Below are 144,179 nucleotides of genomic sequence, written 5' to 3'. Positions count from 1 at the left end.
CTGTTAAGGCGCCGTTCCGATCGATAGTCTCAACAGGTAAATCAGTCCATTAAGGCATGTCAAGATTATCAAGACTGAATCTTCTAGCGAGCTGTTTAGACCCGTTAAGACCGTATCAGACCAACACAGACCATGGATAAAAAATTATGTTAAGATGTTGTCAGACCGTGTCCAGTCGTGTTCAGATTTTAATAATTTGGACAAAAAAAGAGTGAAACTTTCCGAGTGTTTATCAGGGGTTGCTCCCCTTTTAAGAATAAAATAAAAATTAGAAAGAATACGGTTTATAATAACTGAAACGTCTACCACGTCCACTTAATCATGTTAATTAAATAAAAAAATAATCAATTTTAATTCTTACTTCTTCCTATTTCTTGATATTATAAGCCCAAAGTTATACTGCTGCACAAATCGCAGCGAATTGAGTTAAAATTCAACAGATTCAGTGCCGAAATAATATTTATTTAATTTATTGAATATAAGCACCTGAAACTTTATATTTAATAGTTTACAAGTGATTGCAAATACATGTTTATGCTATAACAGCCTGGTGTCGTGGTGAAAAAAAATGTCACCTTGACGTAACAGATCATTTAATTTTGTATACCCTTAAAAAATGAAAAATTATGGATGTCGGCCGTGAACACTTGAGAACGTAATCTTAATATGTTTAAATCAATTTTTTATGTAGAATAACTATTTTTATTAAATATTATTAATGAATATGCATTATTATTTAACTTTTGATTTTACCTAGTATATAAATTGCATTTGAGTTATTGTAAATTTGAGGCAGGGAAAATCTATAACTTTTATATGTCTTTTGTCGTTTTTCGTTCATTGTCAAGACATTGTCCGTACATTTTTGCCAGACTTGTGCGTTTGACTTTCCATCTTTATTTTTTATTGTGTCTATAATTCAAGAGCCTTTTTTTTGTAACTTTTTTCACGTACCAGAAGCCTTTGTTAAAAAATAAAGTTTGAATATTATTGCAGAAAAGGGCATAAATGAATTAATTCAAATTTATATATTTTGAAATAGGTTTGATAAATTATTTGGAAAATGTAACGTCGGTGTACCTGAAGTAAATTTAATGACTGAATTACATATATAACATGTATGCAGCATAATAAAGCTGGTTTAATTTGAATTACTATCCATTAGGCCGGCCATTAGGGACATTTTCCGATGATAATTAATCAAATCTGTCAAGTTTTATTAAAAACGGATAATAATTCTTCACCCGTAAATGATTTAACGTTACCGTACCCTCCTTTATTTTTGTTGTATTGATGTCGGCAAAACATTGCTTTGGCGAAGTTATTTTACTCTAAATCGACATAATAGAAGGGACACTACAGTACAATATAAGCTGAGCTGTAAATTGCAATTGGTGAGTAGAAATGAATAATATTTTAAAACATGTTTTAGAATAATCATGGATCCAAGATTTCGAACTTCATAGGAAAAATGTGCATACTGTTACATGTATGAGGGTTTGGATGGGGTTAAATGATTAAAGAATAATGCCCTTAAAAAATGAAGATTAGAGAATAACGGGTCAAAAAATGAATATTAGAGAAATTCGTGGTCTAATTTTTTGAAGATTAGAGAAAAAAGGGGTTAATTTTTTGAAGATTAGAGAAAAAAGGGGTAAAAATCAAATGTTTACAGAATAACAGACCCCCCCCCCCATCCAGACCCTCATGTATGAATCGACGTTCTTTATCACCACATTCGTGCATAGTAACCTGCTCAAAGGCTAAGTTAGAATGTACGTGGGCTTGTTCTTGGACTATTATACTAGTATAATGATCCCAGGCAAAATTGTTCCTGTGATTGGAACCCCCCTTTTATTTTGGAAGATCAATTCATTTGAAAGGGTACACATAGACGTTTATATACAATGTGACTTTCTGTCCTACATTCTTTGAATCTGCCCTTTTAAATGACTGGACTCATTAACTTACTGTTAAACCCTAACATGTGGGGCATCTTATTTTAAAACAAATATTATTTATAGTAATTTGATGGACTTCATTTTTACCGTACATATTGCAACAGTAGAATGGTAACAATATACATCACTTTCTATTAGATAACACAAGTTACAGAAGGTATAATAACACACTGACTTTTTATCAAATGCGGTACATGCACAAGATTAAATTAAGAGCACCGACACGAAACACGGTAAATAAATAAGGGGAAACAGGAAGCACGCAAATCGAGGCAAACACGAGAAAACAAGAAATAAAACATCAAAACACGAAAATACGTGAAAGAAAAAGGCCGAAAACGTTGCACGAAAATAACCCTTTACCACTCTCATATATAAAAATGTGGTAAAAATAATTAATTAAATGACTTATTTTAATTTGGTCCTTGCTCAAGAAGACATTTTCAGTATGTTTTATCAAATAATTGCTGAGTCATTGGAACCAGGATAACAAAACATGAATATATTTTATAATAATAAAGCATTGAAAATGAATATTTATTAGACATGTTAAATGGTTGGTTTCATCATGTAACTAAATAAGGATTCATATTGAAAAAGTGTTATGGAGGTTGCATCTTTTCTCAAAATGAAAAAAAAAATATCTGTCAGTATTATATCATGTTAAAGTAGAGTAATGACACTCTGCACATGGCACGCAGATGTGTCTTATATTATCAATCCAAAGAACTTTTAATCAAATTAGTATGGCCTAAACTATTTATGTTCATGTGAACTATGTCAGTTTTTATGCAGTTAAGCTGCAATATGCGAGCACCCTAGATTTGTGGTCTACCCAATAAATTCTGAAATACTTGCCATTGTTATTATCTAGCTGGCTACTATGTTATATATTACTAATTGAACACTTTTTAAATACTTTTAATTCAGGATTACAAAAAATTTGACTAGAAACACCTTAAATGATCGTCGAATCACCCAAATTTTGAAGTTGCAAATAGGAAGTAATGCTCATTAGGAATTCTTATGTAGTTTATTATCGCCTGTGCTTTTGGCTAAGATTTAATCGTTGAAAATCTTTTAAGACAAGTAGTTTAGATTTCCCAAATGGCAAAAGTCGTAGGAATATTGTTTGTCGTCAATACGTAGTACAACTACGTCAGTAGTCTATTATATAATAAGTTCAACTGTTCATGCTGTTGGCGGCAATTTCAAATTAGGAGACCCAATTTTCTTATCTTTTTTATTTGGAGGTAGGAGTTCAAATTAGCGGTGGTTCGAGGTCCGCGACCTTCCACTTGGTTACTAGCCACGCCCGACGGACCTTCCACTCTGAGACAACTATATCACAGTTACAGTAGTCTCAGTTCCATTTGAAAGAAAGGGTCTCACTAATTAGCGACAAGAAGCGTCAAGAAGCGACAAGAAGGATAATTTTAGCGACAAGAAGACTATTTAGCGGCAAGAAAACATTTTGTTTTATTTTAATACAAAGAAATATGCATTTAATTTTTTTATAATATACGGGCAGAAATAAAATTGATATTTTTTTTATTATATTGATAGATGAAAAAATAAAACATTTGTGAGGAAGAAAGGCATTGTGTAGTTTTTATTAAATATAAAGATTTATTGTTACAAAAACATGAAATATTATTTCCTTTCTATGTACAATTCTTTGTTCTTGATAGGAACAACATTAGATGTGGCTTCACCCTAAGGTAATAACAGTATACACAATGTGGAACATCAAATGAGATAAACGAGGCGCGTGTCACTGTCCCTTGTTTTATTTGTTTTCCATTAGTACGTTAATTGTAATTTTCTGATAGTTGTTTATTCTTTATGAAAGTTATACGAGTATGAAGACATTTATATGATTGAAGACCCATTGGTAGCCTTCGGCTGTTGTCTGCTCTATGGTCGGGTTGTTGTCGCTTTGACACATTCCCCATCTCCTTTCTCAATTTTATTATTTATAAGAGGACCATCCAACTAAACTACAATGTTATTAAATCACCTAAAGTTATCATTAATCATGGTGTTAACGTATAATTTAAAATGTTAATCACTATAACCCTGATCAACAAACAATATAATTTTCGTAATAGTACGAAAACTTACCTTCATAACGATTACAACTGTTACAGCTTTTACCATTATCTGTATATATAAAATAGTATAAGTATCAACAAGTGTATATGTCAATATAAGTACTAAATCGAATATTGAAATTGATGTAAGTATCAACTTTGCTTTACAATTAATCACGAACTTTATTGACGTTCGAAAGCTCCAGATATACATCTTAAACCTTTGGAATTATTCACTTTTGAAAATGCGTAGAATAGTATTACGTTATCCATAATGTAAACAAAGGTGTTATAGAAAAATTAAATCATAAAAACGAGTATTATTTTATTTAACTAATTTCACCACTTAAAAAGAACGAAACTATAGATAATTGTTATCGTAAAATAACGACACCTATTTGTTAAACTTGTTTTATCACTTAAAAGGAACGAAACTATAGATGATCGTTATTGTATAAAACAAGTTTTTTATTAAATTAAGGCAACAATTGTTTACTGATGTTCATATCTAGCAAATTGATCAAGAAAAGACAGATCAATGTCACAAACAAACACTGAGGGAATTACATGAACTCGAAAAGGAGGCTGACTGTATGCACCTACAGGGCAAGCGTCTCTTGCTATGTATACATGCACAAATCGTCATGCGAATTCATTTAGTCAAAATGTCAGTTATGGGGATTGGACACAATCTAGTATTATAGGTTAGACCCCTATACTAGTATTTAAAAAATGTATACGACTACGAAATTCTGTCGCTAGTGAATAGAGACACCGACGCATAGTACTGATTAATCATTTTGTGATTGCAAAACGTATGTTGTCGATTTCAGTCATTCTAGTCAAATAGTTTTTTAAAAAAAGGGTACACTGGCATGTACAATTAGGAAGATTCTATACATTTTAAGCAAAAGAAAAAAGTGAGAATGGTTCATAAAGCCTTTTTAAACTGTCAAGAAATAATACAAACAACGATATATACTAGTAGTTATAATAAATAAGTTATTACTTACTCTTCTGGCTCATGACCTGTTGGTTAAAACAAGATAGTACGACTGTCCAAAAACTATTCAAAACATGATACATACTAGTAGTTATAAAAATTAAAATATTACTTACTATGTTTGCTTAAGACCTGTTGAGTAAAACAAGACAGTACGACTAATACCAACAAGATTGCGAATAGTTTCATGACGTCACAATAGCTGGCTAAATAGATTGAATGTTCAAAAGCTTTACACAACTTATGATTAATTTTTAGCAAGGGATAGTGTTTATTTATACTTCATTACTACTGCAACATCTTTACTTGTTTTTCTTGCTTCACTAGGTTTTGACACACAAAAATACAACATCACCTTACATTTACAAATTTGTCCTTGTCAACGCTCCAAGAACAACACAATAAATTTCATTTTTTTTATATTCGAAACGCACTGATCTGATAAATGACGTAAATGCGACACATGTGTGTACTTATTTACCGTACTACGGAATTTCCTTGTTTAATATTTGAACAAAACGTGTTTTTTTTTGTTATTTTTGTAGAAGGCAACACATGTGACATCGATTTTCAATGGAAGGATTGACAATTTCTCACGTTGAATTGTAGTATGAAAATTATTCCTTGTGTTGATATACATCACTGTTAGTATCATCTTTTTTACGATTTCAAAGGTATAATTGCCAATTATGTTAGTGACCCTGTAGTTAAAGTTTCAAAACTGACAGTATGCATTGTAGGGGCATAAATTAGCATTTCCAAATACGAGCAAAAGTAATTGAGCGTAATGTATACAATGTGTAAAGTTTTGAAATCTTTTAATTATAATCAATCTTTTAATTAGCTAATAAATATTGATATCAATAACTATTTTGTTCATTACAATTGGTTCAAAGGCCTGTATACGATTGTCAAATTATCCTGCTTTGCATGAACATTTTTCAAGTTCAGAACCAGTGAATATTTGGCAAAGAAAATCAACATGTGTTTTAAGAGCGTTACATCAAAATCTGTAAATAGGCCATTGATATGTAATAGTGTATTCGACTGCACACATTCGATGATACCCTAGTCACTGAAAATTAAATTCGATATATAAATATATATATTTTAGTCTGGGTTTTTATCAACAAACTCTTCATCATTAATAATTTTTTCATAGAAGTGTGAAAATTACTTTGCTAAAATACATTTGAATAAAGTTTTGTATCAAAGACAAGGTGTATACTAATGTTGCCTTTATTTAGTGGAGTATTAAAATATTTGTTAGCTATGGATGGAAATATTTACATCAGCCTACATATTTTTGTGAATAGAGTGAATATTTTATCATCTTTTTTTTTGTTATCTTATAGCGGGTTATTTAAGCATTGTGTAAGAACATGGGCATTATCATTAAATTGTCGTAACGAAAGTGGTGTATACTTCGAAACATTCACTTATACTTGTCCATTCGTTTTTGATGCGTTTTGTTATTTGATTTTGCCATGTGATTATGGACTTTCCCAATTGATCTTCCTCTAAGTTCAGTATTTTTGTGATTTTACTTTTTATACATAATTGACTTCTAGATGAATTGATGTTCAGCCTATTTTGCATAAGAGATGATAATTTATCATGACCATGGTATTTGCTATTCATTGACAAAGAGTTGATGGTTTTTAAAAAAGTCATTGACAAACGTTTTTATAAGTTGATGTCATCTTCGATAAATTTTTAAACATTATTTTATGAATTATTATATTATATTTGAATACAAAAATTCCAATGTGATCTCCGTGTGTAGTTTCAACAGTCCTGTCTTTCTTTTATCGTTCATTTGATCATTTAATTCAACTCATCAAACCGTTACTTACCACAAATATGCTATTAATGGAGTAGGGACTTTAATTTGTGTAATATAACCTCAATGTTTCTATGTAGCTTTTATTGCTTTTTGTTTGGCTTATCCTACGTGTGTCTTTTTATTTATACTACTTGTCCAATGCAGTACTATGTTCTCAAATACAAATGAAAGACCCTTGACCAATATAATTTTCATAATATATATGTACATTATGTTGTTTAGATTTTTGAGAAGAAAACTTAAACAGTGGATGTCATAGTCAATTTATTCTCTCTTATACTTGTTTTGACCGGTTTAACATAAATAACCAGATATCCACTTATTGGTATACTAGTATTTTGCAAATATATATGCACTGCAATATGAGCAACGTTATTGAAAAATCTTATTTCGAATAAATCAATTTTTTTCAGGATTTATAGAACAAAAAGGAATTATACTCCATGGACATATTCATTCAGCCGGATGTGAGGTCCTTATGGTACAACAAACAAACATTTCTTTTTTTCAATCTCCCAATTAAAGTCCCTCAACTCTGGGAAGACAAAGTCATGCAAATTTGAGTTATCGTACGAAGTGTTGACAGACGAACAAACACACTTTGGTGTATCATCATGCATAGGTGTATAAAAACTATAACATATGAGAAATCAAATAAAATTCCCGAATGAACAGAGATAATAGACTTATAAAAGATAGGAGAAACATACCAAAGGGACACTCAAAATCCTAAGTCGAACATAAACTGACAGCCACAAAAAGAAAAGGACCAAACGACAAATGATATTACACAACATGGAAAACTAAAGAGCGAACACGAACCCCAATATAAACCGGATTTGATCTCAGGTGCTCGTCGTGTTGCTCATGTAAGATCAAATAAAAAAATAAGTCTGATTTGGTAGGTCAAATTAAGGAAAAAGACTGATTTGAGGTTACGACATTGGAACATATTGTCGTCACCTGTAAAGCAGACATTGCATAACTGTCACTCCAGTTGGCTTCTGTCAAATAAACTTAAAATAATCAATGGAATTTTTTCATTTTCACCACTTGTAACTCTCGGAATGAAAGCTTGATATTGAGCAACGATCCTTTCTCAAGGAAATCATGATAGGAAATGAAAACCCTGGAATGTCGTATCAACTGGAAGATATATATGTATATGATCCAAATGCAGGCGCTTCTTGAATGTTGTTACATAGAATTATAAAGTTCACATTTGGGAAGCTGTAATCATTCCTTTTGTCGTGAAGTTTTGTTCTAAACCGACCCTCATTGTGGTTTTTTTTCCTTGTTCATTCAAATGACTTTCAGAGTGACCTCAGAGAAAATTGACATAAACATGGTGAACATATTCATATTATCACTAGCTTACAAGATTGTGTCATAATCAATGCTTTCAAAAGACAGGCGAAAGATACCATATTGACATTTTAACTCATAAGTTTAGGAAAGGCTACCACTATTTTTATTAATGGAGAAGAATATACATAATTATATGAAGTGGAAAACAAATCTGGATATTCTTGAAAGATTCAACTGCTTGAAAACATCTATACCAAATGTTTGGGTTTGACTGTTTATGGTTCATGAAAAGCTCGATGAATATTGTTCCAGTTAAACGTTATGGCGTTCCACAGTCAGTATCAGTTTTATCTATTGAGTCTGTACTATGCACTAAAACATGTAAGCAATTTCAATTAAAGTTACTCAATATTAATTTCTTTTCGTTTTCAGTAATTTTATCAGACCAGATTGTATAATTGGAGGAATGTGTCAACGCATGATAATATAATGAACAGCCAGAAACTGTGACTACGACCAGAAATCAAGAACCAAGAATGATAGCTTGGATACTTATCAATCCCAAATTCATGTATTTGGTTTTGATGTTATATTTGTTATTCTCGTGGGATTATTCTCGTCTGATGCTTGGTCCGTTTCTGTGTGTGTTACATTTTAGTGTTGTGTCTTTGTTCTCCTCTTATATTAAATGCGTTTCCCTCGGTTTTAGTTTGTTACCCCGATTTTGTTTTTTGTCCAAGGGTTTATGAGTTTTGAACAGCGGTATACTACTGTTGCCTTTATTTATACGATTAAATAATTTACATTCAATTTTATAATAATTTTTTTTTACATCCTTAGATGATGTTAAATAAATAAACAATACCAAAAAGTGAACGAAATCTGTGCACATCTTGCATTTGACGACCTTTTTAACAAGCTTTGTAAAAGCGACAACAGATTATACATAAGAAGCTATAATACTAAAATATCTTTCACATGTTTACCCTGCTTTCCACATTTAATGCCTTCAATTAAAGTAAGTTTTCTTATTGTAGGTATATCGCCTGTTCAAGTTTTGCTTTTAACTGTTACAAAATATGACCTAAAAAGGAAAAAAGGGAAGCTTGAGTGCATGTGAGACTGGATGAAAACTCATCACATTTTTGCAGTCCAAACACTGGTTATCTTGCTCATGTCTTGCTAATTATGTTGGTTGTCATTGTTTATACGTACGTTTTTTGTCAGAGGAGTCAGGTATTCACAGTTGCTGTTATCGTTCATATATATACTGTCAAATATATTTAGTAGTTCCTAATCTCTATTCTATGTTATGATAACTACCAAAAAAAGATAAGATGCCAAATGTGCTATGGCACGATCATATGATTATCGGGAAAGGTAGGGGCAGGAGAATTTTGAGGATGGAATATCTATTTATACTGGTAAGGCTAATTCATTTTCACAAACACAACTATTTCTTGAAGTATAATGCGTTATATTTTAATAAAACGTTTGTTATCATCCTTTTTGTGAGAAAGAATATTCTTCCTCAAGTTATTCTGGTCAGAATATTCATCTAAAAAAGTCACCTTCCCACCATGGTCATTCCCTTATGTCACAAGTCGTGTTTGTGTTTAGGGATCGAATTCGCTGCTTGGATAGTTTAAAGATGCTGTATTCTTAAATCGAAGTGCAACAATAAATTGCATTGACAATTTGTCAAATTTGATATTTAAATGGTGTAATGACCATACATTTACAATGAATTTAACATCTTGGTGTGTTTTTATTTGGCCTATATGTCACTAAGAAAATCTTCCCATAAATGTACGTCTATGTTATTGAGACGCAATAACCGTACATGTACAACGAGGGTAACATCTTGGTGTTTGTTTTTCTTTCCATCGCACTTAAAAATCATCCTGTGAATTTATATGTATGCTACTTAAGACGCAATGACCATACTTTTACAAGGAACGTAACACCTTGGTGTGTTTTTTTCCAAACGCCCTTGAAAAACATACTGTGAATGTTTATGTTTTATACTAAAGCCACAATAAAATTCAATGTCACATTCGGTATGTTTTTCGACCGCACTAGGAAAAGCCTAACTTGAATGTATTTTCTAATTTTCGAAATACAATGACTTAAAATTAAGAAGTAAATATATATTAAAGTCTTGGTCACTACACTGCAGAAACAAACTATATTGTATCATGATATGTGTCTGAATGAGGGTCTAGTTGTTAACAGACCACAGAACCATGTGAATAGGGGGGAATAAAGATACAGATTAATTATATAAAAAAATCGTGGGGAAAAAACCGAAAGAATAACGAATAGAGAATAATGGACAAAATGAATTCGGAAATGAAGGACCCCCATCCAGACACTCCTAAAATGTCTAAAAGATAATTTTAATCAACGATATACAAGCACTGACGAGGCTCCAAAATTGGTACAAGAACATGCATTTGTGGCCTTTTTTACCTTTTTAAATTGAGATCTGATCTCTTCCCGTATATACACTTAATGAGTAAAGAAACTATAGGCTCTTAAGAGCCTGTGTCGCTCACCTTGGTCTATGTGCATATTAAACAAAGGAAACAGATGGATTCATGACAAAATTGTTTTTTGGTGATGTGTTTGTAGATCATACTTTACTGATCATCCTTGCTACTTACAATTTGCTCTATCTGTAATGGACTTGGCCCTTTAGTTACAGAGGAGAAGATTTTATAAAAACTTACCAAAATTTACCAAATTAATGAAAATTGTTATAAATTGACTATAAAGGGCAATAACTCCTTAAGGGGGTCAACTGACCATTTTGGTCATGTTGACTTATTTGTAGATCTTAATGAACTAAATTCCATAAAAATTACAAATTCAAGGGCAGCAACCTAACAACCAGTTGTCCAATTTATCTGACAATTTCAGGGCAGATATATTTTTACTTGATAAACAAGTTGACCCTTTGTAAGATTCGCTTTAAATGCTTTGGTTTCAAAGTTATAAGCCAAAATCTACATTTTACCCCTATGTTCCATTTTTAGCTATGGCAGCCGTCTAGGTTGGTTGGCTGGGCCACCGCACACATTTTAAAACTAGATACCCTTATGATGATTGTGGCTAAGTTCGGTTAAATTTGGCCCAGTAGTTTCAGAGGAGAAGATTTTTGTAAAAGTTTACGACGACGGACGACGACGGACGCCGAACGCCAAGTGATAAGAAAAGCTCACTTGGCCCTATGGGCCAGGTGAGCTAATAAAAATGAAAGAGGAAGTGCGTAAAACACAATAAACTGTTTCAGAATCTACATAATTGTGGGTAATTTCATTGTTTGTACATCAAAACGGGGTCACGTCATTGATTGAATTCACATTGTTTAGGAATTCGTAAGCCAAACACAACGTTTTTGGAACACATTTTTGAAAATACTAATACCCATAAATCCTAAGATTATGATACGTCTAAAAAGTGCTTTTCCTGATGATGGGATATAAAGTTGTCCCACTCTCTAAACTCAGTCGATGTTCTTTCAGAATATATGTCACACAGAAAGTCATAAAATGGAGAACAAATAATGCCTCGTGTATAGAGAGTACCACGCTCTCTAAACTCGGTCGTTGTTCTTCAGAATATATGTCACACAGAAAGTAATAAAACGCGTCTCCATGTGTTTCTGGCAAACTAGTTTTCTCCAGAGCAAATATATGATATTAAATAAGAAACATTAAAGGTTGAAAAGATAAAAACACTACCGACATACAAAGGACAGACAAAGGCCAGGCAAAACAATATCAGGTCTACATTGATAAAAGGAGTTGAATAACGCTTTTATTATTCAAACAGACTAATTAAAGATGGCATGATTATCTTATGATTAACTACCGAATGCCCATCAATAGAGTTCATAAAACCAGCATTTTCTCATATTTCAAGTTCTATTAAGTCCGCGCTGTAGCAGACCAGCTTGGTCTGACTTATAACTGTCATAGGTGACAGTGAGATCATCCAATAGAAAACCTTCACTTTTCGCTTCCGTGACATGAACTCTGACATCATTTGCACCATCTTTTTGAACATTGTGCAACTAAAATGGCACTGCATCTGCAACATCACGAACACAATTTGGACCATCTGAACTGTAATAAAAACAGGAAAATTTAATAACATGCTACAATATCAATAGCATCAAGCATAATATACATGGACATAATGGACATCAGTCCATTAACAAAGATTTCCACAGTGTTCTCAACAAAATAAGTGGAGGATCACTTTTTATTGGTTGAGGAAGACAGTGTCCTGAAAGAAAACCTTATGAGAAAAACTGGCCTTATTATAGTCAATTAAGATAGTAGTCACCTGTGAGTTGAAACTAAAACAATCTCACTTTTGACAGGCTTGTGAAAACTGTAGATGAAATACATTTTGCTGCCTTGAAGACATACTGGAGGCCTTGGGCTGTTTTCTATTCTATTTTTGGGTTGTTGTCTCTTTTACACATTCCTTGTTTCTATTCTCAATTCTATAAACCACTTTTTCGCCAAGGGACATACTTTCAATTCAAATAACGTTATAACATTTTCTGCAAGGACTACTACAAAACTAAGTTCCTAGAAAAATCTGTTCTAAGTCTAAAATTCAAGGTGCTAAATTAATTTAAGTGGGTTCTTATCGCCTTTTTCCCTTTTTTAAGTTGACAATCTTACCATACTCCATTGTTTCTTTTTGATTTGAGTTCAATCAGTGCAATGTTTCTAATGACACCTTGAACATCATCTTCATAATGACTGCTCAACCTCTTGGTGTCGGTTGATATAACCTCTATGCATTTATAAGGAATTGTTTGATCTGGTAGCTCTGCTAGCTTCCTTAACAAACCTTTGTCTAACCCAAACCATTCCACGTTCTTCACGAAATAAAACAACCATTGAAATACAATTCTAACAGAGCTATAGCACTCTTATTGTTTTATAGAAATAACATTTAATCATAAATGATTCATCATGAATATGCAAGACGGACAAAAAACTGGAACCATCAGAATCATATATGATGAATCAGTATGTATATACATTCATTTTCTAGTAAAACGTTCTTAAGGATGTTGGCTACTCTGTTAAAAAATAACAAGCTTTTTAAAAGACTGTCATGACTGTTATGAATTGATAGTATATAAATAAAGAAACTAAAAAAGAAGAAAAAATGGAGGGTCCGTGTGCTCGTTTCGAGGTATAAGCCATTGAAAATTTGGCGGGAAATAAATCTCTCTAGACTTTCTATATATTTAACATCGGCACCTTATCTGTTTCAAAAACTATGAAAAAATAACAAGAATTTTATAAAATTTTAAAATATGGCTTTTCAAGCTTTATGAAATAAAATTAGGAAAAGAAAAGTAGGGGTTGGTGAGCCAATTTTTTTAATGACAATACATGGATAAAACCAGAGGATTCCGAAAATCTGGCAAAAAATCAAAAAATGGAGGAGCAAACATCCTTAAGCTCAATTGCTTGTTAGTAGATACAAGGCAATTTGTTCATGTTATTTAATTTGTTACACAGGTTGTTTTACATAATGAAATGCAGATGATCAATGACATGTACACCACATTGATTTATCAAATAAATCTAGCTCTGAGTCTTATATATTATATGAAAAAAGTTTTACCTTTGATACCTGTTTTGGGGACAAATTCCGTAAAATTAATTCGTTTGTACGTAAACGTTGAATTTAAATGACACTAAAATCAATGCTAAATTTGGCATACTAGTATATCAATTACTACCATAACCTATTCACCTTAATCATATGTGTTCCAATCCGGAAAATTTATGAAATAACACAACTTTTACATGACATTCCAAACCAGTTGAAAGCCTATTAAAACAATGTGGTGTGCATAAATGTTTAAAATAGACATGTTCAAACGATCATAAATACTTCAAACAAAGCATTTATTAAATTGGTTTATTTAAACTATCACAATTATGAAGTACACGCATTTGCGTTTTTAAATTATCAACTGAAGATGAATACAATGCTTAATATCTTTGTATCTGCAACATTAGGTAACTAACAGTTCTGCTATTGAAAATGTATGCTCTGACGGTACAAAAGTGGGGAAATGACTAGGATTAGCTAAAAGAATAAACCTAGGAATAGTGCTCTTGCTCATGTTTTCTACATGAACCTCTGTTTAATTTATTTTGTTTAATGACATTGAAACGCAAACATTCGAATCATTTGTTGTTATTCTTATTAATTTTGATTAATACATTTTGTTCGACACAACGGGGTTCGACTGTACATGATTTCCCGGGAGGCGCTCTCAATAACAAAATTGTTTGTTTAAACTTAAGAAAACAACAACATTCTAACAGGAAACCGATTAGTCGATTATCGTGTTGGTAAACGATACCCTGAACTACAGAGAGATACCCGAGTACTCGAGATTTCGTTGTAATTCCTAGTAAGTTATGAGTTTTCTCAAATTTAAATCACTAACAAGGTTCATTAACTTCGACGATTTGAACAGGAGATTGAAAAGAAATACATACCTTTAATTGAAGAGAACAAACCATAATGGTCTGCGTAAAAGATATTTTTGTATATAAGTTTAATTGTTAGATTGATACAAGCTTTTATCATGCTTTGTTTTGTTTTTATTAGTCAAAAATCATTTACTAAAGTTAATTTATATAATAATAGCAATTGAATTGAATAATCTATTAATGCCATGATAATATATGTCATGTTTTTCAATAACATTAAATTTATATCTTATCATATAATCATGTAACATAATATGACAGTTTTGGAACTCCTCTGTCGGTATGTAACGCTTGGAATTTTTCATACGAATAATTATGAAATGATCATTCAGACATATTATATAGACAAATTGCATGCATATATTGGTGATTTTGAATCTGTTCAAAGTTTTGATTTTTCTACCCTATATACCACTTTGCCTCATATTCTTATTAAGAAAAAATTCACATCCCTAATTAACTGGGCATTTAAAAAGTCGGAATGCGAGTACATATGTTCAAACTCTTTTAGATCATTTTTTAGTAGCAATAAACAAAAGAACTATGTCAATTGGACATGCTTTGATACTATTTATGCACTTGAATTTTTACTTGATAACATTTTTGTTCGCTTTAGAGATTCCGTATATCGTCAAGTTATTGGAATTCCAATGGGGACTAACTGTGCACCACTTATTGCGGACCTGTTTTTGTATTGTTATGAGTTACAATTTATGACTAAAATTAGCAAAGACCCATCAAAACAACATTTGATACAAAAATTTAACAATACTTTTAGATATTTGGATGATATATTGGCTCTAAATAATGACGACTTCAGTATGTATACTAAAGAAATTTATCCTGTAGAACTTACTTTAAATAAAGCTAATGATAACAATGACCACTGCCCTTTCCTCGATCTTGATATCTATATCATAAACGGGAAGCTTAATACAAAAATTTATGATAAAAGAGATGATTTTTCATTTCCTATTGTTAATTATCCATTTTTAGATGGTGACGTTCCCTTGTCACCATCTTATGGTGTTTATATATCTCAACTTGTACGATTCGCTCGTGTATGTAACAATGTATTAGATTTTAGCGAGAGAAATTTATGTATTACTGAAAAATTATTACACCAGGGTTTTCGATATCACAAACTGGTCAAAACATTTACTAAATTTTATCACCGGTATAAGGAAATAATTCGTAAATATAACTCAACATGCAGACATCTTATACGTTCAGGTATTTCACATCCAAAATTTTATGGAAATATTCTTTATAAAGCACAAAAATGTCAGTATTCTCCTCAGAAACTAACAAAACCTTTAAATAGACTTATTAAAAGGGGATATAGTTACGATACTGTTGTCAGGTCATTAAAGATTGCATATTTTGGCTTTAACATTGATTCACTGATAGGGTCTTTGCATCGGAACTAAACACATTTATTTCTAAAAAAACAGTTGTTGGCATGACACGGGTTATGTTCTTCTCATATATTTTATGATAGTATGATACTAAACCCCTAACGGGAGGGATTGTACCTGATATTCATATGATGAAGACATAATCTTTCAATCAGTTTAATTGAGGTCTGGAGCTGGCATGTCAGTTAACTGCTAGTAGTCTGTTGTTATTTATGTATTATTGTCATTTTATTTATTTTCTTTTGTTACATCTTTTGACATCAGACTCAAACTTCTCTTGAACTGAATTTTAATGTGCGTATTGTTATTGTTTTACTTTTCTACATTGGCTAGAGGTATAGGTGGAGGGTTGAGATCTCATAAACATGTTTAACCCCGCCGCAATTTTGCGCCTGTCCCAAGTCAGGAGCCTCTGGCCTTTGTTAGTCTTGTATGATTTTAAATTTTAGTTTCTTGTGTATAATTCGGAGTTTAGTATGACGTCCATTATCACTGTACTATTATGCATATTTTAGGGGCCAGCTGAAGGACACCTACGGGTGCGGGAATTCTCGCTACATTGAAGACCCATTGGTTGCCTTTGGCTGTTGTTTGCTCTATGGTCGGGTGGTTGTCGCTTTGACATATTCACCATTTCCTTTCTCAATTTTAAATAAATGCAAAATTTTCTAACGACCATTTCCGAAGAAAAGAAGATATCACTAAAGTTACATTTATAATTTACAAATCGTTCACTATTAATAATGGATGATGAAGCTTTTATTCCGATAGATGTACATATGTTGGTTATTCACGGCTTCAGGAAAATTTGTTGTGGTAATAGTAACGCGATATTTGAAATTGTTCTTTTTGGATTTCGAATGTTCGTACACTTTTCATCAGCAATCTTTGAATTCATTGTTTTGAACATTGATAATTTGGAATATGCAAGATGTGATTCACCTTCTACGGGATTGTTTGGATGGCTAATTTCCCTTTTAATTATTATGCCGTTTGTTTATATCGGATTCGTTGTAATAGCAATTTCAAATTTAAAGGCTGGATCATGGGCATTTAAAGGATTTTCCATTTTCTTTGACATATTTTTCATTTCTTAAACGTTGTATATAACTAAAACGTTACAAGGGACTTACGGAAATTATGCGTTGTTTATTATCATTGATACTGGAATTGAGTTCGCAACTTCCCTTTTACCTGGATGTTACTTTTATTTTTGTATACCGGATAACATAATATGGGCATCAAATTGACAATATAGTACGCATTTAATTCAATAAATCTGTAGGAGTACCTGGTTATGTGAACAGAAACGAATAATGTTTATAACTGTTCTATACGAGCTTTAATACATGTTTACAATTGAATGAATATTTGCTTAGTGTTGGTATTGTTATTTGATATTGAAATAATATGTAAGATAAGACCATTGACTAAATAACATTTGTAATTAAGGTACAGTATAACCTAAGTTATAATAAGAATAGTTTATGTTATCGTTGTGTCACATATTGATTGACCGGTGGATTGACCTATATATTATACAATAACATTACGGAAGCCCATTTCGTCGTAATACGGAAGCCCATTTAGAACCTCAGTTCCAAAAAATTAATTTGAATTGGAAATCACGAGTTTTATAATTTGTTATAACAAATCAAATATCTAATAACACGATTTGGTTGAAATCGTTATAACAGATTTTGTAATTGGTAAATACGAATTAAAATTGTTATCACATGTTTTTCTACCGTTCATGAGTTGTGCTTTTTTATCGTCCATTTACCAAACCAATAACTGACCTACTTTGCTAAGTTTGCAAATGACATGCGTTCAAACTAAATTGATTGTTGTAAAATATGTTTTACTTTGGCCAAAAGTTTTCAGTGAAGATGATTTTCGTAAAAGTTACATTAAAATAGAACATTCGGAGGAATACTGGCACTAGTTCTAGTCAATTAAGAGAGGAGTCGAAACACACCTCGAAATTGAAACTAAAGACAACCTGAGTGTTTAAAAGCTTATTATAACTGTAGATGAACTATTTTCTGACTGCGGTGGAAACCCATTGATGGCCTTGAGCTTTTTTCTGTTCTTTGGTTGGTTGTTGTCTCATGGACACATTCCCTGTTTCTATTCTGAAGTCTTTAAGACTTGGTCACTAAGGCCCACACTTTCAATTGAAATAATGTTATAATATTTTCAATAAGGACTATGAGCAAAACTAGTGTTCCTAGAAAAAGCAATATATATTGGATTTTTTGTCACTATCATGCTCATAATTTCCCAACATTATCTTATTTGTAAAATTTACAGTTTTTAAATTTAAAACAAATCATAATTTCCTGCAAAACATTGATTCTGTCAATTTCAATCATATTAATGCTTTCTTACACTCTTTGACTTCCACTACAGTGTGATTTGTAGGATTAAGCAGTTTATATAGAAAAAAAATTATAAAACTAAATGCTCTGCAGGGCGCAGCATGATATGACCACAGAGGTTGAACTCTGAATAGTAAGGGCCAGTATGGACACAACATTCGAGCTTGATACAGCTCTGAATTTGGATTGTGATTAAAATATTTGACACAGCATAGGTTTCTGACACATAATCAATGTGGTCTAATGAACTTAAAATATTTGATTTTATCTACTAGGGTCCAATATCCAAAATCTAAATAAGTGGATTGATTCACCATATCAAAGAATCCAAAGTATTCATTTTTTGTTAAATCAAACTAAGTTTAATTTTGGACCCTTTGGACCTTAATGTAGACCAACTTGAAAACTGGACCTTAAAATTAAAAAATCCAAATACACATGGTTAGATTTGGCATATAAAAGTACCTCATTAATTCATTTTTTTATGAAATCAAACAAAGTTTAATTTTGGACCCTTTGGACCTCATGTGGACCAATTTAAAAACGGGCCCAAATTCCAAAAACTTAATACACTGTTAGATTCAGCATATTAAAGAACCCCAAGAATTCAAGAATATAACCCCATTGAAATTGGTGAAGTTATAACCAATTTATACAAATTATTAGAAAATAATTGTTTTTTGGCCTCTTTTTGACCCCTTATACCTGAACAGTTTGGGCCATAACTTCCAAAATCAATCCCAACCTTCCTTTTTGGCATGGAACCTTGTTGTACAACTTCAAAAATAACCATACACTTACACACAAGTAATTGTCTGGATACTAAAAAAATACTTATTTTGACACCTTTTGGGCCCCTTGTTCCTAAACTGTTCGGACCATAACCTTGCACATCAATCCCAACCTTCCTATTGTAGTTGCAAACCTTGTGTTTAAATTTCATGTAAATCCATTCACTTAAACTAACGTTATTTTCTGGAAACTAAGTGTCTTCGGACGACCCTTATGACGACGACAACGACGACGAAAACAACGATTCCAATATATACAAATGCAAAATGTTTTTGCGGTCGTATAAAAACTAATTAGATAATTCAAATATATTTAATAAGTGACCAAACATTACATTAATTTAATATATGCATGGTGGTGTTCAGTCATGAGTTGAAAATTTTTCCTTCAATTGATTATTCTTTTTATTTACTTGACTATTGATTTTTTAGTTGAACAAATAGCGACAAAAGATACCAGAGGGACAGTCAAACTCATAAATCGAAAATAAACTGACAATGCCAAGGCTAAAAATGAAAAGGACAAACGGACAAACAATAGTTCACATGACACAATATAGAAAACTAAAGAATAAACAACACGAATCCCACCAAAAACTAGAGGTGATCTCAGGTGCTCCGAAAGGATAATCAGATCCTGCTCCACATGTGGCACCCTTATATAAAATATAAGGAACATTTTTTATTCTTAAACAATTCGTTTTATTTCTACATCATCCATAACGTTGTGACATTACCAATTGTTGTATGTCATTAGTGGTGTAAAATTACCAGATTTAGTTCTCATGAAAAATTATCGTTTTTTTTCTTATTTCACTAAAATCAACAGTTTTTCATTGTAATCAATATTATAATAGAAATTATAATCTTCTCTGTCAAGTTGTTATAGAAATAAAATTTAATTTTAGATGTAACACGTCTTCTGATTGGCGTTATTTTGTTTATCAGCTCATAGACATATATATTAAATTTTGTCATGTGATCATGACGTCATCAACGTTTTTACATAGTTTACTCCGGTTTAACATTGAATTTAGAATCAAATTATAAGAAATGATTGTAATCTGTCTATTCGAAACATTAACAAAATGTTAGGCTCGTTATTCAGTGTGCACCACATTTTTTATGTTATTTCTTCATAGACAGAAAAAATATTACAGTCATTCCTTTTATAAACTATTCATACTGTGACATTCACATTCAAATTATCTGAATGTGAATATTGAAATATAGCATATTTGAATTTGTGGGATTATTTAACAAACATTAAGATTCTTTGGTTAACCTCTTAATTTCATGTTTTTGGTACATAGTAGTAATTTAAACCTCTCTAAAAGGCTAATAATTTGATTTAAATTGTGGAAAAACAATTAACCAACTTTTAAGTTCGCACTATCGTTTATTATTATATATAAAAAAAAAAAGTAAAATCACAAAAATACTGAACTTAGAGGAAGATCAATTGGGAAAGTCCATAATCACATGGCAAAATCAAATAACAAAATGCATCAAAAACGAATGGACAAGAACTGTCATATTCCTGACTTGGTACAGGCATTTTCAAATGTAGAAAATGGTGGATTAAACCTGGTTCTATAGCGCTAACCCTCTCACTTTAATGACAGTCTCATTAATTTCCGATATTTTTACATTGATGCGCTAAACAAACAGACACAACAAATACAATAGTCAAAACATGGGCACATCAGTCACCATCGCCCAACAAATTAAATGGCTTGCCCACAAACAATGAAATTTTGTCAATTTCTGTAGTTCCCTTCCTTATTTCAAGATTTAAAAGCGTTAATGAAACGCGTGAAGAAATTTCACTAAACCATAATTGATATCTGACCAACTGAAGACAGATGTCGTTTTAAATCTCAAAGAAATTATAATCTGGTCTACATGCAATTCTTTCTAAATCTAAAATTCAACTGTTTTTATAATTCTTGCTAAAAAATAACTTTTCCCTTTTTTGTATTGACAATCTTGCCATACGCCATTGTTTCTTTTTGATTTGTGTTAGATCAATACTATGTTTCTAACGACACCTTGAACATCGTCTTCACAGTTACTTCTCAGCCCCTTCTTGCTGGCTGTTATAACCTCAATGAATCCATAAGGAATTGGTGGATCTGGTAGCTCTGTCAGCTTCCTTGCCAAATCTTTGTCTAACCCAAACTATTCCGCTTTCTTCACGAAAAAAACAAACTATCAGATTATCAAAAGTTTTTACAGAGGTATAGCACTCTTCTTATTTTATAGAAATAACAATCAATCATAATTGATTCATCATGAATATGTAAGACGGACAAAACACTGGCACCATCAGAATCATAATCAAGAATCAGTGTGTATATACATTCAATTTAAAAAAAAAAGTTCAATTGCTTAGTTGTAGATTAAAAGCAATGTGTTCATGTTGTTTAAATTGTAACACAGATTGTGTAGAATAATGAAATGCAGAGGATTAATGAAATGTACACCACATTTGCACTGAGTCTGATATGTAATATGAAAAGTTTTACCTGTCATACCTGTGTTGGGGACAAATTCCGTAAATATAATTCTTTTAGTACGTAAATGCTAACTCTAAATGAAACGAAAATCAATGCTTAATTTGGCATATATCAATTACTACCAGTACATATCCACTTTAATCATATTTGTTCTAATCCTGATAATTTATGAAATAACACCACTTTATACCTCAGATCACCCCCAGGATTTGGTAAGGTTCGTGTTGCTTTGTCTTTAGTTTTCTATGTTGTGTCTTCTGTACCACTATTTGTCTGTTTGTCTTTTTATTTTTAGCCATCGCTTTTTCAGTTTATTTTTAATCTATGAGTTTGACTGGCCCTATGGTATCTTTCGTTCCTCTTTAACATGAAATCAAAAACCATTTAAAGCAATGTGGCCCTATCAAAACAATGTCACAGTGGTGTGCATAAATGTATGAAATTGACATGTTTTACACGATCATAAACACTTCAAACAAAGCATTTATAAAATTGGTTTATTTAAACTATCACAACTTTGAAGTACATGCATTTGCGTTTTTAAATTATCAACTGAAGTTGATTACAACGCTAAATATCTGTGTATCTGTAGTATTATGTAACCAACAGTTCTGTTGATGAAAATGTATGTTCTAAAGATACAGAGATTGGGCAGTGACTAAGATTAGCTAAAGTGTAAACCTTGGATTAATATATGATTTCCCAGAGGCGCTCTTAATAACAAAATTGTTTTTGTTAAACTAAAGAAAGCAACAACATTCTAACTGGAAGATGATCTTGCGATTATCATTTGGTAAACGATTATCGGTAGTACCGAACGATACATAAGTACTCGAGTACTCGTTTTAATCCCTAGTTAATTACGAAGATTCTCAAATTTAAATCACTAATATGGTTCATCAACTTCGACGATTTGAACAGGATATTGAAAAGAATTCCATACCTTTAATTGAAGATAACAAAACATAATGGTCAGCATAAATTATATCTTATTGTATATAAGTCTGCTTGTTAAACATGTTAGATTGATGCATGCTTTTATCATGCTATGTTTTGTTTGTATTATTCACAAATCATGTAAGTTAATTCAGACGATAATAGCATTTGAATTGTATTAATTAACGTCATGTAAATATATGTCATGTTTTTCAATAGCATTCAATATATATTATATCATAGATGTAACATAATATGACATTTTTGTAACTCTTATGTATCAATGTAACGCTTGGAATGGTTTTGTAAGAATAATTATGAAACGATTATTCATAAAAGTATATAGTGTCCTATACCAAGTAATTTCCAAACAAGAACGATTTCAAACGAGCAAATCTAAGATAGAATTTGAGTAACATTTATAATTATAAATCGTTCCTATCGAAAATGCCTGATCAACTTCTATATATTTTTTTATATCTTATACGATTTATATAACTAGAGGTTTACAAGGAGCCCTCGAAGATCTTGCAACATTAATTGTTATATATGGTAAGCTGTTCTCGTCATAACTATGTTTAAACTATTTTTCGAAAAATTTACACGCTGAGAATTACAACAAAGCACACTGAGATTTAAAAACTTCAAAACACACACTGAGAATTAAAAATTACACACTGAGAATTAAAAATTCCACACTGAGATTTCATAAAGACGCACTAAGATTACAAAAAAGAAAAAGACACACACATTGAGAATTAAAAATTACACACTGAGAATTGAAAATTACACACTGAGATTTCAAAAAGACACACTTAGAATAAATAAACTGAAAACACACACTGAGAATTTGAAATTACACACTGAGATTTGTGCGCACTTTTTATGAGCAAATATCTAATTAGCATACTTAATCTGAATCTATTACAAGCTTAAAACAAATAGGGGACAGAACTCGTTAGTCCTTCGATTTGGTTCCAAATTATTTATAAAAAAAAACTTTAGAAATACAAGAACAAAAAAAATACCCACTTACTCTTATTACAAAATATAACCAAATGATGAAAAACTTTATTCAAATTATAAGAAACATTGGAACAATCTGCAAAAAAACAAAGAATGCAGTGAAATTTTTACTCAAGTGTCTATTATAGCATATACTAGTAAACGTAACAAAAATCTAAAAGATTACCTTTCGAAAGGGTAACAGTTGGAAGACCTTTGAAAAGGGAACCATGCTTAAACGGTTTTAAGTAATAAAAAAAAATTCCCAATACACTGGTAGTAATGATCTTAATTATAGGCAACAAACTTATGAATATGAGCGATATTAGTTTTTGAAATTTATTACGAATGTTGGTTAAAGGAATCGTATTTCATTATAATGACAAGAGTTCTTGAGATCAAGATATTAATCTGTTGACTTATTCATCTCATGAATATTCATTAGTAATTTGCATATTAATCTCAGTGTGTACTTTTTAAATCTCAGTGTGTAATTAACAATTCTCAATGTGTGTTTTTCAATTTGTTTCGATTTCATCTCAGTGTGTCTTTTTTTAAATCTCAGTGTGTAATCTTGAATTCTCAGTGTGTGTTTTTAAATTTTTAAATCTCAGTGTGTAATTACAATTTCTCAGTGTGTTATTTTAGGTTTTTAAATCTCAGTGTGTATTATTTTTCGAAAAAAAGGGTTTAAACATAGTTTTGACGAGAACGGCTTGCCATAGTTATAGATATCGTATTAGAATTCACAGCTTGTTTTGCGATGATTATTTTCATGTGTAATGTCGACAACGAAGTTCATCTCTTTTGATATGGACATTAGGTTGACAATATCACATTAAATGTCATTAACCTCGTGGAGTATTTTTTATGTGCACAGGAAATATATATATGATTTTCATTGTTTAATCAGGATAGCTCAAACATATCTTTCTTAGTGAGTGCATATTTATTCGTAATGCTATTAATTTTAAATAATACAATAATAATAATATAACATTATTATTTTGAACACATGGATTCGTGATTAATTTGGTATAGGTTGCAGTGTGTTACTTAAAACAGTTTGTCACATTCACCATTACTATTACATTTTACTACAATTAATTTGTTTTAAACCATACTTTATAACATGATCTTATAAACATTAATAACCAATTACTATGTTATCTTATTTAGTTCAAATATAATGTTGTTTACCGGACTTGTAATAACATAAGCAACACCACAGGTGCCTGTGTGAAGCAGGATCTGCTTACCCTTCCGAACACTTGAGATCAGCCGTTGTTTTGATGGGGTTCGTCAGTGTTACTTAGTCTGTAGTTTTCTATGTTTTATCTTTTGTACTGTTGTGTGTCTGTTTTTTTGTTGTTGGTTTTTTTTTTTGGCATGGCGTAGCCAGTTTATTTTCGAAAACAAAGTTAGAATGTATTATGGTAGCACAATACAAAGATTAATTTACTTCCAATCTGAAACCTTTAAAAATCTGTAACTTTTTTAAAACCATAAGGATTAATCTTTTAAATAAAGCAATATTTTTACCATACAATCAGTATGTAATCAATTATTATGCAATTAATTGTAAAATCATGGTCATTTTATTTAAATAAATTTAGCTCTCATCTCTATAACTACACAATAATTTTTTACGTTATATTAATCAACACAGCAGGAGCTACAAAAATGTGTCTCAAATTATCGCTATCGTATTCCTTTGTCTCATAAATTTGTAATTAGTGTAAACATCCTTACCACATAAAAGCAGATAATGTTTGATTAGGTGTAAAATTTGATGTATACATTCTATCCGAAATCTGAGACATTCTTTTGTAGGTAATGGCTCTAGGAACAACATATAATAAAATCAACCCTCTCGGGGGATCCGTGAAGAAGCTAATTTCAATTGAACGTAGCAATTTCTGGTAAAATTTTGAAGACACAGTTAGCTTTTAAAGAAAGTTACAACATTTTAAAACTGGGGAATTGGATGTATAACATATTTGTATGGTGCTACCTTAATTAAAGTAGAAAGGCCATAGTATTTAAAAAATTCAATGTTTCATTAACAGCTTATTTATGATAATGATTATTATACAGAATAGTCCATTTCAATAAAGAAGTTTTAACTACTGGGCTTGTGATACCCTCAGGGAATAAAAACTCAACCAGGAGTGACAACGACCCAGTGGTTGTAAATAAACTCATCACAGATATCAGGATTGAAATTTAGTATTTTCACTTCTGATCTCGTACTATGAAAAAAATTATTTTGTAAAATATGCTTCTGTACTCCATTACTGTATACCTTACAACAAAATTTTCATTTAACTGTGTACATATATTCTTCTGGCGGCATTTTGTGCAAGGATATGGTTGTATTTCTAAATTTGTTTAACATTTTACCCCTTATTTTGTTGATTTTATATATCTATTATGTCATAGATCAAATTTTGTCATTCAGTATATTTTCACTTAATATTAACGTTAATATATGAAGTTTGATTGTGTTAACTTAAGCCATTTCAATTGATTTTATAGAGTGTCTTTCTATGTTGTGATGTAACACTATTGTTTCAGGTAAGGGTAAATGTTGGTACATATTGAAAAGTTTTAACCCGCTGCATTTGTTTGCACCTGTCCGTAGTGAACCATGATTCTGTGTTAAAAGCCGTACTTCGACCTACAATGGTTTACTTTTTTAACAAGATTGCACAAACTGAAATGTCTCTTCTTTACTTATCACTGATAGTATGTCCTAAATACAAGGCTGTACCACATCTATAACATAAACTTAACATGATCCAACATAATGAAGTCAAGGTCAGATTAACCAAACAAGAATTACATGTACACCTTACAATCTTCAATACACAACATAAAGTTGAACTATTGCTTATAGTTGACCAATGAACCATGAAAATGAGGTCAAGGTCAGATGGACCATGACATGCAAACATATAAACCTTACAATCAATCTATGCATTAAATATAGTTTATCTATTGCTTAAAGAATCTAAGAAACAAACTTAACCGTGAAATCTAACCATTGACCAATGAACATCAAAAATGAGGTCAAGGTCAGATGATATCTGCCAGACAGACAAACACAGCTTACAATCCTTCCATTCAACAAATATAGACCTATTGCTAATAGTTTTAAGAAAAATAACCAGACCAAAACACAAAAACTTAGCACTCAGCAATGAACTGTGAAAATGAGGTCAAGGTAAAATAAAACCTGCCAGACTGGCATGTACAACATAAAATATTTCCATACACCTAATATAGTTGACCCATTGCTCATAATGTTAGAAAAAAGACCAAAACTCAAAAACTTACTTTTGACCACTGAACCATGAAAATGAGGTCAAGGTCAGATGACACCTGTCAGTTGTACATGTACACGTTACAGTCCCCCGTACACAAAATGTACTAGATCTATTGCTTTTAGTATTTTAGATATGGACTTGACCATCAAAACTTAACCTTGATCACTGATCATGGATGAATTGAGTTCGAGGTCAAGTTAAAACTGTGTGTTGGGGATGAGAACCTTGCAAGGTACGCACATATCAAATATAGTTATCCTATTACTCATAATAAGAGAGAAATTAAAATTCCTAAAATTCTTTATTCTTATTTCAAGTAGTCACTAAACCATGAAAATGAAGTCAAGGACAACACCACAGCTGGATAACTATCACTATGACGAGCTTTCTGCAACAAACGTCGCAGGCTCAACAAAAATTGTTACTTGGACAGAGAGTTGTCTCATGAGCACTAATACCACATCTTCTAATATCTATATAACTTAAACAATAACATAATGCTTTTTATTCATGTGACTATGAAGAGTTGTTGAGGTGCTGTCTCAATTACCTTATTGTACCTCTCCTTGATGCTTTCAGATATTGTATTGATTGCAAATTGGTGCTAGACATGTTATTTCTCTTAAGGTCATTGAGATGACAATGTTTATGGTGGTAAACGTTAAATTTCTAATTTCTAAATTCTAAATTCAAAATAAAATAATATCAGATAGAACCCAAATTGTGCAATGACCACAGAATGTGATATAAACAGACACAAGGATTGATTCCTATATTTAACATATATTATCAATGTTTATAGAAAAATAAAGTATATATAAAAATATTTATTATTAAATTACAACATTGTACAAGTAATTTCTTATGCCATGTACGCATTATGGAACCTCACAACATTCTGTCTGCAAACAGGACATTTCATTGGTTGAGGTAATGTTTGAACACAGTCAATACAAACACATATATGTCCACAATTTAACAAAATTACTTCCCTTGGGTTTGATAGACAAATAACACACTCCTGAGAGTCTGAATTATTGGATGATTGACGATTATTTGCTGCAGCTCTTGCAGCCATTCGTGCATTCTCTGCCTCCTGGGCCATTCTTTCTATTCGTTTTGTGTACCACTTTTTTATAATATATGTGGCCAGGCCAACACCTATAACACAGGTAATACCAAGAAAAATTTTAATTATGTTTGATTGTGAAGAGAAATGTTTAACGACTTCTTCTTTGGTTTGTGTTGTCAGTATGAATCGGGACCCATTCTTTGGGGGTGACATGTATATTGCATTATTTTCCAGCTTTAACCGTCCAATGCCCAGCAATGGAGTACCTAAAAACAACATTTTTTCATATTCATGTATCCCTGTAATGACTTGACCAAATATTCTGTCCATTCCACGCTGAATAAGTCCAGATTGGTCTGACGTATACCTGTCATAGATGACAGTGAGGTCATCTAATAGAAAATCTGCACTTTTTGCTTCTTCGATATGAACTCTGGCATCTTTTGAACCATTTTTTTTAATTTTGTGCAAATAAAATGGCAATGCATCAACATGATGAATAACATTTTGGACGTCTGACCTGTAATAAAAACAGAACAATTAAAATAACATGCTGCAATATTTGAACCATCATACATAAAATACATGGGTATAATTGACATGCATCCATTCACAAAGATTTCTACAGTGTACTCAACAAAATAGGTATTATGAAAGACCTATGCAATTTGATTGATGGATTGATTGTTATTGTTAATCGCCACTCCTTGCACTCTTGTTATTTCATGACATTCAGTTTTTATTGGTGGAGGAAGTCAGTGTCCTTAAAGAAAATCTTCGGAAGAATACTGGCAAAGTTCTAGTAAATTAAGATAGGAGTAGAAACACACATGCGAGTTGAAGAGGATGGTAAAGGGTTATTTTCTTGCAACGTGATCGACGATTTTTATTTCAAGTTTAACATGTTCATGATGTTTTTACATTTTCATTTGTTGTTCACTTGTGCAAGACAGGTGCCTCGTTCAACGTATTCTGCTTATTTAATTTTACAGGGATCGTCAAGAAAAAAAACTATTGAATTTTGTTTTGTGATAAGGCGGAAAGGCCTATGATGCTGTTCCTTTATTTGCATTTTTAAAGTTCAGAAGATTGTTAAATTTATACTTTTTTAAAAGCCATAAAACATCTATATCATAAATGTTTTTACTAAATAGGGAATAATATGTAAAACAGAGAGTTTATATATACAAGAGGACAGCTACTCAGTCGCAAAAGATTCACATCAAAGTCTTTATTTTTCTGCAACTGTCATGACAGAAATTATTTAACGTTTAACATGAAATGATGTCTTATTTCAAGACTTTTCCGTACAAGCACCCACCTTTACCACCCTCGTTGAAGCTTAAAACAACCTCAATGTTGAAAGACTTGTTATAACTGTAGATGAACAACTTTCTCACTGCCATAGTCCCAAAACGACAAATGTAAAACAATTCAAACAAGAAATCTACCAGCCTAATGAATGTACAAAATAATGAACGAAAAAAATAAGTAATTCAGCAACAAATGACAACAAATTTTCTTCTTTTCTCTAATCCCCCCAACAAATCTAAGATCTAGTTTTCGGTACATAATAGTTATTTCAACTAACAGCCTTCCTCCCATAAAAGGCTAATAATTTGATATAAATTTTAATTTTTTAGTAAGCACTATTTGTTTTTTATAAAATGTTTATGGGATTTCCTGCAACCAAGGAAATTTTATCAATTTCAGTAGTTTTCTCACTTATTTCAATTGCGAGGGCTGTAAAGCCAGTCAAGGTTATTAAAAATTCTACCATCATCATTATTTAACATGTTTGTAGATGAATTAGGTATTAAGTAATACATGAAGAAATGTCACTATACCACAATTGATATATGACAAACTTAGATGACGGATATCTTATAAAATCTGAAAGAAATTATAATCTGATCTGTAGTTCTTTATATAGGTCTTAAATTCAAGGTACTAAACAAATGGTTGTTTAATCAATGCTAATAAAGCCCTTATTCTTTTTTGAATTGACAATCTTACCATTCGCCATTGCTTCTCTTTGATTTGTGTTCAATCAATGCAATGTCTCTAATGACACCCCCTCTAAAAATGCTGAAGTGACTCGACATACTGTAAGGGCTAGCTGTTATACCTTCTATGCATCCATAAGGAATTGTTTGATCTGGTAATTGTCTTAGTTTCCATATCAAATTTCTGTCTAAGTCATACCGTTCCGCTTTCTTCATGAAATAAAACAACCATAAGATTATTACAATACAATTTTTACAGCTAATTTCATAAAATATGACATTCAATAAGAAATGATTCATGAAATATGTGGCATGGCCAAAAAATTTGAATTTAGTTTCAAATTAGAAGTTATCAAGAATACTGGATATTATCCATATAATTGTACTCAAAACATATACTAGTAATGTAGAAGTTAGTGCAAAGTTCTAACAATATTAATCAGCATTTTTCAGATCTATTTATGTCTTTGATCTTAACAAGCATTCTAGTCCCGTACTGGTGAAAAATTCATTCTGTAACAAAATGCTGACTCGATCTATAAGTATAACTTGTCCTTGGACCATAACTCTACACAAAATCATCAGACCAGACAAAATTCAAACATGGTCTGTAACTTGTCATGATAAAACTGTATACTAATTACCAAATCAATATCTTCAAGTATGATGGGAAAAAAAGTGAAAAGAACTGATTATGTGAGTGAATCACTAATTCCAAGGACTATAACTCTGCACAATATTTATTTATCATTATACTGGACCAAAATTGAACTTCACCTGTAACTTGTCATGATAAAACTGTGTATCCATTATCAAATCGATATCTTCAAGCATGATAAAGATGTACATGGAAAACTGATTATTTCAGTGAATTGTCTTTGTACAGGGACCATAACTCTGCACAACATTGTCAGACCATAACAGAATTTGAATATTATCCGTACATGTAGCTTGTTTTGATAAAATAATACACCAAATATCAAATCAATATCTTTTAAATAAAGCACAAAGAAAAACCAGATGCTCCGCAGAGCGCATATTTATACGACCGCATTGTTCGAACCCTGAACAGTTGGGGCAAGTATGGACACAACATTCAAGCTTGATACAGCTCTGAATTTGGATTGTATTTAAATAGTTGACACAACATAGGTTTCTGATAGAGAATGAATGTGGTCTAAGAACTTAAATTTAAAAACTTAAAAATATTAAATTGGACATTTGCCTATTATGGTCCAATATCCAAAATCTAAATACATGGTTAGATTCAGCATATCAAAGAACCCCAATAAAAGTACGGCGGCTTTGTGAAAAATTGTGCACATCCTGCTACAAGCATAAAATTTGGCATAGACCTTCCTCAACTTTTTCTTTTTTATTTCAGATAGGGAGGCATTTGAAAAAAAAGTCTCACTTCCGGTAAAATCCAAAATGGCGGACAACATACTTAAATTAGCCCAATATAAAAGGCTAGTATGTGAAAAAGTGTTAATATGAGGCAGGAATTACCTGTGAATGGGGACGATTTCTATGATTTTTTTTAAATCAACAATGTTAAAAAGAGAAACGGAAATACCGTAACGTTTCCGATTTTGGTTCTGTTGTTAGGGATTTTAGTTGTGACGTTATTTAAGTTATGACGTCATATTCAATGTAAACAAAGAAACGCTGTCATCAGGTAACGTTTTTTTAATAACAAACATTTTTTTTTAAATGAATTAGTATTAGTTCCCTTCTTAGACTGATAAATATACATTTTATTCAAAGTCTCATGTAAACAAGACCGGAAACGGAAGTAGAATTCTGCGCCGATCCGGAAATTCAAAAACGCGACAAAAAAAAAATTGAACGATGTCTTCAAAAACCCTACTTCCGGTAAAATCCAACATGGTGGACATTGTACTAAAATAAGCTTATTTTAAGGGAGGGTAATTGAAATGTGTTTTCAAGTATTGCTACTATCATTATACCGTGCAGGAACCTTTCTTTGGTGCTTCTCATGGATACAATGTATAGTACAAGACATATGTCTTTAAAACCCTTACTTACGGTGATATCCAATAAGGCGGACATAGAAATATTGATGATTTTTCATTTTAATATTCATTTTTTTTTTAATGATTTTTTTAAGCTGGTCATTCAACTTTTGGCTTTAAGTCATCCTCAAAACCACTAATTCTATTCAGCTTTATATTTTTAAATACAAAGTTAACACTTCCGGTAAAAAAAACCCAATATGGCGTTACTTACAAAGATGAGTCCTCAATTCATATCTTCGATGTAGAGTTTTGGATAGATTGATCAAACCAAAATAAAATCACTAAAGTTCTTAAACATCTTTAGAATGACTTATTTATGGCCGCCAATACATGTTTATTCACAATCGAAGACCTTATTTTCAAAATTTACAAAGATCGTGGTATTGTTTCTTACATCTATAATGATCAACGATGGAATATGGAGTCATAGTGTAGGACCCCTACACGGTAACAAACATAAATAAGCTAGAAAGGATACAACGTCAAGCGGCAAGATTTATCACCATAGATTACAAGTCAAGAGACGACGGGTGTGTCTTCAATATGATTGCCCAACTGGAACTACAAGACCTCCAGACAATTGCAAGACGAACAAGCTAGAAGTTGATATTTATGTACAAAGTGATTTGGGGCCTGATTCCTGCTATTGAACCAGACGAATTTCTTAAAAAAGAACGTCCTCAGAGAAACATAACTGCCAAGAAGTTCGAAGACTACCACGCAACAAATATTGTGGGAAAGCAAGTAAAGAAACACTCTAAGTGTTTTGACATTCCACTAAGCAAAACATCACAATACTAGAACTCATTCTTTGTAAAGACGGTGATCGCGTCGAATCAGCTAGACGACACTGTAGTGCGTACATCAAGCATAGGGAGCGTCAAATATGCTCTTACGCCTCGTCAATAAATCGGCGGCGCTCGATATATTTAAGCCAGAATTGGTATCGACAACGTATTCATACAGATAAAGATACAGAGGATGTCACGGTCGTAGTCAATGAAGAAAATCGGGTCTCGATTGCACTGCTTTTTTTGCATGTGGTGGTGACTGTGAATGAACATGAATTTTTAGCCAAATAGTAATAATTTGAAAAATGTATAAGTATTATTTTATTTTGTTTGAACCAATCTATCTCAAACTCTAAATCAAAGATATGGATTGAGGACTCATTTTTTTTTTAATTTACACCAAATTGGTTTTTTTCTCCGGAAGTGTGATTTAGAAATTTACCACAGAATAAAATTAGTGGTTTTGAGGATAACTGGAAGCCAATAGTTTAATGACAAGCAAAAAAAAACAAAAAAAAACAAACATTTTCTTTACATTTTGAAAAAAGTTGAATATTAAAATAGAAAATTGATATTTCTATGTCCGCCATTTGGATATTACCGGAAGTAAAGTTTTTCAAGAGATATTTCTTATACATTGTATGCATGAGAAGCAAAAAAAAAAGGTTCCTGGACAATGTATTGATAGTAGCAATACATTAAAACACATTTCAGTTACCCTCCCTAAAAATAAGCTTATTCTAGTACTTTATCCGCCATGTTGGATTTTACCGGAATTAGGATTTATGAAGACATCTTATCTATATAATCATGATCATATACCCAAAAGTAGTATATAACAAAGATCGGTACCAAATATTATGTTAGTAGCATGATAGTAACACCTTTTCACATACTAGCCTTCAATATAGGGCTGATATAAGTATGATGTCCGCCATTTTGGATTTTACCGGAAGTAAGACATTTTCTTCAAATGCCTCCCTATCTGAAATAAAAGAGAAATAGTTGAGGAAGGTCTTTGCCAAATTTCATGCAGGATGTGCACAATTCGTCTGAAATATGCTTGTAGCCGCCGGACTATTTTTCAATTTTTGATGAAATTCAATTTTGGACCCTTTAGACTCAATGTGGACCAATTTAATAACCAGGTCCAAATAGAAAAAATCTAAATACATGGTTAGATTCAGCACATATCAAAGAACCCTAATATTCAATTTTTGTTGAAATCAAATAAATTTTAATATTGGACCCCAATTTGGACCAACTTGAAAACTGGCCCATTAAGCAAAAATCTCAATACATGTTTAGATTCAGCATATCAAAGAACCCCAAGAATTCAATTTTTGTTGAAATCATACGTGTTCTAAGTTTAATATTGGACCCTTTGGATCTTAATGTAGACCAACTTGAAAACGGGACCAAAAATTAAGAATCTACTTGCACAGTTAGATTCGGCAAATCAAAGAACCCCAATTATTCAATTTTTGATGAAATCAAACATTTGTCAAACAAAGTTTACTTTTTGAACCTTTGGCCCCTAATTCCTAAACTGTTGGGACCAAAACTCCCAAAATCAATCCCACACCTTCCTTTTATGGTCACAAACCTTGTGTATAAATGTCATAGATTTCTATTTACTTATACTAAAGTTATGGTGCGAAAATCAAGAACAATGCTTATTTGGGCCCCTTTTTGGCCCCCAATTCCTAACTGTTGGGACCAAAACTCCCCAAATCAATCCCAACCTTCCTTTTGTGTTCATAAACCTTGTGTTTAAATTTTATAGATTTCTATATACTTAAACTAAAGTTATAGTGCAAAAACCAATGTGTCTTCAGACGACGACAACGAGGACAACGACGACGCCAACGTCATACCAACATAAGACCGCAAAAATGTTTGCGGTCATATAAAAAGCTTGGAAAACATGATATATAAAATGTATATAAATATAGTTATCTGTTGTGTACAAGATGTAGGTTTTTTTAACAGGGTTTTTGTACAAATTATAAGTTTTTTGTCACATACCTTCTTGTACCAGGTGATACAGGTTTGTTTATCTTCTAAAATGTACTCGTTTAAAGTTTTAATTTCAAATTTATAAATTTCAACCTAACATTTAGTGCTATTCTATGTTCTTAAACTGGAAATGAGGATACCTGAATGGTTTAAATTTTATTTTTTTTATTTTTCTCCTTGTACAATGTTGTACCATATATTCATACCCATAAAAAGTCTGTTTATGTATATGAATAAAACACTGATAACTTTATACATACAAAACACCAATAACGTGTACCAAAAAAATCTGTACAAATTATAAACATGATAATTGCATTTAAAATTTATTCTGGAAATTTTATCATAATTGCATATTTTATAACCATGCGCATATAATATAAATCATCAAAAGAATAACATAAATAAAATTAACCTGTACTCATGGTACTCAGATTAGGTCATACATCTTCTTTTTTCTAGGTTTAATTTCATTAAACCTATAGTTTCATTAAACCTATGAAAACTAAATTTTGAATCTTAAAAATTATAATAAACATGTTATGTATGTTAAAGGCTTTAAATTCAGAGGTTGGCTAAGGTTAATTTTACTTTCACTATCATTTCAGTATGAGGTAACTAACCCCTCTTAGCAATGTGTGCATCAATTTTTTTAGATTTCAAAATTATTCCAGATTCAAATAATTACTTGTTTACAGGTCAACATCAGGAATAAACAGCATCAGGTGCTGCACATGATACACCGTAACATTTTTAAGAATAAAGTTCAATTACTTCTCAATGTCATATTAGAAATTTATGAAAATCAAAGGGGAGCTTATATCAATAGATATAAACAATTCACCAAAGTTTCATGAGATGGCTGAAAGCATTTTTAAGTTATTGTCAAAAACTGGAAAATCACCACTTTTATAATGATTAAAACCCCTATATATATATATATACATGATTTAACCCGAAATGTGAAGTCTGAAATTAATAAAATTTTGAAGTGAGCTTCATCAATAGACATAAACAATTCACCAAAGTTTCATGAGGACTGCTAAAAGCATTTTTGAGTTATTGTCCGAAAACTGGAAAATCCCACTTTTTTCATGAATAAAACCGTAACCATGGTTACTAATGGAATCTTAAAATCTAAAATTTATAAAAATCGAAAGGGAGCACATGTCAATCAGTCAGGGGTACTACATACATGTATACAAGTAATTCTTATTTACTTGAGGAAGTAAAAATAAATATACACATATAAGTTAATTCGTAGCTATAGGATACTTGTACAAGTGACTTTTATTTACTTGTATAGGTAAAAAAAAAATGGCTTAGTTATGTCCCTTAGACATTCAGATTGTTTTACTTGTATATATATTAAAGTAAAAAAGTGATCCTATCTTCTGTTCTTGAATTCTTAAGATTTCTTTGATCCAATAGAATTTTAAATTGTCTGCCCTTTGTAGATGTCTTTACTAATTAAATGAGAGTCATCATCTTCCTAGGTTTATATCTTTAATAATAAGGATGACTGATACCTGATATATATATATATATATATATATACAGTACATTAGTAAATGATTAGTTATCTCCTCCCCCAGGGACAAGTTTTTTTTGTATACGAAAAAAAAACTTAAACAAATAAAGTCAAGTCTATTAGAAAATATATTTTCAGGAATGTTCTGTTAAAGTCTTCCGGACGCGAACAAGATTAAACTGGAATCTTGGGCACTTGTGGCTGTGTTGTCTTGGGTGTAGTTGGAGAGCTTAAGATCACTTCTTGATGTTGAACTGCAAAAAAATTATAATAGCCTTTCAAGACGTCATAATTATTTGGACTACTAATACATTTTTAATTGATCATAATTAAGCTGTATAATTTCGAAATCCATTATAACTTTTTGTAAAATAACCTGAATTTCGTTTTCTGCTCTTTTACTCCTCTTGTAAAAGTAATACAAAATCAAGGCTACTCCAGCATCTACTATTAAACCAAAAACAAATCCTCTCAAAGAATCTGATATTCTCGCCCTGACGATCCTTGATCCCTTACAAAGTGAAAGTAAAAGTAGAAACCGGAACAAGCTAGGTTATCTGAACGCGTGGAAGATAGGTCCGCTGCTGTATGCCCTGAGGTAATCGGTGCATATGACACTTACATATGGACAGATTACGCATATATTGAATTTGGGTGCTTCTTTTAAAGTAACATAAGTAGAAAATGATAACATTTAATAGATAGGTTATTGAAAATCAGTCCATCTTGTCCGACTGCATGAGATGCAGTGGCGGATCCAGCCATTTTAAAAAGGGGGGGGGGGGTCCCAATCCAGGACAAAAGGAGGGGGTTCCAACTATATGTTCCCATTCAAATGCATTGATCTCCAAAAAAAGGGTTCCTATCCCCAGAACCCCTCTGGATCCGCCACTGAGCTGTTACAAAAAATACCGCTATAAATTGTCACGGCATTATTTGAATTTAAGTGTCCTGCATGCATATTGCACTGTAAGATTAACATTAACACTAAATGCAAAATTGTTAAATTATTTACCACTTTCGTTGGTTTTCCTTATCCTTGTTTGAAACGTATTTTATTGAAAGCTTCTTTGTGTACCATTCTTTGTTTTTTCGAAAGGGGTAGTAGTTATAGATATATACAATTAAAATAGAAGAACCTAGATAACGATATGTATGCGTTCAATAATGATACATATAAAAAAAGAAGATGAGGTATAATTGCCAATGAGACAACTATTCACAAGAGACCAAAATGACACAGAAATTAACAACTGTAGGTCACCTTACGGCCTTCAACAATGAGCAAAGTCCATACCGCATAGTCCGCTATAAAAGGCCCAGAAATAACAATGTAAAACAATCACGAGAAAACTAACGGCCTTATTTATATAAAACAAATGTAACAAAAACAAATATGTAGCACATAAACAAACGACAACCACTGAATTACAGGCTCCTGACTTGGGACAGACACATACGTTTTTTTTTCATAATAGTTGTACAAACAGTCGATATGTGAAAAGTATTCCATCAATTAAATCAAAGTATAAATAATCATATTTTTTTATGATTTAGGCAAAGCATATATTTATAGATCCGTATTTTACTCGCTTGGCTTTAAAATAGTTAATAACCATGTTTCTCATCTAATTTTGTATTCTATAAACTGCATCTATATATTTACACTACAAATCTACAACTCTCAGTCTATGGCTACACGTGCTGATCTTATCTATATTCATGCATAATATTTGTTATAATTTTTTGGATGACCAAGTTTATCCTTGTTTATAGAAAACAAAAGCAGATAAATGCTACAGAAAATAATTATACTCACTGAAATTAACTTATATCTTAATTATAAATATAGCACTTGATGGCATTGTATTAATTAAGAATTATCTAAATAAGAACTATATTTTCGTGCGAATTTAATCATTGACACATTACCACGATTACCTGATGGCACCGATTACCTCAGGGCATACAGCAGCGGACCTATCTTCCACCTGCTGGTATCTGAACCGGCAAACAAAGTGGAGGGAAGGTCTAAAACGCGGAAGTGGAAAACGCGGAAGTGAAAAATAGGTGTATTATAACTAAAATCTTGAACCGCTATAGCTAAATCGATAAATAAAACTGATTGTAAAAGCTATTATAATAGGCTATAAGATTAAATTAAAAACATATTTATGTAAATATGCTTTTTTACCGAAAAGTTGACCGGAAGTCTTTCTTAGTGTGACTCTGGCAACACATTTTTGAACATTAAAACTTAAATTCACGAAAAAGCATATAACCCGGTCAAAGTCTGAAATTGATTCTTGAAGACATTAAATGACAAATAATATGATATAAACAAAAAAATAAATATATAACTATAAAAGGGCAAAAAGTTGACCGGAAGTCATCCTTATACACGTTTTCCACTTCCGCGTTTTAGACCCTCCCCAAAGTGGAGTCCCCTGTGTCCGCGCGGCCAGTGATACCGCGCATTTAATAGGTGATTTCGTTATATCAACACAGTAACACAAATAAAATTGTTCTTGTTGTTGTTTTAGCATTCCGAAGGGATAAAAAGAATTAAATTGATAACATCCAGATTGAAATTATAACTGCAATCCCGTGATTAACAATATTTGGCCAATGTTCATTAAAAAAATACAGCATCAGATAAAATTTGTTTTAATAGATGGTAGCCCTATTTGATTTTCCTTACAAAAGTTTTTAAATAGTTCATCTTGGGTGTCCTTGTATTGTCTATGGAATGAAGCATTAAAATCGCCGGCGATAATAATTGAATGAGTTCTTTGATATTTCAGTAGTAATTCCTTTAAGATGTCCAAAGCTGCTCTATAAGCATCATGCCCTTTGTCGGTACCTCTTGAGGGGAGATATACATTTATAAGACATATTGGGTCTTTTGTGGTTGAAATTTCGATAGCCTGTGTATTCTGTTATCTCCATCAGGAAGTTGAGAAAACATAGTTGACATGGACTTTCTATACAAAATTGCAATACCTCTATCGCCTCTTGGTCTACTGATTGGAGATAAGGGTTCATTATCATCAATTTGTCTCGAGAAGGTTATGAAATCTGAATGATGTTGTTTCAAAATAATTTCTTTTTCATAATTAAAAAGCCAATGTTCTTGTATCAGTACAATATCATGTTTATCAAGAAGTTCATCAAAGTAATTTTGACGTAAATGTTTCTAAACCAATGGCAAGATACGATTTATTTTTCGATTATCTCTGATATATAGCCATTTGATATAGTAAAGTCCTAACAGGTTCGAATAAGATCTTCCCAGCATATTAGCTTACCTTACCGTTGAATCTTCTTCCGTCCTTCAGGACAACCTCCATAGGAGTAGTAATCAACCTCCACCATCAAGAATATATTAACAGTTGTAGGTACACAATATATACAGTTTTTTGTACACAGTGTTCCATTCACACGCGATTAGATGATTATCTTCTAGTCCAAATAGGTGTGTGAAATGAACTCCTTTTCACCGTAGTTTTAACAGACGGCGTTAATTGACTCCTCGTACAGTATAGTGTGGAGTGACCCACGCTTACTATGCTTTCATAATATTCGTTCATTTTCAGTTGTGATATAGCAGTGGTGGAACCCACGCTTACTACATATTATCATAAGTGTTGGATGGATTACATCACAGTTGTTATATTTTTAATTTAACTTTCTTTTTCTCTTTTTGTTGAATTGTCGTTCTAGCTCTGATCGAATGAAGGGCAAAACACAGTTTTCGAGATATAAGTTCACAGTTCTGCTCAACTTTCTTATTTAAAATGATATCTGCCTGATGTTGGTTAATTTTCGAGCAGTCCAAAATTAATTGTAATCTGGAGTCTGTCTTGATTTTGTAAAACGATATTGCTGTTTCCTTTATCAAGTCATCTAGTTGTTTAAAAAACGGGTGACGTATATTTTCCAGAATTTTACACTTAAGAAGCAGATGTTCTATATCTTCGTTGTCTTCATCACATAGCTTACACGTCGGCGATTCGTGCTTGGTAAAGCTTGCACGTTTAGCCTGTGTCATGTATGTACCAGTGACCATTTTAAGTTTTATTCCTATTGATAATGCCCCTTTTGATGGATTGTTGTCATTTTTCAGATCAATGATTGGATGGCAATTTCTCGGTAAAAATGCATCACAGTTAAGATGAGTCAGTGTGGAATAGAATGTACAATCATGAGTTATTCTTTGAATCCAGTATGAATCTATCTTTTTTTGTACTAATTTTTTCCTTTCATATTTACTTGGTGGATTATCCAAGAATTGAAAAATGTCACTAAATCCATATTTGTAGAGAAGTTTTTTGGTAATAACATACCAGCTGCTACTGCTGTCTAATTCGATATGTAGTTGTCTATATGCAAGTTGTTTCTCCACAGATTTGTCATCTTGTCTGCATATATTGTTGAACAGGGTTAGACATTTTGTGTCAATTGATGCTTCAATTGGAAGTTCGCCCGATATGATATAAATAGCTGGATCTGGGGTGTTTCGAGGAAGTGATAGAACTTTTTTCAGTAGTGATTTTTGGAACTTCTCTAATTTAGTCATGTTTGATGGACCTGGTTGTAATATTTCTAAACCATAAGTGAGAACTGGTTGAATGTATGTTTTGTAGATAGATATTGATGTTACTGGGTCCAGCCCATTGGTTCCGTGAAAACCGGCTGAAAGCAGGCTATATGCAGTGCGACGTGCTTTTGTTGTGGTTTGTTCAACATGAAGTGTTTCCGATTTCATTCTTGATGTTGATCGAATTATACCTAAATGTGATGAACTAGTAACATTTGGCATTTCTTGATTGTTCAAGTTAAAAACACAATTATGATGGGTAGCTTTTCTAGTTTTGTTATCCACCTCTATGATTACACTTTTTTGTGGTTGTAACGTGTAAGGCAGCAACCATTTGATTTTCTGGGTGTGTGTGTGGGGGGGGGGGGGGGGGGGGCTATGGTTTTTTTTTTCTGGACAAATTTTTTTTTTCGCCTGCTGCGAAAAACAATCTATTTTTTTCGCGACAATTCGAAAACAATTTTTTTCTTTCAATTTTAGCATTACATATAGTGGCAGCTGAGGGTGAAACAAACAACTTTTTTTTCTCAGAATCAAAAACTGGAAACAAACTTTTCCAAAAAAAACATAGCCCCCCCCCCCCCCCCCGAAAATCAAATGGTTGCTGCCTAACTGACTGTATTGTAGAGCATGGTTGACTAAAATTTGTAAATCATAAGGGTTGTCGCTCAAAACTGTGATATCATCTGCACACGCTACAGCATTAATGTTGATGTGACCAATCTTACATCCCTGATTTGATATGTTTCATATAGAGATAGTAAGTCTTCAATATATAATTTATATAAGTCAGCACTCAATAGTCCCCCTTGTTTGACTCCTTTGTGTACTTTAAATTCTTTTGACAGCTGGTTTTTCCATTTGATGTTACAACTGGTGTTCAGGTGGAGATCATCAATTAGAGACCAGGTTGTTGGGTCAATATCAAATAGAAATAGTTTTCTCATCAACATATTTATAATGACAACATCAAATGCTGATTTGGCATCAAGTAAAGCTATGTAGAATGGACTGTTTTTTCACTATATTGCCTGTACACTTCCTCAAATATAACCGCTGCATTTAAAGGCGATGTATTCGGGGTGAATCCTCTTTGTAATGGTGATTGGTTCTTCAGCAAAACTGGTCTAAAATTAATTCTTGCAATATATTCCAAAATTTTACATAGTATAGGTAGTACTACAATTCCTCTGTAGTTTTTAGATTCATTTTTGTTTCCTTTATTCTTGAATATCGGAGAAAGTAGTCCTAATTTGATAATTTCAGGTATTAATTTGTTATTGAGTATGATATTGACTAAAGTTAGCAGATAATCAGTGAATTCATCTCCTGCATCTCCTGCATATAATATATGTTCAATTGATAAACCAAAAATATCTTCAGATTTTCCAGTGTTAATTGCTTTAATGGCTTCCAAGAGTTCTGTTCTGGATACAGTTCTAGGCGGTACTTGATCGCATATAGTTTTTATTGCTTTATAGCATTTATTGCATTGGTCCCCCCCTCCCCTTACTTATATTCCCCTGGTATCACTGCCTGTATTGAAGAAGAAAATTATACCATAGGGCCTAAATTAAAATGTTGTTTGTTTGCCCTTTTCCGACCCTATGTTTTGAAACAGGGTAGGTAGGTAGGGTCTCTAGGGTATCAGGTCCGTTCGCGCCCAATACACTTTCGCACCCTACACGTTCGCACCTCGCACATTCGCACCCAAGGTCCGCTCGCACTCTACACGTTCGCGCCCAATTTTAATTCAAATTCCAGTTGAATGATTGGAAAATCATGATTGTTGTTTTAAATTGCTTTGGTGTAAATACTGAATATATTTAGCTTGGTATGAGTAAAACATTGAAGATTTAAAATATTTTATTTTTCTTTCCCAAAAAATAACTGAGCTCGGTACATTTTTTGTCATGGGTAGGCAGGTAGGTATAATATTTTATTTTATAGATACATAATCTGCATGACGTCATTTTTGTCTGTATTGCTTTAGCTACCATTTGATTTTTATGGGGGGGTGGGGGGGGGGGGGGTTGGGGGGGGGGGGGGGGGCTAGGATGAAAAATTTTGTCCTGCATTTTTTTTTAGTTGTAATCTCTGTCCTGCCTTTTTATTTTTCACTCTATTCGGTCCTGCCTTTTTTTTTTATTAGTTTATCCTGACTTTTTTTACCTGAATTGTCATCCTGCCTTTTTTTTTTTTGCAAAGTGTCTCATCCTGCCTTTTTTTTACTCAAAACTCCTGTCCTGCCAATTTTTTTCAAATTTCATCCTAGCCCCCCATAAAAATCAAATGGTAGCTCCCTTAATATTCCATTGATACAATATTTAATTTTTCGAGCAAGGACACTTCAAAGATAATTGTCAGTACATTTATGTGTAACGTGAAGAAAATTCTGTTTCAAGTTTATATATTTTGTTGTCGCTTACCTCGACCTAAAGGTTTTCTGTTAGAGATAACTTTGTCCTGGTAAAATATGTCCAGGCAGACATACATTACTAGTAGAAACAGTCCCTAGCGTGTTTAAATGTTCTTGTATGCCTGGGTTTCCAATAAAAATGATACAAGACTTGAAACAAAATTGTCACGTATTTTTTATCGCATTTATAAATGATTTGTATGGAAAAACTTGGTGATTTTACTGCCAAATATTCTCCACTTTACAGACCTTTGGTTCATGTCAGACATAAATAATATACATGTATCAATGCTTGTTGAAGGCATCGTTAACATAATCATCCTGATCCACCGATCACCAGAGGCCATTCCTACATAGGATACAACGTCCGTTTACAAAATACTTTGCACACACGTTGATAATTTTGTATTGGACGAACTTTTTTGCATGAACCAGCGGTTCATGCTTATATATTGGCGAGTTTTGGATGTGTCTATGGGCCACTCGATATCTCTCGGCCGGAAGTCAGAATAAAATTCTCGGAACGTCTCGAGAAAGTTTTCGGTCATCTATACAGGTCTTCACAGGTTGTTATCTACGTCTTTGATATGGTCCCTTGATGGCCCTTGACGACGCAATTATATTTGTTTTAAAACGACCACTGTACACTGTGTGTATCTGGGTCAATTATAACGTAGTATTGTCTGTTGTCTCGATAACATGTAAACAAATTATGTTTGAAGATTTAACCACGGGATACTGTGTATTTCATCATAGACTTACGGGATAGAACATTCTATTTAAAATGTTAATTTTAGATCGGAAAACAGAAAGATAATATTCTTATCAAAAGAATTTAATTCAATCGGAATCAAAGAAATATATAAAAAATATATAATACTTTATTTATGTTTCTGAAGAAACTAACAATGATTGAAATCAGAATATTTTCAGAGTTTCAATTAAGAAATAAGTATTTTATATGACAAGATACTCTGCTTTGGTATTTTTAAATATTCATTTGTAAAGCAAACATAAAAATTAAATCCAAATAAATTCTTGCATCCTACAAAAAATGTTTATACACAATAATCATTATATTTCTACGTTAATTATTTCATACCATTTTAGTATTTAGCCGGGTTTTATGAGTAATTATTATTTATTTTTTTGTATTATAATATATCCATAAAACGGAAAGTAAAATAAATTTATTAAATATTTAAATTTTAAACGGTCGTGAACAAAAATACTTGGTGTGTTTTCAATTCATAAAGCATGATTTTAAATCCTTGCAGCAACAACCACAAAAATAATTTACAATAATCACAATAAAATTTAATTACAACCATAATGTTGATTATATTATACTGTTTTAGTATGGATTTAGAAGTCTTTGCTTATATTTTGTATAGTAATTTATTCACATAGTGGAATGTTAGAATTTAAAAGTAGATTCATTCGATAAATAAAATGTCCATCCGTAAATACTTGACGTTCGTGTTTATTGATGTTATATGTTATAGTTACCAAATTAAAAAGTGTTGGGTATGTGTAGATACACCATAGGAGGGGCTAAATTTCACGAGAAAGCTTTGCTTTCGAGTGAAATTTAGTTCATCCTATGGTGTATCTACACATACCCAATCAAATTTTTAATTTGGTAAATGTCTTGTGCCAAAGTTCATTAGACGTCACAATTAACTGATATCACGTGATGAAAAGTGCCTTTCCCGCTGCATTATCAGTTTGCGCGTTTCAGTCGTCTGAAATGGCTGCAAAAATGGAGATAAGTGACATTGACTTTTTGAATGTAATTCCCCAATGGGACAACAGTAAAGACGATCTAACATTTGGGCTCAGAGGTGTAGATGAGCATAGGAATCTGTCCGTGGATCAGTTCGAACTGGGAAAGGATCAGACGGGAAGCTATATATTATTCAACGGCAGAGCCAACAAAACGTACAAAGGTCAGTTTATTTTTTCTTAAATTATTAAGTATTTTTCTTTCTTGTGTATTTCAATTCGTTCGTTTGTGTAATTTTGTCACATGAGTGACGATTTTCAGAAAATACGGGTGTCTTCGTTGAGGTCCGCGCTTGAACAGGTGATTCATTTATGCAAATTCACTGTAAAGACGGCCGGTATATTCATATCTTGCGTAGCGTGTATGCTTATTACGTTTTACCTAATTCAAGCAATATAAAACTGTTTTATATTTCACTGTTATTTTGGATTTTAAACAAATAAAATATCTTATCTCAATCTAATTAAAATATTGATCTCTGATTACGTTATACTACATATCAGAGATCAATATTTTAATTAGATTGTATCTTATCTTATCTATTTCATTAATAACTCAGTTTTGTTCAGTGTATGATTCAATTGTCACTCAGTGTCAATACTTCATTTTTTCAGGTGGATTCAATCAGCGGAACTTGAGTGCCAAAAACTTAAAACACTATCTACAAAATCCAGTACTATTTAAGATATATGAACAATATTTTAATATTGTACGTGATTTAAATGGAACAGCTTTTTATAGGAGACCGCTAGATAAAGGAAGTATTAAGTTTGGTGAACAGTCAGTAGGGGTCAACAAATTGTCTAATATCATGAAAACCATGTGTGCAGAAGCTGGAATAGATGGGTATTTCACTAATCTGGTAAAAGGACATGTGCCACACCATTATACCAGGCAGGAGTCCCAGAACAAGAAATAATGAACAGGACAGGCCATAGGTCAGTGGAGAGTGTTAGAAAATATAAAAGGGCTTCCAGTGAGATGTTAAAGGATATCTCAAACATCCTTGAACCGAGTGAAAGCATGTGTAAGAAAATTAAACATGAAGACAACACAGAAATTCAAAATCGCACGGAAAATCAAGAAACATCAAAAAGTGCAGCAGAAGGCGTTGGAAGTTTGTTCACTGGATGTGTGTTCAATTTTAATAGTGGAAGTTAAATATATTTGTGATTATTTCAGTATTTGAGGATTATGTGGTGTATTTTATTCAAAGGAATATATTCATTGGAATTCCATCCTTTTTAGTAGTGAAATTATGCATAATGGAATTTATGCATTTTTTTTTTGTAGTGAAATTACCAGTGTGCCATTCTCGAGGATTAGAGTATTTAATATTTGGCTTCTAGTTTCACATTTTATTAAAATAATACAGTTATTAAAATTCATTTTTGTACTTTTTCTAAGAAAAAGAAAGGATATGGGGTATTTGCCAATGAGACAACTACTCAACACTATAGTTTTAGTAAACATTTAGAGTTGAAAAATATTACAGGAAAGAAAATGTTACATTGTAGGTTCTGGCTAAAAGTGTGAGGTATCTCACATACCCCACATGACCATTTTAAATCTTCTGGTAAACCAATCAGAGGGTTGATATGGAACTGTGGTGTATGTGTAGATACCCTCACACTTTTTCAATGGAAAATTAAACAAACTATGGTACAAATATTCAAAAGAATTTGAAAAAAAAAATTACTGACCGGAACGTTACTTTATTATAAAATTTTAATTCAATTTTTGTTTGTTTGTTTTAATAGTTTAACCTTATAGCATCTACATATTTGTACTATGGTACGATTTTGAAAATTGTATTCATTGTGTTGACCAACTATCCTACACGTCTTGATTCATTCACATTATAGATCACATTTCAAAAGCACACTATCGGTTTGCGTTCTCACAAATTCCGGATAAAATGTCAATGAATCCTGAGTCAAAACATTTAGTGTAGGCCGTTTGACATTCGAATTCAAGTATTAGATTAAGATATGTGATGACGCAAATGTGTATTCTTTTCCTGAGCTTTTTATTTGCTATTTCGTGCGCTAAAATACTACTTGCATGCAATACTATTAAATTCACTCGTGAAAGCTTATTTTCGTTCTTGTTATCTAAATTCAGGACACGGCAGAAAGAGCTTTTCATATGACTTTCAAGCACGATCATTACTAACGGTATTCTAACCTCGAGTTGTTTCTCTTTTGTTTCTTTTTTGAGTCACAGTCCTATTACAAACTTTGACCTTTTCGAAAAGCTAAGGATTGTCTACCCAAGGAATAGATTCCTCAACTTTGTAATGTATTAGCCTTTTAACTTTTTTCATTCGAGCGTCACTGATGCTTTTTTTGTAGACTTAACTCGTGTCTGGCGTACATCATTTTAATTCTGGTATCTTTTTATATCTACATACCTTTTTATATATATTTTTTTAAAGTGTGCACAGGTTTATAAACTTCTGAATTAAGAAATTCTTCGGCAAAACTAAGTTTCCCTGTAGAATGTTTGAATTGATTTAAGTAAAATCAGGAAATCCTTAAAGTTTGAGATGTTTTATGAGACCAAAGATAAATCTCTTCATAAGAGGTCCCAATCAATTGCATGCCACAGGTTTCACCGCATACAACATCTAACATGAGTAAAGACAGCTTCAAATACGAGTCGGATATGATAGATAAAATAAATGCATCCTGAATTCTAGATTATAAAGCAAACTGAGTGCATAAAATATTGCGATAGGTTTGTGTAATTTGCATAAGTCATCTGGTTAGTAGCTAGGATTGCCAAAGGGTTATAATCGAAAAAAAATATGTGCACTCCCGAGTGATAAATATAATAGTCGAGCTTTAAAATAGCTATTAAAATAGAAGCTGTAAATATATACTTTCAACTGGATTCTTCTTTTCACAGTCAATTATTTCAATTCAAAAGCAAACACAAATTCAGCAACAATCTTTTGGTGACCCGGCAGTCAGCAGTCTTAGGTTAATGTATTGCTTTTCTTTTTTTAAAGAAAGCAACTTGTTTTAATGAACCCTACTCTTCAAGTACAAAGACACAGAGTAACGTTCGTCATATCATGACTTCTAACAAATGCTTTGAAACTCTGAATGCAAGTGTTCATGTCAAACGCTCACGTGATACCAAACGGACTAGACCTTATCCGGGATAGATAAAACCCGAGGATTCCGGTAAAAATGTTTTGAGCGGAAAATACAAATATAAGATTATTTGTAGGAACGGAAAAACAAAATAAAATAAAATCTTGCAGGTAAATACAAATAAAAGATTTTCAGGCGGAACAAATTTATAGGGTCGGTCGGTAAAGGGCAAACAAACAATATTTTAATTTAAGCCTAGCAGTAGGAGTATCTGATGTGGATCTCTTTCCAGTCCCAAATAGTATACATAACGCATACAACATTAAAAACAACTTGTGAAAGGTATGAAAATTGTAGCATTGAAACAAAGAACACAAGACAACGAGGCAGCGAGAAGAGTGGAAGTTGTTATTGCACTGAAAGAAAAATTTAATTTTTTATTGTTCTGACACCAATCAATATTATCACGTTTGTAAACATTGTACAGCACATATATAGCCCATCCCAATTATCCCTTTTTGTAGTATATTGTCCCTGTATTTTTATTATTTCTTGTGTATAAGTTTGTCTTGACATTTTTCATTTTTCAGATTACCCGCCATTTATTGTCACCCATCGTTGATTTTGTTGATCATTTAAAATAAATATATTTTCTTCTTTTAAACTATAAAGTATATAAAGAAAATTAAATAAATAAAACTGCTATCTAAATTAAAAGCTAGTATAATTCTGACCTTCCATTTATATGATTTATACTTAAAATAAAAAAGAGACTTAATTTAAAATAATACTTAACTCTCAAGGTAAGTGTGGGTTGTCCGCGCTATACCACTGAATAAAAACATAGCACTGATACAACAGTAAAGAATTAAAAAAAAAATAAGCTCATAGATAGTATCAAAACCTTCTGTTTTTGTTTTTGTTTATGGTAATAAACTTCTAAGCAGCTTTTTTGTCATACAGTCTTTTTGGTCTTCTCTTTTTTGTCAGACTCTAGTGTTGGTTATATATTACTATTGTTTGATATAGTTCATATCTACATACCGTTTTCAGCATTAAAAAGTATTAAATCACAGACTGAAAATATTTATGTCGTTGGCTAAGTTGAAGAAGATTATTCAAAAACCATTTCATGCACCGACTACCCCGAAAATCTATACCCCAGCAATATTAGGAGACAGCATTATAGGTAGACTAAAACAACAATCAACTCTACCTATACATCAAGAAATATACTGGTGGTGTCAGGGAGGTAGGACAGCAACTAAAGCCTTGGATTGGGTCAAACAAAATCTTGACACAGAAGTACAGCTGATTCCAGAAAAAAATCTGGCTATATATTCTTATAGGAACCTGTGATTTTACATCCTTCAACAGAACAACAAAATATATATCACTGAAATTTCAAAACAATGCCGAACTAGTTGAACATCTTATTAACAGGTACAAAGAAATTATCAAAACACTCAAGGATCTCTCACCAGACAGCCAAATTACAATATTAGAAATACCCTTTTTTTTCAATACAAGCTTGGAACAAATCACACAGCCATAAAGACCCGGAAGTATTTTATGATCAAGACATCCAATTAGAGCAGCAAATAATCGAAATTAACAAAGCCATAAGAACCTTGAACCATCAAAACTTTTCTCCAAATTTCAACATAGACTTGTATAGGACATCAACCAGGCAACAAAGAACATATCAAGCAGGTACTTCACACAGCTGTAGGCAAGGAAATACCAAGAGTAGGAGATTGTATAATTTAAGCCTCTTGGACGACGGAATTCATCCAAACATCCACCTATCCAAAGCTTGGTTGAGGAAACTTACAAACCAAATCTCGAGAGATTGTTGGACAAAAAACAAAGCACCAGAAGAAACTGATGTAAATAACAACATCTAAGGAGTAAAACATCAGATAAACATTTAGAGAGTATAATAACAAAAAGATATCTATAATAAATAGGCTAAATTTAGAAGGTTAGTGTGGGTTGTCCGCGCTATACCAAAAACTATACACTCGGAAAGATAGGTCAGTGTGGGTTATCCGCGCTATACCAAACATCAATCTAGTGTATATTAATATTTTTATTCTATTTTTGAAATTAATAGGTTAGTGTGGGTTGTCCGCGCTATACCGAATACCATACACTCAGAAAGATAGGTCAGTGTGGGTTGTCTGCGCTATACCAAACATCAATCTAGTGTATATTAAAAATTCTATTTTTGAAATTAATAGGTTAGTGTGGGTTGTCCGCGCTATACCAAACACCATACACTCAGAAAGATAGGTCAGCGTGGGTTGTCCGCGCTATACCAAACATCAATCTAGTGTATATTAAAAACTATATTTAAACCTGAATCTAGTAGGTTAGTGTGGACTGTCGGAGCTATACATTTTAAATCTTAAGAAAAAGGAAAAAAAAAAAAAAAAAAAAAAAAAAAAACTCAATATTTAATATTTACTCCCTAGCTGTTACCAAATAAAAACATCAAAATGCAGGTGCAAAGAATGAAGAAAAATTGTTCAACTGGAGACCTGGGAACCAGCACTATAACAACAAGATCATATACACTGGATAGAAATACTGCGCTAGAAAAAAAAATGGAGGCATGCCAGAAAGAACATATAAAATTTGAATTAAAGTCAGGAAAAAATTTTGTAATAGAATTGAGCACTGGAGCATACGAAACCACCAAAAATGAAATACTTAACATCCTTCAAAGTGAAATAATGAAAGATCAATTTGTAACTCTACCCGTCCAAAATGGTGTAGAAAATTCAGGACTTACAGTAGACTCGTGTTACAAAGTATTTAACAAAAAACTTAATGGAGAAACAGGAAATATGCTAAAATTTACTATAAACATGTATCACACAACTTGCAAAATCAATGTGAATGGTAGCAGAGTGGACTTATTTATCAACAACATATTTGATAAGCTATGTGAAAAGCTAACCAAAGACCACGGAGAGATCAACATCCTCAACAAAAATATTCAAACATACTTATCTCAGTTGAGAAATTGTTCCTCAGAAACTATACAAAAATCAATAGCACAGGAAAAGAGTAAGAAAGAACAACTGAATAACCCAAATGAGGAGTTTTTATGTATTGAACAAACCGTCAATACAGAGGATGAAATAAGCAGTTTAGAAACATGCATGAAAGGAAGAAAGGAACATTCCCAAGATGAACAGGCAAATACAGACGGTAATACTAATACTGCAAGTCCAGACAACTGTATTTGTCCGTATTGCAATAAATATGTAGAAGAAGGGATTGGATGTGACAGATGTGATTACTGGTACCATTACCAATGTGAAAATCTGTCTAACAAAGTTGGAGAAAATGAGCTGAAACAGTTAGATTACATCTGCACATTATGTAATGATGACATAATGTATGAAAGATGAAACATAACAGAGTGTGATCCATCTTCAGAAGATAACAACATAAACATAAATATAAACACAGGAAGCACACAAGATGAGCAAGATGAAACAGGACACAATGATCAGATTAGAACACGGATAGAACCTGATCCCATTACCATTAGTATAGACAAAGATTTACCATCCAGGTCTAATAATATACAAAACCAGATGAGAGAAAAGACAGATATGGAAGAAACTGACTTGAAATTGATTTTTACACCTAACATCAATGAAAGGTCAGAAGGATCAGCAAAATCAAAACAAAGACCAGTAAGTGGTAATGAAACAGGACCAACAATAACCATTACAGAAAATGTGAAGGAGAAAAAAACAAATGAGAGTCTGGTGAAAAAGAATCAAAAGGGCACCAAAAACAAAAACGACAAAGAGGAAACTATCATTGCCCAAAAAACAAGGATACTTAATCTAGAGAATGAAATCAAACACATGAAGTCAGTCCTAGACACAGTTACTAGAAGAGAAGAAACACAACAAAATGCCCAAGCGCAACAATGTACAACGAACAACATACATAGAGGACCAAATAGTGATACACACAATACATACATGTATCAACAGTTACAAAACCAAATGAAGGAAATGCATCTGGAGAATAGACTGAAAATAATGGAAAACCAAATGATACAGAACATGTGTATACAAACTGCGCTTACCACCCAAATGGCAATACAAAATAAACATAGCATACCACATCATTATGGCTTATACCAAGGACTACCTGGAAATGGTCACTATATACAACCAAATGTGATGCAAACCTATATGCATGCACCACCTTATGCATTCCATAATTCTCATATACCAACCCAGCCAGTCCTAAATCCAATGGGTATGCCACAAATGTCAATGCATATACCACCAATTCCAATGCATATGCCACCAAATCCAATGCATATGCCACCGAATCTTATGCATATGGCAACAAATCTAATGCAAATGACGCCAAATCCAATGCATATACCGCCAAATCCAATGCATATATCGCCAAATCCAATGCATATACCGCCAAATCCAATGCATATACCACCAAATCCAATGCACAACTTTATGCAAATACCAACGAATCGAATGCACAACTTCAGCCAGGCACCACCATACTCTATGCATAATATACAAAGGCCTCCAAATACAATACATAGTTCCAGACAAATGCCTAGGCCTCCAACATATAAGAATGGAACTCAACTACAGCAAAATATGCCTACACATGATACTGAGAACAGAACAACATCACATCACATGCGATGCCCAACCGAAGCAGTGATGTCTAGAATTATAGATGAACAGCAGCCACCTATAGAAATACATACAGTTGATATAGAACCTCACTGTACAAACACGATCATCAAAGAGAATAATAATGAAACACTACCTCTGAACAACTGTGAACAAAATGCTGAAAATGAAGTTATTCAACATGTCGGTAAAGAAATCAACAGCAAATCCAATGCAAGGGTACAAGAGGAATATCAAACACTAGATGAGTCCAATCTACTGGATCCAAAGCAATCTTTAAACAATGGTCACCATTTTCGGATCACAAGCCAAAAAGGACTACCCCCAGAATTAACAAAAAGAAGAACAAACCATCAGGAAATTTAAGTAAGAATATAAACATCATTACATGCAATATTGAAGGATTAAAAACCAATATTGCATATCTTCACTCTTTAGATCACTCAAATACAATACTATGTCTACAAGAGCATTTCTTATGGGACTTTCAAAAAAAAAGAAATAAAAAAACTCCTTCCAACAATGGAGGACCACACAAGATGTTCTGATACAGATGACCCTCTGGATAGCTTCAAGTTACCGAAAGGAAAGGGAGGGGTATCAATACTCTGGCCATCAAAATGGTCCAGCAAAATTAAAAAACTAAAAGATGGAAATGAAAGGGTTATTGCAGTTAATATTACAGCAACCAATGATATATGCCTTATCAATGCTTATATGCCAACTCATACGACGAATTCACAACATGAATATATGGAGTGTCTAGACATTATTTCTGACATAATACAAAAGTATGAAAATACACACAAAATAGTGCTAGCAGGAGACCTGAACGGTACATTACAAACTTCCAGAGCAAACAAGCATGATAAAATACTAAGACAATTTACTGGAGATGTAAACTTAACTACTGGTGTTGAAATAGAAAATACCCATACCTTTTTTCATCATGCTGGAAATTCATCCTCACAAATAGATTATATACTTGTACAAGACAAAAACTTAGTTGCAGAGTATAAAATTGAGGACAAATCAAGTGCAAATACATCCGCACATACAATTGTAAAGATGGAAATAACCTGCCAGATGACAAATACCAGATATTCTAGTAAGAAAAACAATAAAGCAAAATTCAAAATGCTTTGGGAGCAAATAGACAAAGAAAGCTATAACAACGCTATACAGCAGGATATCAATTTAATTGAACAGGAAAAAGATGTCAATATTCAATTAAAAGTATTAATGGAAACACTAAATAAGGCAGGAAAAAGATCAGTTCCAACTAAGCTATTACAAACCAAGGGACCAAAATGGAAAGCCTCGCCAGAAGTACTTATAATTCTGAAATCATGTAGGGAAATATATAAGAAATGGCAAGACATAGGGAAACCAAAAGAACACCACCTAGCAATTGAATTAAGAAATGAGAAAAAGAAATTAAGAAGTAAGCAAAGAGCAGAACATGCAATAGATAGACAAACATTTTACCAACAAATAATGGATAACCCTAATACTCAGCTTTTTTACAGACTGATAAATAGAGGCAGAAGCAACAGCCGAACTACAACCTATTGTCTGAAAATAGATGGAGAGTATATATTTTGTCATGAAGATCAAAGGAAAAGATTTGCACAATATTATGAAGACCTCAGTGTCCCAAAAGAAGAAATATATGACAATTCCTACCTAAATCTATGCAAAATTCGACAAAACTATGTACAAGAGGCCTTAGAAGAGTACGAACACAATCTTGAACTCTTTACAGACACAGACATAGAGAAAGCAATAGATTGTCTCAACACCAAAAAAAGTCCGGATGAATTTGGACTTACAGCTGAGCATCTTAAATATGCCAAGAGCACAATAGCACCAGCGATGAAGACAATATTTAACAACATTCTGATACACAGAAAGGTACCATTATTTTTCAAATCTGGTATACTCACACCAGTACTTAAGAAAGAAAAAGACCCAACAGAGACCAGTAACTATAGAGGCATAACAGTAACACCAATAACTGGGAAAACCTTTGAATACTCATTTCTAAACAAACTGATGATAGAGCCAAAAACAGACCTCCAATTTGGATTCACCAAAGGTCTATCGCCAATCATGGCAAGCTTAATTATTTCAGAAGCTAGATATGAGAAGAAAAAGGGGAATGACAATTTTTATATAAATATTCTGGATGTAAAATCAGCATTTGATGTAGTCCAACACACTATACTGATGGATAAAATGCTCAATCAAGAAATCCATCCAATATATTGGAAAATATTAACAGAATTATATTCTGATCTAACTACAAAAGTTAAATGGCTTGATGGTATAAGTAAACCCTTCCAAATTAAACAAGGTGTAAAACAGGGAGGAATATTATCAACCCATCTATACAAAATCTTTGTCCAAGATCTCCTAGTAGAATTAGAACAAAATTCAATAGGATACCAATTAGGAAATATATATGTAGGATCACCAACTTGCGCCGACGATATAGCCTTTATATCGAATGACAAGCATGAACTACAACTAATGCTAAATGTGCTTGGAAGATATGCAAATGAACACCACTACAGCATACATCCAACAAAAACCCAAATCATAGATTGTTCAAAAACAAAAAGTGATTACAAATGGACACTTGATGGAAATGATGTAACAATTGCTAAATCAGGGGTACACCTTGGATTAACAAGAGCTGAAAACAACGAAAGTCATATAAATGTACAAGAGAGAATAAAATTAGCAAGAAGAACTAAATATGCTCTTATGGGATCAGGGTGTCATGGTACAAATGGTCTAGATCCCCCAACCTCATTTCAAATCTACAAAACTTATGTCATTCCAAGGTTAATTTATGGATTAGAAGTGTTACCTCTAACCAGATCTGATATTGAACAGTTGGAAAGATTTCATAGAAAAAATCTTCGCCAGTTACAATCTCTTCCAGAAAGAACTGCCAATTCTGCAGTGTTACTACTGTTAGGAGCACTACCAATAGAAGCAGAAATTCATAAAAGAGTATTGTCTCTCCTACTTGCGCTACTAACATGTGAGAATGAAAAAATACATCAGCTTATAGAAAGACAAATAACAACAAATTTTGATAACAAAAATAGCTTCTTTTCTAGAGTTATGGATATCTTAGATCTGTATGAACTTCCAACCATTATACAACTTAAAAGCAATGTTCCAAAGAAAGAACAATGGAAAAGAACTATCAAACTGAAAGTAGACAAATTTTGGAAGGACAAGACCTTAATAGAATCTGAAAGAAAATCTAGCTTAAAATTCATGAATACGGAAAACTTCGAGATCAATAAACATCACCAAGTCTGGAAAATAAAGCATTTGCCTCGTTTTGAACTTAGAAAAGCAATAATCAAGACTAGAATGATAACTGGAACATACATACTTCAGGCAGATCAACATAAATTCACTCCATATACAGTAGATCCAACTTGCCAATTATGTAAAACTGCCAATGAAGACATAACTCATTTCCTGACAACATGTCCCATACTCAGTACTATGAGAGAAAAATATTTCCTTGATATAAGAAAAGAGATCACTGATAAAATCACTCCAGCAAAATGGAACTGCACCTTCATGAGCAAAACTGCAATAGTACAATTGCTAATAGACTGTTCAAAATACAAGGAGGTGTTTGATAGCTGTGAAAAATTCATGGAAAACATTGAAAACAAAACTAGAAACATGCTATTTCAAATGCACATAGAGAGACTGAACATTTTAGACAACAAATAGAAACACATAATGTGCATATATATATATAGTTATATAAAGATACATTTATCATAAAGTGGAAGAACTGACAACCAAATGAGAACAATGATTATCATAAGTAACATATATATAGTACCAACACAGAGTCTGCCATTTAATTTAATAATAATTGTAAGAATCTTAAATATTTAAAGATCACTCCTATCCCCAACAGCCTTATACATCTATTATATGGTGCTTATCATTTATATAACCTTTTAAAATCTATTGATGGTGACAAAACAAGTTTTAATAACTTTTTAAAAATTTTAATATACAATTGATCATGAAGTACATATAACATTCCACTGAGAAAATCTGTCTTTTTAGATTTTACTAAATTCTTACATCTTAAACTATTATTATTTTAATACATAGATCTTATTAAATGAAACCTCCTTTTAATGTACATTTTATGCATATTAAAAAGCAAATTCAAATGAAACATAATTTTAAATATAAATAAAACTAAGTCACATACTTAAGTGAATATACTTGTATGGTTTGTTATAAAAAGGTCCATGTAAATATGCCTTGCATGACATTTCTATTGTTTATTGTTTATTTATATGTGCTGTACATATGTTGGAAATTTTGTTTTATCATTTTAAAAATTTTAAGTTAAGGGAAAACTCCATATATATTTGGAGGTGCTCCTAATTAAAGGAGGCTTATACCAAGAAGAAGAAGAAGAACACATACATCATCTTTGAATGCAAAAATAGCTGCATTTCAACCCCCATCCTCCCCCTCTTTTCTCCCCCTTTTTTACTTTTTTACTTCCGACTACAAAATGTGCTCTTGTTCAACAGACCTTAAAAATCTTACTTGAGGAGTCAGGTCAGTGAAGTGGCGACCAGTTGAATGTCTTAGGGTCATAATTACGGTATGACGAATAACTATTACAAATTTCGTAAAATGACATTAATGGTAATTTAAAAATAAAAATTCGACTGATTTTGACAAATCACATTACTTTTTTTCTAACAATAACAGTCACAACTATCTTTAACATTTAACATCTTCGTGTGTTTTTATTTCCCAACTGCACTAAGCAAATCATCCCATAAATGTATATCTCTGTTATTGAGACGCAATAACCGTACATTTACAACGATGGTAACATCTTGGTGTCTGGGTTTTTTCAACCGCACTTAAAAATCATCCTGTGAATTTATATGTATGCTACTGAAGACGCAAGGACCATACTTTTACAACAAACGTAACATCTTGGTGTTTTTTTTTCCAACTGCACTTAGAAAAACATACTGTGAATGTCTATCTCTAATACTGGAGACGCAATGAATGTAACATTCGATATCTGTTTTCGGCTGCACTAGGAAAAGCATACTGTGGATGTCTAGTATTGGAAATACAATGACTTAAAATTAACAAGTCAACATATTGAAGTCACGTTCAAGTAACCACTGAAACAAACTGTCAGTTGTTTTACTGAATAAGGGTTTGGTTGGAGTGAAAAAAGGAGAATGAAAATAAAAATAAATCATAGAGAAAAATAGTGGAAAAAATAATGAATACACAGTGCTTGAATGTAAAGAAAATAGAGAATAATGGACAAAGTGATTTCGGAAATGAAGAACCCCCATCGAGACACTCCTCAATTCTGTAAATGTTAATTAAAACAAAAGAGTAGTATGCACTGACGATGATCCTGCATAGGTACAAGCACATGGAAATGTGACTGTTAACTATTTTTATTGAGATCTGAATCCTTCCCCTCAATGAACTTGGTCAGTAAAGAAGGTACAACCCAATTAGTATAGAAGGTGTAATTAACCCTACACATAAAACAAAAGTACATTCGAAACAATGCTTACATCTTATATAGTAAATAATGTTCAAAATAATGATTTATTGAGGTCTGATCCGTCCCCCTCTATGGACTTGGTCAGTAAAAAACGAACAACACAAGTAGTTTAGGAGGTGTCCTTACAAAACTTATTTCAAACGGGATATATAGAAATAAGAAAACGTGGTATGAGTGCCAATGAGACAACTCTACATCCAAGTCGCAATGTGTAACAAGATGCTCCGCAGGGCGCAGCTGTATACGACCGCAGAGGTTGAACCTTGAACGGTTTAGGCAAGTATGGACACAACATTCAAGCTGGATTCAGCTTTAAATTTGGATTGTGATTAAATAGTTGACACAGCATAGGTTTCTGACACAGAATGAATGTGGTCAAATGAACTTAAAATATTTGTTTTGCCTTTGAGCAATTCACTATGCTGTTGAATATTAATCCTCTCAAAAAAATGTTTGAAGACATTTTCTTTTTATTTATGAAATCTAAAATGAGAAAAATATACCCCCCCCCCCATTTTTTTTTCACATCCCCCTTTCCCTTTTTCCAAAACTGATATCAATTCAAATTTCTAATGGAGTTTGCAACAATAACTACTCATTTAAATACATCATAAAATATTAAAATGTAAAATAAAGTGCTTGTTATCACTGAATGGTAAAGATTGTTTTAATTTATCAGTTGATAGTAAAAGTGAATATACATTGTATATTGTATAAAACAATGATTTAAGTTGATTCAACTACTATTCTGGACAAAGAAAGATAACTCCAATTGAAAATTTGTTGCTAATGCACAATATTGTGCAATTAGATATTTCTTGCTATTGCGCAATACTGTGCAATTGAAAATATTTGCTATTGCACAATACTGTGCAATTGAAGATTTCTTGCTATTGCGCAATACTGTGCAATTGAAAATTTCTTGCTATTGCATAATACTGTGCAATTGAAGATTTCTTCCTATTGCTGAATACTGTGAAATTGAAAATTTCTTGCTATTGCACAATACTTAATATAATAATTTTGGATCCTGATTTGAACCAACTTGAAAACTGGGCCCATAATCAAAAATCTAAGTACATGTTTAGATTCAGCATATCAAAAAAGCCCAAGAATTCAATTTTTGTTAAAATCAAACTTACTTTAATTTTGGACCCTTTGGACTTTAATGTAGACCAATTTGAAAACGGGACCAAAAATTAAGAATCTACATACACAGTTAGATTTGGCATATCAAAGAACCCCAATTATTCAATTTTTGATGAAATCAAACAAAGTTTAATTTTGGACCCCAATTTGGACCAACTTGAAAACTGGGCCAATAATCAAAAATCCAAGTACATTTTTAGATTCAGCATATCAAAGAACCCCAAGGATTAAATTTTTGTTAAAATCAAACTAAGTTTAATTTTGGACCCTTTGGACCTTGATGTAGACCAAATTTGAAAACAGGACACAGTTAGATTCGGCATATCAAAGAATCCCAATTATTCAATTTTTGATGAAATCAAACAGAGTTCAATTTTGGACCCTTTGGGCCCCTTATTCCTAAACTGTTGGGACCAAAACTCCCAAAATCAATCCAGTTACCTTCCTTTTTATGGTCATAAACCTTGTGTTTAAATTTCATAGATTTCTATTTACTTATACTAAAGTTATGGTGCGAAAACCAAGAATAATGCTTATTTGGGCCCCTTTTTGGCCCCTAATTCCTAAACTGTTAGGACCTCAACTCCCAAAATCAACCCCAACCTTCCTTTTGTGGTCATGAACCTTGTGTTTAAATTTCATTGATTTCTATTTACTTATACTAAAGTTATTGTAAGAAAACCAAGAATAATGCTTATTTGGGCCCTTTTTTGGCCCCTAATTCCTAAACCAAAACCAATCCCAACCTTCCTTTTGTGGTCATAAACCTTGTGTCAAAATTTCATAGATTTCTATTTACTTAAACTAAAGTTATAGTGCGAAAACCAAGAAAATGCTTATTTGGGCCCTTTTTGGCCCCTTATTCCTAAAATGTTGGGACCAAAACTCCCAAAATCAATCCCAACCTTTCTTTTGTGGTGATAAACCTTGTGTTAAAATTTCATAGATTTCTATTCACTTTTTCTAAAGTTAGAGTGCGAAAACTAAAAGTATTCGGACGACGACGACGACGATGATGCCAACGTGATACCAATATACGTCCAAAAATTATAAAAAGTGAAAAAGTATAGGTCAAAATACGGCCTTCACCAGGGAGCGTATGTTCACATCGAACAACAAGCTATAAAGGGCCCCAAAATGACTGGTTGAAAAAATTCAAACAGGAAAACCAACGGTTTAATCTATATAAAAAACGAGAAATGAGAAACACTTATTAACCACATCACATTGTGAAGAGTTGTCTCATTGGCAATCATACCACATCTTTTTTTTATATAAACAATAACATGACTTTGTTTTATTATGTTGAGTTGTTATGTTAACTGCTGTCTCATTGAACTGATTCTACCTTTTTCCAATGCATTAAGAAATTGTGTTTATTGAAGGTGGGTGCTAGACAGGTTAAAACTCTAAAAGTTATTTTGAGGACAAGGTTTGTGAGCATGGTGGTGGAAAAGGTTAAAATTTCGCAAAATAATACTAATAATTTTAGATATAAAACTTAAAATGTGCCATGAGCAAAAAAGTTAAACTAGTGGTTGATTTCTATATATATATATTACACACTACATTCTGATATATATACATGATATAACCATGAATGCTTATAGAAATAAAATAAATAAATATATAAAAATATTTATTATTAAATCACAAGAAATTTCTTATGCCATGTATGCGTTCAGGAACCTTTCAACATTCTGTCTACAAACCGGGCATTTCATTGGTCGAGGTAATGCTTGGACACAGTCAATACACACGCATATATGTCCACAATTTAACAAAATTACTTCCCTTGGATTGGTTAGACAAATAACACACTCCTGAGAGTCTGAATTATTAGATGGTTCACGATTATTTGCTGCAGCTCTTGAAGCCATTCGTGCATTCTGTGCCTCCTGGGCCATTCTTTCTATTCGTTTTCTACTTTGCCATTTTGTGTACCACTTTTTTATAATGTATGTGGCCAGGCCAACACCTATAACACAGGTAATACCAAGGAAAATTTTAATTATGTTTGATTGTGACGAGAAATGTTTAACGACTTCTTCTTTGGTTTGTGTTGTAAGTATGAATCGAGACCCATTCTCTGGTGGTGACATGATTATCTTATCATTTTCCAGCTTTAACTGTCCAATGCCCAGCAATGGAGTTCCTAAAACCAGCATTTTTTCATATTCATGCATCCCTTTAATGACTTCACCAAATAGTCTGTCCATTCCACGCTGAATAAGTCCAGCTTGGTCTGACTTATAATTGTCATAGGTGACAGTGAGGTCATCTAATAGAAAACCTGCACTTTTTGCTTCCGTTATATGAACTCTGACATCATTTGAACCATCTTTTTGAACTTTGTGCAAATAAAATGGCACTGCATCTACAACATCACGGATAACATTTTGGACGTCTGACCTTAAATAAAACAATAAAATTTGAATAACATGCTACAATATTAGTAACATCATACATAAAATGCATGGACAATATTGACATGCATCCATTCAAAAAGATTTCTACAGTGTACTCAACAAAATAAGTATTATGAAGGACCTCTTCAATTTGATTGATGGACTGAATGTTAGTGTAAATCGCCACTTCTAGCACTCTAACTTGTTATTTCATGACATTCAGTCTTTATTGGTGGAGGAAATCTTCTCATGTCTTTAAAACCACCTGGTCACTAAGGCTCACACTTCCAGTTGAAATAATGTTATAATATTTTCACCCAGGGCTATGAGCAAAACTAATGTTTCTAGAAAAATCAATATCTTTTTGGATTTTTTGTCGCTATCATGCTCACAATTGTCCAACATAATCTTATTTATAAAATTTACAGTTTTCAAATTTTCAAAAAATAATAATTTCCTGCAAAACCTTGATTCTGTCAATTTTAATCATGCTAATGCTTTCTTACACTCTTTGAATACCACTAAAGTGTGATTTGTAGGATTTAACAGGTTCTATAGAAAAATAATTATAGAAAAACTAATCAAAGAATTCAAATATTCAACAAGTGACCAAACAACACACTAATTCACTAATGCATGTAGCGCAAAAGTTAATTTTCAGTGGTGTTCAGTCATAAATTGAAAATTTTTCAATATTTGACTTCTTCAATTTGTTTATATTCTTTTTATTTAATCATGCATGTTAATTGACCATAGATTTTTTAGTCGAAATAAAGTATAAAATATGAGGAAAATTTTTCACCCATCCAAAGGACAAGGTACGATAAGCCTGATAAGGCCTGTTTTTGGCCCCCCTATTTTCTTATTTTTAAAATGCTGTTTTGGAATGCTACTTATTATGTTAAAACATTCCCTGATGTTTGAAGTTTGTTTGGATGAACTTCAAAACCACTAATTTTTGCAACTGGGTGAGGTGAGGGGTGTTAACTTTCTGTTATTATTAAAATACTGTAATTATTATTCATTTTGCAGGTGATTTTACAACAAATTGTTATTTTTTTAGTGCCTGCACCAACGTGACCCAGGAATTGGTTTATTCCAATGTCAAGAGAACTGTTTTTGCTGCCTAATCACCATAATTTTTTCCCGGTCTCGGAGGTGCATGCTATTAAATTTTAAGAAACAATGGCCAAAAATCGTTATTTTTCCTCCTTTTGGCATTTTTGATGCCCTTTCACCCCCTAACCTCACCCATTTTCTGAAATTAATGGTTTTGAAGTTCATCCAAACAAACTTCAAACCTAAGGGAATATTTTAATGTGATAAGTAGCTTTTCAAACCAAATTTAGAAAATGAGAAATCAGGGGGGCCAAAAATAGGCCTTATCGTACCTTGTCCTTTGTTTTTTTGCTACTTCATCCACTACGTCGGGACATGACCAATTATTTTATGTCATTAGTTGAGTGAAATTATCAGATTTATTTCTCATGCAAAATTATTGTTTGTTTTTTTTATTTCACTGGGAAATCAAGAGTTTGTTTTATTGTAATCAAGGTAATAATAGAAATTATAATCTTTTTGGCCAAGTACCCTGTTCGTTACTGAAATATAACTTTTTCATGCTGCTTTTTAAAAATATGATAGTCACATTTAAAATTATCTGAACTTGATTGTAAATTAGCATTTTTTTATTTCCTGTGATTATTTAACAAATGTTAATATTCTTTGATTAACCTCAAATTTCATGTTTTGGATACATAATAGTTATTTTAAATAACAGTCAAGGGTGTAACTTAAACAAGTTTTCAAAGAAAAATAACATGCATGTGTTATTACAGACACTTTCATGAGTTGTCTACTGTTTTTTTTCCTTAATGTGTAGTAACATATTATATGTTTGTTATCAGTTAAATATATCATAAATATTTTATCTTTTGTGGCCAAATTGTGGGCACTTGGGAATTCATGAAACTAAAATTGCGCAGAAGCTTGATATATAACCTTGATAACTAATTTCTGATTCCATTAATACAATTTTGATCAACCATAGTAAACCAATGAGACAAGGTTTTTAAGGGGAAATTAAGCTGTAATAACGAGGCTTAGTTATTACAGGCATGTAACTTATTATATATGAGAGTAAATGAGACGATGGGAATAACTTGGAATCTTGTGCAGTGCCTCATTACAAGTTCTGATCACCATTTCTTACAATGAATTGAAATACATTGTGATATATGTCTGGTTATTGTAGGAATATATTTACTGTAATAACATGGGTGCACTATGCATGATTTGTAAACTATGAACTGCTATATCTTGGCAAAGTTTAGTATACATAAAGAAAATTATAATATCAATAGAACATGTAGAACTTGTGAAAAATTTAACAAAATAAAGTTTGTATATTGTCCCTTTGAAACATGTAACATGGTACATATGTTATTACAGTATTTTGATATTTTAGCCCAAGATAACGACACGTTTGTTATTTTTCTTTAATAACTTATTTAAGTTAGACCCTTGACTGAATAATAGCCTTTCTCTCGAAAAAGGTTAAAAACATAAATAATTAGATATAAATTGTGGCAAACTAATTAACGAATCTATGATTTGGTCTACATGCAGCTCTTTCTAAATCTAAAGTTCTGTTGCTAAAAACTGTTTTTTTTAATTCTTGCTAATAAAACCATTTTCCCTTTTTTGAATTGACAATCTTACCATACGCCATTGTTTCTTTTTGATTTGTGTTCTATCAATGCAATGTTTCTAATGACACCCTGAACATCGTCTTCATAGTGACTTCTCAGCCTCCTGGTGCTAGCTGTTATACCTTCTATGCATCCATAAGGAATTGTTTGATCTGGTAACTCTTTTAGTTTCTTTATCAAATCTCTGTCTAAGCCATACCATTTTGCTTTCTTCATGAAATAAAACAACCATAAAATTATTACGATACAATTTTTACAGGTAATTTCATTAAATATGACATTCAATAAGCATGATAAGAAATGATTAAAATGGTGCTAACAGTAATTAATTCAGACCTCTGTCTCTCGCCACAGACTAGTCCAAATAATTATGACATCTTGTTCTTGTTTTGCTTTGACACTTTCCTGTTGATGTAAGACGTCAAAGAAATTTTTTTTTAATAGCCTTTCAAGACCTCATAATTATTTGGACCACAGGGGCTTGTTTAGTGGGTCAGACGAGGTTTTACTGTCAATGGCGATCGCTATCCTATATAATTCATTATCATGTTTATTATATTTATTAAATTGTACAATGAATTAATAAAAGGGTGCATACTGTAAGAATCCATCTTATATGAATACACGCTTAAACATACACATCCACCCAAAAGAAATAACTTTTGCAACATAGAGTGGGAGGCCCATACTCGCCGGGGACACAATTTCGCCGTTTTATGATTTTGAGGTATAAACACTTCAAAGGATGGCTGAAATGGTATTTTATATAGGATAGCGATCGCCATTGACAGTAAAACCTCGTCTGACCCACTAAACAAGCCCCTGTGTTTGGACTAACCTCTGTCGAATCACGATAATGATATTTTGGCGAATCGTAAAATGTTAACCAATTTGAAGCTAACGGTAGCCGAAAATGACTGACGGTAAAGGACACTACTACCCTCATATACACGTATATATACCTCGTCTGACCCACTAAACAAGCCCCTGTGATCAGATGTCTCTACTATACCTATAGGCTATTTATAAATAAAATGGCTTATTGTAATAAGCTTTGTAATTTCGAAATCCATTATAACTTTTTGTAAAATAACCTGAATTTCGTTTGCTGCTCTTTTACTCCTCTTGTAAAAGTAATACAAAATCAAGGCTAAGCCAGCATCTACTGTTAAACCAACAACAAATCCTCTCAGAGAATCTGACATTCTCGCCCTTGATCCCTCACAAAGTGAAAGTAAAAGTAGAAACCGGAACAAGCTAGGTTAGGTTCGTAACCGGCGAAACAAACTTACCGGTAAAATCCGAAATTTGTAAGGACTGACACACAGAACTTGTTGCATAGAAATCAGCTGATATTGTATTTTTTAGTTATTGACTGAGAGTTATATATTCAGTTGCATTGGAAGATCTGACACTTAGCTGTAAGTAATTGAATATTAAAAACAAATGTACCGCACTGCATGGTACATGTGGAAGACCATTCGTTGTCGGGATGATTTGCAAGTTTTCCGGGTTCTATAAATAATTTTCCTTCGCTCTAGCTTCACAAATTTTATGAATAATTATGAGTAAGGCACACATTCTATTAATCTGTATCCGGTAGTTTACAAAAGCATAAACAAAAATTATATCAATGGCCCTACTAACAAAAAATTGTATCCTTGCTTTTTCACTTGACCCCAGGCCAAGGCCAGTAGAAAAGTGTGTGTTGTACAGTTCATGTACAGTGTATGCATGATATTGCATGACAACTTTGACATTCACAAATCAAGCAGTTTCAAGAAGGATATTGTGCAAATAGATTAACAGGTAAATATATCTATTGTATCGAAGATTTTTCTGACTTTGTCTGAAGGCAAAAATTTCTATTTAATCATGTTAATTTTAATTTTCTGATTTGTAGATTTGACTTCCCAATGAATCTGCATTAAAAAAAAAAGAAGAACATTTGACATTTATAACTATCAAAACATGACTATAGTCATCATGATCAGACTAGTTAAATGGTTATGACCTACTTGATAGGCATGACAGGTGGTATTTTTTTCTCTAAATGAAGTGAACTTCAAAAAAAAAAATTCAAATAAATGTACCGATATTCACGATATTGAATAATTGACTTGCCAAATTTATTCTGTATGTGGTGACCTTATAACAACCAGACTTCTCTTTCCACATGCTCTGTTTTTATTTAACATTAATTTTCAAGAATCTCAGTTTTATTTGACTTTAAAGGGGCACTAGCTGTCAAATTCATGGTCACCGATTTGACTCGAATTTTCATATTTGATTTATAACAATGTAAAACATTTATCAAAACTATCAAAAGTCTAAAGTATACAGTTTACAGAGCATGTGGTAGATAATATATAGGTTCGTTTCGTGTGTATTTTAGTCCAGACGCCATCTAATTTAAATACCTATCGATTTGACCTCAGATGACCATATAAGCGATGTAAACATAAATAAAGATATGAATAGATTAAACCAACATTTGCAATTGGTTTTTATAGGTCTGCTTGATTTTATTTTATAGATTAAAAAAAGATGTTTCTCATTGTTTTTAACCGTATATAAGAATGATTTTATGTGCATCGAATTAGTAATCAAATGATTTACCGTAGTTTCACTTTCATTGTTGACATTCTTTTTCTTTAAACATGTTAAATAACCAGTACAGGTACAATGCATGCATTGTCAATCTGTAGCTAGGGGGTAAATTGAAGTTCACATGAATACGGATTTAAAGAGGTCGACTCATTCACTTGCAAGTGAATTACTAATTATCAATGTTTCTTAGCGTAATTTGACAAAGTTGAACCTTTTTGCCTGCAAAAAGCGAATTGTTATTTCACTATTTCACTTTCATTATTGATTGAACAGAAAAAAATAAAACTTTAGATTTTTTATATATCTCGTAGCTAGTGCCCCTTTAATAAGTTTATAGATGACACTATCAAATTTGAAAAATTATCATAACTTTCCTGGGGTAACTTCCTCACCACTTGAGAAGATATTAATTGACTCATATGCACAGTTGAATAGACCCAGGACATTGATTGTTTTTAAGATTACATGTATCTGACAGCAGCAAACAAAAATCACATCCTGTTTATATATATATGTAAACTTTTATTAAGGCTTGTTATTTTAGTTATTTGCCAGGTGTCAGGTAAGTCTGGGGTTATCTAATTTATACTAACCTACTATTCTATCTATATATGTCATATATGTGAATATTTGTACACATACAAATAGCTAAGTCTAAATAGCAAATGTATAGAGAAACAAAGCATTAAGGTGGTACCTAACACTTTTACTAAAATTAATTTGGCTCGTTTAATTTTCATAATATTTTGTCACAGTATTTACTTTGACGTCTTTAACAAAAATATAAAAATTTTAAAAAATTTGAACCAACTGTTTTGTCAGAAAAATTACAATGGTTATAAAGCAAGTTGACAACCACCAATTTTGATCATTGAGAAGCTTAATATTCCTTTTACAACACAATGTAATTAAAACGTTTAGCTGACTTTACAGAGTTATCTCCCTGTAGTGTTAGGTACCACCTTAATTTGATTTTTTTTATAATCCTGAACTGTATATTAGTTTACGACCATCAATTTATTTTCAGATATCCACACTAAAATGGCCGACAAACTAAGATTTATAACATATTTGTCTCCTGGAATACCAGTGCAATTATTTGAAACAATTATGCACTACCTGGAGGAGGTAACAGGGAAGCAAACATACTTAATCCATGAGTCCAGATGGAGTGGTCCCCCCTTAGACAGAGAAGATCCTTTCACAGCAAATGAAGCAGATATTGGTATTACATGATTAATTAAGAGATAACTGTATTGTATTTGAAGCTTTAAGGACGTCCATCGGTAGTTTTACTGTCGCAAATTTAGTTTACCTGGCGACGCTGAGCGGAGACAGGTAAACGGGTATTTGCGACAGTAAAACTACCGATGGACGTTCGCAAAGCTTCAAATACAATATAGTTATCTCTATTCTAATGCAAAACAAGTTTATAATTAAATTTCAATCATTATTCCAGTGTAAACTGTTCATTAAAGAAAATTCCGCGAAATAATGTTATGTTCTTTTGTCCCTACACTAGGTGACGTAATAAGTATGCTTCCGGCGTCAACCATAAACACTGGGCGTTTTCTGGCTTCTGTGCCGCTTCAGAATGTAATAAAATTTGATAAAAAGAAGATTTTTAGGCGCAATTAACAAGTGTCAGTTTTTATGTTTATTATTGTAGAAATAACATGTGAATACCTTTCGAAATTCAAAATGTCGGCTTCCTTAGTTACAGACAAGGAGATAGAAAATTTTACGCTTGCTGTTATCCAATCAGAACAATTGTTACAAAATAATTGCATTATTTAGAATGATAGTTAGACTTGTTAAAATTGTTTGTACTGTACAATGAGCACCGGCCTGTCTATATAAAATAGATTCTGTTATAAAATGTATTCAAATAATCTTTTCGTTATATATATTCATGTATATATTGAACTTTCTTGAAAATTATGATGATCCATAATCATAATTATATATTTAATGGCAAAATCATAACTGATATATTGCTTAATTACCATGGTTAGGGAACGACTGTAATAAATTATTTGATTGATAAGCGTTCAAAACAAACAAGATATACATTTTCTGACTCAGACAAAAAAAACATACCCCCTTGAAGTGAAATGGTTGCTCCTTTACTGCACTTACATTTTTTGACAACATCATTTGATTTAAAAGGATTATATAATTGCACACTTAAGACATGCATATTACACATAAGTGATAAATACAGGTCTTTCATTAAAGTGGAAAATAACTTAACCATAGACATTTTTCCTTGAAATTGCAAATCCCTTGACATAGTTGATGTACTAATGTATCAAAAAAGGGACCCATTTAACAAATGTTTAAGCATCAGGTTTGTGTCTAATTTCATATATATATATATTTATATATATATATAAGTACGTCTGAGTCAGTGACAACTCTACAACAGATGTATCCATTGGATCGCCATCAATGATGGTGATACATGGCTATGTACATAATGTATATACAACTCGTCTAAACATCAACCCAACAATGTTAGATCTGTAAATTTGCTTTCGCAAATAAATTGTTCTTTCCTCGCCTTGATTTGAACCCATGCTACTGTGATATGGTGACACCAAATTGCCTGCACTGCAGCCGTCCCGCTAGACCACACGACCACCTGGGCTCTACAAAAATAAAGTTTTCAGTGGCCGTGTGTTACCTTTACTGGATCCCCATTTGTGACTGCAACATATTAACATTAACATATTTTAGCTTGTAACAATTTTTAATGTAACTGATATACAATGATATGCTGTTTAAAAATTCAGTTTGTTCTGTTTTCCGATTTCAGGATTTATGTGTTCACCAGGATTTCTGAGACTTGTACAAGAGAAAAAAGAAGTAGAACTTTGCCAAGCTGCACCAGTATATAACCATGTTAGAGGAGAACAAAAACCTGTTTATTTCTCTGACGTTATAACAGTCAATGATGATAGTGGGACAAAGTATGCTTTAGATAATTATATTGTATGCAAAGTAATTCTGTATAAAATCATGGTTTCGGGTACATGTTCCTATTTCCTCATGATTTTATGGGAGGACAGTGATTGATGATACAGTCATCATGGTCTTGTGACTTTAAAATAAACATAGAAAAGCTTTAAACCATACACTTTTAATCTTTATTTTAACTTTTAGTTTCTTGTGTACAATTTGGAGTTTAGTATGGCGTTCATTATCACTGAACTAGAATAAATATTTATTTAGGGGCCAGCTGAAGGACGACTCCGGGTGCGGGAATTTCTCACTGCATTGAAGACCTGTTGGTGACCTTCTGCTGTTGTCTGCTCTATGGTCTGGTTGTTGTCTCTTTTCCCCATTTCCATTCTCAATTTTATTCAGTACTGATTGCTAAAAAATCATAAGTCAGAGTGAAACAATTTTATACTTCATTTGTTTTATAAAATAATTCATGTAAAGACTAGATTTAAAAAAAAATCACATGAAATAATAAATTTATCATGAATTTTCCAAAATCTCTCAAACAATAATTCTAATCTCTTTACCATAATTATAAGTTTCCTGAAGCAAAATATACATACACATTAAACATGTTAAAGCAAGAACTTCTCTGTTGCTATCAAATTTTATTATATTACTAGAGATTTTTTATTATTTCATTTCAGACAGGAATTTAAAGAATTCACTGATTTAAAAGGATTCTCATTTGCATTTAATGAACCAATGTCATTAAGTGGTACATTGATAGTGTTAGGAGAGCTGAAGAAAAGAGGATATAATTCCACGTTCTTTGGAAATACTCTGCAGTCAGGTATTATACATATGAAAGTTGAAGTATGAGATAAGTGACAAAAATTGATCAGAAGAGACTCTAAATTCAGAAATTATTGTGATGTTTTTGTAATAGGTAAATATGTGACGAGGTTATAATCGCAATAATTCAAACATGCATATTGAAGTTTTATATATGAATTAAACAGGATTTTTCTCAATACATGTATTACAAAAATTTGCATTTTAGTCTAAAATGACAAAATGGCAATAATAAATGCACTCAATAATTTCTGAATTTACATTAGTACATGTAGTATGGGGAAACATATATAAACATCATGGTATTTTCAAAAATATTATACATGATAAAGGTTACTGTGTTTATTTTTAAGCTACAGTTTGTTGAATATGTATTTACATAGTTTGTAACCATGGTAACAATTATATTTATACATGAAAAAGGGCATCATTATGGGTAAAGAAAGAAAAGTCTAGTACCGGAGTACATAAATTATAAAAAAATAAACTCATAAATGCTTTGGAAAGTTAAAAGAAAATGTGGTTCTTGTACTTTTGTCTCGCTATAAATATTGCAGAAAAATTGTTTGTAGTTTCTTTTTAGAATTGGATAAATTGATTTGTCTCCCTTACAATGATCAAGAAACTTGTTTACACGATTTTGTCATTGTAGGTGGTTGACTTGAAAGTTGAATCTTTTTTCAAAATGGTCAAGATACTATGATAAAATTGGCAAAAAGATACTAAGGGATAATCATATATATATGGGCAGGAATTCGCTAATGCTACTTTAGTGTGACATTGTAAGAAAAAAATAAAAATCATTATAAGCTTCTAAATTTTTTACAAATTATTGCTACAAATGGTGTCCTTCTATGTGTAACCAAAAAAAACATTTTTTAACTTGCGTCAGTTTGGAACCAAAGCAAATAATGAATTTGGAGCATGTAACATGGACACTTTTTCCAAATTGAGATTAATGATTCCTTAACTTATTCAACATTCAATATCATATATATTGATCACAAAACATTGTCTATCATCAAAAATCTAAAATGTATATTTTCATTTCTTTCAGAAATTTTGTGAAAACAAGTTTCCTCTACTTTTCTGTCAATGTTACATGCAATGTTTAAGAGATAAATACAGTAAGAATCATTTTCTTTCTGAACATGTAAAGGCTCTTTTTCATTGTGTTACCCTCACATTAAAAAATTGTATTAATATTTTTGCAATTATCTCATTTCTGTCATAAAATAGTGACTTAAATGTTGCATGTAACGTGGACACAAAAAATATGAATATGAACCATGCCAGAATTGACCTTAAAAGATATAAAAAGCCTCCAAACAACCATCTGAATGTAAATTATACAATTATACTGCCACATTTCTCATATATGATATTATTTAAATAGTAGTTAATACCAAAACCATTCACCTAAATTTCAGACAGCAGACATATTTTTTTAACTATACCAGTAGTTATGCTTGTTCATGGTGGTACACTATGGAAGGCTAAATTAAAAGATATTCAAATGTCAAAATAACCAGAAAAATAAAATTAAGACCAAAGATAGATCAATTGATGAAGGAGTCATCCAAAATTTCCACAACATGAAACATTTTTATATCAGTAAGTAAGCAACCCGTTTTTTTATGCAAAGGGATGAGATTGATAAGAAGACAACCACACAACCATCAGCATCCACGAAGTTTCTCACTCAATAACTAATACTGACAAAGTAAGGGTACAAAATGATTACATGTATCCCTCATTCATGTGACACAGTTAGTTACACTTAAAACTAATAGTATGAAAAACCAAGACAAAACATGGACAAATCTACGAGCATGATGAGAGGTTGATACAGCTGCATTTATTGAGAATCTTATTTTCAATTGTTTACATAACTTCTATAAAGAACAATTTGGGTTTCATCTTTGAGGTTGTTGTCTGATAGACATATTACCCTATATCTCGTTTTATTTCTGCTGGTTAATCTTACATTTATGATAACTTTTTAAGGTTTAAACAATAAATTTTATTTCAAACATTCAAAACAAGTTTCTTGTTTCTTGTTTTCTGTCTCCAACATCTTCAACTATCTATCTGAAAAAAGGAAAAAAACAAAACAACAATTAATCTACCCTCAATCAGAACCAAAATCCATGCATAGAATATAAAATTTACAATAATATAGAAACTCTCAAATATCTTGTTTCGATTTCTCAATGCCATTTCATCTTGAAAACTTGTTACCTAAACTACAGAAAGCCACAATTTAAAGGGCCCCATAATGACCAGTGTAAAACAATTCAGAAGAGAAAACCAACACCCATTAGACCATAGTCCTGTTTTCAACTTTATTTGGCCTTCTTTTACTTTTTTGTTTCATTAGCGTCACTGAATAGTCTTTTGTAAACGAAAAGCGTTTCTGGCCTTCAAAATTTCAATTCTGGTATACATGATGAGTTTATTATTATTATTTTGAAATCAGAAGGAGTCTGAACCTCTTTTAATGCAAAAGATATTCTGGAATGTCAATTATTGGCATAACAATTAAAAAAAAAATGTTACAAATTGATTTCCTCATGATTTCTATAATGAGCATCAGTAAATACACATGATACATGTGTTGACTGGTGAATGAAAAGAGATAAATAAACAAGATTTTGAAATAAATATCTTCTACACTGCTGTAGAATGGTCAAATTGGAGATCACTAGTATGTCTGCATACACAGTCACCATCATCTGGTTTTCTGACACAGAACTACTATCTGACTGACTGAAAGGACCGTCAACACCTGACTCACTAATAGGGACCTTATCAGACTGGCTAACACAGACATCATAATCTGCCAGGCTGATAGGGTTATCACCATCTGAAAGGCTGAAAGGGATATCACCATCTGACTGGCTGACAGGGACATCACCATCTGACCGGCTGACAGGACCATCCCCATATGACTGACTGACAGGAACATCACCAACTGACAGACTAATATGAACATCACCATCTGCCAGGCTGACTAGGACATGACCATCTGTTGGCTGACAGGGACATTACCCTCTGACTGGCTTACAAGAACATCACATACTGACTGACTGACAGGAACATCACCAACTAACTGATTGACTGATATGTACATCACCATCTTCCAGGCTGACAGGGACATCACCATCTGTCTGGCCGCCAGGGACATTACCATCTGACTGGTTGACAGGGACAGTATCTTTTTGCAGCATCTTCCTGAGAGTTTTCTTCATCACATTTATTGCTGATCATCTTTTTCTTCTTAGATTTATATTGCTTTTTTTTTATTAAAAATTGCATGTAAGTTTTCAAGACCGACACCAATTTTGTTGTCAATGAAGAAAATACACTTCTAAAAAGAATATCTATATTTAGAAATAAAAATGAAGTTTGATGGTGGTAAAACAAGTTAAATTATCAATAATCTCTTTATAGAGCAAAGGAGTAAGTAAATGTTATCAGTTCTGTTCATGCGTGTAACATTGACTGAAAAGTAAAAGGTTGTATGTCAATGTTACATACATGAAGACCAGAAGTGGTGTGCTTAATAGTCAACTTTGGAGAAATAATATAATTGCTGCCCAGTAATATCTAATTAATCATTTAGGTTATAAAATGTTATATAAATGTCTGACTTTAAGGAAGTAATACCTTTGCATGTAACATAAAAAAATCTTGACACAAAATATTGTTGTCAATGTTACTAACTAGTGTTAAAAGACAAATTAAACAGGAAACATGAAAACGCTTTAATTTTGTAAAATAAAAATAAGATGATAACTCCATATGGCAGTAAGTTTTGTTTACGCAATCGCCATGTAACACTGGCCTGAACATGTAAAAGTCTAAATAATAGACTCTGTCAATGCTACATACACAATTTCTTTAATAAAAAAAAAAGTTTAATTTGGGTTTACTTTATATATTATTTTTTAAAATAGGTATCATAATAATAACTTTGAATATTAAAAATTAGATTAACTGTTGATTTCAACACAGTAAAATCTTCTCATGTAACACAAAAAAGACCTGATACAAAAATCGTAGTCCATGTTACTCATGAAGTTATCATAGGAGCATCAAAGAAATTGTGTGATGACAATATTTCAGATGTTGGTCATTTATAAACTCAGATAAACTCATTTTAAAGCTCATAACAGGGGTTTGGAAATCAATGCTTTTAAAACATTATAATTCTGGGTTATGTATGTAACATTGACAGGAACACCAACAAATGATGAGGAAAAATTGCTAGTCAATCAGGAAAAAAATAAACACAAATAATTAAAACTCATTTATTTCTTTAATATCATTTTAATGAAGCAAATTTAAATTTCAACAAGATTTTATTGATTGAATAATTGTATGCACATTTATTAGGTTGTAGCATGTAACCTGGACGCAGAAGATGTGTCAATGTTACATGCCATTAAACGATAAGAATTACAAGTAAATATTGTCAAGTCTAGAAATCAAGAAAGATCAACAACTTCTCTGTTAAGAATTCAGCATAAATTTACATTTGATTTAATATTATGCACTGGCCAATTATGCTTTAAGTGTAATAAAGTAATATTGTTTTTATTCTGGTGTCAATGTTACATTTTATGTTTTGAAATTAAGTGGCCAGTTATCTTTATAATGCTGAGAATGAATACAAGTACTAGTTAATCAAATTGGCAATTAATCTGTGGTATTTCATTTAAAAAATTAGATTGATAAGGCAAACCGTACAAAAAAAAGCTTTTGCATGTATCATAGACACCTTTCCTTGGTAAATATTTTCGTGTCAATGTTATGTACAGAAATCTCTCCAGCAATAAAATGAATATCGTAAGGGTCAAACCTGTTTAAATACAAGATAAATTTATATTTTTTGACAAAATTGCAAAGCAAGTCACACATCATTATCAAAGAACCTAATTTACACAGAAAGTGCATGTAACACTTCATTGTGAGGTCAAAGTAACCTGGTCCCACTCTCTTATCATCTGCTTGATCACTGGTAGATGCCTAGTGTGAAAGATGACAAAGCCACATTTTAATGTAATTGTCAGTGGGTTGAAATGTGAAAAAAATAATTATGGTAATGCTTACTATAAAAAGTATACAACTGTTATAAAAAGATGAGTATTATTGGGCAGTATTGACACGAAAATGAAATAAATTTTCTTACCTTCTATATTTTTCAAACTTCAGTTGATTGATAAAAATCATGAAATCCAAATTGTACCCATTATTGACACCTTTCAAAATTTGCCATGCTGGACCAATAACTTGTTTCCAAAGCTAATCAGCTAATGAAAAGGTGCATGTAACATTTGTTGACGGGAAAAGTTACATGCACTTGTCCATTTTCAAACGTATTTTATTTGCAGCAATAATCGGATTCTGTACAAAATGGGGTTTCTAAATGATAGACAGATCATTTTGCAGTTGATTTTCAACTATGATAGTAGAACAATTCTTCAGGCATATTCTAAATATGACTAGGGATTTTGCCACTGCAGAAATGTCACACTTTTTGTCTACAGTTTTCAACTACCAGCACATAACAAGTGCTAATTTTTTGTTGATTTTTTTAATTGGATCCATTTTTTTTGCATTTGGCAATAAAGACTAACCCACTTTGATATTTAAACAATGTTTATTCTCCATATTTGCATGATTTCTTTATTTTTTAATTGGATAAACACTATTGACCCTAAAATTTCACTAGCGAATTCCTGCCCATATACCATGAATACTATGGTGTAAAAAACAGAAAACACCATGACCAAAAATAGAAAAAAACATACGAAAAGACAAACGGCAGTTCACAAAACTCCAAATTACTGTAATAATTATGATCAACAAGTACCCCATCAAAAACCAGGAGAGGGAAATCTTGGGGATATTAAATCAATTGTATAATAGGTCAGATAACTCAGTATTGACAAACTTATATTTTAGGTTGGTGTAAAATCAAAATGATTTAAAACAGAATACATTAACTGTTTGCTCATTCTTTCTGAGAGTTTGTTTATTGCAGTGTTTAATCATTGAAGTTTTTGTCGAGCCTGCAACTTTTTTTGCAGAAAGCTCGACATAGGGATAGTGATCCGACGGCGGCGGCGGTGTTAGCTCACTTCTTTAAAGCTTTATATTTTAGAAGGTGGAAGACCTGGATGCCGCATACTTTGTATATAGATGCCTCATGTTACGAAGTTTCCGTCAGTCACCTGTCCAATGTCCTTGACCTCATTTTCATGGTTCAGTGACCACTTGAAAAAAAAGCCGATTTCTAGCTCACCTGGCCCAAAGGGCCAAGTGAGCTTTTCCCATCACTTTGCGTCGGGCGTCCGTCGGCCGTCGTCGTCCGTCGTCGTTAACTTTTACAAAAATCTTCTCCTCTGAAACTACTGGGCCAAATTAAACCAAACCTGGCCACAATCATTATTGGGGTATCTAGTTTAAAAAATGTGTCCAGTGACCCGGCCAACCAACTAAGATGGCCGGCATGGCTAAAATTAGAACATAGGGGTAAAATGCAGTTTTTGGCTTATAACTCAAAAACCAAAGCATTTAGAGCAAATCTGACATGGGGTAATATTGTTCATCAGGTCAGGATCTATCTGCCCTGAAATTTTCAGATAAATCGGACATTTCGTTGTTGGGTTGCTGCCCCTGAAATGGTAATTTTAAGGAAATTTTGCTGTTTTTGGTTATTATCTTGAATATTATTATAGATAGAGATAAACTGTAAACAGCAATAATGTTCAGCAAAGTAAGATCTACAAATAAGTCACATAACCAAAATGGTCAGTTGACCACTTTAGGAGTTATTGCCCTTTATAGTCAATTTTTAACCATTTTTCGTAAATCTTAGTAATCTTTTAGAAAAATCTTCTCCTCTGAAACTACTGGGCCAAATTAAACCAAACCTGGCCACAATCATTATTGGGGTACAAGGTTGGGCGGTAAATACCACCCCCGGTATTTACCAGTGGTATTTACCGGTATTTACCGCCCCGGACAATACTCCCCAAGTGGTCAATACTGGCAAATACTGGTCAATTGAAATTTTCATGGTTGTTTCTACTATTAAATGAAGTAAAATCTTGATAAAAAGTCAAATATAATGTGTCAGCTTATAAAGGTAATGAATTTGATATGTTTTATTCATTTATAACACTTATTCTTACTACTGATTTAAAATTTAGTTTTTATGAATTATGATATTGCATACTTAAGATATATATATATACAAATTTATATTTTATTTCAACATGTTTAAATCAATATATTTTTATTCAAAATGTATGATTTTTACAGGTAATTAAAATTAAAGGTAAATAAAACTACAGGTAAATGAAGTTACATGGGTCTTTTTACCTATCACCTGGCATTGCTAGGTGTGAAAATTTAATTACTAAAACAACAGCCTCCAATAAAAGTTGACAGTACATGGGTTGAAAGTAATAAAATTGATATATGAAGACTCCCTTAAACAATAAATTATTTCCTGTTTATAGCTATCTAACTGTGAGATAAAAAAAACCTTCTTCATGCTGGAAATGAAAATTTAAAGCATGAACAAAAAGTTTTTATCTTTTACTATAATATTATGTACACATTAATCATGTAGATCCCTGTTTGAATTAACAATAGAATTAGAAATGAAAGCATTAAAAGTGGTTTGAACACTTTCTATATAAATTGATTATTAATTGTAATTATAATTGACCAAGTAGATAGTGGTTTTTATAGTAATGACCACTCAAAATTTCAATCGACCAGTATTTGCCGGTATTTCCCAGTATTTGCCAGTATTTCCCGGTAAATACCGGTATTTACCACTGGCATGGTCAATACTAGTATTGACCGCTTTTTTGCCAACCTTGTTGGGGTATCTAGTTGAAAAAATGTGTCCTTTGACCCAACCAACCAACCAAGATGGCTGCCATGGCTAAAAATAGAACATAGGGGTAAAATGCAGTTTTTGGCTTATAACTCAAAAACCAAAGCATTTAGAGCAAATCTGACTGGGTAAAATTGTTCATCAGGTCAAGATCTATCAGATGAATCGGACATTCAGTTGTTGGGTTGCTGCCCCTGAAATGGTAATTTTAAGGAAATTTTGCTGTTTTTATGCCCCACCTATGATAGTAGAGGGGCATTATGTTTTCTGGTCTGCGTCTGTCCGTCTGTTCGTCTGTTCGTCCGTTCGTTCGTCCGTCTGTCCCGCTTCAGGTTAAAGTTTTTGGTCAAGGTAGTTTTTGATGAAGTTGAAGTCCAATCAACTTGAAACTTAGTATACATGTGCCCTATGATATGATCTTTCTAATTTAAATGCCAAATTAGAGTTTTGACCCCAATTTTACGGTTCACTGAACATAGAAAATGATAGTGCAAATTTCAGGTTAAAGTTTTTGGTCAAGGTAGTGTTTGATAAAGTAGAAGTCCAATCAACTTGAAACTTAGTATACATGTTCCCTTTGATAAGATCGTTCTAATTTTAATGCCAAATTAGAGAATTTATTTCAATTTCACGGTCCACTAAACATAGAAAATGATAGTGCGAGTGGGGCATCCGTGTACTGTGGACACATTCTTGTTGGTTATTATCTTGAATATTATTATAGATAGAGATAAACTGTAAACAGCAATAATGTTCAGCAAAGTAAGATCTACAAATAAGTCAACATGACCAAAATGATCAGTTGACCACTTTAGGAGTTATTGCCCTTTATAGTCAATTTTTAACCATTTTTCGTAAATCTTATTAATCTCTTAGAAAAATCTTCTCCTCTGAAACTACTGGACCAAATTTAACCAAACTTAGCCATAATCATTGTTGGGGTATCTAGTTAAAACAATGTGTCCAGTAACTCGGCCAACAAACCAAGATGGCCGCCATGGCTAAAGATAGAACATGGGGGTAAAATGCAGTTTTTGGCTTAAAACTCAAAAACAAAAGCATTAAGAGCAAATCTGACAGGAAGTAAAATTGTTGATCAGGTCAGGATCTATCTGCCCTGGAATTTTCAGATGAATCGGATAATCGGTTGTTAGGTTGCTGCCCCTGAATTGGTAATTTTGAGGAAATTTTGCTGTTTTTTTGTTATTATCTTGAATATAATTATAGATAGAGATAAACTGTAAACAGCAATAATGTACAGCAAAGTAAGAACTAAAAATAAGTCAGTATGACCAAAATAGTCAATTGACCCCCTAAGGAGTTATTGCCCTTCATAGTCAATTTTTAACAATTTTCTTAAAATTTGAAGATTTTCAATAACATTTTCCACAGAAAGTACTGTTATAGATAGAGATAATTGTAAACAGCAAGAATGTTTAGTAAAGTAAGATCTACAAACACATCACCATCACCAAAACACAATTTTGTCATGAATCCATCTGTGTCCATTGTTTAATATTCACATAGACCAAGATGAGCGACACAGGCTCTTTAGAGCCTCTAGTTTGTAATGTTGAATTCTCTCTTATTATAAGTAATAGGATAACTATATTTGGTATGTGCATACCTTGCAAGGTCCTCATGCTCGTCAGACAGTTTTCACTTGACCACGACGTCATTTCATGGCTCAGTGAACAAGGTTAAGTTTTGGTGGTCAAGTCCATATTTCAGATACTATATAAGCAATAGGTCTAGTATATTCGGTGTATGGAAGGACTATAAGGTGTACATGTCCAACTGGCAGGTGTCATCTGACCTTGACCTCATTTTCATGGTTCAGTGGTTATAGTTAAGTTTTTGTGTTTTGGTCTGTTTTTCTCATACTTTATGCAATAGGTCTACTATATTTGTTGTATGGAATGATTGTAAGGTGAACATGTCTAACGGACAGATGTCATCTGACCTTGACCTCATTTTCATGGTTCAGTGGTCAAAGTTAAGTTTTTCAGTTTTGGTCTTTTTATCTGATACTATACGCCATAGGTCAACTATATTTAGTGTATGGAAATATTTTATGAATTATATATTAGTCGCGCAGGTTTTATTTGACCTTGACCTCATTTTCACGGTTCATTGCTTAGTGTTAAGTTTTTGTGTTTTGGTCTATTTTTCTTAAACGATAAGTATTAGGTCAACTATATTTGTTTTATGGAAGCATTGTTAGCTGTACATGTCAGCCTGGCATGGTTCATCTGACCTTGACCTCATTTTCATGGTTCATTGGTCTTTGTTTAGTTATCTTGGTTAATGTAACGTTTATGTGACAGTTGTAATAAAGCTTTATACTTAGGACTATCAACATAATATCAATGATTAGTAAAGAAGGCGAGACATTTCAGTGTGTGCACTCTTGTTATTAGATTAGAAGAGGCCTTGAACACTCAGCCACCAAGGCCTCTTCTAATCTAGTAACAACTTCAATGATTAAACACTGCAATAAACAAACTCTCAGAAAGAATGAGCAAACAGTTAATGTATTCTGTTTTAAATCATTTTGATTTTACACCAACCTAAAATATAAGTTTGTCAATACTGAGGTTGTGAGTTGGAATTCTGCAAGTGGCAGGTGTGCTTGACTCCAATCTTAATTGTCTAGGATTGTCAGGTTTCCCTCAGACGTTTGCTGGTTCACTCAGGACACTCTAGCTTCTTCCACCAATAAAAACTGACTGACATAGAACTGTGGCGATAAATGGTATTTAACACCAATCTACCAATCATATAAAATAACAGAGCAAACTTATTCAGATTTAGAATTAAAAATGGAAATGGGGAATGACTGTCAAACAGACAGCAACTAAGAGCAGACAACAGCCAAAGTCCACCGACGATCTTCAATGCAGTGAGAAATTCCCACACCTGGAGGCGTGCTTCAGTTTAACATGTATTAAATGTCTTAGTTTCTTTCAGGTTCCCATAGAAATTCAATCAAGATGGTGTTAGATAGGAAGGCAGACATTGCTGCTATAGACTCAAACACATTACATAATTATTTACAAGAACACCCGGAAGGGAAAGACAAGATCAAAGTTCTGACATCGTTTGGCCCTTTACCTATTCACCCAATAGTATTTAATAAAAGATTACCAGGTAGGTTTACAGAATGAAATAATACGTTTAATTTTAGAAGAAAAATGTAAATTCTGCTATAGTTAAGTTAATGTAAGTTAAAGTAAGGCAGTGTCTCTTGAAGGGTCTCTTCATTGTAGAAATTATATTTAAACTAGAAGTGTGGTATGATTACAGGTAATCAAACAGCCATCCACAATGACCAAAACCAATGCCATTTAGTAAACTATAAAAGATGTATGTATCATGTGTATAACAGAATGTCTTACAGAAAATTAACTTATGTCCTAATTTAAAGTGATACCCAACACTTCAATGACATAAAAATATTTGGCTCATTTTTGATTTTCATAAATTTTTTACAAAATGCTTACTTTGACCTGGTGAAAAATATAAAAATTTCAAACAATTTGAACCACACAATTTACAGGAATAATTTCATTGGATACATAGCTGTTTAATAAACACTTATTTTGATCATTGAGATGCATATTTTTGTTTGTAATGGTATGTTTATTATTAAAACGTTCAGCTGATTGATTACGAATACATGTAGTTATCTATCTTAGGTATTCTGCAAATAACATAAAATTAAACTGTAATTATGTTTTTATTGATTTTCAGCTGAATTAAAGAAAAAGATAACAGATGCTTTGTTAGATCTACACAACAAACCAGAATGGATGAACAAACTGAGAGAATATAATATATTCAAATTTACTGCTGTAGATATGTCCCACTATGACATGGAAATTAATCTCTTAGATGCTGTCAAAAATCTAAAAATAGCAGCAGCTTATTATTAGGGTATACAATTATTAACACTATACTGCTGTTGTAGATATACATTGTTTTATGACACTTTAATTCAGATGTGTAAAAAAAACTGGGTTAAAAACAAAAGTGGAATTACATAATTGTTTTAGAGGATTTATTTTTTATTGATCAGAATGTGTTGTATTTTTCTAAAATCATTTTGTTATATAATATTTTATTTTTAACATTCCTGTATGATACACATACAAAATCAACAGAAAACGAAATTAATACAATGTCTGCATAAAACTTGTAGAAAATGTATGTTTCATTTAACATTCAAGATTCACCTTTAGGCTTAAATTAAAATATTGTTTGTTTGCCCTTTACCGACCGACCCTATCAATTCGTTCCGCCTGAAAATCTTTTATTTGTATTTACCAGCAAGATTTTATTTTATTTTATTTTTTCGTTCCTACCAAAAATCTTATATTTGTATTTCCCGCTCAAAACTTTTTTACCGGAATCCTCGGGTTTTATCTTTACGTATAAGGTCCAGTCCGTTTGGTATCACCTGAGCGTTTGACATGAACACTTGCATTTGAAGTTTCAAAGCATTTGTTTGAAATCGATGTTGAACGCTTTCTGAAATCATGATATGAAGTACGTTACTCTGTACCTTTAAACTTAAAGAGCAGGGTTCATTTACAAAAAAGTTCGTTTGATACAAAAGTATTTACGTGTGTACAAACTAATATGTAAACGGACGTTGTATTCTATGTAGGGATGGCCTTTTGTGATCCGCATATCAGAATGATTATGTTAACGATGCCGCTAAATTATTTATATCTGACATGAACCAAAAGTGACAAAACCCTGTAAAGTGGAGAATATCTGGCAGTAAAATCGCCAAGTTTTCCATACATATCATTTATAAATGTGATGCAAAATACGTGACAATTGAGTTTTAAGTCTTATAGCATTTTTATTGGAAAAAAAGGCACACACGAAATTTGTAACACTAGTACTCTATGACTTTTTCAACTAGTAATTTATGTCTGCCCGGACATTATCTTACCAGTACAAAGTTATCTCTTATATATTTTTTTTTCAAAACTAATAGTCCCAGCGGAAAACTTATTTCCAAAAACAAACGGACAAAAAAATGACATTATGCAGATTTTGTATCTATAAAATAAAATATTTTACCTACCTGCCTACCCATGACAAATAATATACCGAGCCAAGTTATTTTTTGGGGGAAAAAATAAAATATTTTACCTACCTACCTACCCTGTTTCAAAACATAGGGTCGGAAAAGGGCAAACAAACAATATTTTAATTTAGGCCTTACCCGAGAAATCCACAAAAACTGGTATCCCAACAAATGTTAATGACTCAGCCATAGTGTAACACTTACATAAAGGGTAACCAGAATTAACATCCACATATTTTTTTTATATTATTTCAGTTGCAGATCCAGAGGGGGGTCCTAAGGTTGAAACCACTCTTTGTTTTAGACAATAATGTATTCGAATGGGGACATATGGTTGGAAACCCCACTTTATTCTGGGTTGGGACCCCCATCCATCCCCCCTTTTTAAAATAGCTGGATCTGCCCCTGTATTTTTTCCTGAATCAAATTGCTGATATAAATCTGTATCTGTTGTAAATCAACTGTTCTGTATTTTTTTGTTGTTTGTGTTTTTCTAACCAGTATTAATTATGTCTAATGACAAAGGTGCAATAACACCATAAAAGGCTTGGTATATAAATAACTAGCTTAAATATTATAAATTATATTTGTTCTGTGCATATATTATCTAGGCTAATAAAATTAGGATCTTGATATCAAATTGAATTTTGAAATTAAGTGTTGAGACTGAGCTTTTTCTTAAAGTAAAGTTACAAAACCAATAGGATTTTATTTATTTTTTGCCTGAAAAGAATGTTGAAAAAAGTATGTCTTGTCAAATTATATTTTACTCTCTGTATAAATTTAATTGAATTTTCAGTCTACATTATTTACCAAAATGTTAAATATTCCAGTGAAATCTTTCATAAAGTCAACTCTAGCAGAAGAATAATATAATAGAATCATGAAAGTGATTTAGTTACAAAAACAAATATGATGTTGAACACAATAAAAGGCCTGCACAAGAGTACATTTTAACTGCTATTCTCATTCCAGTGCTGTATACTGCCAATTTTTTTGAAGTCTTTGGTTGTATTTTAATTAGGTATGCCATATTTTGAACTTTTTATTAATTCATTTGAACATTTAAATCATCAAATGTAATATTGCCAGAGTTCAACATTTTATTAAAGTTGATTTATTTTATTTTATATAATATTAGTTACTTTTAAAATAAATCCTCAAAAGTTCTTCAACACACCCAAATAAAGTAAGAATTTCAAAACTAAGTTTCTAAAAAAAAACAACGTCTGTGACAAATTAAACTACAACCTTTTTCTGACCTTACTGGTATTAGATAAAAATAATTGTGTAGAAATTATAGAGGTTTGTGAGGGAATATATGATTTTTAACTTGTAATATAATTGATGATTTTTGTATGTATATGAATTTTGTTTGATACGTTTTGACCAATACTTGCTTTCAACTTAAAAGTCATAAGAAACCTCAAATTAAAAAAAATAATGCATATGTTTTTTTATAACTGAATGGATTGTTTTCATTATAAAACTTATGTACATATATTTTTTTCTGAAGAAAATTCTTTAATTTATTCATATTTAGAAGAAGTTTACTTTATTTTAATTGCTTCCAATTGTTTCCTACCAGGAAGGAAGCAATCCCCCCCCCGGACATATTTTCCGTATGCAAAGTTACCTCAGTGTGACCCATCTCGTAAAAATCTGGTGACCGCAATACACATGGATGACCTTAAAATAAACTATTATCTGAATTTACATGTTAAACACGTGCTCAATTTCCATACTTTTTTGTTGATTGTTGACAAATAGGTGACAATCGTTAAACTTCGGCTAAAAACACGAACTTTAATTACCTGCCATATTTTCACAACACTGACCGATTGAAAAAAAAATTGACGATTATACGAAATTTATGCGAAAAAAATGAAAAATTCTTGAACAGAAGACTAAGTTTATGATGTTTGTATGCATTGGTTCAAGAATTGGAAGAACATTATTTTTCACCGGTCACTCGTTTCTTATGACTTTAAGATTTCTTGCCTAGCATAAACAAAGTTATATTATATTGTAATATAATCTTTTCCCTATTGATATTTTTAATGGGCATTTTGTTAAAGAGATAAATCACAGCAGATGAAATCTATGGAAAAACCTATTATGTTTTTTGCACCATTAACCTCTAATTGACCTACGTATTTTGTTCAAATTGTTATTTTTATAATTGTTATATATTGTGATATTTTAATGATCTGTTTCTTTCTGTTTTTATTTGTTTAATATATTAATATGCCTGTACTGTCAACAGAATTCTGTTTTGTCGTATCTAAATATCCAACTGTTTTACACTTAACTTTTGATAATCTTTTGCATTCAGGATTTTTTTACTTTTACTGTTTCAGAGTTATGGTCCTTTATTGTTTGAAAAAATCAAATTTTGTGGTTTCTTGATGATAAATAAGCAAAGGACTTTTGGCATTGTGTAATGGAATGTTTTGATCACTGAGCCGAAGCTTTTTATCTTCAAAACTTAAAAAAATTAAATAACCAGAGTTATTCCCCTTTATACTATGAATTTACTTTTCAAAATTGAAATAAATATGAGAAATTCTTGTCTCAGCATCAGCATTTAGATGAGCACCTGACTCAAATTAAATAGGAAAAAGATAACCATTAGAAAAGATCTGTTTCATTATTTAATAGCCCTTTGAACTGTGGCAAACATGTCAAATCTTATAAAATTCCACAGTATGCTGCTTCTGCCAAAAAAAATATGATCTCTCATTTGCCACAGGCAAGAGTATCTGTGATCACTGGATTAACTCCAGTTTTACTTTTGTTATTGACAATAATGTTTTATACATATCAGAGGGATACCAGTATTTAAGACAAACAGGAAACTAAAAGGCCTTCTCAAACATCTATTTTAACATGACTGTAGTTAATGTAAAAATAGCAATATGATGTTCTCAGGTACAGGTAATGTGGCAATATACTTAATGTATTTGTTTTTAAATCAAATTTTACTTTTGAAAAATTGGGTAACTGTAATCAAAATAGGTATAAAATTTTGCTATTGCTAGTCATGCAGATGTTCTACAAATATACAAATCAGTTAGTGTTGATAATTTTATTTAGCAAGATTATCCAATATCCACTTTATCCCTTTCCTCCATTGATATTTTATTTGTACATACTTGATTCGAATAGATTTTTTCAATAATAAGAAATCATCAGGTTTAAAGTATCAATGCATTGCAAAAAGGAATTTTCATAAATGAAATTCCAGTCAGATGTTCTCTTGAATATCCTTTTTATATTAGATTCAAATTTTATTAGGTCTGATACAGATTTTTCGCAGTTAAGACGTTTCAACTGAGGCACTACACAGGCGTCAAAAGGCGTCATTATGGAGTAAAGGGGGTGGCGTCAAAAAGCGTCATTATGGAGGAAAGGGTTAAGATCCACTTCATTGTTTGTTTAGAATGTTCTGAGTGAGGTAATAAAAGGAACAAAACATTTTATTTCAAGTTTTATGTTATGGTGTTCTATTGGTATTGTTTTATATATATCTGTATATCTTATTGGTGCATGCTGGTCATAAGTTTACTGAATAAATTTGAAATTTCAGATTCATATCTGCTTATCCTTCAGCATGTTCAGGTTAGGGCTATTCCAGAAAAAAATGTATGGGGGGGTTGGAAGGCAGTTTTTGTCAGCACACGCCACCCAGACAATTGTAATTGAGAATTATAGTGCATTATAGTGTGAAAAGTTGCTCTGATACCCATTACCCATGTATTATTAATACAATGTGCCTTCCAACCCCCCCATACATTTTTTTCTGGAATAGCCCTTAAATCTTGTCTATCTTAAAAAGAAGTACAATCTTAAAAAGAAGTACAATTTAGAGTTTAATATTTTATAAACCATCTATTATTGAAGACTGAATTAGGCTTTCTGGTTATTTAAGTAGCTGGGTTGCTGTTTCATTGAAGTACGTCCACATCTACTATATTTTAAAACCAATCAACATAGTACAAAAATGAAAAAAAAAATGTACAAAATTTAAAACAAATGAGAAATTTATTAATTACAATTTTTTTTTAACTGTAATTTGAAATGTCTATTTATTCAGTATATATTTGTGATCTTTACATTCCAGTATAAATTGATGGAACACTAGATGAATGAAAAATATTTTCATGATAATATATATTTTGTTTATAATAATAAAAAAAATACTAAAATATGCTGTTTGTTTTTTTTTCTCTCTGATACATACACCACGTTTCCTATTATCAATTATATGTTGTTTCTTATTTACGTAGTGTGAATATTATAAAAAAAAAAAGGACAATTTGTACAGGGTTTACAGTAGAAAATATCATTAAAATGACTGCTTTTCTCATGTCTGTAGGTCAATCACCGAAGATTTCTCACATTTAAGTCTACTGTTGTTTATCTCAAATTTGTTTGAAACTTACTAAATTTCTTGCCATAATATCTGGCCAGTATATAAATTTGTTGACCTTTAATGGTGATGATCCTTGACTGGCTATGTAAAGCCCTTATACGATCGGTCCTTTAATTTTTATCTTATCCTATATAAAATTAAATCTCATTAAGACTCGCATTCGGACAGCAACATTCTTACTTTTGTATATATGTAAATATAGGGGAAAGTGTTTTATAAGTTAGATTTATTTGAACCTATTATATCTGGTAAACATTTAGTAACTATATATCCTGCTAATATTAATATCTACTCGAAACTCAGGCATTTTATACTTCCATAAAAAGTGTAGTTTTATCTTTGAAGGCCTATGTTGACCTCTAGAAGTCTTTTGTTCTTTTTTGTATGATTTGGTTGCTGACTAAGTAATATATATAACACCTGAGAACCATTCCATACACCAAATATAGTTGACCTATTGCTTTAAGTACACAAGAAACAAACCAAACCATAAAAACTTTATACTAACCAATGTACCATAAGCTAAGAGAAGATGAGGTCAAGGTCAGACGAATCCTTCCAGACAGACATTTTCACCTTAAAACCATTCTATACATCAATTATAGTTCTCATTGTGCTTAAAGGATCTAAGAAACAAAACATTTATTTCAACAGCAGGTTAAATCTAGTAAATAAATACTGTAATCTCATAACCTGTTGCCTGTATTTATTATTGCAATTTTTGTATGGTCACCTTGATTTCTCCTTGTCTGGCAATAAGAGGAATGCCCTTTTGGTTTTGTGGGTTGTATAAACAAGCTGTATCAGAGAGAATTCTTATTTTATACATCCTGTAGGTACGGTAGTGTGATATCCTCATTGCACAATGCACATAGAAAATAATTCTTTTCTGACATTCAGACTTAACTACATTTACAACCTGAAATTTCTTTTTGTTGGTGGAGGTTCAAATTCTATCTTTCATAATCATCCATGTTGACCTACTAGGTATGAAATTTTTGCCAGACTATTAGTTTATCAGGTTTATGGAATCTCTAATCATTTTTGGTTTTGGAAAAAGATCAATGATATTATTTCCTGTTTATTTCCATAAACAGTGTTGGTCTGTAAAGTGAGCCATTGATACATGAAGCTGATGTCTAATTTCTAACCAAACTGATAAAGTAGATACTTTTATAATTTTAATCCTTTTATTTTTCAATATTTTATTCATTAAATAAATAAGTAAAAAAATATAAATTTTTAACAACTATTATCTATAACAAAACAAACTTCTAAATCTATGGATGGATTCACATTAGATATCACAGTTTAAAATATGTCAGACTCAATGTAATGATAAAACTTTTGGAAAAATATAAACAAGCATAGACATTAAAAAATATGGAATAAAAAAAATGTGGACAGAAATGATTTATATTTGACAGCCTTAGAATATGTTTGAACCAAATGGAGTATCAGTTAAACTCATTACAAAAACATTACAGAAATTGGGAATATATATAAAGTATTTTGCAGTGACTAATGATGCATAGACCTTCAATTTTTATCTTTTATACATAATAAAATAAAATAACGTACATTCTAGTGAACATGTCCCTATAGTTGAATGCAACATATTGAAAGTATTGAACATACAACTTTTAATTTTTGTTTTAGGGTTGCTGTTAATTTGAGCTTTCATTTTATCTCAAATTTATACTGATATTGAAATTGTGGATTTCTTGTAATGCATAAAATTAAGCAGAGTATCCTTATGCACGATATGGAATGATTGCAAATGAGACAACTCTCCACCAGTGACCATATGATGTAGAAGAAAGCAACTAGAGGTAACCATACAGCCTTCAACAATGAGCAAGTTGTAGAGTACATTCTAATATTACCCATGGCTACATAAAAACAAGAATATGTGTCAGTAGGACACCATGACCTGCTAGCACTATTACATTTCCAGGATCAGTGAACCATAACATTTGCCTTTTTGTAAAAATCATTCCAATATGGCTGTCATCTGGGCTCTTGGATGTTTAATTTTCATGTAAGGATCATTAAGTATGTATGATGCTACAGAACTAGGTCGACCTTCATCCATATTTGTTTCAAGGTTATCTACAACACTTTGTGCTTTATCACTAATTAAATGTACATCTGAAGATAAACAGTCTTGCACCATTCTCATCATATGTTTCACTTCCTCCAAACGGAATAATGTCTACAAAAAATGAAAATTTAAATTGATGAAAACTAAGTACGAAAGTATTGAAATACATAATCAATTTAAGTTAAGAATTCAGCAACCTCACATGTATGTTTAGAGATAACAATCATAAACTTTGTTAATGACAGCCTATATTTAAATGATATTTTTAACAAACATTCTAATATGACGTGCTTCTTTCGCTTTGTAAACAACACCGTGATAAAATTCTCGATATATCTATACTTAGCGCAGACTCCAAGATGTACAAAAATGGCTGTTTAAATATGCCTCCCACGTAAATCCACATGTATCGTAACCTATGTGTAAACGGTTGTGGATTTCGCTGTGTTAACAATTACAATTGAATAAAACCCTACAGAACATTTATTCTGATTCTGATGCATAACAAAAAGAATTTACACATTAGAGAACGCAAAAATGGACAAAAACAAAACAAATTAAAATTCCGCGAAATTCCAGTAATGATTTTTGCTCATTAACGTCATTTCAAAACATGACGTCATACGAATGAAAACGTCAAAGCTGAAGGTTTTTCTATTGCGTTTACCTTCTAAACTCGGATACAATTGCATTAAAATAAAGTATTGAGGTAGGTGATGCTTGTTTTCTGTTCTATTGCAATATTCGCACATTTACTGATTTCAGCATGTCAACATGGCGGCTCCTTGGTTACAACATGTCAACAGTGAATTTGACGGTAGCTTACGATAAAAAATGCAAATCTAAAATTGCAAATGTTGGGTCTACTGAGAAGTGAAAAAAGTAATCACATTTTTTTCTAGCGGTTAGTTAAGAAATCATTCATGCAGGTTTATTAGATTTGTTTTATATTAATTTTATCGAACAGTGGGTAAAATAGAACAGCCACATACACGGTATACCCATCATCGCTTCAGTTTTTTAATGATCGTATTTGTCCTATTAGAATCGAAATAATTCATGGAAGCCATAGATTTGTTGGAAATTTACACATGGCCTGGGCCGTGATATTCGTTAATTTTATCCCTCGCTAACGCTCAGGATAAAATTCGAATATCACGGCCCAGGCCATGTGTAAATTTCCAACAAATCTATGGCTTCCATGAATTATTTCTTAATTTTCATATACTGTAAATTTAGAAATCATTGTGACGCTTTTATTAATGAGAATAGTGTGACTGAATGTGTAACTCTATAATAAGAACTCACAGTCTGCTATCTGATACATAAAAGTGTTTGCAGATTTTCCTAAAATTAAATTAATTTAAAATTTACTCCTATTTTTTTTTTTTTTTTGTCAATTCATTCAAAATTGCAATAATAAACATACAAATGCACAAAATAATTTCTGAATTGACAGAATTTTTTTTTTAGAAACATTTTCATATTAACATGATTAATGTCTTTTGAACAGAAATTACAGAATTTACAAATACCTGGTCCTCGTAAGCAAAGTAAAAGTTATTAAGGTATGGATCCTCTTCTATTGATGTTTTCAATTTAGCTTTAACAAATTCTGCTAATGCAGTGCTAGCAAGAGTTATCCTCCCTTTACATATCTCTACCAGTCGTCTGTGGAACACCATGCACATCTGACCAAATACTCCTTCATCAATTGGACTCTGAAACAGCGGAAAAAGATTCTTTTTTTCTATATTGACTTACCAAAAAGTAAAATAACAAAATTACTGAACTCCGAGATTCAAAACAGAAAGTCAATTAAAGAATAACAGTACTATAGTTGAAGAGTTGTCACTGTCAAATCAAAATTGACGGTGGCAACTCTTCAACTACAGTACTGTTATTCCGATTCTAATGCATTACAAAAAGAAAAAAATATGATAAAACTTGAAAAAAATGTCTAAATTTGACAAATAGAAAAAAATCCGTGAAACTTCATGAATTATTTTGGCACAAAGACTTCATGGCTAAACATGACGTCATACACATGAAAACTGACAAACTGGAGGTTATTTACGTTACCTGTACGCTTCAAATTCGGATAAAATTACATTAAATTGGTTAATTCAAGGTAGGTGTTGTTTTATTTTCGATTATATAGTAGTAATCGAACATTTGTTGATTCAATCAATTCAAAATGGCGGGTCCCTCCTTAGTTACGCCTGGTCAACTGTGGATTTGACAGCAACTTTTAGCCAATGAAAAAATTGTTACATCCAAATTGCATAAAATAGAATAATCAAATGGCAAAATCAAAAGCTCAAAAACATCCAATGAATGGATAACAACTGAATATTTCAATATTTCTTATGACATATTCTGAAATGCATGCACAATTTAAACCTAAAATTGAGTGTAAGTTGTAGCCCTGAATTAACCATAGTCTGTATCAACAAAATCACTTTTGCATGGTTTAATGTATCTAGATTTTCCATTGTATCTTAATCATAATGTTGTGATCCTAAACTTAATTAATATTAATGGGACATTTAGCTTTGTTTCATCTGATAGGTTTGTTTTATTTTATAGACTAGTAGTATTTGAAAGCATTTAACAATTGCCTGTAAAGATAATAATGGTTACTTGTTTTCAAATATGTATTCTGAATCAGCTTAAATATTTCATTTTTTTTTCAATCCTAGAAAAGAAATAATGCTATAATGCAAACCATAATGTTCTTTAATTTGTAATTTCTTTTTTTAAATCAATAGTAACCTTACCCTACTGGTAAGCTTAATAAAACAGATATATCTGACAGTTTATGACTAGGTAATCTTGATTTAATATCCCAAACTATCATTTACCTGGAAATTAGGTAGCAGAGTATTTGCTTTTCTGGCTTTATGTGAATCAGCTGTCTTTTGACCGGTCTGAGCTCTGGACTGAGGAGGTGTTGCCCTGGTTCTTTGACTTGCAGCTGTGTTTGGTGCTGACTCATATTTCGTAAGGAATTCCTTATATTCTATAATTAGTTGAACCAGATCCTGTATAGCATCAATGATGGCTATGATATACTCCACTTGAGCAGCAACAGAGTGAAGCATCATCCAGGATTCACCAATATGGGTGTCATTCTGTCAAAAATAAAGATGATGGCATAAAAAAAGTATCTTATTTTACAAAGTTAAAAAGAAAAAACAAATTCTGAATTTGCATTATTATGAATAAATAGTTTAAAATTGATAAATATCAAGGATACTTGCTGACTATAAGGTATGAGTTTTTTGAAGTGGTGCTGTGACTTATAATTAATAGCTTCATCTGAACTCTGGGGATAGATGTCTCCTTGGTAATCATACCACATCTCCTCATTTCTATATCAAGTTTATTAAAGTAATTCTAAACAATTTATCTGAATAAAGTATTTGAAAAAAGACATTAATGATTATAAAGCAGTGGCGTAGCTGGGTCATTTTTACGTGTACGCCCGAACCTTGGCGAGGGATATGAAGGGTGCCAACCGCTCAATGTCAAAGCACCTGTTGGTAGTGTGTTCGAAAGGGACGAAGCCCCCGAAAGCTATCGAGAATGAGATACCATAATGATTCCTGTCAGTAAAAAATCATTGATAACAACATACTTTTGAATCTAAATGGTTTATTATTTTTTTTTTGGTTAATTTTGTAATATGTTAACTTGTTCATCGTGTTAAACTGGAAGCTAGCCAAATGGTCATTGGTTTTAGAGAAAACGTCCAAACCAATATTACTTTAAAATAAGTTTAAAGAGTGCCGTGAGTCAGCATACAATCGACAAAAGCACCTTTTAATGAACACGAAAAAAAATATTTCTAAAAGGTGCAATATAAAAAAATTCTGGAACACCTAGGATTTCTTCCACAAAAAGTGAATCAATGTATCATTCCTTTAAAGGGATTTAAAAACAAATTTTAAATTTTCTTTTGATATTTTTTTCTTGATCTGGAATAATTCACGGCAATCTATGAAGGTTTATAAATTGAGCATGTAATGGCGTAAAGAAGAGTACGGCTATCTGTCTATCAGAAAAGAACCGGAAAATGAACGAAAACAAATGCTTTTAAAATTTTAGCTTTAGACATTAGTCATAGAAAAAGCTTCTTCAACATTTTCATAAATTTCGATGAAGGTTCGACAAGTAGAAGAAATAACAAAATGAAAGCTTAAACTGCGACCACTTATTAATTGCAGAAAGAAATACATATTATCCTTAAAATGCGGGAAAATTAAAGATATAATTGCATTATTATATTGCTCTGAATACTCTTTTGATCATAAACAGTTTCTGTACAACTTTCGTAAAATTTTACGGAGAGTCATTTAAACGAATTTATCCACATTCGGAACCTAAATATTGACGCCGCTTTGTCTCGCTTTTGGGCCATAAATCACAGGCTCGACAAAAATACAAACAGCACATCGAATCTGAGCAGATAGTGAATTGCTTTAAATATAAGAAAAGAAGGTAGAATTTATAGTGGATTCAGACTTTTACAAAAGATTCGAACAAATATATTAAATGATCTATTTGAGTAAATTTAGTCTCTTTTTATTCAAAATTACAATCCATTAAAAAAAAGCACAAGGCTGATGTTCTTTTGATCAGATCTTCTTATTTTATGTCAATTATTTGTTTTATTTTCAAAATTCAAGTGTACGCCCGGGCGTTTTGACGTAAACGTAGCTACGCGCATGTAAAGGTATTACAGTTTCAATTATCAACGAGAAGCTAAAACCTTAATTTCGCAAATATTTTACATCATAATAAAGTTGATTTGAGTTGAAGTTGAAAGTTGAAAAAACACTTGATCCATACAAACAATATCAATTTTGTTGTACATAGATTTTACATTGATGACAATGATGTTTTTTTTTAAAGACCTTGACATCAAATCATAGATTAACATTTTCTGTAGTAGCAGCATCAGATTCTAGAAATAAGTTTATTTTAGATAGGATCTTAAGAAAGGTTCAGCCCTCTTAAAATCTTTAGATTATCTGTACCTGCTGAATAAGACTCTTGAGAAGGAGGGCCCTGTGAACTGTTATCCAATCAGATCTTGACTTGGCAGCAGCCATCATATAATCTAGATGATTGACAGAATTCTTTACATTAGGGCCAGTCATAGGATTCACTCCCTGTTTTGGTCCACCATTCTGATAGTGAAAGGCTGCCTGTAGTAATTAAAGATAATGCATTAATTTTAAAGTGGTACATAACACTACAGGGAGACAACTCTGTAAAAATCATCTGATATTTTAATTATGTCCTATTGCTATGGCAATATTAAGATTCTCAATAATCAAACAAGTATTTTTCAAACTGCTATATATCCAATGAAATTTTTCCAATAAGGTGTGTGGTTCAAATTTTTTGAATTTTAGTCAAGATGTTTGGTAGTTGAGGAATACAGTTATTTTTTTCAAATTTTGAAAATACACCTTCCAAATTCATTTAATATTCTATTTCCTGCTCCTCGAAAATTCAAGTCATCCATTTGTTTATCATTTGTAAACTTTAAGTAATGGTGTCTTAAGGGAAAACGGTAAGTTGATTTGTTCAATTTAGCAAAATTGAAAAGTTTCAGGTCAATGCAATGTCAATAATAAATTTCTGTTTAATATGCTCTACAAGCAGTTAATACAATCTGTAATTTATGGCTCCAGTTTTTTGTTAGAAAGACCATTTCCCTTTAAAATATTGAGATTAATTGCATTTAATCAAGTTTCTGTGGAATGTTTTTAGAACTGTGTTTCTTTTCTTTTTTTTTCTTTTTTTTTCTTTTCTTTTCTTTTCTTTTTTTTTTTTTTTTATCTTTCAGCAATTGTGTTATTTATGTTTTTTTAACTCATAGTTGTTTATTCCTCATTGGTATCTTCCTCTTTTTCAAATGTTTACTTACCCTATCTCTACTAAGGAATATGCTTTGGTAAAATGCTACTGGATTATCTGGGAAGAATAGTTCTCCTCTGAAATACAGAAAACAAATATACATCACTGGTAAAATAAAATCATTAATAATTTGAAAATTGATTTTTTTTTCAGCATTCTTTGTTTGGTACACAGATAATTCCTTGGAGTTCTATATTTTTATTATTTTCCACAGAAAAAATGATATTAATCATAACTATAAAACTCAATATGTGTTGGAAAAATGCATTAATCAATTTGCAGTTCTCAAATATCTTGGCATTGCACAAGGTAATGTTTTTCTCTGACTATTTATGATGTCTTTACACTAAATCCATTGGATGTGGATGTGTACTGATTGATGATTGAGTCTTAGATGCATTATTTTTTTCTTTTATGAGTTGTTAATGGCTTTGAACTAGCTTCAGTAACTGTGAGTACTCTGAGATTTGGGTCTTTATCTTGCTGAGATGTACAAGTACCCGGCCATGTCCAGTCTGTGTTTTTGTTAGATGTAGTTTTATTTGTATCCATCTGATGAGTTAAGCCTTTTTCAACTGATTTTGATAGTATTTCTTGTGTTTTACTGTTACACCACTGTCCTAGGTTAGGGGTGGGTTGGGATCCCACTTACATGCTTAACCTTGCCACATTATGGATGAATGTGCCTGTCCCAGGAACCTGTAATTCAGTGGTTGTCGTTTGTTGCTGTGTTACATATTTGTTTTTCCATTCATTTTTTTGTACATAAATTAGGCTGTTAGTTTTCTCGTTTGAATTGTTTTACATTCTTCATTTCAGAGCCTTTTATAGCTGACTATGGAATATGGGCTTTGCTCATTGTTGAAGGCCATACGGTCCCCTAATGTTATTAATTTCTGTGTCATTTTCTATATTCTAAAGAATTGTCTCATTGGCAATAAAACCACATCTGCTTGCAACAATTTTTTTTTTTATTTGGTACATGATTATGCATTGCTTTTAATCTAAATGAACACCCAGTTTTTTTGCCCCATTTATGGCCATAATGTTTTCTGGTTTGTGCTTATGTCCTCCGTTCGTCCGTTTGTCCCGCTTCAGGTTAAAGTTTTTGGTCAAGGTAGTTTTTGATGAAGTTGAAGTTCAATCAACTTGAAACTTAGTACACATATGCCTTATGATATGATCTTTCTAATTTTAATGCCAAAGTAGAGATTTTCTCCCATTTTCACGGTCCACTGAACATAGAAAATGATAGTGCGGATGTGGCATCCGTGTACTAGGGACACATTATTATTTTTATTTGTTGTAGTGTGTTGGTCAGTGTTTCTAGACTATGCTTGTGTCTTTTCATGTTTTTTTTCTCCATTTTGTCCCTCTCTTTCTCTCCAACTTATGGATTATGGTATCTTCCATCTCTTTTTTTTTTTTAAAACTTACTCAATTTCATCATCTGTCATAAAGTGAAGTAGGAAATATTTTCTTACTGGAACATATCTCCATTGGTCCATTAAAACAAAGGCCTGCAAAAATAATGAATTGGAAATATCACAGGTAATAATACATATTTCTCCCCTTATAATTCTTGTGTATATTGTATTGTCTTGTGAAAGTGGTTCAATTGTTTCTATCTTAACATCTAGGATTTGTATTATATATATATCTTTGTAAACATCCATTAATTTTTATGTCATTAAATTCCATTGCAGCTCCTTGGTTATCCTAAGGGAAATCCAAAACAATAGTAATTCAAGTCCCAAAGGTATTTCTGGGATGGAGGAATAAGCAAAATGGCTAAACCCTGTTCATACAGTATGCTAGAAACATTTAAAAATTTGATGAGAAGCAAAACCTATATAATCTAAATTTACATTAAAGCCACTAATATCCTTTATAACTAGTCCTTTTGAAAAATTGAGGACAGTATACAGCATGGTAATCCATAGGTTGAAGGTGTGCCAAGAAATATGGTCCTAAAATTTCATATGAACTTGTTCAGTAGACAATTATGGAGAAAAAACAGAGTGCATACCTTAAAGATTAGTGTATTACCAGTAAACTTTTATTTAGTCAGTATGCTTTTAATTGGCACTGCAAACATGTAGCTTCATGTATCAAATCCAGAGATTTTTTAGGCTTATTCTTTTTAACCCCATGTTTCTGTTCCATTAAGGTAACAAACTATAACCAACTTTTCAGGGACTGATCTTTACCTTCATAAATATAGGTTCCTTTCTGTTACAGATTGTACAGAACTCTGATATAAATCCAGCTCTGAGTGTAAGTATGTCTTCCCACGTCCATCGATTCTGACTTTCACCGAAATATATACCTGATACTGGTATCATGTTCTTTTGTATCAGATCAACAAGGTAGTTCTGGACTAAAAAATAAAATAGGCCAATTAAGTCACGTTGAAATGATTGTAAATTAATGGAATTTAATGTGTTCTTGTACAAGTACTATGCAACTACAACTGAAGGTATATCAAAACATAATGAATTTTGCATAATTTCTGTGTCATTAAATACTGATTTAAATAAAAAAAGGGCCAGTTTACTGTGGATTCATTATTATTCGTTGGATACCAATTTTTGTGGATTTCATGGTCACCATTGCGAACCACAAATTTTAATGCTCAACGAATGTTTATTCTCTTTAAAGTTATATGCAGACTTTGGCAAAACCATGAATTTAAATATCCACGAAAAGGCAAGTTTTATAGCTGACTATGCGGTAAGGGCTTTTCTCATTGTTAAAGGCAGTACGGTGACCTATAGTTGTTAATTTCTGTGTCATTTTGGTCTCTTGTGGAGAGTTGTCTCATTGGCAATCATACCACATCTTCTTTTTTTATATTTCCTCAATCCACGTAAATCAGTACCCATGAATATAAATAAATCCACAGTATTCAACATTTTTAGAACTAAATTCATATACATGTAAGTGATAACAATTTATTTTTAGTGGCCATAGTCATTTTTGATTTGATTTGATTTGATTTTTAATGATCAACGAATGTTCATTCTCTTTAAAGTTATATGCAGACTTTGGCAAAACCTTGATTTGATTTGATTTAGATTTTTTGTGTTTTCATACTAATTTTAAACACTGCCTTTTGGTTATTCCGTGGCAGCCAGTTTTTATTGGTGGAGGAAGCATAAAAATGTATAAAAAGTCAGCATTTTGGATTTAACAGGTTGATAGAATATACTAACCAATCATAGCAAACAGTTGAACTGCCTCCCCTTGACATCCAGGTGGTCCCATGATATAGCAATGTTCGTGTAACTCTACTTCATTTAAATATGGCTGCATTTTACCGTATAGTATGCTAGGACCACTTAATGCCAAACAAATACCAACCTAAAAATATATTTGTAGTTGTGTAATTATAATCAATACAATACAATATGCTTTATTTTAAAAACACTCCGTCACATTGACATGTGAAACAAGAGGTAAATTACAAAATACAAACACATACATAATCAATGGGTTCACAGGAACATATAATCAATGGGTTCACAGGAACACATAATCAATGGGTTCACAGGAACACATAATCAATGGGTTCACACGAACACATAATCAATGGGTTCACAGGAACACATGAGAGTCATTAAGCATGATAATTGTCAAAAACCTGAATCATTCACCTGGTAACAATATTGCATTTCAAAATAAATTTAACCTTTTTCATAAACAAAAAATGTTTTCAGAAATAATATTTTTTAATTATTTAATTGCAAATGTATAGCTTTTGATCGAAGAGAATAAATTATTTATCTTCAGTACATATATACTAATTTGTTTGGGTTTAATTTGTGTTGTTCAGTCTTTTTAATTCCCTATATCAGTGTTTTGTAAATTGTACTTTGTCTTAATCATAGTTTTTCTTTTAAAATGAGTTTTTGTTGTCTAAATTTTCCTGTTACCAGTTTCTACTTATCTATTAAAGTTTTCTAAATAATATGCATAAACCTGAAAATTTGTACATGTATTAACAAACATTGTCATTAAAAATAATATCTCAGTGACATGCCATTTTTGTAGTTCTCGTAATACTGATTATTTTTTATGTTAACAAAAATCTTGTAAAATCCTACAGGCTTAAGCAATAAGGAGCAAATACTAATTTCACAGCATTTAAATGTTGCATCCATATGCATACTGTGGATTCATTATTATTCGTTGGATACCAATTTTCGTAGATTTCGTGGATACAGGAGAACCACGAATTCAAATGTTTAACGAATAACAAATTTTATATGGGCTTGTATGCAGACATTGACAAAACCACGAAATTAAATATCCAAGAACATTCACGTTTTCCTTAATCCACGAAAGTTGACAACCATGAAAATAAATGAATCCACAGTAATAGACAAACAAGGTGTTTAAATAAGATAAAACTGACCCTGTATGGACCTTTTCTCTGTATGTAGTTCTGTTGTGTCATCATGGAAACAATTTGACTTAAGTTCATGTAGATTCCAGTGTCTAGAACTTGTAATGCACATGGTGTTCCTAAAAATAAACACACAAGATACCATTATAGAAACATGTATAGGTCAATAATGATAGCATCATTTTCATGTAAATCAACTATACTGTTCAAGGTTTCATTTAAGATATGAAAATATTTTATATTTAGCTTTATTTCTTATCAATTTCTACTCTTCTAATTGCAAGTATTTGGTCACAGAGCAGTACATACATTTTTATAAAAGGATTATTTCATAATTGTCTCACCATGGCTTTTTTTGCTCATTGTTAAAGGTCATTCAGTGCCCAGATAGTGTTTAAACAAGAATGTGTCCATAGTACACGGATGCCCCACTCGCACTATCATTTTCTATGTTCAGTGGACCGTGGAATTGGTGTCGAAACTTTAATTTGGAATTAAAATTAGAAAGAGCATATCATAGGGAACATAATATGTACTAAGTTTCAAGTTGATGTAACTTTAACTTCATAAAAAACTACCTTGACCAAAAACTTTAACCTGAACTTCGCACTCTCATTTTCTATGTTCAGTGGACCATGAAATTGGGGTCAAAAGTCTAATTTGGCATTAAAATTAGAAATATCATATCATGGGGAACATGTGTACTAAGTTTCAAGTTGATTGGACTTCAACTTCCTCAAAAACTACCTTGACCAAAAACTTTAACCTGAAGCAAACGGACGCACGGACAAACGGCCCGACGGAGGCACAGACCAGAAAACACAATGCCCCTCTAGTACTATCGTAGGTGGGGCATAATAAAACAATTCCTGATAATCTTGCCTCTCATTAAAAGTTATATCGTTGCCAATGATAACACATCTTCTAATTTTTATGTTATTTAAGTACCATGCATACAGCATTTAGTAAGAAATTAATTTTTCCCTAAAATTTCTATTTGACTTCTTACAAAATAAATTCATCATATAAGTGTCTAAATGTTTTTGTCAAGCACACTTAAAATTCCGATATATTGAAGTAAGATGAAATACTGTAAGATTCATTTATTTACATGGAAATCAATTATTGTGGATTGAGGGAAATTTGTATCATGTTGAATTGTTCATCGATGTTTGATTTCCTGGTTATGTTGAAATCTGCATACAAGAATTCTTGATAATTAAAATCCGCCTTTACCCACGAAATACCAGAAATTGGTATCCTATGAATAATAGTGAAACCACAGTATTTTTGTTTTTGTGATTAAGGTGGTACCCAACACTTTCACTAAAATTAATTTGACTCGTTTAATTTTCATAAAGTTTTGACAAAGTATTTACTTTGACCCTTTAACAAGTATATAAAAATTTCAAAAATTTTGAACCAACCGTTTTGTCAGAAAAATTACACTAGTTATAAAGCAGTTTGACAAACAACAATTTTGATCATTGAGAAGCTTAATATTCCCTTTACAACACAACGTATTTAAAACGTTTAGCTGATTTTACAGAGTTATCTCCCTGTAGTGTTAGGTACCACCTTAAGATTCATGATTAAGTTATATTGACCATAAGCATCAATTCCAGGAATGTTGTAGATAAAATTTTCTTTATCGTCTAACTTGATATTTGTATTTAAGATATTCTCTGTAATCACAGCATCTCTCTCAAAACACAGGTCCATTCTGTAATAATATTTGAACAATAACATTAAAATACTGATAAATTCTGCAAATAAGATGTGCATAAATTATTTCAAAATGAAACCTCCATTTTAAAACACTCATTCAGGAATTTCTAATCTATACTCTTTGTTGACTGTTCTTACAAATATGAGTTAATGACTGGCAAACTTTAAGAAGAGTGAATCTGCATGTTAAAGTGTTGAAATCTTAATTCAAATATATAACTATCACTTTCATTAATAAGTATATAATATTCTCTCCATTTACCATGGATTGATTTATCTCTGTGGGTACCAAATTTTGTGGATTAAGCAAAATTTGTTATTTTCATGGATATTTTATTTCAAAGTTTTGCCAAAGTCGCATACATACAAGCCTGTTAAAAATTAGACATTTAAATTTGAGGTTCCCCTGTACCCACAATATCAACAACAAGAGGCTGTCACAACGACAGCAAACCGGATTTATTAACATTTATTTGTGTCCTGGCAATATCACAAGAACCATAACTGATGAATGCTGAAAGTGAAAATCGTCAATATCAAATTTGACCTCCATTTTGTAGTCAGTATCAACATATTAAAATTTGAAAAGCTTAGATTGAATGGTTCATTAGTAAATGCAACAACGTGAATGAAAACGCCATTTTATGATCTTTCAAGAACCATAACTCCTGAACGGTAAAAGTCAAAATCGTCATTATTGAACTTGACCTCTATTTTGTCATCAATGTCAACAAAAATCAGTATCCAACAAATGAGAATGAATTCTTGTACATGTTAACCAGTAACAAATTGTTGTCAATTTTGTCCACCAGTAACAACTAACAAACCTCATAGCATTCTGTCTAAAGATTGTTGTTAGACGTGGGAAAGGATTTGGAGGGAAAAACTCTGCTGTCACCAACTCTGTCAAGTACTTGTGCCATGATTCATCTAAATGGGTATCAATCATGTACTGGAAAAAAATAATATTAAATGTAAGGATCGTGTTTACATAAAAGGTCAATTATGTTGCATCTGAGAAAATATTTTGCAAGTTTCAATTTCAGTAATTATGGAACTATTTTATATCTGTGAAATTGAATCGTTCAAAAATTGAGCAAATGAAAAGTGACATGTTGAATATATGGAATGAAAATATTGTGTATTTAGTTTAAGACCTTTTTGAAAAGATATGAAAATATTCGTAAAAATTTTGAACTTCCAATGCAAAATTATTGAAATATTTTACAGTATTGAGATTTTGCATAAACATATTAAACTTTCATCTTTAAATTCTGATATGATTGTTTGTATGCAGTTTTTTCTTCAATTATAACAAATTTCAGTTTACCATTGTCATGCATTTCACCTTCAATTTTAATTCACTACTTTTTTTCTTTCATTTTTTTGTTTATCTATCAAACCATTGTATTTGAGAATCTTCGTATTCTTGAATTTTAAATTATAAGACTTTAGTATTATTAGTTCTAGAAAAAAATCTAATTAAGATTTTACAACCCTACCACCATCTAAGTTACCTTAATGAAAACAGATTCCCTTGATATTGTCTTTGGAGCTGAATCCTTGGCTTCACATTCATCTATATTTATTACTAAAAGCATAAAAAAAAAAATATTAAAAATATTGATAAACTTTTTTCTCTCCATTTGTTACATTTGACATATTTATGACGGTATATCATGGCTTGTTTTATGTTTTAATTTGATTCACATTTTTCATACCTGGGCTTTTTATAACTTTCTATACAGTTCATAACCCCAAGGTTAAAGTTAAAGCTGTTCATGCCTGGGCGTTTTATAGCTTTCTATACAGTTCATAACCCCAAGGTTAAAGTTAAAGTTGTTCATGCCTGGGCATTTTATAGCTTTCTATACAGTTCATTACCCCAAGGTTAAAATAAAAGTTAAAGTTGGAAAGCAGATCTACATGAAAAACAAGTTATATTATAACAAGCTATATTATTGTCGCTTGTTTATGTGTTACATATTTGTTTTTCGTTCATTTTTTTTACATAAATAAGGCCGTTAGTTTTCTCGTTTGAATTGTTTTACACTGTCTTATTGGGGCCTTTTATAGTTGACCATGCGGTATGGGCTTTGCTCATTGTTGAAGGCCGTACGGTGATCTATAGTTGTTGATGTCTGTATCATTTTGGTCTTTGGTGGATAGTTGTCTCATTGGCAATCATATCACATCTTCTTTTTTATATATGTTGTGTACAAGATGTAAGTTTGTACAAATTATAATTTGTACAGGGTTTTTGTACAAGTTATAAGTTTTTTGAGACATACCTTCTTGCACCAGATAATACAGGTTTATCTTATAAAATGTGTCAATTTAATGTTTTATATTCAAATTTACGTACTTCAACCTAACATTTAATGCCATTATCCTTGTCCTCAAACTAGACATAAGGACACCTCAATTGTTTAAATTTTATTTCATTTTTCTCATTGTACCAAAATTATATCCATAAAAAGTGTTTTTGTGTTCTCATAATGTTTTCTGTATCAATGCTCAGTTTTAGACTTTATCATGTAATTGTGAAAATATGTCAGAGATATGTAAAACAAACGATTGTGTGTTTGCATTGTCAATTTGTGTTAAGCGGTTCATAAAACACTGATAACTTGTACAAAAAGTCTGTACAAATTATAATTTGTACAACATTACAACTTGTGCACAACATATATATTAAGTAATAAGATGATCATATGATATATACAATATTTCCCTGTTAATATTAAATCTCAAGTAATTAAAATCACACTGTTATGAATTTGACATTATTGTGCATTTACAAACCTAATCTTTCATGATTTATAATATTTTCATCTTCTAAGCCATGTACAACATCAGTTTCAAGGTCAACTCCCTATAAGCAGAAAAAACAAGTGAAACTGCGAGCTACTGCTCACTGATGATACCCCTGCCGCAAGTGGATACTATTAATAGTGTAAAAATATGCAAGTGTTCGGTAAACAGGAAGTTGTTGAGTGATGAATCATGAAAACGCAATGCAATGTAATAGCAGACTTATATTAAGCATGAAACCAAATTTTAGAAATCCTTTCAGTATAGTTCCTGAGGAAAATGTAATGAAAATCTTCAACTTGGCTATCATGTGTAAAATGATACAAGTGTTTCGTAAACAGAAAGTTGTCGAGTGATGAATCTAAAAACGCATCACACGGTATAGCAGACTTATATCAAGCCTGAAATCAAATTTTAGAAATCCTTTTAGTATAGTTCCTGAGAAAAATGTAACAAAAATTTTCAACTTGGCTATCATGTGTAAAATAATACAAGTTTTTCGGTAAACAGGAAGTTGTCGTGTGATGAATCTGAAAAGGCATCACACGGTATAGCTGACATATATAAACTCTGGAACCAAATTTCAGAAATCCTGGTAGTGTAGTTCCTGAGAAAAATGTGACGAAAAATATTCATGGGACGGAGGGACTGACGGACAGATGGATGGACGGACGGACAGAGGTGAAACAGTATATCCCCCTTTTTTTAAAGCGGGGGTATAATAAAATGTATGTTGTTGTTCTGGATTAACTTATTTTCATACATACCAAATTTTCATATATTGTATTTTGGTTTAAACATGGAGCAGGATGTTTTAACCCTTTCAAGGAACCTGAGAACACCCCTTGTTTTTGTGAGGTTCTTGTTGCTCAGTCTTTAGTTTTCCATTTTGTGTTTCATATACTGTTGTTTGTATTGTGGTTGTTTCTTTTGATTGTTGCCATGAAATTGTCAGTTGTATTAGACTAATGAGTTTGATTATCCCTTTAATGTGTTTCATATTCCTTTTTTTTAAAACAAATTCTGCAAACAAAGCTAATACTTTTGTTGTGTTTATAAAAAAATAACAACAAAAAAGAGCATAATCATGATAATAGGTGTTACAAATATAAGGCTCTTTCCACAATGTTACTGGTGATTATTAAAAATATGTGGAGGAAAAATGGAATATTAAATAACGTTTATTATATTGCATAACTGTACATACTGCTGGATCCTGTCTGTTCCTGTGTCTAGTAATAGGTTGTGGTATAACATCTGGGAATGTAGACTTCATGGTAATGAGAATATCCTGGAAATAAAAAAAATGTCCTAATCCTTGTAAAAAACTAAAAAGTTATAAAGTCAGGAGCCTGTAATTTAGTGGTGGTCATTTGTTGCTGTGTGACATATTGGTTTTTGGTTTATTGTTTTGTACATAAATCAGGCTCTTAGGTTTTTCATTTTTGTCATTTCAGGGACTTCTATAGCTGGTTTTGCTCATGATCATTGTTGAAGGCTGTACATGTACAGTAACCTATAGTTGATAAATGTTATATTAGGTCATTTGGTCTCTGGTGGAGAGTTGCCTTATGACAATCATACCAAATAATCTTATTTCTATACTTGCCAAGTAAAGACATAAGAATCTTTTTTAGTAACTCTGTTAAATTTTACGCCAAATTTTGTAGTTTTTGTTTTCCAATATTTCCTGATGAAAGTTTCTCATTTGGTAAATACTTGTCAAAGGATAAATTATCTGCCTGCAGTGAGTGATTGATTCCTCTTGTGAAAAATTTAAAGGTCCCATTGAATAAACCTCATAGAGAACAAGAGCTATTGCGTGTGTTTCATGGTACCAATTAAAAGAACTTGCAAAAGTTTAAATCAACTGGTAAACTTAAGATGAATCTGTGGAAAAGTATATTTTTTCCCAAATAAAAAGAACTATGACAACCATCTTACCTTAAATATTGGACACCTGTTGAGACTATCCTCAGAGAGCTGTAGTAGAAGGGACATGCAGTACCAGTTCATATTTTTCAATGTCTTTAGGGCCTGTTGAAATATTACTCCTATTTTATAATCATGATTTATTGATATGTTTTATGGATCATAAAAAACACTATTTTAGTTAACAATGGTATGACTAATTTTGACAGCAAAACCTTTAATGAGAATTCCTAAATAAGAAGGCTTATGTTATTACAGTTTATGTTCAGGTATTTGATAATGGTACACATTGGTCAATCTCTTTTGGATATTATTTTCTTAGCTAGGGTAATGTTATAGAACTCTATGTTTGAAAAAGAAATAAGACTACATTGAGTGAATGGTCCGTTCAAACAAAATGAACCATATAATTACTCATTATATCACCAGTTTTATGATTAAAATATTATATTTGTTCAAACAGTCCAGAAATTTAACCAATTTTTTTTTCAAAACCCTGACATTTCAATTTCCTGTTTAAGCAAATCTATTTGGCAAGATCAGCCTTGTAGTGCATGCTACCCAATCGATATATAAAATTTGAAGTTCACATTCATTAAGGAGGCAGAAAAATATGCAATATGAAGAATCCTCTTAAAATCAACAGCTATGTCAGGGGTCGAATTTAAGCTTTTTTGTGTACTGGCCAGCCGGACCAGTGGACTGAAAACTCTACTGGTCCGGCTCCAAATCTACTGGTCCTGCAAAAATGACATTAATTTGACAAACACTAATATAAATGACAGATGTTTAATTTTATTTTGATGCTTTCGTTTACATAAGTTAGACAAAGGAATAGTATTTATTCTGATTTTGATAAAGGCTTTGGTAATCTCAATGATTTTCTTTATCAAAATCAGGATCAAGGACAGAAAAAATATCAACATTGTCTTCCACGTCATCGCAATCCTCACGCCGACCATAGGGTGCCTGACTAGGTCGTCTGGAGCGCTGTCAGAAATATTCGATCTACTATATAAAAAAATCAAAGATATGAAACTTTGAAAGAACAAATAACAATAACAATTGTTTTATGTTGTGACATTTTATATGATATATATATATAGTCTATGATATTATATTCTCTTCATGTGAATTGAAATTTTAATTTTATCTTCATTATATGTTTATGTGTTAAGAATCAGAATGTATTGTTTATTGTTGTCATTATGTCCCGTCAGGGGCCCTAAATTGGAAATAAAGAACTTTGAACTTTGAACTTATAATGCAACCATTCACGATCTTTTTCCCATGATTTTTGGTATTTGCGTTTCCTTTAGTCACTTTCGTATACTTATTTCGATCTTCCTTTTGATTTTCCGTTATCTTAATTTTTTGTCCGGCGGTTTAACTCCTTCCAAAAATTTCCACATTTTATATTGTTGTGAAGGACGCTCACCCGAGGTATTAATTAACTTGCTCATTTGTAATACCCCCCAGTACCGTGTAATTGATTTCACAGGTAAATTGTTTTGTAAACAAACGGTGATTGCGATGTAATCAGTGATTTTTATCGACAAATTTCTACTGGTCCGCCGGACCACCAGCTGACAAAATCTACTGGTCAGACGCAAATTTTACTAGTCCCGGACTACCGGACTAGCGCTAATTTCGACCCCTGTATGTACAGGTATTCAGACCTACCATTTGTACATGGTCATATGACCCAAACTGAATCATACTATTGGGCATCAGATCATCAAGTTGTGCTACAGCTACCTTACCAACAGTTACCTGTTCGTTACTTCTCTCATATCTGTAAGAAATGGTTATTTTTACAGATTTGTTCTAAACAAAATGGTAAATAAAAAAATGTTTAAATTTTCTAGTAATATAACATGGTTAAAAACCTAATAATATTTTTTGGAGGGGTTCATATTGCTCAATGATAGTTTTCTATGTAGTTTTTAGTGAATTTGTTATCTATTGGAAGTTTTTCATTTATTATAATCACAAAATCAGGTTTTCTTCAGTGATCGGGAAGGACGTGCGCCTTGCACCTATAGCATGTATAGCGCATATTGACAAGAAATGGCGCATACAGTGACAAATTTAAGTGCCCACGTGGCCCACAATATTTTTCACTTCATTTCGAAACGTTTAGATATCGTCAAATGAATTTCTGATCGTGTTCCGTGCCGCCATGTGTGTGTACACAACTGTGTAATGTTCCTCCAATAATAGGAGCACATATATTTTTGGGGCGTCTCAGTGTTTCCTATGATAATAGAACCATGCGATTTAACGTCTCGGTGTTTTCCTATTGTAATAACAGAACCATGTGGTCTAACTGATAACCCGAAAAACGTAATTAACCTCATTCATGATACATTTTTTTATAAACAACTTTAAATTTGTGAAATTTGGCTAGTACAGACGAGATTTAACTCTTATAATAATCTCATTAGTTTAGCTTGCTATTATTTCGATTGAAGAAGCCCAAAGACTTTCTAGAAATATAGTTTTTGTCTCCATAAAAGACAGTTAACTGTCCTTTTCATTTTTGGTCTTTGGTTCGTTTTGACATTTTGTAAACATGACTTCAGCGATTTGTTGTTTTGTTCTATGAATTAATGATACTCTTTACTGTTATTCTTGTCACCGTGATGAAGTTATAATAATACAAGAAGTGCTGAGGAAATGCCTGAAATGTCCTCTGATACGGAACGTTTGGAATAAGTATGGTATCGACGAAGACCCAAATTTAATGTACAAAAAAAAAACATGAACATGAACAAGGCAACAGTACCAGTTTAAACATTGTGATAAAGGTTAACTTAAATATTGTTGGGGTTGGAAGAAGTTATTGTATATTCATTGAAATTACAAAATCACAGGAACAATATCCATGATTTTATTTAAAATCATAAAGGTAAGTACCAACACCTCTTTGCCAAAATATACTGATACTTTCTTTTTTTTACAGAAGTCAATTCAAATGGCCCACTCATTTGACAACATGGTCCATTATTTTTTAAAATGGCCCATTGAATTTATTTTTGAGGGGCCCTGGGCCCATTGTGAAAAAAACCTTCCAGATCACTGTTTTCTTTGAATCATGAGTTTTGAATGTACCCTTCGAATCTTTTGTCCCTTTTTCATGTTATTTCAAATTGATATATAATTTCATGAAAAACCTTCTTCATTATTGTACATTATAGGCTTGACTCATTTACATATAAATATCAGTCATTTCTAATTTATACATCAATTGTATATCATATAAAAATAAAAGTTTTAATTTTACTATATTAATAGTATTATCATGAAGTGAGCTTCACTTTATAATTCTGAGATGAATAAGTAATTTTATGTTTTATACTGAATGTACATGTGGGTTTTTCGTAACTGTTATCTTACACAATTAAACTATGATAAACGTGTGCATTTGTTATTTTTTTTTGCCTTGCATGGGACAAAAGTTATCAGAATAGACATAACAAACCACATTATTTATGTATGTGCCTGTCCGAAGTCACATTTTTCACTTGACTGTTATTGACGTTTTTACAATGAATCCATTGAATATTGGAAGTGCATTGACTGATATTTGAGTCTAGGATTGATGAATCGTTTGAACAAGCTTTCAATGCGGTATGGGCTTTGTTCATTGTTGAAGGCCGTACGGTGACCTATAGTTGTTAATGTCTGTGTCATTTTGGTCTTTTGTGGATAGTTGTCTCATTGGCAATCATACCACATCTTCTTTTTTATATAACAAGCCACATGTACTTACAAATTACTAAGGAACAGATGAACAAACGATTCTCTGTACAATGCCAGGTATTCCCTCATTGGTCCTGTTTCTTGTCTCTAAAACATTACAAAATATTATAAATGTTATGGTTGAAATAATTTCTTTCTATGTTGTTATGTTAAACTATTGTTTCAGGTAAGGGTGAAGGTTGGTACCAATTAAAATGTTTAAACCCGCTGCATTTGTTTTCACCTGTCCTAAGTAAGGAATCTGATGTTCAGTAGTTGTTGTTTGTTGATGTGGTTCATAAGTGTTTCTTGTTTCTTGTTTTTTATATAGATTAGACTGTTGATTTTCCCGTTTGAATGGTTTTACACAAGTCATTTTGGGGCCCTTTATAGCTTGCTGTTCAGTTTGAGCCAAGGCTCTGTGTCTTGGATGGGGAGTTGTCTCATTGGCTCTTATACCACATCTCCTTCACATATCTATTTGCCCTCAATATTTAGTTTGGTTACTTGTGTTTTTGGTGTACTGTCTAATTCAATAAAACCTTATGTCTCATTTTATTCATGTAAAGTGAAATGTTTATTCTGTCCAACAATTAATAGTAAATCATGATGATCATTATGCATAATACTTATTTAATTCATATCATAACAAGAATGTGTCCTAAGTACATGGATGCCCTATCCGCACTATCATTTTCTATGTTCAGTGGACCGGGAAAATCAGGTAAAATCTCTAATTTGGCATTAGATAGATCATATCATAAGGGAAAATGTGTAGTAAGTTTCAAGTTGATTGGACATCAACTTCATCAAAAACTACCTCGACCAAAAACGTTATCCTGAAGTGGGACAGATGGACAGACGGACGGACGCACAGACCAAAAAACATAATGCCCATAAATGGGGCATAAAAATGATCTTTACTCACATTAACAAAAGCTTTGAGTATATAACGTAATGTTTTATTCTGTTCCATTATAAGGTATAATGATCCTGCAGTACTGTGGGTTAGTTTGTACAACTCAACAGTTAGATCTTTGTCATACGATTCTCTGTAAACAAAAAATAACATTAATATTTTTTATCAGTGTCAATGGTGATGAAATCTTCCAAATCAAATGTCTATCTCGAATTTCTATCACAGGACCTAATATAAAGAAATATGAGGAAACACAAATTTGCCTTTTTAAGAGTTTTTAATATCTTAAGTTAAAAGACCAAAAATAAAGTCAAACAACTTTGGACTGATAATAAATCCTAGAGTTCATGGATTTCCTGTTTCCTTGCTTTACCTAAGTTACTTTTAAAATTCTTTGAGCGTAAAATTTTTCCACTAAATATAGTTATTTACCTGTCCAGTAGCCATAACAGAATTCCACAGAGTACTGCTTCAAACAATTCTGCATGCATCTGATGACTAGCCATTTTCTTTTGTAAGTAGGCTCTGTAAACATAAGAATAATCTTTTCAATTAACCAAAAAAATTATCACAAACTAGTGTAAAAAACATGTTTTGTAAACTTGTCATACTGTGAATTTAAAGACTTGCTGAAAAGTATGGAATTTTTTTTCAATCATGAAGAATTGCTTTCAACCACAATTCTTTTAATATTTATAAAATGCACATTACCTGTATTTTTAAAATACAGTAGATATAAAAAAAAAGAAGATGTGGTATGATTGCCTATGAGACAACTCTCCACAAGAGACCAAAATGACACAGAAATTAACAACTATAGGTCACTGTACGGCCTTCAACAATGAACAAAGCCCATACCGCATAGTCAGCTATAAAAGGCCCCGAAATGACTATGTAAAACAATTCAAACAAGAAAACTAAAGGCTTAATTTATGTACAAACAAGAATGTGTCCTCAGTACACGGATGCCCCACTCGCACTATCATTTTCCATGTTCAGTGGACCGTGAAATTGGGGTAAAAACTCTAATTTGGCATTAAAATTAAACAGATCATATCATAGGGAACATGTGTACTAAGTTTGAAGTCTATTGGATTTCAACTTCATCAAAAACTACCTTGACCAAAAACTTTAACCTGAAGCGGGACAGACGGACGAACGGACGGACGGAAGGACGGACGAACGGACGAACAGACACACAGACCAGAAAACATAATGCCCCTCTACTATCGTAGGTGGGGCATAAAAAGGAATGAGAAACAACATGTAACACAAAAACAAACAACAATTAAACCACGGAATAGAGTTCATTATTAGATATCTTTGCTTAAAGTATCCGAAAGGCACAACATGACGGAGTCTCATAACCAACTTACTTGATGGGTGTAGTGATCTGCCAGGCAAATGGTCCATATGAAGACTCATCACCAATCCGGAATCCATCAATTCTAACTTTCTGTGGCTTGATATGGTCCATTCTGTCATACACATGCTGTTTTATACGAGTGAGATCTTGGCCCTGAGCTGATGAGAACTTTCTATTTCTGCTATGTCCTGTTATTTGGCTGACCCTGCTGTGTGCTCGACTGTGTGCTCGACTTGGTGCATGACTGGTTGGCGCTCTGCCCTTGTTCTGTCTACTCTGTGGTACTTGAATAATTAAAATACAATTTAAAATGACTATTTTATCAATCAAATCATCTGAACTTTACAGCAGAGACAACTGGTCAACATTTCTACTGACAAACACTGAATTTACCTTTTTCTCAATATGATAAAATTTCAGAGTATTGCTTGAAATGTCACCTATGTTTTAAAACTAATTTTGTTTTAATTTTTACTGATTGTGCTCACTAGCATATCAATATATGTCTATTTATACATGTACCTATGACAATTCATTTATATAAAAAGACAATAAATGTGTACATTGTGTATGTTCAGTGAACAGCAAAATCTTAGTCATTTTGTTATATACATGATATATGTTTAAAAAGTTCACATCAGTGTGTGTACTAAGTTTCAAGATAATGTGACAACAAAAAAATCTATATTGAATAGTGTTACAGAGTAACCTGTGTTATCCGATAAACTGGGGGACCAGAAAAATGTGTCTGTTAAAGCAGGATGTTGGAATTCTCAGGTGTCGGATAAAGCAGGTTACACTATATTAATCAAAAGTTCTGTACATTTTACTATATTACCTTGGAAGTAAGCAGCTGTCATTTTATAACATTGTTGTGCTAATACCATGGAGATACTTACAAGGTGACCTTGGTGTCTGATCATCATACTGGTCTACTGTTGGTGAGAAGATGGACAGATAAGCTTCTGCATGGGTCGCATTTAGAAATACTCCTTCATGTAGAGAGGCCATAGGATACTCAGCAAAACTCTGCAAACTATAAAACAAAAAAACAATGTTATTTTTTTATGATTATCATTCAGGCAGCTTGGTGGAGATTTAAATGTCACTACCCAATTCATGTTCAAAACTTTATGCTCCATCGCATAATCTGAGGAGAAACCAGATTTTCCCCATCATATTTTCATGTTCATTTTTTTTTAAAGTTAACAAACAAATGTAGCATTATGAACAAGTGTACATTTGTAACAAGTTTTAAGTTGATATGACCACACCATTAAAGTAAACTTGCTTCATTAAGAAGATTACAGGACAGACTTACTGATCAGTGTTAACTAATGTCTTTGCAACTTAAGGCGAAGTGTACATAATTATCTACTCCACAGAATTGCTTTTAGTTTTACATGTGGATTCTGCTTGAAAAATAAAAGGGAGTTATCGTTTTCGTTTTTCAGATATTCCACTAGAGACGTACAATTACATATACTTCCCCTTAAGGAGGCTACTGGGTACAAAAATTTCAGCAAAAAATCGATTCGATTTGGCCCCAGATGACTTTTAAAATGGTTATATCATTGAAAAAGCTCCAAATTATCTCCCTTTCCTGCAAAAATGCCATATTTTGGGATTTAAATTGAAATATCTTTTTTAACTCATCAGTGACCTACATTTTTTATTATTGTTTTCAAATAAGCTGTACTTAAACTAAATAATTGTAAACTTCAAACGATTTCTGTAATTTAATTCTTTATTTTACGATATCATCTCTAATTCTCCTATTAGTTCAACAGAAAAAAGGACATTACCCAAAATGTATGCTTCTTTCGGAGGCAGATTGTGAGCTTAAATGAACGGTGACCCCATTTTTCTATTAAGTATATGATAAAGTTTATTAATAAAAAAATATAGTGAAATCCTATAATAGAAAATAAAATTGATTTATAGCCCCAAGCCTCCTTAAGCTGTCATTTGAACTCATTTCAGTTTAAATTTTATTAAAAGCATTTATAAGGTTTATAAGTCTATACATATAACTTAATTTATCTAAGCATCATGCTTTATTAGACTTTACAATAGACTTATTCCAGTTATGTAGGAGAAATTGTGATATTTCCTTAATAACATTAAACAGAAATGTTGCATGCAATTTTTTAACACTTCTTCCGTTTTGGTATGTTCACTTAATTTTACAAGAATGATGAAGTTGAATTAAATTCTTTACAACTGATGTTCTTAACTTCTTAAGACAATTTCAGCTCAATGCACTTTGTGTGAAAAAAGTTCTTCCTTGAACATATACTAGAGAACTCACCCTTCCTCAATCAAGTCATCTTTTATCTCTAAGAAGTTTAAAGAGAATTGTATTGTACCCCTCATGTATTGTGGATGATAAGGACTGATTCTTAAGACACACTCCATGTGAATGTACTTATTATTGACAACTGTATCACTTACAATCTGTAGAAACTCATCCTACCAAAAAAAAAAAAAAAATCTATAATTGTAAACATGGTAAACTTAATTAACAAAATATTGGTATTCTCTGATAGCAGCAAATCATAAATTTTTATTTAATTACATATAAAATTGAGAATGGAAATGGGGAATATGCCAAAGAGATAACAACCCGACAAAAGAGCAGACAACAGCAGAGGGCCACCAATTGGTCTTCAGAGAGAAAATCCTGCACCCTGAGGTGGGACTCAGCTGGCCATTAAATAAAAATGTGTACTAGTGTGGCTAACATGAACATCATACTAAACTCCAAAACATATAAATGAACTAAAATTTAAAAAAACAACATACAATACTCACAAGGGCCAGAGGCATAAAAATGTAGCGGGTTGAACATGTTTTATGAGATCTCCACCATAAGATGTGACAAAGGAACATCACCATCTCAAAATGGATATTTAACAATATGAATTGAAAAATCATCTCTTTTATCATAAATTATGGTATTATATTTATGATAAGGGCTATTCCATTTAAAGAAATTTGGGAAAGTGAGGAAAGAAAAACGCTTTCAATTTTCTGACATTGATCTTTGACCATTTATTGTTGTACATGTCTACATGAATACCGAATAAATCTTTATAATAGAATTTATGATAAATATGGTGCAATGATTTTATGGAAATTGCTATTTCAAATTTGTTCTTTAGTTAGGACAATCTAAGAAAGAAAGAAACACTGAAATGGTACCTTATATTGATCACTATCAACATGCAGAAAACTTGATATTCTATACTTATACCTTGTCTCCTTGTATTCTATCAGGATCCCAGAACTCAAACATAACTACATCAGGATATTCTTCGTTAGCATAAGGAATGTTTATACCTGAAATAAAATGTACTGAATCAAAAGACTTTCCCTCTAATATACGACAATTCCACAGTAATAAAATTCTACTTATACTGGCCTCACACAAAATTATTAAACCTTCAGGTTTCAGTTAAATTTGATTAAATCTTTTGCACTGTTGAAATTGGATTTTTTTAGATTTTTTATCAGTCACAATGTATTCAACAAACAGTAATCCTTCCATTTGCTAGCTTTTTCAATGGGAATTGTTAATATGTTATGAGCATGCAAAAGTCTTATGAAAATTAATTGTTGTCCATCTTTTCTCCTGTTACCGCTTTGTTATTTCATCAGTTATCAAATATGTTTCTTGTTGTATCCCTGATCACAAATGTCCAAGATAATTAGTAACTTTTAATTGACTGGAATCGTTTTCAACTCATCATGACTATACAATTCCTTATAACTCACCTAACATGATATGTCTTGGATTGCTGTACATGCTGTCGATTTCTGCCATAATGGAATTTACAAATATTGACACACCCTGCAAATAATTAAACTCATAATTTATAAACAGTAGATTATAAATTGATAAATACTGCATTTAATGTTAACTAAGTTCAAGGCCATTTTCTCTTTTCTTTATTTTTTAGGTTAAATCCACCATTTTCTATATTTATGTAAGGGAATGCCTGAACCAAGTCAAGAATATGACAGTTGTTTTCTATTTGTGTCAGATGTGTGTGACCTTTTGATTTTGCCATTTGTTACAGGACTTTTTGGATTATTCCTTGGAGTTCAATACTTTTGTTATTTCACTTTTTCTTTTTTGTTCATATCTAGCACCTCATTATACATGTTTTACTCTCTTCTTTACTTTATGGCCAATTTTCTCTTTGATGATGATGGAAGTTGTTTATGACCTTGCACTCTCAGATTTTCTTTTTTTCTGGGTTTTTTTCAACCATTATTCTTTTAGAGCTATTCCATTTAAATGTATGTGGGAAAGTAGAAAGTTTAATTATTGAATGTGGATCATGGATCTTTTTTCAGTATGAGTTTATATACTACCATTATGCAAAATTATCTTAAAAAAAATGGTTCTTGGTTATAGGGATAATTTGAAAGTCCTTCCCTACACTCCCACATACATTTTATTGAAATAGCCCTCATTCTGTCAACTCTTCAAGACCATCATTTAAAATCACTAAGGACAAACCTTACCTGTTGTACATCTTCCCCAGATACTAGGTACTCCTTCCTAATAGTTACACTGTGGACTTGTGGGAAATATGTTCCGTCAAATACACATGATCCTACCAGTGCTAACATCACTTGATTCTAATGAACAAATAAAATAAAAAATTCAATGATCTTAAAAACACCTGCCCATCAGACCACAGTAAGAGAATATGAATTTATACCAAACAGTTCCAAAGAAAAAGTGAATGTATTTTAAACACAAAGAAAATAATAACTAGTTTGGAAAGCTATTAATCTGAATTAGAGAAATCTCATTTCTCTAATTCTAATTCTTCGTCAATTTATCCCTTTCTGCACCCATTGTATAAAAAAATTTAATCAATGTGTGGTTCGTTTGATCTCAGTTCTTCATTGGTTAAAATCTGATTATGACGTCGTATATTCTTGTTTTCCACTGAATTTCATATTGTGACAGCATGAAAAAAGGCAACCATGCCTGATGACATCACATAGAAAGAACACATCTTTTTGCAGATCAGTCGCAAAGAAGCAATAAGTTTGCCTGCGTATTGTTTGAAAATCACTAGTAAGAGAAACAGATTCCACCACCAAATCTCGTGTAATACAATATTTATCCACTCTCGACAGTTAAATTTTAAATATTTATAAAGCTCAGCGAGCCTCGCGTTTTAATGAAAATTTAACTGTCTCGAGTGGATAAATATCGTATCACACTCCATGCAATGGTAGAATCTATATTTAACAAACTAAACCTGTTCACATTTTGCCATGTCAAGTATTTATCTAATACAATGTTTGTCACTCACAGTATAATCTCCCGATGATAAAACATCTTCAGGATGTGGAGTGAGGTCGTCGAGCAGCCATTTATATTTAGATAAAGCTTGAGGATTGATGACCTTGAGAATGCTAGACAAACCCCAGACTGTGTTGTGGTTCTTAACGGTAAACAGATATGGCAGGAACGTTTCCTTCATTGCATTTCCTGAAAACAAAAAAAGTTGAATTTATTAAACTCTTTTCATCACAAAATATGATAGAATTGTATCATCATGATCATACTTTGTCAAAATGTAGTATAAATTTTGATATATTTATTTTCATTTCTACATTTATAACAAATATCTGAAACTGCTCTTTTTTTTAATTTACAAGATGTTAAAGAATTCACTTTTTGTATAAAACAAGAAAAAGCAATCATGATGTTAATAGAAGGTACCGTAAACTAATTGATAGAATTTTAAATTAAGATACATAGTTCTTATAAAATGCTTACAGATTATCATAAAAAAATGGGGGTCAACTGTCCGTCAACATATGTTTTACCTCCTATAAAGTAAAGAATTTCTGAGTTATCTCCCCTTAATACACTAGAAGAAAGAAACTGATTTAGAGATATCAGTGAATTAATTATTTCCAGCAATTTGGATAAATATTTCTATTAAGATACTAGAATATTCATATTTCACACAAAAATGCTGTATTATCATCAGGGCTAATATTATTCATTATGAGTATCTACACATGAGAGATACTGTACAAATAGTTGAATCATCTGAGTCTAAAAAAAAATTTAATGATCATCAAACATAAAATGGTGTTGTACAACACTAGTCTGAAGGCCACTTAATGCATCGGACTACTAACACAAAGGTTCCTGGTTCGATTCCCGTCTGGGATGAAAATTTCAGGGACTGAATTTTCAGCGCTCCCTTGACAGCATTTGCGAGTATGGTCTTGAGGAAACGATGATAGTCCATCGAAAGGGGACGATAAATGGCTGACCTGTGTTAAGAGAGACCCATATCTCTTGCACATTAAAGACACCCTTGTAGATTTTGAAAAAGACCGGAGCAGGCTAAAGTTGCTACAAGGCAGCACTCTCACCGGCAAAAAGGAAAGGGATTAATATAAGTTGCAAAATTTGTTTCCCAATCCACTATAATTAAATATGTTTAAACTAAACTTAACTGAGATTAAAGCTTAAAACTAAAAAATGGTCTTTAATTTTTTTTATTTGACAGTTAGGTCTCTCCATTTTACTTTATATTCCGATAAAAACTCTATATTTTAATAAAACTCACTAAGTTTATGATGAATTTTCTCCGCAGATTCTTGTTCCATGTGAAATCTGAAATTAAAATACTTTATTACAGAAACCTTTCATATCGTTAGGGCTAGATTGCTTCAAAATATAGATTAACATGATTAACCCATCAAATTCCTTTCAAAATGTCTGCACCTAGCAAAAATCACCAATCTGTTTCACAAATTTTATGTATAATGGTTGCTTTTGTAATTACTTATGGATTTTGGATACCCTTTTTTGAATTTTGATTTTTGTTTATCTCAACAAAATAATTGAGCCTTAAATCATATGTGCAAAATCTCTCATTCTCCAGTGTGTGCATGGTTACCTTGTTCTCAGTTCTACACCAGTCATAATTCAATTATGGTACTGTGGATTCAGTTTTTTTTAGTAGGTACCAATTTTCATGGATTAAGGAAATCTTGTATGTACATGATGAAAGTGGATATTTAATTTCGTTGGTTTGTCAAAGTCTACACACAAGCCTATACAAAGTTTGTCATTCATTGAACTTTTAATATTGTGGTTTACCTGAACCCACAAATTCCACAAAAATTGATATCCAACAAATAATCATGAAATGAAAAATTATGAATCCATGCACAGTATAAAATTTCTTACATTTCACTGATCTCACTTCTATAAGTATGTCACAAGACAAAGATTTCACATATAAGTCTCAATTCACAAAATATGCCCTATCACATACCACATTCTACAACAATACAAGTATACCTACTTTTCACCAAATTGTCTGAACCTGTTAACAAACCCAGGATAAGGGTTATAAGGCAGTTCATTCCTGTCCAGTAAAAGTTTAATAAGATCTTTAAAGTTCTGCTCCAATCCAGTATTATCTAGATATTCCCTAAACTGTCTGATAATGGGTGTATCATATCCTTCTGGAGCCTGATAGGTCTGTCTTGGAATAACTCCTCCCTGAAAAATAATATACAATTCCTAGTCATTCTTGTATATACATTCTTTGAAGAATGTGTTAATTTAGAAAAATCTTACAAATAGTTTGCATTTTCTCAGTTTGTCATTGTTCACAATATGCTGATTAAAAATATTCTTGGCAAATCGAAAGATTTTTTTTTTTTGTGTAGACTTTTGCAATTGAACATAAAAGATTGTCTGAATGTTAGCGACACAGATTTCCGCCTTGTATCTCATACAACATGCACAATACAATTATGTCTCCATTCTCAACATCAATTTTGATAAAATAAAATTTTAACTAATTTATTTGTTTGTTTCACGATTGAATATATTGTAATATCAATGTGTGGTTAGTATCATTTCATTGGTAAAAATTTGTAACATCAAAATGTCTTGATTTCCTACAACCATATACATATCACTATTTCTGTCTCTTTTAAATTATTAACCTACCTCAGAACCAACAGATCCTTCTGATGGTGCTGGGGATTCTCGACGTCTTGGGAATTTCCTGCTCCCAGGTTTGTATCTTGCTCCAGACTATAACAAAAGGCATGTAAACTATAAACTTGAACAATGTGAAAAGAAAGAAATATCATTGAGTTGGCAATGAAGTTTTCCTTCCCTTACACTTGGTAATGAAAAAATCAAATTTTAAATATGCATGTAATCATGATAATAAATTGGACAAAAAAATAAAACTCGTACATAGTCATGATAGTAAAAGCATGTACATGAAATTAAAGACCTATGGATGTCCTTTCATTTAAAGGACAACGTTGGGTTTCTGATTCATTCATATATTGTATACATGTATGTATATATGTTCCAGACCGTATGAGTATTTGGACCGTACGCGTACGGTCTGGACCGTATGCGTACTTTTTCAAAATACGCATACGGTCGGACCGTACGCGTACGGTCCAACTAATAATAAGAAGATGGTCAAGTTTATCAGATACAAATGTAAATAACAGATAAAAAAATCTTATATCTCAAATTAATATAAAAAGTTCAATTGATATTGAAATGAAAACTTAATATTATACTTTTTAAAAAGGTCACGCTAGTTTAATCTGTTAATCTCCTGTAATTAGCATGTCAGTAATTAATTAAAGGCCAGTATGCTCATTGAAATTGGGGTTAACGTATGTAAACAAAACGTACAAGGACATTCAATTGTTTTATAATATTTGTGAACTTTAAAAAAAAATGCATATGCAAAGGAACATGAATGGACCGCAAACATGTAAATGTAAATTAATAAAAAAAAAACATAACATTCCTTGTGGTAGTTAGTGTCAACTGGAGCGAGAGTACAAAAATGGGATTCAGATATAGAATTAAACAAACATTTAATTTCAATTGTACGCTTATTCACTTACCCATCTGATGTAAAAATAGCATCTTGGAGAACTAAAGCTACAAATTTTTGGTTATTGTTTATTTTTTTTAATTTAACCCATATAATACCAAAACATGTATGGTCAGCTGGACCGTACGAGTATACTCATACGGTCCGACCGTACGCGTATGGTCGGACCGTACGAGTATACGTATACGGTCCGGACTGTACGCGTACGGTCCAAATACTCGTATGGTCTGGAACATATATATATCACTTGGATTATGTGGGTTTTTTTTACCATTTCATCTTTAATTCTTACTGCTAAAATATGAAATTAGTGTAGTCAGTGTGTAGAAAAAAGAAAAAAAAAACACAGTAACAATTACAACAAGATATTATTTTTCTAATTTTTTCCATCCTATTTTACTCTACCATTTCTGCAATGAGAAAAACATGTGACAAATGAACAACAAAATAAAGGATGTCACTGGTGTAAACCTCTACAGTCAATTATCACAGACTGGTAATTTGTTAAAGACACTAAAGATAATGTCAACATGTTCAAGCAACTATTGAAAAAGTCATTATACAGCAATCATTTTATCAACATACCATGACAGACTTTTTAGTGTACTATTCTTTACTTTCCATCATTATGGTTATCAACTGTGATCATTCCTATAAAAAAAAAAAGAATTAAAATTCATGCACAATTGTACATGTTATAGTTAAAGACATTAAGTTATAGCAATTCATGTAAAAAATACCAAAAGGACATTCAAACTCATGTCAATGCATGAATAAACAAAGTAACAACAATTACATGAATTAATATGATAATCTTTTTTGTTTCTGTAGTAAAAATGCTATAGATTTGAATATTTAATTTTAGTCAAATATCCCACTGACATGCAACAGCCTGTTTTGGAGTCTTGTTTTGGCTGTGAGATCATAAAAGTGAGTACATAAATGTATGTTGTTGTTCAAGACTAATAAGTGGAAATAATCTGATTTCTTAAACCTATATAAACAAGCGAAACTGCGAGCTACTGCTCACTGATTATACCCCCGCCGCAAGTGGATAATATTAATTGTGTAAAAATATGCAAGTGTTCGGTAAACAGGAAGTTGTCGAGTGATGAATCTGAAAACGCATCACACGGTATAGCTGACTTATATCAAGCCTGAAACCAAATTTCAGAAATCCTGGTAGTGTAGTTCCTGAGAAAAATGTGACGAAAAATATTCATTGGACGGACGGACTGACTGACAGACTGACGGAAGGATAGACAGAGGTAAAACAGTATACCCCTCTTTTTTTTCAAAGCGGGGGTATAAATGACTCTGAGGGAAGTGCAATATTCTGATATGAAAGGATATTCAAATTACACATGATTTAATTAACATGTGTTGTATCGAATTTATCATATGCGGGTCAAAAACTGAGTTCTGGTCTAAATGCAAAGAATTGAAAAAATCAGGTAGACAATTGTTCACACATCATCTTAATCAAGGCCCTTAAAAATTTTCCAGTTGCACATGCAGTTTTGTCTGTATTCAAAAATATTTCTAAAGATTTAAACTGGGAAACCTGGGACTACATGTAATACACAATGTGTTAGTCCAAGTGAATTCTAGACAATTTGACACCAAGACAAACTGGCACCAGGACAAATCAGTACCTAGAAAGACATTCGACACTAACTACATGTAATACACAATGTGTTAGTCCAAGTGAATTCTAGACAATTTGACACCAAGACAAACTGACACCAGGACAAATCAGCACCTAGAAAGACATTCGACACCAAAACAGATCAGCATGGTGCCTCATAAAGATTAAAACAACCTAGTGTTTATTCCAGCCTCTATCTACCTACATATATTAGCTTTCTGACCTTATAAAATCCTTGTATAAAATATGTTGCATCAAAAAATTAAAATTACCTGATGTAGGTTTGTTACATGCATGACTTCATTTTTATTTACATATTCAAAATTTAAAAGATATGTTTCATGTGTTTACAGCAGAATATAAAAGATATATATATATTAAGGGCATATCCAACAGTTTCAGGGGAGGTAATAACAGACGTAAACGTCGTCTATTGTTTCCCGTAATTTAACGTTGTTTCAACGACGTCATAACGGAATCACCATCGGAATTGCTATGGCCGTCTGGAAAGGGCGGGTTCTTTCATCAAAAGAAAGGGCACGGCGGGAATCGGCAAAAAACTCATACAGAATATTAACAGAAATAAAACTCAAATCTTTAAAGATATCTTTGTCGTCTTAGTCTATTATAAAAGAACCGCAATTATCTTGATCATTATAGACCATATTCACTTAAGTTTCCGTTTTATTGAAATTATCTTCAATACAGTAGAGAACAACGAGAACAAATGCATAATGATTTATTATTGCATTAGAATGCAAATTGTAATTAATTCTTTACCAAACTTTTCCAAGATTTTGTCATTCAGGATAGAAAACTCAAAGTTTGGTTTAACTTACATGACTTAAGAAAGATGAAAAAAAAACTGGTTTCTTGAGAAAAATAAGATACAGCGTAAACTAACATTTATCATGCATCTAGCTTTGCGTTGAAGTCCTAATGTACAGTACATACATATAGTAGATCTTTAAATGAATACGACCTTTAACTGGTAAACAATGTAAAACAAAAAATGACACTGTAATAAAAACAAAATTGAAATAGGAAAACATTGTAGTATATAAATATACACGTAGAAAAGATCTGACGATTTTGATGTTTACTTATGTAGAAGAAAACAAATATAACTTAGCAAAAAAAAAAAAACGGTGTAGGTCTTGATGTAGGTCTTGACTAATAAGACACGCTCTCATAAAATCAGCGGGTCCATAATAGGATAGGAAAAAAAAACAGCCATCGAAATACCATAATTTAAAATTGAGGAATAAAGGGGGCGGGTGGGGGGGGGGGGGCTAATAGCTTTACTCACGATTTTGATTTTATTCAACTTTATTCTAGTACGGCATACGTTATACCGCTAACAAACTCTTTATCTTAATAATGTATCAATGATTTACTTCAGATCCACTTTCGCCTCGTCCTAATTATGTGTGATATATTTGCCACGGGAAAACGGGAGCAATCAATTTATCAGTTTCATATAGTGATGCATAATCATCAGTTTTCAACGGATAGTTGTCTGAAACAGGGTTCCAGTTTTGGTATTTTATTTTTATTTACATTTTGTTTTTAAACGAAAATTTTAGAATTTCTTTCCGCATCTTTCTCTTTGAATTCATTTGTTTGCATAATCAAAAATAATATAGTAGTCTACATCAGTGGTTACATTGTATGCAGTCAAACTAGGTGGAGGGCAGTAGAACAGAAAACAATCTCCTTTGTGTATATGCAGTAACTCATATATTGAAGAGTAAAACAACGGCAGTCACGGTCGTTTTTCGGCCCTTTCGTTTATCATCAAGCTTTTGTCTTACTCATCTGGTTTTTTTTTTAAAATAAAGCTGTTTTTTTACCGTCAACTGCTATAGACATAACAGATGTGTTAAAATCAGCCATGTGACTTATTTGAAGATTCATGTGATCTTTGTTGTTGTTTAGAGATTTTATTCGAAGTTCGTATATCCCTTCAACCATTTATTTAGATGTTTTTTTAATGTATAGATAGCGCGAAACTCACTACACTATGCATCGGATATACATTTTTATTTCGACTAAACGAGGCTGCAAATTTATACATCCAAGCAACTAAACGGCCGCACCAAATTTTAGCAAAGATATACTGTCGGATGGGAGACGTCCAGAGATGTGAATATTTCTATACTCAATCAATCCTTTTGTTTTGAAAAAGATTTTAAAGGTATACATTAATACGACAGCAATCCAACGACCCATATAATTCAAAACACTAAGAGTCAACATACGTATTTTTGTTATAGCTAGAAGCCTATAAAGAATAAAAAGCCCGAAATTGCAAAATGAATTAATACGGAGTCATTGAGGTTTTCACTATCAGGTTTCCCAATTTTGACAAGCACAATAGTAAAACTATCTGAATTGTTATCTCGTCCAGATACTGGTTCATTATAAATAAGAAAATGCGATACGATTGCTATCGAGACAACTATCCAACAAAGTCAAATTGTATAACTACATTTGTCTACCACACCGTCGCACTGCCTTTGAAAAATTAGCGGGGAAATATAACGTTATTTTCCGAAACGTCTTAATTTTTGGCGCAATTTGTGAGGCTTACGGGAGGGATTGAGTAAACAGTATTATATTACTCAATTTTTCTCAAAAACGAGCATGGTGACATATATTTTTCAAAACGTTATGAAGTTCCATTTTTTAAAAAGAATAACATATCTCACTTTGGCCAAATCGACACCGTTAGAAATATTTCAAAAAATCAAAAATGTGCATTTCAAATGTTCATTTCTTGCCGTTGTTTGGGTCCACCATAACGTTTTGGCTTTTATTTGAGTAAGAATTAATGCTTTAAATGGTAAAGTTAGATTTTTCTAACCATCTTGAATTATTTTGCATCAATTTGAGCCCAATTATATAAGTATATGTTGATTAAAATATCATATTTATTTTTTTCAATAAAAAACGTTTTTTACTCAAAAATTGCAAAAAATGTTCAATTTTCAGCAGTAATTTTTGCAAAAACGAAATCGACAACATATATTTTTTTTGGCAAAATTCGATTCTCTGTCAACTGAAGAATGAAATATCTTAAGGGGAAAAATTTCTCACCGTCAGAAATAAACTGTTGGATATGCCCTTAAGTCCCAGTAATTTAATGACATCTTGAAAGTCTATTTTCATTTTACTGTAATTGACACGTCAAAGAAAGTCATTACAGTAAAAATTATTATATATTTAGGGATTTCAATAATACTACAAAAATTCTTTTAACATATATTATGCCAGTTCTCGGAATACGGTTTTCAGACGAATCTGTCATGTGACTTCCATCACCCCTTGACAAAAATCATCATTAAATGTATGCATAGAAATTTCCAACACATGTTGAGCATGCATGGTTGAGCAAACGAGTGGAAAAGTTTTACTTTATACTGCACAAAATATTTAGGAAATTAAAATCTAAAAGGATGGTCCCTTACTGAACATTAATTATTTCTATACTACCCTACAGAATGCTGATTATGAAATTGCTGGAAACTTTTAATAGAGCAGGGATACAGGCGTGCCTTCTATCTGGTAAATGACGTTATAAAGCCATGCGAAATTGACAATCTTTTCCAGTGAAAGACATGATTCCAGAAATGACCTACATGTATTAGAGGAAAAATAAAGAGAGGAAATGAGGTGTTGAATTGTCTTTGTCCTAAAATTGGGTATCGGGATCGTTCGCCCTGATTACATGTTCGCCCTAGGTTCGTTTGCACTGAGTTTGTTCGCCCTGATAGTCCGTTCGCCCTGGGTTCGTTCGCCCTATATTCATTTATGATATGTATATATTACATTAATGAAATTTATGTATATATATATTAAAAGTTAAATACAGAATATTTGCCAAAATTTTGATTGCTGATAATTAGGTATCATTTGAAATCATTGATATCACTGATTGTTATATGAATTGTCTTTGATGGATTAATAATGAACTTATTTTCTAATAGCAGTACCACAGAATATACATCATAAATAAATATTCGGTGAATCAATTACATACATGTACAAATAATTTAGTCGTCAGTTGTTTTACATTTAAAAATACAATGTAGTGCTGAAATTCACAGAAACTTAAATTTCCTATAGTAACGTAATAACATACAGATGCAAACTTAGTCCTCAAGGCAATACCTTGAAGTCACAATATCTTGTAGTCCTGAAATGTACAGAAACTTATAACCCAGTAGCAGCTAGCTATAAACATTAACATGATACATCGTAAATATTCGGCCAAATTGAAGACTGACTTCAACACATTCAATTATATACACACAACGCAACACCATACTAAAAAATAAAATCAGGGCGAACGGACTCGAGGCGAACAGGTATTAGGGCGAACAGAAACTAGGGCGAACCAGAATCAGGGCGGACGGACCCGGATTCCTAAAATTGTACTGAAATGTTTCAGACATGGGTGCTGATTTGTGTTGGTGCCAAAATGTTTTGTTTCAGTCTAGTTTTCTAGTCCAAATTATAATGATGTCTGGCTGAACATGTTGAAAGGCTAATTATTTTTTTGCTGTTAAGCCTTACTGGGTTTAAAACTGCAATAAGGCGTCAAAGCAAAAAATTAAATTGCCTTTAAAGACGAAATAATTATTTGAATCACTATTCCTGGTGATACACATAAATTTAGCATTTTTGCCAAATATATATACATGTACACATGTTAGTATTGTTACACATGTACTAGTTAAAAAAAAAATTCTTGGAGATAAACATGATAAACAAAACTTTTTTCTTCCAAATACTGCCCACATTCAACATGATACATATATATACTCTAACCCTTTAAATGTAGTATATCTGGCTTTCTCTAGATGATGTCTAACTCAAATTGTTCACTTTACATGGCAAAAACTGTCATGTTGTTACTGGAATTTGGTTTCAAATGTAAACAAACTGCAGAATAAATTTTCTAAATTTGTTCTGACAAGTTCCGACCTCGCAGTTAAATCTTTTAAAATTTTGTATAGATTTAATATTCTTGTTCCTGATTTATATATCTTAATCCTGTAATTTTTACATGAAGATGATCGATATATTGTTCGGACAGAAACGAATGTTATTAATAGACGAAAGTATGTAATGTAACCGGAAAAGTATAACATAATTTGTAGACTATTTATAAACAAAGAAAATGGCCGCCTCCAGAGAACATGTGTCTACAAAAGTTATAAAATCTGTGAATAAATCAAGCAACGAGAAGAGAGTCATTGTGATTTTAGAACGAGCATCTTTAGAATCTGTCAAGGTTCATATGGTTTTAGTAATTCACTTTACTGTCGACATGTTAACAGCATATGCAGTTGAGGGATAAAATATAAAATTGTGTTCATTTCAACCATTATTTTCTCCTTTTTCAAATATTTTCCACAAACAGTCCAACATCTTTTCACAATTTATGTCCATTTTCCCTTTGTTAGAAGCCTCATTATTTCTTTATTAGACTATCCATGTCTATTATAACAGGTTGACAGAATCCTCTTAAATGGGTATAATTTAGCGGTCCTTTTGCCCTGATTACATGTTTACCATGGGTACGTTCACTCTGAGTTCCTTCTCCCTTAGAGCCTGGTTGACCATGGCATTATTCGCTGCTTTAAACTTTCCCCTGCTTGCAAGACAGATCAATTTTAATTATTAATTTCATTAGGAAAGATCGCACTGAGTTAATACACATTCATTCATTCAATTTATTAATACCTGTAGTATGACAAATATGTGTCCCTCCTAACTCATGTATTTGTGCACCAAAGTTGATTTAGCTATGCAAGTATTCCTGTTGTTTCAACAATGTATTAAATAATATCATAAAGTAAGGCCAACCAATATGAATCTTAGTAGACAAAATATACTGTACATGTATAACAAACTGCATGGGAAATAATTTTGTTTTTTATATATGCATATACAAAAGTTTGAGACACATTGTTTTCTTTAAAATGCTCAAATGTATGCAGTGGTGGTAGTTTCTGTTTATTTTTAAATAAGTATGTCCCTTGTTACGTACATCATGTACATGTTGTTAATAAAATATTATTTTACCTGTTAGTAATGGTTAGCATGGTTAGGGAAAAAAACGAGGTCAGAATCAAGAACAAGTTTTTTTTATAAAAAATAATGTAATTGTATTGAAGGAATCAAAGACAACATTTTGCTTTTAAATCATTTGTTTGTTTCAAGCAATTGCAATAAGACATTTAACATGATTATAGATAGACAGGAAATTCAATTGTTTAATTACATACAAAATTTCAAATACCCTTATTTTTGTACATGTCACTTGGCCGCATAGATAAGAGTTAGGATTAACATGATTAAGGCATATAATTACTTGGTGTGACACTGCTGGGAGAGATTTTGCTAATACAAGAAACAAAAGGTAGCGTAAGTTTTTAAATCATTGCTTGGCACAGTTAAGCTTTATACATGTTATATGCAGCATGTTTTGAAAGGTGTCCTGCTTCATTCTATTTTTATGGGCTGACACACTTTACCAGTTTCACCTTTCTACCTCTGCTGTGCTTAATGGCAACAAAAACAGCATAAAACAGCTGTGCTCAGTAAATGCACAATGTTAGGATATATAGCAATGTTCAGTGAAAATTTGTATTAAAAATAAAAAAAACAGAAAAAGATGACCAAGGCACCCTACAAACACTGCTACTAAGACCCTCTTAAACTTTCCCCCCCCCCCCCCCCCCCCCCCCCCCCCCCCAAAATAATCAGATTTGCATGATTGGGTTATTTGTCTTTATTCGTGTGTGCCCCTTCTTTGGAGGATTATAAACAGTACGTAGACTAGATGTAAATAATATGATCAACAATATTGCAGCTGATTTTGTTATTTTCTTATAAAAAATGAGGGCAGTCAATGACAAATACGTCTGAATTTGCTATTTATTTCACGGAGAACAAGTAAAACGATGTCTTCAATGAGTTGTTTGTGGTTTTCAACTTTCTGTCATTACGTTTTCTCCATGAAACTACGGCAAACATTGCAAATTGTGCAGAGGTTGTCGTATGGACATTTCTTCAAAGATAATTGCCGACTGACTGATTCTATTTGAATGAATTAATATTGATGATCATTAATGACCCATCCAATAAACGGATTACCTATAACAACAGATTATGACACCAGCTCACTGAGCTGTAACCCTTGATTAGCTTGGGTCGTAAACAAAGTCATAAACTTTTCGCCAGGTAAAATTTAGTAATTAGGGTATCATATTATCAATACATACAACATACAATTGATCTTCAAAACAAACAGGGCAACACTCTGGAAAGGATGGGCACCGTGCCCTCTGAAAGCGGCCTAGCTGGAACACTTGGATTTATGCAGAAGTTGAAGGAAATACTATACGTACTCAAATTTCTCTGAGAATTTTGGAAGGGATAACAGAGTCTCTTGGTGTAATTAAATCTATCAATAATTGCAGTGTTTGGAGTTTGTAAACATGATTGTTTTAACTGTACCATGTGTACTGTAGATTAATAATTGATAAACCATATGCATAATATAATGAAGTAATATCATCATGATCATTGAATATATATTAAGGGGGCTCGCAGGTATAAATCTTTTTTTTTCTTCTGTATACATGGTATAGGATTTCGCTATATTTTTCTATAAACATGATAAAGGAACTTTATCATATACATTTGTACTTAATAGAAAAATTAAATTAAAAAAATGGGGTCACCGTTTATTTAAGCTCATAATCTGCCTTTCGAAAGAAGCATACTTGTACATTATTGTACAGGTACTTTTTTTCTATTGAACTAATAGTATTAGTAATTTAGTTATTTTGTTGTTTCGATATTACCTCCGATCCATTTCTCTAATCTGTAGGAGAAATGGATCGGAGGTAATATCGAAACAACAAAATAACTAAATTACAGAAATCGCTTAGATTTTACAAAAGTTAAGTTTGAGTACAGCTTATTTAAAAAAATAATAAAAAATATATTTCACTGATCAGTTAAAAAAGATAATTTTAATGCAAAAAAATGGCATTTTTGTACCAAAGGGAGATAATTTGGAGCTTTTTCAAAGACATACACATTTTAAAAGTCATATGGGACCGAAACAAATTGTTTTTTTGGTTGATTTTTGTACTTTATGATAGAGTAACAACCATGACAACTAATAAAGTAATGAAAAATAAATGTTTAAATTTTTGCTGAAATGTTTGTACCCTTAAACCTCCTTAAGTTCTTTTATTTGCATGATATTTGTTGTTTATCTAAGAAGGTCTTGACACTCCATTACCAACTGAATCAGTTTTGGCAAGTATAGTACACATTGGTACATGTACCAAATAATATATTTTATAAAATTTTATAAACATATGTAAATTCTCTTTTCAGGTTGGAAAACAGTTTGAATTATTAAACTGTGATAAGCATAAAGGTCTTGCAAAGAAATTTAAACGAGACATATCACAATGTCGGCCAGACATCACACATCAGGTTAGTAGTTCTCATATATATATTCTTGAGGTGTTTCTCATTTTTGAAGGCATTAAAGCATGTACAGTGACATACAAAAACATATAATTGTCTGCATCCATGCTATTTTAAGTCTAGTGGAAAGTTGTCTTATTGACAATCACATTACATCTCCTTATACAATGTTATATTCATATTATAATACTTTAAGGTGGTACCTAACACTACAGGGAGATAACTCTGTAAAATCAGCTAAACATTTTAAATATGTTGTGTTGTTAAGGGAATATTAAGCTTCTCAATGATCAAAATAAGTGTTTGTCAAACTGCTATATAACCAGTGTAATTTTTCTGATAAAACGGTTGGTTCAAATTTTTTGAAATTTTTATATTATTGTAAAAGGGTCAAAGTAAATACTTTGTCAAAATTTTAAGAAAATTAAACGAGCCAAATTAATTTTAGTTAAAGTGTTGGGTACCACCTTAAGCGGATATAGAAATTTGATCAGGACAAATGATATCCATGATGTTTACGCATTTTGCGTAAAACACAGAAATTCTTTATATCATGAATATTGTCAATGTACATACATCCGAACTAGTATACATATATATGTTTAGGGGCCAGCTGAAGGACTACTCAGGATTCGAGAGTTTCTCGCTGCATTGAACCCCCATTGGTGGCCTTCCCCTGTAATTTGCTCTATGGTCCGGTTGTTGTTTCTTTGACACATTCCCCATTTCCATTCTCAATTTTATCTGTAAACTAATTATAATGCAAAAAGTTACCAGACATGTTTTTTTTCGAAAAAAAAAGTTTGAATATCTATTGACATGCATGATTGAATGTATTAGTATAGAAAAACACTACCTTAACATTTCTTCTTTTCTTTATGTCTTCAGTGTCTATTGATGTTGATGGACAGTCCTTTAAACAGAGCAGGATTATTACAAGTCTATATACACACAGAGAAAAATGTATTAATAGAGATCAACCCACAGACTAGAATCCCAAGAACTTTTGACAGATTCTGTGGCCTTATGGGTAAGATGGTGTTCTGTTAAACAATATAAAATGAAAAGACATGAACAAAAACACACAAATATTATGTCCTCTTTTTTGGACAATATTTGTATTTCTTTATGTACATCTTCAGGTATTGTTTTAAAATTGTTTAAATTTTTGAAGGTATTTGTTTGGCAATTTCCACAGGAGTCTCCCTTAAAATTAATAAGATTGACTTTTACCACATATTGCATTTCTGTAGTAAGTTAGATTATCTCCCTTTTGAGCAGGACAGAGCCTTATTCTTTCATGAACAATTGATATGGTAAAGCGGTAACACATGTATACCTGTAGTTAATGTTTCCCCAATTCCTGTCCAGCCATCTAAGACTAGTTGTGTTTAAAAGGCACATGTTATTAGGGAAAGATGGATGCTGGGATTGCTGCATGTACACCCCCTCTCCCCAACAAAAAGAAAAAAAAAGGTATTGATAGTTAAAAGACATGGTTTGGTTTTTGTTCAATCACTCTGTTTAAATGTACAATACATCATTTGATATTCAAACACTAAAATATTTTGAATTTTAAAAAGGGGAAATCAAAATTAAAGCTTAAGAACAGACAACATCATGGTAAAAAGTGACAAACAGACAAAATCAATAACTAAACAACGCAACAGAGAAAAGTAATTTTAAAAAACCTGTTAACTTGTCATTTATTCTGTCATCAGATTATATTTTCTTTACCTGCTTGAAAGGAGAGGGAAAACAAATTAATTTTTGTAATTGTTGTTGTAAAGTAATATTGTATTTGTATATTTTAGTTCAGTTGTTACACAAACTTAGCATACATGCAGCAGATGGACCACAGAAACTATTAAAGGTAAGGTCGAAATATTAGAATAGTTTTTGGTGATATATTTTTAAAAGGATTTTAAATCTGAATGGCTTTATAGCTTACAACATATACTGTATGGGAGGTAACTGCTCTTACTTCTCATACGATGCAAACAGGAGTTATTTCCCTTGCATTGGGTTTTGCTTGTGATAATTGCTTGAAATCTATATGTATTAGCATACATGGATCATATTTATATAGAAATATAAGGAATGCTAGATCTGTGAAAAAATACTGAGTACTTGCTGGAGTATATTATAATAACTATTTGAAGCATAAACTGCAAATTCCTTTTTTTTCTAATAGAAACCCCAGCAATCAGTTGGATAAAGAATTAAAATAGCTTACACACAAATTCATGCGATGTAAATGAAGCTGTCTAATTATAAATTTTCAATTTTGTTAGCCATTTTTAAGAGGATTGCAATAAAACAGTGTCAAGGAAAGCCTAAGATACTAACAAAAGCAATCTTTATGTCTGTCCATAGCTTTGTTGTTGACAGCAAAATAATCTCTTAGCACTTGTATACATTATAAATCTAGAAAAGTGCTTGGACATATGAAATGTATAAAATGTTGTTTGATTTTTTTCTAGGTGATAAAGAATCCAATTGCAGATCATTTACCAGTAGGTTGTCAGAAAATTGGTACCTCCTTCCAGGCTGATATTACAGATATACGTGATATAGTACCCGACAATGAACCAATGGTTTTTGTTGTGGGTGCCCTAGCACATGGCAGTGTAAGTGTTATGTATTATAAAAAATTACTGTAAATTCAGAAATTATTGCATGCATTTTTTTTTTGCAATTTTTTCATTTTAGACTTAAATGCGCGTTTAATTTTTATGATTTTGAGAAAAATCCTTTTATATTCTATATATATATTAAATCTTTCAAAATGTAACTTTAAATTATTGCGTTTACAACTTTTTCGCATTTTTCGCAATCTTAAAAACCTCTCAATAATTTCCAAATTTACAGTATATTCTCTTCTTAAAATTTGTGGTTGTTACACATTTTACAGATTCTGAATTATATGGCAAATGATTTAGAAGATACTTTTCATTTTGGATTATTGGCAATAGATCATCAAATATCAATTAACATTCTCTGAGTTAATGTTCAATGTCTGTACTTCGACATATCTTTATGACTTATTACCTCCCTTTTATCTATTACAGGTGGATGTAGATTACATAGAAAAGACAGTATCAATCAGTAACTATCCTCTATCAGCTGCATTGACTTGTGCAAAGTTGTGTTCTGCTTTTGAAGAGAAATGGGGAGTCATATGAATAAAATATATTATGTAATTTTTGCAGTTGACCACTTTTTCAGCATTTCATCCATTTATATGTATTTTTAACTGCTTCCAGAATATAAAATAAGAATATATGGATGGAATTATTGCAAATGAGACAACATTCCACCAGAAATCAAATGGCATAAAATTTTACAACTATAGATCACAAAAAAGCCTTCAACAATGAACAAAACCATACTGCATACTTGCATCTGACGTAAGTGATATGTAATATATAAACTTTAACATACCAGAATAATTAGTTTTATCCATAACACTTAGTCAACTGAAAGGCTCTGAAATGACAAATGTAAAACAATTAAGTCTGATTTGTACAAAATAATGAAAGAAAAAACAAATATGATGTACGCAACAAACGACAAGGACTGAATTACAAGCTCTTTACAGGCACATACATACAGAGAGGGAGAAAACTATGTTTGACCAAATCCTCCCATAACCTGGAACAGTGGTGTTAACAGCAAGACATATGAACAGACTGTAAAAATCAGTTGAAAAGGACTTCAGTTAAAACAGACAGATACAAAATAAAAAAACAAGTATAAAAAAAAACAGTCTAGACATGGTCAGGTATTTGGACTTGACCATCTTGGTAAATAGCTACTTTGTGAGCAGAAACCCTCTATCAAGGAAATCATGATAGGGAATGAAATGCTCTGGAATATCATATCAACTGGGAAATATATATATTCTGTATGCAGGCACTGGTGGAACAATCCTACATAGCAACAGAAAATTCACAATTGGAAAGCTAATAATATATCTTTTGCCATAAAGTTTTGTTCTCTCATTGACCCTCATTGTCAATTTCTAGACCTGATATATAAGCAGACTGTATCTGTTGTATCCTTTATCTCAAGTTCGATAGGTAAATATGTTCAACATAGTCACCAAATTTTGAATTATCTAATGAGAGATCATCATCTATAAAACGGAAAGTGAAGTTGGAGGATAAAGTTCCCTTATGAACAATGAATATAAAAAAAAAGATGTGGTATGATTGCCAACGAGACAACTGTCCACAAGAGATCAAAATGACACAGACAGTAACAACTAGAGGTGTCCGTACGTCCTTCAACAATGAGCAAAGCTTATACCGCATAGTCAGAGTCAGTCTCATAGGAATAAACTTTCATTTCTTCTGATTAAGTTCCTATATGAATAATGAAGCCAGACTCGGGAATAAACGATCAAGTAAGCAAGAAGAAATGCACAGTTTGTGCCCATGGGAATGCTGATCGTTTGATGAAAAAAATATTTCCAAACGTAAAACATATGTTAACAATCAAGAAATCAACCATCTTGATAATATCCGTTTCAGAAAATTTGATTGATTCAGAGGGATTATTTACAAAGTAGGATTTATCTCTCCCTAAGACAAGACACTTATATTTATGATGGACATTTTTTTATGAAACAAATCAGGACCAGCTCATTCAATTTGTCTTTTAGGGTAAATGATGAATACTAGTGTAAAGTTAGAGCAGTCAAATGTTTAAATGATGACAGAGTTTTAGATTGTATGTACTTTAAAAGAACGTCCAATTTTTTAGTATCCAGATCTGATTCACGTGTTCACCAACTCAAGAAAATGTAGTCAATATAATGGATTTGTGTACAACTGTCATACAATTGAGAGATTTTGAAAGCTAGCTATTAATCAGGTATAATCCACCATTTTCTACATAAGAAAATGCGTGTACTGAGTCAGAAATATGACAGTTGTTATCCATTCGTTTGATCTGAATGAGCCTTTGATTTTGCAATATTACTTGACTTGACTTTTCGTTATGAGTTTGCCTCAAAGCATTTTCCTTTTTTCACAATGACTCTGAAGTCCGTAAGTAGCAATGTCGTCCCAGTGTCCATAATATTTCATAGAAACACCAAATAAAAAAGAATGTTTCTTCAAAACACCAAAGGTGTATGTTTATGTCTCAAAACAAATCTTTTGCAAAGAAATGCAGTGTTAATCTCATAAAACTGACACATTCAGGAAAAAGTTTTCGACCCCTTTTAAACCGTATGTGATGTACTAGGTTTTGTTAAAATTACGCCTGTAATGTATGGGTATTGTTGATGAAAGCCTAACAGTGACCTGCAGTTGTTAAAGTTTTTGTCCTCTAGATTTAATAGTGCATGACAGTTCTCTCGTTTCAAATCATACTACATCTCCTTCCTTTATAATATGACCCGTTAATGCTTGTTGCAAAACACAAATAACCAGTGATAAGTTTCAAATTTATAATTTTATTTCGCAATATTTACATATGAAATGCCAAACTAAAACAAGGTATGGTGGTAAAAACTTTCCCTTTTTACAATTAAGCAGATATACAGTTTATACAAAGCTTAATATGTTAACATATTTACGCATCTATACAGTTTGTACATATATTATACATCTTCACATATTTATGCATATATACTTACACATGTTCAGATAATTATACTGATATACAGTTTATTCATAAATTACACATAAAATTGAGAATGGAAATGGGGAATGTGTCAAAGAGACAACAACCCGCCCAAATAAAAAACAACAGCAGAGGGTCACCAACAGGTCTTCAATGTAGCGAGAAATTCCCGCACCCGGAGGCGTCCTTCAGCTGGCCCCTAAACAAATATATACTAGTCCAGTGATAATGAACGCCATACTAATTTCCAAATTGTACACAAGAAACTAAAATAAAAATAATACAAGACTAACAAAGGCCAGAGGCTCCTGACTTGGGACAGGCGCAAAAATGCGGCGGGGTTAAACATGTTTGTGACATCTCAACCCTCCCCCTATACCTCTAACCAATGTAGTAAAGTAAACGCATAACAATACGCACATTAAAATTCAGTTCAAGAGAAATCCGAGTCTGATGTCAGAAGATGTAACCAAAGAAAATAAACAAAACGACAATAATACATAAATAACAACAGACTACTAGCAGTTAACTGACATGCCAGCTCCAGACTTCAACTAAACTGACTGAAAGATTATGATTTCATCATATGAACATCAGGCACAATCCTTCCTGTTAGGGGTTTAGTATCATACCATCATAACATATATGAGAAGAACATAACCCGTGTCATGCCAAGAACTGTTTTTAGAATAAATGTGCATGTACAGATATTTATGCAAATAAACAGTTTGTACAAAAACTACACATGTTCACACATTTAAGCAGATATACAGTTTGTTTGTAGATTACACATGTTCAGATATTCATGCAGATATACAGTTTGTACAAAAATTACACATGTTCACACATTTAATTAAGCAGATATACAGCTTTTACAACGATTCCACAAAAACACTAACGCGGATATACCATGTACATACCGTTTTTACAAAGATTACATACTCAAGTATATGGGCGATTTTCAATAAAAGCGTAAATTTCAGACCTAAAAAAAAAATGGAAAATCAACTTGTCTAAAATTTAATTTCAAGAGTTATTGTGAATACTTCTATAATAGACCTGTTTGTAAACAAAAAGTGCAATCTTAAATATTCTTTAAAATGATATTATTTTCATAATTTGTGTACTTTTGTCCCCTACGAAATTTCTTCTAAACACACATATTTTTTGCAATTTTAAATGTTTCCTATAGACATTCCAGTTTGTTTACTTTAAATACTAGAAACATATCATTTTTTTTCTGAATTGGAAAACCATTTTTATCGATAAAGATTAGACAGTACTTCACATATGAAGGTTCAACTCACGTTACGTAGTGGACATTTTGATGCGTTTCGTAGTGGACAAAACCGTTTCGTAGTGGACAAAAAGTTTCGTAGTAGACATCAACCCTATTATATGTTAATAAAAACATAATAAAAATTACATGAAACTAACCCTTGTTATTTGTTTTGCACGAATATAATTGAAAAAAGATTAAAAAAAGACTCCATGGTAGTGGTAGTGTCCACTACGAAACGTTTTTCTCCCATACTTGTTTCGTAGGGGATCGTTTCGTAAGGGTATCACTCTGGTCCATTTGATGTGCTCAATTTTTCTTACCAACAATTTAATTGCCGTTATAAAAGCATCACTTCTTTTGTAAGACCCTAATGTATATATCTCTTGCAAACAAAAATTACATTGATTTTATAAAACTGTTTATTGGCAAATTTTAATGACTTCGTTTCGTAGTGGACATTTTGTGAGGGACACACCTTCTGAAATTAAAAAAACCTATATTGAAATGTGTTTATTAGAATATGCTGGCTCTGAACATACTTTTGAATTATTAAAGAACTTATATAAAGTTAAAAAAAACATTTATTTCTTCATTTTTTTACGATATTTTAGAGTATGAATGTTGAACAGGCAGTCTAGGGACATGCCATTTTGGTTGTTTTGGACCATTCAGGAGTCAATATCTTATCAATACCTTTAAAAATAAACTGTTTCTTTGCTTAAAAATGTTAAATCTAATTCAATGTACTGACTGCACAAAAAATTACTTGCAAAGATCAAACACATTTTTTGTTAAAGTGGATAGGACAAGAAAATACGTTTTTATTGAAAAACGCCCATATACTGCTTGTTGAAAGATGTCACACATACTGATGAAGCAGATATACCAATGTCATCTTGTTAAATTGTACAGCTTAAACCACAAAAAACATTCAAATATACGGTTTGTACCTACTAATCTACACGTAAAGTTGTTGTCCTCATATACATGTTATGTTTTTGACAATTAATTGCAGTTATCATGGTGTAATTGTAATTTAGCTATTCTGCTACAACCAACAACAACAATTAATTGCTTTATTGAAATACTTGGTCTATCAATATATCGGTTACATGAAATTGGAAAATTTGTTTTATTTTCATTAAACCATTTCTCTTTGCATAATATATTGCTGTTTTTCCACTCTCATCTTTTTCGTCGACCCGTGCGCCTCTTTTGAGCAAATAACTAAAAAGCGAAACCGCATTTTCTTCAATCTTTGCAAAACAAAATTGACAAATGATCATCAAAACCGTTGATTCCTGCTTTTTCTTAAGGTTATCATTAGATCTGTCCTGTATTAAAACTTAAACTTTTTTCAAAATCACCTTTCTTTATTGAGATAAGCATGCCATCTTTTCCATTTTCAAGATGTTTCGTGTGAAATTGGTTAAAAGTTTTCTTGAATTGAAGTCCAAATCCAGCTTATAAAGCCATGCTTTCTAACCACTTTTTCAGAGTCAGCAAACAGATGTGATTTTATACAAAGTTTTATAGTCGTTAGTTTTCTATAACGTGGTTGACATGTATTTATATATTTTTTGTGGCACCCTTTGATACACGTGAATATATTTCTTTTCTTGCGTAGATAATCTGTGTTATTAAAAGTTAACAGCTCTCCCACGTGTTACTTACAATTAAGACTTGGTATCAAAATAATTCTTTTAATTTGAATTTAATCAATTTTATATCGGTTTTGCAAAATATAGTTTTATCTGACGAAGACGGGGAAATTAAAATGCATGTAAGGCATGTAAGGAAAACGAAAAAAATGAAAATAGTTTATAAGAAGAAAAAAAAATGAAAGAAATTTGGTAGCTGAGAAAAAGTTCCTTACAAATACTTAAAATATCATCGGTTCAATCGCTAAACATATCATTCATACATTTCAGTACTGTGTTGGAAAATTTTCAATGAAACTCTTTTTAATGAATGCTAGGTAAAATTTATTCATATTATCTGAAAGAGATTACAAATATCACAAGACAAATGTGTCAACTTATCTTTATATAACACATATAACAAGATACACTAAAACACACCTTGAACTAATCTTTGATTTCAATTTCAGCAACTCTAATATTTACTTATTATTCAATGAATAAATTGTGTTATCTTAAATAGGAGATGTTGGTATACAAGTACGTTAATGAAACAGCAATCTGAACACGCAATAACTAACACAATATATTAACAAAATTACCAAACTCCAGGGTAAGTTATAAAACGAAGAAGTCTTTAAAATCGGACAAAATAAACGGAAAATAACTATTATATTCAAAGGCATCGAGTGAGCTAACAACAGATACAAATATCTAGATAAGGTAAAATTTTTAATATTCCCAAGCCTATGAATGATTTGAATAAATCTAACGCAATAGTAAAAGATTTGCAATGACCACCGAATTTTCCAAAATGAAAGGCGAATGCTACCATAGGATATTCAAACTCATATTTCTAAAACACACCGACAATGGCGTGGCATAAAACGGTGAAAAAAACGCAAGTACGCTAAACACAACATAGAAAACTAAAAGCTAAGCAAAAAGAACCCTGTTAATAACCGGTAGTGATTCATGCTACACATATGACCCTAATGTTCATATAACACAAACCCGGTGATAAACTTAACATATGTTATTGGGTAGGTCTCATTCTTGACAAAAGAGGACGGGATTTTGATAACGATCATTGAAACAATTCCGTCGTCATCTGTGCAATAAATATTCTCTAACGGTCAACAACCTCTATGTGGCGTCCAAATAAAAATTAAACATATGTGTGACATTTCCGAGACGTGTTTTGTAGTATAATAGAACAATTACTGCAGAAGAGATGTTCCTTTCTCTGGATAATGTTGAGCTTTTAAACAAAAGTATTGAAATTACCCATTTGTTATTCTATCAGTAGTTTAACAGAACTTTAATAAACGTACACGTTAAACATTAGTACTGGAAAATCACATTACTCTTTAATAAAGTTAAAACTATTATAAACATGCATACAGTATTAAAGAATGATGATGCTTAAAGCAAACACGAAGTTTTTAATTAGCATAGATAAAGAAACCATGCTTTCTACAACTAACCATTGGGTCAGTTTAAAAGTTTGGTTGGTAATTGGGAGGGCAGTTCGTGTCAGTGTTCCACCTGCAGATCTCAGTGGGCTGTAGATCAGTTTATTTATTAATCTTGTATACTCTGGCTTTTAAATTTTTAGGCATTATTTTTTATTTTGTGTTCTAAATGCTTGAATTACTTTAGTGCTTATAATAGCTATTGCATGAATGTTAGTTATCCGCATTTTATGTTTGCTTTATATGTACAAATGTAGTAGCTGCGAAACTAGCTACTCGAAGTAATATGAGTACATTTGAGGTAAATACTAGTACTAAAACGAGCATGCAATGTTTGGAAGTGTAGGTCGCTCGAATTGGTACATAGTAAATAGCTACGGTAAAAGAATATGAATACATTAGAACAATCAATGAATTGTTTCGAACAAACAATCTTTACTTTGTCTTCTAATTATATCGTAGCATTTAAATTTTGAACGTTTCTGCCGTTAACGTTATGCAAAGAGTCCTTAAGAAAGAGATACAACAAGTTGAAATGATTCATTTGGTCAATCTTCATAAAACTGACACAAAGTGCCTACTAAGATACGCAGTTGATGTTCATGCAAAGAACATTCGTACTTCTTGAAAGTGTGTCCGACTACAAATATTTGTGAAGTTTCCTATACGTGTTTACGCCCTAATAGAAAAAAATCAACCATTATTGAACGCTGAAGAACTGATAAAACCGAAAATGCCCACATGGTTCAGAAGTAATTCCGAACACAATCAATTTTCCAGTTTTAATTTTTGATTTCATCTGTTTCTTAATTGTTTAATGTTGTATTTCTTGACAATCAGTCACTGTGGTAAGTGTATAAAAGAGGGACGAAAGATACCAAAGGGACAGTCAAACTCATAAATCTAAAACAAACTGACAACGCCATGGCTAAAAATGAAAAAGACAAACAGAAAAACAATAGTACACATGACACAACATAGAAAACTAAAGAAATAAACAACACGAACCCCACCAAAAACTAGGGGTGATCTCAGGTGCTCCGGAAGGGTAAGCAGATCCTGCTCCACATGCGGCACCCGTCGTGTTGCTTATGTGATTACAAATCCGGTAAATAGTCTAATTCGGTAGGTCAAATTCATGAAAGGGAA

General features: G+C 31.9%; 7 protein-coding genes across 10 annotated transcripts in view; 3 read left to right on the top strand and 4 right to left on the bottom strand.

Moving 5' to 3' along the window:
- LOC139526129 (short-chain collagen C4-like) overlaps positions 1–5,469 on the bottom strand; it is a 7,795-nt gene extending 2,326 nt beyond the window's left edge. The window contains exons 1-2 of one of the 2 annotated variants that reach the window (XM_071321270.1): positions 5,174–5,469; positions 4,086–4,124 (exon numbers count right to left, since the gene is read on the bottom strand). In XM_071321270.1, the coding sequence (XP_071177371.1) occupies positions 4,086–4,124; positions 5,174–5,246 (112 nt within the window). In that variant the 5' untranslated portion in view covers positions 5,247–5,469. Of the gene's footprint in view, positions 1–4,085; positions 4,125–5,067; positions 5,126–5,173 lie in introns of those variants that run through there. The other variant, XM_071321272.1, reaches the window with a different exon arrangement.
- A 22,480-nt stretch (positions 5,470–27,949) lies between these two features.
- LOC139526128 (mitochondrial ubiquitin ligase activator of NFKB 1-like) lies at positions 27,950–37,107 on the bottom strand. The gene is made up of 3 exons (XM_071321269.1): positions 36,970–37,107; positions 30,224–30,423; positions 27,950–28,727 (listed from the first exon to the last, which is right to left on the bottom strand). The coding sequence occupies exons 2-3, from the start codon at positions 30,310–30,312 to the stop codon at positions 27,998–28,000; spliced, it is 819 nt and encodes a 272-aa protein (XP_071177370.1). The 5' UTR covers positions 30,313–30,423; positions 36,970–37,107; the 3' UTR covers positions 27,950–27,997.
- Positions 37,108–45,362: 8,255 nt separating this feature from the next.
- On the top strand, positions 45,363–46,317 carry LOC139526482 (uncharacterized). Its single transcript, XM_071321634.1, has 2 exons — positions 45,363–45,561; positions 46,013–46,317. Exons 1-2 carry the CDS (start codon positions 45,363–45,365, stop codon positions 46,315–46,317), a joined length of 504 nt encoding a protein of 167 aa, XP_071177735.1.
- A 15,267-nt stretch (positions 46,318–61,584) lies between these two features.
- On the bottom strand, positions 61,585–66,336 carry LOC139527883 (mitochondrial ubiquitin ligase activator of NFKB 1-like). Its single transcript, XM_071323558.1, has 3 exons — positions 66,176–66,336; positions 65,092–65,291; positions 61,585–62,374 (listed from the first exon to the last, which is right to left on the bottom strand). The coding sequence occupies exons 1-3, from the start codon at positions 66,284–66,286 to the stop codon at positions 61,627–61,629; spliced, it is 1,059 nt and encodes a 352-aa protein (XP_071179659.1). The 5' UTR covers positions 66,287–66,336; the 3' UTR covers positions 61,585–61,626.
- A 14-nt stretch (positions 66,337–66,350) lies between these two features.
- Positions 66,351–83,566, top strand: LOC139527884 (probable ABC transporter phosphonate/phosphite binding protein PhnD2). 3 transcript variants are annotated; one of them, XM_071323560.1, is made up of 6 exons: positions 66,351–66,502; positions 68,719–68,916; positions 70,510–70,663; positions 71,345–71,490; positions 82,381–82,560; positions 83,164–83,566. In XM_071323560.1, exons 2-6 carry the CDS (start codon positions 68,733–68,735, stop codon positions 83,343–83,345), a joined length of 846 nt encoding a protein of 281 aa, XP_071179661.1. In that variant the 5' UTR covers positions 66,351–66,502; positions 68,719–68,732; the 3' UTR covers positions 83,346–83,566. The 3 variants fall into 3 exon arrangements, with proteins under 3 accessions (XP_071179661.1, XP_071179662.1, XP_071179660.1); XM_071323561.1 differs by lacking the exon at positions 66,351–66,502 and adding an exon at positions 66,743–66,890; XM_071323559.1 differs by lacking the exon at positions 66,351–66,502 and adding an exon at positions 68,142–68,253.
- A 6,551-nt stretch (positions 83,567–90,117) lies between these two features.
- On the bottom strand, positions 90,118–129,439 carry LOC139527882 (uncharacterized). The gene is made up of 31 exons (XM_071323557.1): positions 129,313–129,439; positions 123,417–123,482; positions 121,910–121,996; positions 121,254–121,453; positions 120,510–120,556; positions 119,232–119,410; positions 118,426–118,542; positions 117,670–117,745; positions 117,149–117,234; positions 116,204–116,364; positions 114,792–114,928; positions 113,903–114,176; positions 112,959–113,051; positions 112,536–112,659; positions 111,639–111,715; positions 109,547–109,658; positions 107,876–107,968; positions 107,139–107,222; positions 105,923–105,992; positions 104,635–104,708; positions 103,945–104,069; positions 102,997–103,112; positions 101,399–101,508; positions 100,197–100,344; positions 99,192–99,361; positions 98,419–98,501; positions 96,992–97,058; positions 96,093–96,263; positions 93,915–94,184; positions 92,586–92,771; positions 90,118–91,161 (listed from the first exon to the last, which is right to left on the bottom strand). Exons 2-31 carry the CDS (start codon positions 123,417–123,419, stop codon positions 90,940–90,942), a joined length of 3,762 nt encoding a protein of 1,253 aa, XP_071179658.1. The 5' UTR covers positions 123,420–123,482; positions 129,313–129,439; the 3' UTR covers positions 90,118–90,939.
- Positions 129,440–129,634: 195 nt separating this feature from the next.
- LOC139527881 (ribosomal RNA small subunit methyltransferase NEP1-like) lies at positions 129,635–136,202 on the top strand. The gene is made up of 6 exons (XM_071323555.1): positions 129,635–129,778; positions 132,904–133,005; positions 133,888–134,029; positions 134,814–134,872; positions 135,483–135,629; positions 136,071–136,202. The coding sequence occupies exons 1-6, from the start codon at positions 129,665–129,667 to the stop codon at positions 136,182–136,184; spliced, it is 678 nt and encodes a 225-aa protein (XP_071179656.1). The 5' UTR covers positions 129,635–129,664; the 3' UTR covers positions 136,185–136,202.
- The last annotated feature ends 7,977 nt before the right edge of the window (positions 136,203–144,179 follow it).

The sequence above is a fragment of the Mytilus edulis genome, chromosome 6 (genome assembly GCF_963676685.1).
Source record: "Mytilus edulis chromosome 6, xbMytEdul2.2, whole genome shotgun sequence".
Classification (NCBI taxonomy): Eukaryota; Metazoa; Mollusca; class Bivalvia; order Mytilida; family Mytilidae; genus Mytilus; species Mytilus edulis.
Note: the sequence above shows the minus strand (reverse complement) of the source record. Positions and strands in the feature narration are given on the sequence as shown.

What these genes read in the sequence shown, in the direction of transcription:
- LOC139526128 (XM_071321269.1), bottom strand. Translation starts at nt 30,312, where the DNA reads ATGTCGAGTCACTTCAGCATTTTTAGAGGGGGTGTCATTAGAGACATT. An exon ending in AAGAGAAGCAATGGCGAATG is followed by an intron (nt 28,728 to 30,223) that starts GTAAGATTGTCA and finishes TTTTTATTACAG; the next exon opens with GTCAGACGTCCAAAATGTTA.
- LOC139526482 (XM_071321634.1), top strand. Translation starts at nt 45,363, where the DNA reads ATGGCTGCAAAAATGGAGATAAGTGACATTGACTTTTTGAATGTAATT. An exon ending in AGCCAACAAAACGTACAAAG is followed by an intron (nt 45,562 to 46,012) that starts GTCAGTTTATTT and finishes TCATTTTTTCAG; the next exon opens with GTGGATTCAATCAGCGGAAC.
- LOC139527883 (XM_071323558.1), bottom strand. Translation starts at nt 66,286, where the DNA reads ATGTCAGATTCTCTGAGAGGATTTGTTGTTGGTTTAACAGTAGATGCT. An exon ending in GAGCAGCAAACGAAATTCAG is followed by an intron (nt 65,292 to 66,175) that starts GTTATTTTACAA and finishes TATTTCATGAAG; the next exon opens with AAAGCAAAATGGTATGGCTT. An exon ending in AAAAGAAACAATGGCGTATG is followed by an intron (nt 62,375 to 65,091) that starts GTAAGATTGTCA and finishes GTTTTATTTAAG; the next exon opens with GTCAGACGTCCAAAATGTTA.
- LOC139527884 (XM_071323559.1), top strand. Translation starts at nt 68,157, where the DNA reads ATGTATCTGACAGCAGCAAACAAAAATCACATCCTGTTTATATATATA. An exon ending in AGTTATTTGCCAGGTGTCAG is followed by an intron (nt 68,254 to 68,718) that starts GTAAGTCTGGGG and finishes ATTTATTTTCAG; the next exon opens with ATATCCACACTAAAATGGCC. An exon ending in AATGATGATAGTGGGACAAA is followed by an intron (nt 70,664 to 71,344) that starts GTATGCTTTAGA and finishes ATTTCATTTCAG; the next exon opens with ACAGGAATTTAAAGAATTCA.
- LOC139527882 (XM_071323557.1), bottom strand. An exon ending in TATAAATCATGAAAGATTAG is followed by an intron (nt 104,709 to 105,922) that starts GTTTGTAAATGC and finishes TTATGCTTTTAG; the next exon opens with TAATAAATATAGATGAATGT. An exon ending in AGAGAAAAGGTCCATACAGG is followed by an intron (nt 100,345 to 101,398) that starts GTCAGTTTTATC and finishes ATATATTTTTAG; the next exon opens with GTTGGTATTTGTTTGGCATT.
- LOC139527881 (XM_071323555.1), top strand. Translation starts at nt 129,665, where the DNA reads ATGGCCGCCTCCAGAGAACATGTGTCTACAAAAGTTATAAAATCTGTG. An exon ending in CATCTTTAGAATCTGTCAAG is followed by an intron (nt 129,779 to 132,903) that starts GTTCATATGGTT and finishes TTCTCTTTTCAG; the next exon opens with GTTGGAAAACAGTTTGAATT. An exon ending in GGCCAGACATCACACATCAG is followed by an intron (nt 133,006 to 133,887) that starts GTTAGTAGTTCT and finishes TTATGTCTTCAG; the next exon opens with TGTCTATTGATGTTGATGGA.